This window comes from Podarcis liolepis (genome assembly GCF_965112155.1).
Source record: "Podarcis liolepis genome assembly, chromosome: 10".
Classification (NCBI taxonomy): domain Eukaryota; kingdom Metazoa; phylum Chordata; class Lepidosauria; order Squamata; family Lacertidae; genus Podarcis; species Podarcis liolepis.
The window spans coordinates 9,587,881-9,718,507 of record NC_139562.1 but is presented as its reverse complement, the minus strand read 5'-3'; the positions used below and the strand labels follow the sequence as shown (position 1 = coordinate 9,718,507).

Here is a 130,627-nt window from a genome sequence, read left to right as displayed (position 1 = left end):
AAAATCCATTGAAAAAAGCCGTTCGACTTCCTAGGCGTGTTCGAAAATGGAAGCATTCACTTCCGGGTTGTTGGCGTCCGAAAGCCAAAACGTTCGACTTCCAAAGCATTCGACAACCAAGGTTCCACTGTATTTTGGTTTGCCACTTAGATTTTTGTTTTAATTGAGCAGTTTAGAAATGCTTTTAAAGAAATAAACAAAAGATAAAAGCTCTAAAACGGAAGGAGCCGGTTAAGGGTGTAAAATTGGAGGGGGTGCCCCCTAAATTTGGTTTTCTACTATAAACCTTCCCTTTTTTTTCCTGCACTCTTCCAGCAGCAGCTTTTAGGATACCCTCGTCTCTAAGCCGCAGATGTCTTCTTGCTTCGCACAGTGACAGAGGTTTCCTTTTGGTCTCTTGACAGATCCATCATGCCTTAACTCCAAGCAGACGTCTGGCTTACATTCTCACCGGTTCACGTGTCAAAACAATCCCATCTTGCCCTGTGAAATACATGATTTCCTTTGCTGAAGAAGAAATATCATTCCGGGGACCTGTTGGCCACTTGGACCTTTGCCAGAGAGTTAAAAGCTATTTCCCTCTCATCTTAGCACTGAAGTTTCTTGGCAGCGGCACAGATATTTGGGTTTGGGCTGAGGGGATGATAAGCCGGTTTCTGTGCAGACTCACACCCCATTTTTTCCCAGCCTCCATTCAGGCAAGCACAAGTATAAAACTATAAAAATATAATATACACCCACTATTAAAAGATTCCTCTGAATCTCTGAATTTCCCACCTTCCCCTCCATAGGTCCAGTCATCAAACCTTCTCTACTGCGTCTTTTTCAATAATCCATCTTTTATATAACTCAGTTATCTCCATAGTTCTTACTATATTACAAGTGTCATTGCAATCCTGCTAGTGTTTCCATCTGCTTACAACGGTCTCCAAGATAACTTATACTTCCCCCCATTCTTTGTTGAAGTTTTGGTCTTCTTGGTTCCTGAGCTTTCCGGTCAATTTTGCCATTTCGGCATAGTCCAACAGTATAATTTGCCATTCCTCTCTGGTAGGGACTTTATCTCATTGCGAGAAGCAAAGCTACAGGGAGCCAGGCAGAGGGCCTTCTCGGTAGTGGCGCCCGCCCTGTGGAACGCCCTCCCACCAGATGTCAAAGAGATAAACAACTACCTGACATTGAGAAGACATCTGAAGGCAGCAGTTCAGGGGACTTTTTAATGTGTGGCATTTTAATGTATTTTTAATCTTTGTTGGAAGCTGCCCAGAGTGGCTGGGGAAACCCAGCCAGATGGGCGGGGTACAAATAAATTATATTATTATTATTATCTTCTTTCCATCTCCAGGCAAGGGTCTTTTTGCCCAGCGTGGGACTCAAACCCACAGCCCTGAGATTAAGAGTTGGGAGCCAACTGAGCTATTGGGAGGGAGAAGAACCACGAACACCACCTAGAGCTCTTGGAGTGGAGGTGGGGTATAAATGTAGAGAGAGGAAGAATAAACCAAGAACAACTGATGGAATCCATAAAGGAAAAATATATGAAGTGCCCAGTCGCTCGGCTGTTATCTAGGTTGCTTAGGAACCAGCAATGCAACTCAGTTGCGAGGCAGTGTGAGCTAACAATAGGAAGCCCACTCCTCACCCTTCTTTTCAAGCTTACGGAATGAAATATTCCCAACGCCATAGCAATAGCAGTGAGGGACTCTTGTGGTCCAAACCCCAAGGCTTGCTGTAAGGATGAGCAAAACGACAAGAAAATAGCTCAGTCAGTAGAGCACGGGACTCCTGACCTCAGGGTTGTGTGGGTTCGAGCCCCCATCTCAGTCAAAAAGATTTCTGCATTGCAGGGGGTTGGACTAGATGACCCTTAGGATCCCTTCCAATTCTTTGATTCTGGGACCGGCTGGTCTGCTGAAACTTCTGAGGCTGCCCGCTTCCCCAGACAAGGTGCACACGCCCTTAGCTTGCCTTCAAACATCGTGCAGAATTGCTGGTGGTGGTGCTGAACTGGCCTAGGCAGAAGGAGCTCTCGATGGGTAAGAGCAGGGGCAGGTAACCTAAGGCCTGGGGGCCGGATCCAGCCCAATCGCCTTCTCAACCCGGCCCGCGGACAGTCCAGGAATCAGCGTGTTTTTACAAGAGCAGAATGTGTGCTTTTATTTTAAATGCATCTCTGGGTTATTTGTGGGGCATAGGGATTCGTCCATTTTTTCCTTCAAAATATAGTCCGGCCCACTACGTGGTCTGAGGGACGTGCTGAAAAAGGTTGCTGACCCCTGGGTAAGAGGAACCCCTGGGCTGAATTTCATAGCCCTTTGCTATGTTGGTGCAATGTGAACAGTGGGTTAAATTACGCGGTACTTGTGACGTCTTGAGGAGAGCTCCCTCTATATCTGGAGGCTCTGAGATAAAGGTGCGGTGGGGGGGGGGCAGGTGGCGTAAGCATGGCCCCCGCTTAACTCTGGTTGCAAGAGCTGGCCTGGCCTGGCAGGCTCCATTCATCTTCTGTGGCCCACCCCTGCCTGGTATGAATCTGCACCGTCCTGGGCACCAGCAAACGCTGCTACGCCACTGAAAGAGAGGTATCAGACTGGGTGGTCCTGTGCTAAGGTCAAGGCTTTCTGGGACATTATTTACAATGAATTAAAAAAAATATTAAAATAAAACTTTAGCAAAAAAAACAGAGGCATTCTTAGTAGGGTTAGAGACTGGTAACAGAGAACAAAAAGGATGTGAAGTTGCATCCGTTTCCACTTTAAAGCAGATATTATTCCCCAGCAGGTGGTGCTGCGATGTCAGTGTTTAGCCAGCTCATCTGATCTCTCTTTGCTACAGTGACGGCTTAAACCCGAGCCACAAATGGCAACGATCTAATTTCCATGAATGAAAGCTTCCGGTGTAGCTGGGGCACAAACAGGGAGCCCAGTGAACCTGCCGTGGCAAAAGCCAAACTTCAGCAAAAGGGACAATTGATAAATTCTGCTTTGTGCAATTTAGATCCAACCTAGTTTCATCCATCATGGAACTCGTTTAAGCTACCGACCCAAAATATGCTACAGCTAAAAATTTGGGGAGAAATTTGATTCAGTTCAAATTCAAGGATGAACCTGCCTAATTCACATTTTCCAAAGCGGTATACAAACTGAAACCTAGCCATCGTTTGGAATTTGCCCTGCTACAAGTTTCGCAACACCCTTCAGCCAAGTTATGTGTCCAAAATTGCACACACCAAGGCAAAGTGAGAATAAAAATGCTCATGTGAATGAAAAGAACATGGAAAAATGCTTTCTATCAGGAAACATTGCTTTGTAGATTTATGTACATTTGGCAAAATTGCGTGCAAAATGGGAATGAATTTTCCTGCAAACTTTTCTTTTTTAAAAACAAAAACCATACTGATATGGGTATGTGGAACAAGGAACTTAAGACTGCAAAAGTTGAAATTGACCTTTTCTCTGTCTCTCTTGCAAGGTGTCTAAATCACACCCCACCAGGTCAAGAAATGATCTTGCTTGCTAGTCCTAAATTGTGTGGCTGTTCTTTGAAAGTTTGACCTAATATGGTAAATGGGTTTCTCAAAGTGCTGAGGGCTGGATGAAGTTTACACCCACAAAGACAGCGTTGTGTTTATATCAGGCACAGATGCATCTCTGCCTTTGGTCTCCCACCCAGAAGGTAACCCCAGAAGCATATTCTCCCCTGCCCCATTTTTCCAAGCTCAATGATTGACAGTAATAATGTCTTGATCAACTGGGGCTGGATCCAGCAGCTTCCAAGTTGATTATTCTGATTGCTCTTTATAGCAGGGTAGGAGAACTGGGGAGATAACACCTGTATGCTAAATACATTAATTCTGGTAATGGTATGCTCAGGGCTTTAGGGACGCGGGTGGCGCTGTGGGTTAAACCACAGAGCCTAGGACTTGCCGATCAGAAGGTCGGCAGTTCAGATCCCGCAACGGGGTGAGCTCCCGTTGCTCGGTCCCTGCTCCTGCCAACCTAGCAGTTTGATAGCACGTCAAAGTGCAAGTAGATAAATAGGTACCACTCTGGTGGGAAGGTAAACGACGTTTCCGTGCGCTGCTCTGGTTCGCCATAAGCGGCTCAGTCATGCTGGCCACATGACCCGGAAACTGTACGCCGGCTCCCTCGGCCAATAAAGCGAGATGAGTGCTGCAGCCCCAGAGTTGGTCACGACTGGACCTAATGGTCAGGGGTCCCTTTACCTTTTACCTAACTGGATGGATGCAGAAACCACAGCTCAGCGTGCGTACAAATGCGCTCAAAACATACCAGGTTCAATTCGAAATATTGCTAATCCAAAGAATCTCAGTGGCGAGACTGTGGGAGACCCCTCTTGACCCCCTCTGAGGTTGGCTCTCCAGATGTCTCACATGAGGCCCAACCAGCCTGGACAAAGATCAGGGGTGATCAGAGCCCAGCAACATCTTGGGAGGGGGGACACACTGTTAAATTGATAGTCCTGGCCCAGATGTGGACCAGTGAGCCAAATCCATCTAATGAAGCAGCAGCATCTCAGCAGCTTCATCCTTTGGGGAAATGACCATAGCTCTGTGGAAGAACATCGGCTTTGCCAGCAGAATCCCTGGCATCTGCAGGCAGGGCTGCAAATGTCCCTTGCCGAAATCCTGGAGAGGTGCTGCCCGTCAGTGTAGACATTACTGGGCGAGATGGATTCCAAGTAAGACAGCTTCCAGTGCTCCACCGCAGGTCTCTAGATCAGTGTTTCCCAACCTTTTTTGGGCAAAGGCACACTTGTTTCATGAAAAAAATCTCGAGGCACACCACCATTACAGCCCCGTGACGTCAGCACGCAGCGTCACACCGGGAGGGACGCACGAAAGTGTAAGTTTCAATTTTTTCCCCTCCCCCTTGCCTTCCTTCTGTGCCAACCGCCAAAAAGCCAAGAAAAAAGCCAAGACTTTAGGGCAGCAGGTCGACACGGAAGAAGCTCCTACCTAAGGACAGATGCGACGGCCGTGTCCTCTTCTGCCACACTTGGCAGCCCTGCCTCACGGTCGTGACTCCCACCCTGATTTCTCCCCGCAGGTCGAGCGGCACAGGCAGCCCAATGTGTCCAGCCCAGACACAAGCCCCGCTTCCCCACTCTAGATCCTGAATGCGACCAAGTGCTCTGGACTCCCGAGCAGGGTGGGAAAGAGGACTCGCATCTGGTAGCCTCCGGGCTCCTCGCCTGCTCGAGGGATGGCATTGCAGGCAAGCTGCCGGCCATCGCCGCCCCCTCATGCGAGTGGACCTGCCCGGAGTGGTGGGCCGGGGGAGGCTCGCTCTCTGTGGGGATGTGGCCCGCATGCGCGGCCCCGCTTCCTCCTGCCCAGGGCTGAGCTCCTTACCCGCGATCTCGGTCTCGCGCACGCGGATCCCACTTATTCCAAAGCTCGCGCCACTAGCCGGGGCTCTCACACCGTGCCAGGGCGAGGCGGCGCGGCCCACTGACGTCATCGCGGCTCGCCGCCGCCCTCGACTTCCCTGTTCCCTCCCCTCCCTCGGGTCGCCGTGGTTACCGAGGACTGCAAGCTGCTCGGGTGAGCGTGGGGCATTAAGTGGGAGAAGGAAAATTAAAATTAAAACTCGCCTGAAGGCCGCCTCTCCGGATATCTTTCAAATTTTTTAATTTTTCCCGCGGCACACCAGGCAACGTCTCGCGGCACACTAGTGTGCCGCGGAACACCGGTTGGGAAACACTGCTCTAGATAACCTTCAAGGTGCTTCTGGATTCTTGTGAGTCCACAGAAAGCTGGGAAATGTCTCTGGAGACACCCTACTGTAGCTACGTGGTGGGTGGGAAGAAACCGCAGGAGCAGCGGAGATAAAATAAGGGCTGGGCTGCTCTAATCTTACTAAGCACAAGGCAATGGTCAACAGAAAATAGGTGAAGAAGCGGCAGCAACACAGCTTTCTCAGCAGTGCCAAATGTGGTCTTTTTTTGCCAGCGATAACTCCTTGCAATTATTTTCCTGCGATAACCAGTTTCCTGTCTGCTGGGTTAGAGGAGTTGCAAGAGAGATTAGGCTTGGACCCTTAACTGAGCACCCCCTAACTTTGTCCCACAGGGCTTAATGGGAGCCCCTGAGCTTATTCTACCCCCACAATTCTGCCCCTTCATCCAGATATTCTATTCTTATCCATGAGTTTCCCAATTTCCTGTGATCGTACTGGAAGAGGCGTGATCCTTTGGGGGTTGTTTGCTTGCTCCCATGCCTGCCTGTTTACTGACCGGTTGCAATACCTTCCTGACTTTTTGCCAAAGCACTAAAGAAGATTTTCGGTTTGAAAGTGATGTGCAAACAGTGGAATTGCCACGCTCCGAAAGGAAGAGTGAACGGGAAGGGAAGAGTTAAATACATATTTGCACGCATGCTTCTCAGAAATTCACACGCATGAAGTGCACATATGTTATATGCACTCTGAAATAATAATAATAATTTATTATTTGTACCCCGCCCATCTGGCTGGGTTTCCCCAGCCACTCTGGGTGGCTTCCAACAAAGATGAAAAATACACTAAAATGTCACATATTAAAAACTTCCCTGAACAGGGCTGCCTTCAGATGTCTTCTGAATGTCAGGTAGTTGTTTATCGCTTTGACATCTGATGGGAGGGCGTTCCACAGGGCGGGTGCCACTATCGAGAAGGCCCTCTGCCTGGTTCCCTGCAACTTGGCCTCTCGCAGTGAGGGAACCGCCAGAAGGCCCTCGGAGCTGGACCTCAGTGTCCGGACAGAACGATGGGGGTGGAGACGCTCCTTCAGGTATACTGGACCGAGGCCGTTTAGGGCTTTAAAGGTCAGCACCAACACTTTGAATTGTGCTCGGAAACATACTCGGAAATGTCCTAGTGACATGGTTGGACTATTCTGCCAACATTGTAATTTTTCTATTTATCAGTCCTAAAAGTGTTTTTCTAAAAACTGAAATCTCTTGAGTGTATGAACCCTAATCTTATTACTCTGCAGAATTCAGTAACTGAACTTGCTTAATGATTTTTAAATAATGCAATCCTCTGACCCCCCCTTCCAGGTGGGGAGTGAGTGACAAAGTCCAATTGAAGAGAATTTTTGCTTCCCTGTAAATAAGTGTAAAATTGAGATCTGACAGGCCCAACGCTGAGCACTATTCGCTCCCAGCCCAATCTTTTGCCTGCTTACTCAGGAGTCCTTCTCATGGCATTCAAATAAGTCACCGAAAACGTCACAGTGCAAAATCATACATAACTCCTCAGGAGTAAGTCCCAATACCCCTCACATAAGGGTGGTTGTGTTTGTGTATCTTTGTGGTTGACCTGTTTCTAAAAATGTTGCATTTACCAAGTAGTAAACTCATAAGCAGTCTCACTTGAAAACGAAATTTTACTCACGAGCAAAACGTTGTGTTTAATTATTATGGGTCGTTTCCAACATTGGACCTACTTAGCGCAGAGACCCACTGAAGTTATTGGACATGCCTAACTTAGATTTAAGGGACGCAGGTGGCACTGTGGTCTAAACCACTGAGCCTAGGGCTTGCCTATCGGAAGGTCAGCGGTTCAAATCCCCGTGACGGGGTGAGCTCCCGTTGCTCGGTCCCTGCTCCTGCCAACCTAGCAGTTCAAAAGCACGTCAAAGTGCAAGTAGATAAATAGGTACTGCTCCGGCGGGAAGGTAAACGGCATTTCCGTGTGCTGCTCTGGTTTTGCCAGAAGCGGCTGAGACCTGCTGGCCACATGACCCGGAAAAAACTGTCTGCGGATAAACACTGGCTCCCTCGGCCAGTAAAGCGAGTTGAGCGCCGCAACCCCAGAGTTGTTCGCAACTGGGCTTAACTGTCAGGGGTCCTTTACCTTTACTTTAACTTAGATTTATTCATTTCCAAGTGTTCCCCCCCATGAGTACAACAGAGCTAAATACAACCCTGTGGTTATTTCTACGGATTAGTTGCCGCACAAAAAAATTTCACCGGGTCACCAACAAAGTAGTAATAGTAGTACAGTAGTAGTAGTAATAATAATAATAACTAATGTAATTAATATAAGACAGCTCAATCTGTCGAGAATGAGACTTTATCTCAGGGTCGTGGGTTCAAGCCACATGTTGGGCAAAAGAAACCTGATTTGAAGGGGGTTGGACTAGATGACCCTTGTGCCCCTTCCAACTCTACAATTCTATTATTCTATGAAGACAACAACATCAGGTGGCCCTTTCAGAGAGTCACCGCACAATCCTAAGCATGCTAACCCAGAAGGAAATCCTATTGAATTCTGTGGAGCACCTTACTCTCAGGTATGTGGGTTTAGGACTCAGTGGCGTAGCGTGGGTTGTCAGCACCCGGGGCAAGGCAAGTAATTTGCGCCCCCTAACCCGTGGATTTGCGCCCCCTAACCCTAACCCCCAGATGTTGTGTCCGGTGCGGCCGGCCCCCCTGCACCCCCCACGCTACGCCACTGTTAGGACTGCAGCCTTAATAGCCAAAGCTTGGTGTATAAACCTTAAAACAATAAAATAAAATTCAGTGAAATATTCAGTGAAAATAAAACTCAGTGAAATAAAATCCCAGTCTCAGACTGCAATCCCCATTTAGGATTGTGCTGTAAAACTGCTTTTGGGGATTCCGCCCCTATTACTCATGCCTGCACACAGCTGCGAAATGGGTTCAATATTAAACCCCTTGGAAGGCGTCCCGACTAAACCCGCAACAAGACGGGACTTCATCCCGAAGCGCGCGTCCTTCGGGCGTGCAAAGCTGTCACGCTTACTCGGGAGTAAGACTCATCTCTCCCATTCCGCGGGGGGATTTGCACGACGGGGACCGGAGACGCTGCGGGCGCACGGTGCGCGCGCGCGTGTTTGGCAACTGTGCCGGGGGATAAAAAAAAAAAAGGTCAGCGAAGGAGCCGGCGCGCACCCTGGCACACGCTCACACACACATAGGCGCACACACGCCAAGTACAAGCGAGTGCGAGGCATGCGCATTGAGCGGATGCCATATTGGAAGGAGTGTGGAGCAGCGGCGGCGGCGGCGGCAGCGAGCGAGGCGGGCGCGGATCGCGCTGGCGGGCGGCTGGCGCGGCGGGGGCTGCGCCCCTTCGACGCGGGGGAGGGATCGCCGGGGAGGGAAACTTCGCGCAGGTAAGGCGCGGCCCCGCGCAGCGGCGCGCGGACCTACCCGGGCTGCATCTAACGGAAGGTGGGGTTTTCCCCCCTCTCCCCCCTTTTTTCTTACGGAGGGTGGACCGATCGCGGTGGTTTTTTTGGGGGGGGCGGCTTCTCTCTCTTCTCCCCCCCCCCCGATTTTTTGGGTTTATTAGCATGCGTTCTGCTTTGCGCAGAAAAAGCTGACTAGGACCTCCCTAAAAAGCAAGTTATTGCAAAGTGATTTTTTGGGGGGATGTGTTTTAATCTCGCCGTTCTGTTAGAAGTCCGTCGTCCCCGCTTCGAATGCGCAGCCCGATCCTGTGCACGCTTACTCGGAAGTAGTAAAAGTGCCTCTCTCGTCTTTCCTCCTGCCTGAGGTTCCAGGCGGGCCGTGCTATCCTATGCATGTTAACTCGGAAATCAGCCCTTCCAAGTTCAGGGTTCTCCTACGTATTGTTGTGCGCCCGATCCTACGCATGGAGTTCTAGGCGCGCCTAAATCCGCGCTTGATTGTGGATGACATCACGCTGGGGTGCATTTATTGGGGGAGGTGTTGCGATCCAATATGCACGCTTTATTTTCTAGGATGGTCCGATCCATTGCATGCAATTGGACCTACTTCTGCGTAAAGATGGATCGGGTCGGCTGCTGGTTGTGTGTGCGCGCGCGGGCGGGCGCGCATTTTTCTCTGTGTTGAGGTATTCTTTTTCCTTTTGCAAGGCACGTTTTTGGATCTGTGCCCTAGCGAGTAGAGATGAGCGGAATGCGCGGCTCGTGTTTAATGTCATCGCGTGGATACTCCAGTTCCTATTTGGAAACGCGCCAGATTAACCGAAGGCTGGCCCCCTACCTTTTTTTTGGGGGGGGGTGCTTATCTCATAAAAAAAAATCTAATGTGATCTCAGCTTAGAATTTACTGAAAGAAAGAAAAAAGAAAAAAATACAAATTTTGAGTCAGTTTCATGGAGCGGGGGAGGGAGGGACGGGAAACTGAGACGGATCAATGGAATACAGATTATTAGATATGTGTATAAAATCGCCCCAAACTAATTCCCGGCCCCTCCCCCCCCTTCATTGATTTAGTTCCCTTTATGTAACTGCGGTATAAATGGGTATTTAAAGAGGTTTGTCAGTTTCAACATGGCGCGTTTCAGGCTTCTCTACAAACTGAAAATAAACACGTCCCCCCCCCCCAAAGTGGAGTAGAGGAAGGCGGAGAAATGTGTGTGTTCCAGTGTAATCTACGCCATCCTATGTAGGCACATTGCTTGGGCGTAAATCCTGCGGAAATCTCTGGGGCTCCTGAGTAACCATCTTTAGGATCCGGCTAGGATAGAGCTAGTTCCGGCTGCGATCCTAAAGACGCCGGCAGCCCGAGTTCTCTAACCTGCTGATTTTCTCGCGATCTGCTTCCGGGGGGGGGACGGGGGACGGGACGGCGGTTAGAGCCGTGCAGCGCAACGCAATCCTATACATGCGCACTCAAAACTATGGATTGCACCCTCGGTTCCTCCTGGCGCGGTACGGTTTACTTCGGAGTAAGCTACACCGGATCCAACTGCAGGCAAGTGTCGCTGCAACTAGGCAGACGGCCCGATCCTGGCTGCCTCAGAAGCGCACCCCCCATTGTATCCTATGTCGCTTGCTCCGGAGTAAATGATCGCAAGTTTGGACTGAGTACAGTTCTGCATCTGCTTTTGGTTTCGGGCTCGTTTGTTGGCCAGGGATCCGTGCGGGCTGTAGCTCACAACTGCGCAACATCTGTTTGGCATGCAGACGGTTCAGTGCCTGCCATTGAAATCTTGGAGAGTCGCTGCCGGTCAGTGCCTGTCCAACTATCTTAGCAGTATGGGCACTGACTGGCAGCGGCTGCAGGGGTGAAGCCCTGCACAACAAGTTGGGATTTACATCCAAGTAAAGGAGATGCTTTATTTATTTTTCTTAAACTTTACAAGAAAGGAGATTCCCGACTAAACACCAGGAAGACTTTTCTGACTGTAAGAGCTCTTCGCCAGCGGAACGGTCTCCCACTAGATCGGATGGACTCTCCTTCCTTGGAGGTTTTTAAGCAGAGGTTGGATTGCAGATCTGACTCTGTATAAGGCTGCGGGATGGCCCCCGTTGTGGATGCTTTAGTTGAGATACCTGCCTTGCACGGGGGTTGGACTAGATGATGTTTGGAGGATCCCTTCCAACTCTACAATCATTGGATTCTAAGTAGACGTGGGCTGCGCACGTAGAGCTGGCAGGATCCTACCCATTTGAGATCTTATCTGCGGGAAAGCGCGTTAACGATCGACAGAGACCAAAGTCTGGGTGAGGACGCAGGGAGCGAAGCGGGCGGCGATGGTGTGGACTTTGGATCCGAATTTTTGGGGGGAGATCAGCCAAGATAGCCGTCGAATCACGGACTGGTCGGTCTCTTACTCTTGCGGAAAAACAGCAGGCTGTGCTTTTTATGAAGATGTGCCTCCGGGTTCTGGAGAAAGTCTTTGCTTGCTAGTCTGATCCCATCGTCAAGATGCAAAAAGCTTCTGGACTCCAGGGACCTTGGAAGTTGCTTTTTAACCAAGTCTAACCATTGGAGCCAGCACTGTCTACTCTGACTGGCAGAGGCATTGGGATGCCGGAGACTGCGCCCATAAAGCTATGGAGGCGCTGCCCCACCGACTTCAGTCTACCCCCGCCTTCCTTCTTGCTTACAACCAGTGCCCTCCTCCTTTCAGTTATGCGCTGAGAGGCAGTGTCGCCTAATGGTTAGAGCACTGGACTGGGACCTGGGAGACTCAGCCATTTAGCTCCTTGGGTGACCTTGGGCCAGTCACCCATCTCCCAGCCAGACCTACCTCACAGGGCTGTTGTGAGGAGGGAGAACCATGTGACCATATTGAGCTCCTAAATAAACAGATGATGATAGAGCAGAACTCCGCAGTGAAGAAGACAAAATTAGCGCGAGTGGGCTCAGCGTCTCATTGGCTCTGGCGCCCCCTGCTGTTGGGCTCCCTGCCTTCTGCCCTATCAGTTCCAATGGGTACCAACCATTACAAGTCCTTTCCAAATTGGAAGATGGGAAACTGCCTTGGACTAAGCAAATCCGGACTGAGCGTTATCCCTCGCCGCTCTCCATCGGGCTCCGGGCTGTCATATTCCCAGCTTTTACCTGGAGATATAGGGGATGCAATCTCCTGCGTGGAAAGCAGGGGTCCGCTGCCCCAAATTTTGCTCTCCAAAAAAACGCATGCGGTTATGATGGGCAGCCGAGCCACGTTTTCTGGAAGGTCGAGCCTCTTTTGCCAACCCTTTGCGGTGACTACTCAGAAGTAAAAAAACCCCTCTCTGCGCTTGGAAAGGCTTGCTCCCGGGTATGTTTGCAGGATTGCAACCTGCGTGGCCCCCAAGCGGTGTTTTTGTGTGTGTGTGTGCGCGCGCGCGCATTGCAGCCTTGTAGTTGGGTTACTCTGAGCAGGGTTTCAACGCTACGCGCGTTTCCCTGCTTTTTAACTGCGCCCGATCCTACTACGCATGTTAGCTTGGTATCGAGGATTTGCGGGGCTGACTCCGAAGCAAAGCGCGCAATGCACGATCCTGTGTGAATGTCCTTAGAAGCAAGCCCATTGCGTTGAGCGCCTTTACTCCCAAGTTACCTTACGCAAAGAAGACTTGCATGCGTAAATGTTTGTTGAGGACGTAAAAAGAATGCAACTACTTAAAACAACAACAACTCCGCAATCCGATCCTATGCACTCCCTTACTCGCGGGTAGACCCCATTGAACTGAGACTTGTTTCCGAGGAAGCATGTCAGCGCTGGGAGGAGAGACGGGCGAGGAGAGAAAGGGAAAAGCGCCGCGCGGCTGAAGTTGCGCTGCGCTGCGCTGCGCGAGCGCCTTCCTCTCTGGATCGGCGCAAGGAGCGCCTCGCAAGAGAGCCCCGCCCTCTCTGCGTGGTAGAAAAGAAAGTGGATTTCTAAAATTATAATTCTAAAGGCGCTGGTGGGCGGCAGTCTTCTTTAAAAGCAGGGCGGAATTTCTCGCCGTTTGCTAGAGAACGAGGGTTGGGAACTTTTCCCAAAGTCATGTTTTGAGTCACTTTGCAAAAATAAAATTAAAAAATTGGAGGAGGGGGTGACTCGTGCACTAGGACATTATATATATATGATCTCGCAGATTGATCACCAGCCAACAGTGAGGCTAAGGGGGAGTCGATTTTCAGTTGTGTTGCTGGAACGTTTTTTGGTTTTTTGTTTTGGAAGAACTTTCTGTGTTTCCTTCTTTTGCAAATTCCCATCAGCAACAAGGCAGGGGAGCCTTTTCTGTGTAAGTGGATCTGCCGCCTGCGGGATTGGATTGCAAAGCCTCGACAGAGGTCACCCTTTGCAGCCATCTGCTGTTGGAGGCACACCACATCTGCACCAGATGTGCAAGTTTCCCCCTTTTTAAAAAAATCCTCCTCAGCCAGTTGTTTCCCAGGACTTGGAGAGCCGCTACCCTTTCACAGCCTCTTCAGACTTAAAACTGGGCTTAAGGCATCACTCTTGTTTGCAAAAACGTTCGCCTTCTATGTCGTGAAAATGTTGAGATTCTCAACCCTCCACCAACCCCGCTCCGAGTGGTGCAGCAGTAAAACTGCTAGCACCTTTGCAAAGCTAAGCAGGGTCTGATGTGGTTTCAAATTGGATGGGGAACTGCGCACGGTCTAGGGGGGAGCAGATCAAGCAAATAATAAAAAATACTTAACTATGTATGGAAGTGAGAGCTGGACCATAAAGAAGGCTGACTGCCGAAGAATGGATGCTTTTGAATTGTGGTGCTGGAGGAGACTCTTGAGAGTCCCATGGACTGCAAGAAGATCAAACCGATCCATTCTGAAGGAAATCAGCCCTGAGTGCTCACTGGAAGGACAGATCCTGAAGCTGAGGCTCCAGTACTGTGGCCACTTCATGAGAAGAGAAGACTCCCTGGAAAAGACCCTGATGTTGGGAAAGATGGAGGGCACAAGGAGAAGGGGACGGCAGAGATGGTTGGACAGTGTTCTCGAAGCTACCAGCATGAGTTTGACCAAACTGCGGGAGGCAGTGGAAGACAGGAGTGCCTGGCATGCTCTGGTCCATGGGTCAAGAGTCGGACACGACTAAACAACAACAACAACTAAAAAAATAGAAATAATCAGAATATTTGAAATTGAAATGCTCCCTGTGGTCACTTGGGTGCATATTCTAGCAACGCAAGTAGCTCGGTTCTGGAACAGGACGGGTGAGTGTCCTGCCCCCGCCCAACATAAATCCTGGCTACACCCAGGATGTTGAGATTCCTGCATTGCATGGGGTTAGACTAGATGACTCCTGGAAGTCCCTTCCAACTCTACAATTCTATGAACCCTCATCACTAGGGATTTTACATGAATCTCAGGGGTGAGTGATTCAATTGCCTCAAATGCAGACGTACCAGAGGCCTCTGTTGTAAGGAGGAAAGGCTGGAGCAGCAACTCATGCAGAGATGCGTTGGGCAGACTCCTCCGGGAGGGAAGTAAATCTGGCTGTGTCTCAGCACCCAGAGTGACAGAGTCACACCTAATACAGTAAAAGGTAGCAGAATCCGCCCACCTCTCAAAGCAGCTGGTTTTCGGAAGCAAGCAAGTTCAGAACGGTAACTCATCGCAGAGACACAGTGGGCAGCCTCTTCTCTGGGCGGCTCCTTTGGACTCACAGCGCCTTTAAACTTATGTAGTTGACTCCTCACAGCATCCTTGTGTGAGGGTGGTGGCTGGAAGGGGAGTCTGGAGGGAAAATTCATCCCAGAAAGGATCATGTTGACAAAAGAGAATCTGCGAAAGTTGGGTGGAGGAGTTAGGCTGGGACCCACCTGTGTGAGCAGGTCCATGCTCTCCTCTTTCCAAGACCACAAAGCTTCGAGTGTCTCACCCCGAGGCTCTGTGTTCGAATCTCGGCATAGCCAAATGATGACAGAGGAGAATACTGTTTCTATTGGAGTGCCAAGAAAGGGCTTGCAGCAGCAATCTAATTTTCAAAGGCTTTCAAAGCAAACTTGGTCCGGACGTGTGGCTAGTTAAATAGCTGCAAGTCATTGCAGAAAAAAAGCTTTTTGGGAAGGCGTGTGGGAATTGTATCTGTGAAAAAAGGACTTTCTACCCTGGTTGAAACAAAATAAAAAAATTCCTTCCAGTGGCACCTTAGACACCAACTAAGTTTGTTATTGGTATGTTCTTTCGTGTGCATGGTATCTGAAGAAGTGTGCATTCACACAAAAGCTCATACCAATAACAAACTTAGTTGATCTCCGAGGTGTCGCTGGAAGGAATTTTTTTATTTTGTTTCGACTACGGCAGACCAACACGGCTACCTACCTACCCTGGTGTTGCTGCTGATTCCAGAGAGGATAGCTCACATGGCTGTAGAATATATTTTTGGTTCTTTGGGCTGAACATAACCTCTGCAAGGATCTCTGGGGATTCTGCTGGGTAAGGATGGAGAGCTCTGTCATGAGACGCTTAATCTCAGAGTTATGAGTTCGAGTCCTACCCTGGGCATTGCAGGGAGTTGGAGAACATGACCCTTGTTCCCCCTTCCTCCTGAAAAGTTCTATGATTCTATGATTCCTTTCAGCGGCGTCATCAGGGTGGGGGTAAAGCGCAGAAGTCTGGGGCTCAGCAGACTGAGCAGAAGCCCCTCGCAACACAGGGCTGGATTAACCACATGTTCAAATAACCCTTATTAATGTCGAAAGTGTTGCCCCCCCCATAAGCCCGCCCGTAAGTCCAGAGTCTAAAATTTCCAAACCACCCCACGCCTCCTTTTATTTTTTGTTAAAAGCACATGAGTTTTCAGTAAAGATTTCTAGCGCTTCACCACTTCAAATGCTTGCCGATATTAAATTAAAAACTAGAAAAGGACAGCACAGGAATGTTAGGGGTGGAAAAGGATTCCTCCAAGTTCTTTCAGTCGGTTCTTAAGAAAGTGGAAGGGGGGGCAGGAGAGAGGAAAAGGAACTCATTTCCCCCCGAACTGGCACAATATTTTGTAATATGCCGCAATGCTTAATCTATTAATTGGTTTTGTGAATCATAAACATGGTTAATTATGGGCGTCCTTTCAGCTGATTATACATTTTTAGGAAGTCCCCATTTTAAAATAGGCATCTCTGCCTCTCTTTTTTTAACACCTAGGGAGGAACAGCCCATTCTTTTCTTTATTTTAGTTTTCATATAATAAGCATGAATGTTTCTTTATAATGAACGGTACTCTTGTTTATTTTATTTTCCTGTAATTTTTGATATCAACTTGGAAAGAAATTAATAAAATATGTTAAAATGACACAGCATAACATAAGCTCCCTCAGGTACCCTGTTCCCAAGCCATAGAAGCGCTTTTCAAGCTGAGTACTTAGAATTGTGCTTGGAAACAAATTTCTTGAAAGTAGGGATGCGGGTGGTGCTGTGGGTTAAACCACAGAGCCTAGGACTTGCCGATCAGAAGGTTGGCGGTTCGAATCCCCGTGACGGGGTGAGCTCCTGTTGCTTGGTCCCTGCTCCTGTCAACCTAGCAGTCTGAAAGCACGTCAAAGTGCAAGTAGATAAATAGGTACCACTCCGGCGGGAAGGTAAATGGTGTTTCTATGCAGTGCTCTGGTTCGCCAGAAGCGGCTTAGTCATGCTGGCCACATGACCCAGAAGCTGTATGCCGGCTCCCTTGGCCAATAAAGTGAGATGAGCGCCGCAACCCCAGAGTCGGTCACGACTGGACCTAATGGTCAGGGGTCTCTTTACCTTTACCTTATTTCTTGAAGGGGAAATTTCATGTGCAGATTTCTCTCTCACCCCCCCCCCCCTTATGACAAACTGCACCAGTGGAAGTTTCCTGTGCCATGTGCAACTGTAAGCAGAGGTGAACCCGTTCTCCTTTGCTTCTTACAATCGTATACACACCCTTTTCAGATTTCTTGAAATCCATCTGCCTCTTCTCCATTTCCAGAGAGATGGGTATGGGGATTGCTGTGGTTAAGATAGCTTGTCTCCCATTCTAAGGGATGACTTTCCATAAGTCATTTAAAAAGCATCATTTAAAAAGCAACCGCACTCCTTGCTTTGAAACTATTGTTTTCACCTGCATGTAAATGTATGCAAATTGAATCCCTCAATGAATCAAACAAAATTCATATGCTTGATTAAAGACTCTTTAAAGCTGAGTGACGGCCTTCATAATGTGTGCTACAGTCCAAACTTCATTTCGCAGGTAGAAGGAGTGCTTTTTTAAAACTGGAGCCAAAATAGCTAGCGGTTAACAGAAGTCAGCTATGGTTTATTGGGGTTTATAGAATCCTAAGCTTGGAAATGGACCAAAAAGACACCTAGCCAACGCAGAAAATCTGCTACATCCTGGGCTGCATATACCATATTTTTTGCTCTATAAGACTCGCTTTTCCCCTCCTAAAAAGTAAGGGGAAATGTGTGTGCGTCTTATGGAGCGAATGCAGGCTGCGCAGCTATCCCAGAAGCCAGAACAGCAAGAGGGATTGCTGCTTTCACTGCGCAGCAATCTCTCTTGCTGTTCTCGCTTCTGAGATTCAGAATATTTTTTTTCTTGTTTTCCTCCTCCAAAAACTAGGTGCGTCTTGCGGTCTGGTGCATCTTATAGAGCGAAAAATACGGTACATTGCTTTAAAAACTCCAATCATTAAACCTGCTCTGGGAGGGTGCAAGTAATTCAGCTCAATGAATTCATGGAGAAATAGGTTTTCTTTGGGATGTATTAGAACAGCAAATGCATTGGAATCATAGAATCCTAGAGCTGGAAGGGACCACGAGGGTCATCTAGTCCAACCCTCTGCAATGCAAGAATCTTTCTGCCCAATGCGGGGCTCGAACCCACGACCCCGAGAGAAAGAAGCTTGTGCCCCACCAACTGTGTTTCATTTGGCCGGCCTTTTTATCCAAATTAATTTGTATCTCCTGGACTGAAACACATAGCAGAACATGATTTTTATTTATGGATCCTTCATTGCTCTCAAAAAACTTTTCTTTTCTCTTAGGCTGTCGGCTAATTAAATAATCCATAGCCTTTTAAAATATGTGGGGTGCATGTGTGTGTATGTTAATGTTTTTGTTTTATTACTATGTCCCCCCCCCCAAGATAACATATATACATAATAACCAAAATTCCCAAAATTCCTCACATAAAATATAATATCTAAATTACAATAGCTGCTTAATTATATACTTACCGTATTTTTCGCCCCATAGGACGCTCCGTCCCATAGGACGCACCTAGTTTTTTGGGGGGGAAATAAAGGGAAAAAAATTTCCCTTTATTTCCCCCCCAAAAGCAGGTCGGGGAAACAGAACCAGGTCGAGGAACAGCGGGATGGCGGCGCTGCGCCTCCCTGCTGTCCCCCGAGCTTGTGGGGCTGGCCGATGTCTGCCCCGCGCGAGGGGCACTCTGCATCACGCTATCCGCAGCGTGGGGAGCCTTGCCGGGAACTCCTGCAAGGCTCCCCACGCTGCGGATGTGTGCCTGGCGCGGGGGGCGCTCTGCTTCAGGGCGCCCCTCGCGCCGGGCAGCAGGCTGCTATCTGCAGCGTGGGGAGCCTTGCCAGGAACTCCTGCAAGGCTCCCCACGCTGCGGATGTCTGCCTGGCGCGAGGGGCGCTCTGCTTCAGGGCGCCCCGCCCGCCGGGCAGCAGACTGCTATCCGCAGCGTGGGGAGCCTTGCCGGGAACTCCTGCAAGGCTCCCCACGCTGTGGATGTCTGCCTGGCGTGGGGGGCGCTCTGCTTCAGGGAGCCCCGCCCGCCGAGCGGCAGGCTGCTATCCGCAGCCTAGACATCCCTGCCGGACCTCCCGTAGGGCTGCCTAGGCTGCGGATGTGTTCCTGAAGCCTGGAGAGCGAGAGGGGTCGGTGCGCACAGACCCCTCTCGCTCTCCAAGCTTCAGCAAAAGCCTGCATTCGCCCCATAGGACGCACCCAGATTTCCCCTTCATTTTTGGAGGGGAAAAAGTGCGTCCTATAGGGCGAAAAATACGGTAATTGTAAAACCCACTACCCACCACTTTCCTCCACAGCAATTCGACTTCTTTATATTTCTTTCTACCTTTCCCCCTTCCATTCTATAATAAATTATTTTTGTTACATTCTGAATTTTCCTTCTTTCTTTATCGGTTTTGTTATTGCTTACATTTTTTATTCTAAGCCCGTTAGCATGTCATTTTCAGAACAATATTTTGACATACAATCTTTGAAATACTTCCACTCCATTCTGAACTTTTGATTTGATTGATATCTTATAATTGAAATTAATTTTGCCAATTCTATATACTCACCTAAATGGAAATCTCAGAACACACCAACAAAGGAAGAGTAGATTTGTAAATGTTTTATTACTATGTTATGCATTTTTGTGGTTTTATATTGTAAACCACCCTGTGATTCTCGGTTGAAGGACAGTCTAGAAATCACCATCATCATCATCATCATCATCATCATCATCTCGCAGTACTATTCTTGGCTCAAAAACTTGCCCAAACTGCATTTACAGATGGCCATTCAACCTCTGTTTAAAAACCTCCACGGAAGGAGAGCCCACCACCTCGCGAGGAGACCGTTCCCCTGTCAAACAGCTCTTACTGTCAGAAAGAGCATCTTCCTGATGTTTGGTCACAAACTCCTTTCTTGTAACTTGAAGCTGTGGGTTCGAGTCCAGTGATAATGCAGAGCCGTATGCTGTTTTCAGCGCGTTTCGTAACTTGACGTTTATATGAGTGCAGTTTATAAATATTATACAGTCATACCTCATGTTACGTTTGCTTCAGGTTGAGCGTTTTCATATATATATGTATGTATATGTATATATATATATATATATATGTATGTATGTATGTATATGTATATCTATATATGTATATATATATGCATATATATATATATATGTATGTATGTATATATGCATATATATATATATATATATGTATGTATATGTATATCTATATATGTATATATATATGCATATATATATATGTGTGTGTGTATATGTGTGTGTGTGTGTGTGTATATGTGTGTGTGTGTGTGTGTGTGTGTGTGTGTGTATATATATGTAAATTTTATTGATTTTAACATATAAATGTACCACAAAATGTATCACTTATACAATCTTTTTAGACTTCCATCAGCACCTCTGATGATCCACCGTTTTAACCACTTCTTATGCAATTCTTAACTTTATATTGCCTTTACATCTCTTAACAAATCATCCTCCCCATTATCCAGTTTTGCAAAACTTCCAATAATACTCCTCACAAAACTTCTTACAAACCTACAAACGTTGTCTGATCTTCACAAATACTTTTCAGATAGTCCGTAAATTTCCTCTTCTGTGAATTTCTGGTCCCGCCGGTTTCGAATCCTTCCTGTTAGTTTATCTAGTTCTGCATAGTCCATTAACTTCATCCTCCATTCTTCAATCGTCGGTAATTCTTCTTGCTTCCATTTTTGGGCCAATAATATTCTTGCTGCTGTTATTGCATGTTAAAAGAGCTTACATTCATTTCTATTTATATCACGCCCAACAATGCCTAGTAAAAATGCTTCTGGTTTCTTTATAAATGTATAACAGGTTGAGCGTTTTCAGGTTGCTTCCCGCGGCGACACGGAAGTACCGGAATGGGTTACTTCTGGGTTTCGCCGCATGCGCAGACACACAAAATGACGTCACGCGCATGCGCAGAAGCGGCGAATCGTGACCCGCGCAGACGCGGGTTGCGTTCTGCTCGTGTTGCGAACGGGCCTCCACAACGGATCTCGTTCGCAACCAGAGGTACCACTGTATAACCTTTGACAACAGTCATAGAAACCTCGCGTAGGAGGCGGTTCCAAACTTCAGATGAGGTCTGGGGCTTGCACTTATATCTGGAAGCAGGAGGGACCCCCAAGCTGGTGAGCCTGGCGATTGGGACCCCTGCATGGGATGATGGCTGTGTGGGAGCGTTGGGAGAGGGCAGGAGACAAATTTGTCATGCACCCATGGCCACCATATCACAGCTGCAATGTCAAGGGATGCCTCTTATGAACGATAGACTTGTGCAAGCAGCCTCTGGAAATTCTGTGTCTCCACGTTTATTTGTCGACAGAGAAATCAAGAGGGGCTGCCCCACTGAATTTCTTCAGGGGAGGAGAAATTCTCTCATCAGTTTTTTGTGGGCAGGGATTGCCGTTAGTGGTGGAAATTTGCACAGCTTATTTCTCTTTCTGCCCCCCACACTAAGCATTTTTTTGTGGAGGGAGATGTTTCAATTTTAGAGAAATGGTACAAAGTTAGGAACAAAACTCACCTGTCAGGTGGCGGTAAGGGACCTGGCAACCCCGAATGTTTGGCCAAGGCCGGCCAAAATTTGTGGGCCCTGGATCACGTGGCTAGGACTGGACTCTTGATTGGACAGGATTGGACTAGATCCCTTCCCACTCTGCAATTCTATGATTCTAAGAATCTGCAAAGTCAGAACGTGTTTCTAAGTGGGAAAGGTCTGTCCCCCCCATCCTCACCATCTTCTGCCACAAATTACCCAGAAGCTTTCAGGGTATCTTGTCACTCAAGCCAATGTTAGTGGTACTCTTGAGTAGATTCATTGAGGTTAATGGGCATGATGACTTAAGTTAGGACCATTCATTTTGGCGGGTTTGCTCCAAGTATATTTGGAGATAATCTTTTGCTCCGAGGGCCAGGTGATGTGAAAGAGAGCAGGGGGAGGGAAATGTAGATTGATTACTGAAAGGTCTTCTTTCTCGCCACAGGAAGGCTGTGCTTCGTGATGATGAATTAGGACAGAGAATCCTTTCTCTGAGCAATGGAGACAAGAGGGTCTGTGATCTTCAGCATGACTGAGACTCGGCGCCTTTCCTTGGACGAAAATACAGACCTAGCCAATGGGGATGCTGAACAGTTTGATTCAGGTGGGCTTTTTATTTTTGGCTAAGACAGCTTTACGAGCCGGTGTACTGTAGCAGTTAAGATAACAACAACAACAACAACAACAACAACACACAACAACAATAATAATTTTTATCTATACCCCGCCCTCCCCAGCCCAGGGTGGTTAACACCAGATATAAAAACAATTGATTAAAATACAACTTAAAAACAAGATTAAAGTACAACATTAAAACGCAACCTCATTTCAGTAGAAACTCAAATCAAAAACTTTTTCGGGATGAAAATGTCAAATCTATCAAACCTATGAACAATTGTTAATTAAAGAAGAGGGGAAGTGGAAAATGAGACCGTACGACCAGGTTAAAGAGAAAGTTTATGACTGGTTTCACTATTTCCAAATAAATGAAATGTTCAGGAAAGACATAAAAGATAAAGGATATGCTGACAAAGACTCAAGATTCCAGACTGAGATATTGAATAATGATAAGAAAACTCTATCTAAAATGTACAGCCAGCTACTAGAGTGGAACCTAATAGATGAGGAAGTAAAGTCAGTGATGATACACTGGGCTAGAGATATCGGTCACAACATATATTTAGAAGAGTGGGGAAAACTTTGGAAAGAGCATCTTAAATTCACAGCTTGTATAACGCTAAAGGAGAACTTAATGAAGATGTTCTACCGATGGTATATGACTCCTGCAAAATTGGCTAAAATGTATGGAACTTGTAATAAATGCTGGAAATGCAAGGAAAGGGAGGGGTCCTTCTACCACATGTGGTGGGAATGCCAAAAAGTAAAAAGTTTCTGGGAGAATGTATATAACGAAATTAAAAAAATCTTAAGTTATACCTTTGTTAAAAAACCCGAGGCTTTCCTGTTAGGACTAGTAGGAAGGGAGGTAAAGAAGAAAGACCACAAACTGTTCCAGTATGCAACAACGGCAGCAAGAGTTCTACTAGCTCAAAATTGGAAACAAGAGAGTCTGCCGACAATTGAGGAATGGAGACTCAAATTGTTAGACTACGCGGAGTTGGACAAGATGACAGGGAGAATCAGATATTCAAAAGACCAGAGGTTCATTAAGGACTGGGAAAGCTTTACAAAATATCTGGAAAATTTAAGTGAAGGACAGACAACACTAGTGGGATTTAAAGGGGCTCTGTAAAAAGAAAAGGGTATTGTCCAGGAGAACTGGAAGAACTGTGGTGATTAATGGCAATACAAAATAGGAAATGCGAAACTCTATAAAAGATTGGTACGAATGATTTGTGGAAAGGCTGAAGGAAGTCAAACAAAAAATATGTGAAAACAAGATGTTGAACTTTTGTATTTTTTATTATGTAAATTAATAAAAAATTATGCATGAAAAAAAAAAGAAAATGTCAAATCTTCACCAAGGCCAACTATCCAGACTGGTCGTATGTGGGCCAAAAAAAAGCCAGCCAACAAGTGTTGGAAGGAGCTGTGCGTGGCTAGATTCAAGTCCCTACTCAGCTGTGAAGGTCGCCAGGCAACCTTGAGCCAATCCCGAACTCTTGGCCTAGCCTACCTCAAAGGGATGCTGTGATTGGTGACAAACTAGGGGAGAAGGGCAACATGCTGCCCTGAGCAATCGGAAGAGAGCTGAGATATACATAAATACAGCTAATACACAGGGATGGAGAAATCTGCGCATTTTGGTTGCTCTCCATTTTCCAATTTTAAATTTGCTTCCCTGCATCAGTTTGCAATTATTATTATTATTATTATTATTAAAAGTTCTCACAAAATGTTAAGGAAAGTGGGGTATGTGAAGTTGCTCATTAATGCTCGGCTCCTGGGCAGCAGGCCCACATGGTCACTGCTTTCCCCAACCACCCGGTGAGACATAGCGCATTTTGAAAGTACTTCTCGCAGCTCATTGTTAAACTATGGAACTCCCTCCCACTGGCCGCAGGGATGGTCACCAGCATAAAGGTAAAGGGAACCCTGACCATTAGGTCCAGTCATGGCCGGAATACAGCTTCCGGGTCATGTGGCCAGCATGACTAAGCCGCTTCTGGCGAACCAGAGCAGCGCACGGAAACACCATTTACCTTCCCGCTGGAGTGGTACCTATTTATCTACTTGCATTTAGACATGCTTTTGAACTGCTAGGTTGGCAGGAGCAGAGACTGAGCAACGGGAACTCACCCCATCGCGGGGATTCAAACCCACAGCGCCACCCGCGTCCTACCTTAAAAGGGCACCAGTCACCACTAGGAGTAACGGAGCGCGTTACTTCCGGGTTTCGGCTCTCGCGCATGCGCAGACGCTCAAAATGATGTCACGCGCATGCACAGAAGTGGCGAAACGCGACCTGCGCACATGTTATGTTTACTTCAGGATGCGAATGGGGCTCCGGGATGGATCCCGTTCGTAACCAGAGGTACCACTGTACATTAGCACACACAAAATTTATGCAGATCTTTCGTGCCTTTCTCCTTTCTTTCCTGTGGCGATACATTCCCTCTTTTTTTGATGATGTAGTAAAGTCTAGCCTAACAGAAGCCCACCTTTTCGTGGAGCAGACAGAGTTGACTAAGTACCAGAGCTGATAAACAGCTAATGTTGTGCCACTAAACGTATTAGAGAAGCAAGGAAAGTGACTGAAAGGCAACTAAGCAAAGCTATTCAAATCTGCTTCTAATGAGCCTATTCGCTCATTCTTCATTTTCTCACATAACTTGTACAACACAAGACCTCCTTGCTGGCTTGAACACATAACATACCTGTTTTTGTTTTATATTAAGCAGATGAAAGTTCAAATTCCGAAGACGTTGATTTCAACTGGGATGAATACTTGGAAGAGACAGGATCTTGCGCTGCCCCTCACACTTCGTTTAAGCACGTAGGTATTTTTTTACCTGGAGTTTCTGGTCCTCATTACCAATGATGAAACCTTGAAAACAGTGTTAGAAACTCAGATATCTCAGCCGGGTGCCAAATGGCTCCTTAAACCAGTTGCCAAAACAGAATGTCTAGTTGCCATTTTGGGGGCAAGAGAGCTTTAAAGTCTTACTTTTCAAATGACTGGGATTGATTCTCAGTTAAACATCTGGCAAGTTCAGATGACGACCTTGAGCTCCGTTGAGAATTTGAGAAACTAAAGAAGAAAATTCACATGAATATTGGCCCATTCTGACCTCTTTTCTTAATGGTGACTGCTCCTGCTCCAGAAATTCTGATTGTGCAGATAAAATATAACAGATAGATTTCTACAGGATGGGATATGAGTGTGTGGAAACAGTCCAGATCCAATGATCCCCAGATGGTGGAGATGTCAGGCAGAATCCTGGCACCCAGGCATCTTCTCTTGGTCGCAGGCGGTCGAAAACCAGGTGCAAAATGTGCCTGACACTTGGCTAATTTCGAACACTGCTTGAAAACATGGTGCCTAGTTAGACACTGGAATCCGCTCCCATGAGAGGTAGCGATACCCACCAATGCAAATGGCTTTTCAATGTGCACCTCCACAGGCACATACCTCCACATGTGGTGGGAGTGCTCCAAAATCCATTGTGGACAACAGCCACACGAGAAATATGGAAAATAACTAAGCAAGTATTAGACATCACCCCAGAATTTGCCCTACTAAACATCTTCCAAGACAACAATGCCCATTTACACCACAAAGAACTCATAACCCTCCTACTTTCAGCAGCCAGAAACACCATAACCAGACACTGGAGAGACCTGTGAGTAGTAAGCATGGACCAATGGTACCAAATAGTTTGGGAAACAGCCCTACTAGAAAAATTAACCAATAAACTGAAACTGACATGGGGACAAATAGAAGAAGACGCCTTTACCCTGGTATGGCTCCCCTTTATCACATCACAGCCCAACAAGACAATGACAATAATCCACCAACAGCATACAAATCAATATGGCTAACCTGATCCAAAACACCCACCCACCTCACCCACACACGAAAACAAAGATCACCACAGCCAATCACAAGCAAACAATCACACCCTAGGCCAACCCCAACCTCTCTCACCACCAAAGGAACACAAGTGAACAACACAAGCAACGCTGACACCAAGTCCTACATACATTAAGCATAACAGAAACATTGCCACCCGACCCCACCCCCACCCATCTTCCCTCCCTCCACCCCCTTTTTTTCCCCTCCCCCTAATGTCTCAACAAATGAAATGGATTTGTAAAATGTTACATGGAAAAAATACGAGAGACATTACACTTCTGTAAAACAAGAAAATCTTCAGCGTGTTAGACAAATTCACGGAGGATAAGGCTATGTTCTAGCACTGCTGCCAGAGGCAGTATTTTTCTGAATCCCGGTTATTCAGAGTGCACCTGAGAATGCTGTTGCTCTCAGGTCTTCCTTGTGGGAAGCCCACAGTCCTATGGTTAACTACTGTGAGAAGGGACGTGGGTGGCGCTGTGGTCTAAACCACTGAGCCTCTTGGGCTTGCCTATCGGAAGGTTGGCGGTTCGAATCCCCGCAATGGGGTGAGCTCCCATTGCTCAGTCCCAGCTCCTGCCAGCCAAGCAGTTCGAAAGCACACCAGTGCAAGTAGATAAATAGATGTACCACTGCAGCAGGAAGCAAAACAACGTCAGACAGTACTAGGTCTAGAAACATTTAGACCTGCACATTTGTAAAGGCTGTTCTAATAATAACAATAATAGTAATAATAATAATAGTGATAAAAAAATTATTTATACCCTGCCCTCCCTGGCCAGAACCGGGCTCAGGGCGGCTAACACCAGTAAAATTAGGGGGGGAAACAAAACAAAACAAAAACCCAATTTAAAATACAGGTTAAAATGCTATTTAAAAAGCAGCCTCATTTTAAAAGTAGCCCATAAATCAAAACCGTAAGGGGAGGGAAACATAAGGGTCAGACTGAGTCCGAACCAAAGGCCAGGCAGAACAGCTCTGTCTTGCAGGCCCTGCGGAAATAAATCAAGTCCCGCAGGGCCCTGGTCTCTTGTGACAGAGCGTCCCACCATGTCGGGGCCAGTACTGAAAAGGCCCTGGCCCTAGTTGAGACCAATCTAACCACCCTGTGACCTGGGACCTCCAAAATCTTGTCATTTGTGGACCTTAAGGTCCTCTGCGGGGCATATCAGGCGGTTCCGTAGGTACAAGGGTCCTAGGCCACACAGGGCTTTAAAGTCAAAACCAGCACCTTAAACCTGACCCTGTACTCCACCGGGAGCCAGTGCAGCTGGTAAAGCACTGGATGAATGTGATCCCGCAGCAAGGACCCCGTAAGGAGCCTCGCCGCGGCATTCTGCTCCTGCTGGAGTTCTAGAGGAATTGTATCTTGCTTCCTTCTTGTTCCTTAAGCCAAAGCAACCCTGTTTCTTTCTCCTTTTGGGGAAGGTGGAAGTCAGCCTCCAGAGCAGTTTCCAACCTGGCATGAAGCTAGAGGTGGCCAACAAACACAACCCAGAGACCTACTGGGTGGCAACCATCATCACCACATGCGGACAGCTCTTGCTGCTGCGTTACTGTGGCTACGAAGACGACCGCAGAGCTGATTTCTGGTGCGACGTGATGACAGCCGATCTCCACCCTGTGGGTTGGTGCACCCAGAACAACAAAGTTCTCATGCCTCCCAATGGTAAGTAAGTCTGGCATCTTGATACGGATATGTTGCCCAAGATCTTCCGCTTAGTATTCTAGGGATGCCTTGTGCCTCTGCCAGTGTGTAGTGGTTAAGAGCGGTAGTCTCGTAATCTGGGGAACTGGGTTCGCGTCTCCGCTCCTCCACATGCAGCTGCTGGGTGACCTTGGGCCAGTCACACTTCTCTGAAGTCTCTCAGCCCCACTCACCTCACAGCGTGTTTGTTGTGGGGGAGGAAGGGAAAGGAGAATGTTAGCCGCTTTGAGACTCCTTAAAGGGAGTGAAAGGCGGGATATCAAATCCAAACTCTTCTTCTTCTTCTTCTGCCTGCAAATTTTGATCATCGGCAAGCTACGTCGGGCTGAAACAAACTGCCACCGCAAAAATAACTTCAGTGTAGAAGGGCCATAGCTTAGGATTGCTGTAGGGGTGGAGGAGAAATGTGATTAATTCATTCATTTATTGAACGGTGAGCTCCCGTTGCTCAGTCCCTGCTCCTGCCAACCTAGCAGTTTGAAAGCACATCAAAGTTCCCTATCCCTGCACTAGCACTCTGTTCTTGGCTTGTCAGCAGTGTGGTGTAGTGGTTAGAGTGTTGTATTCTGACCAGGGATTCCAGGGTTCAAATCCTCCCTCAGCCACGAAGCTCTCTGGACCAGCCATAGTCTCTGCCCAACCTGCCCCACAGTTGTGGGGAAGACAACATGGGGTGCAGAGGAATCATGTAGGTTGGTGAGAGTGTGGTGCTGATAATGTCAAAGTTGCAGGTTCGATTCCTGTATAAGACATCTGCGTATTCCTGCATTGCAAGGGGCTTGGACTAGAAGTCTGGGTTTCCCAAACTTGGGACTCCAACTGTTTTTGGACTACAATTCCCATCATCCCTGCCCACTGGTCTTGCTAGCTATGGATGATGGGAGTTGTAGTCCAAAAACAGCCAGTTTGGGAAACCTTGGATTAGATGATCCTCAGGGTCTCAACTCTACAGTTCTACGTCCACCAGTTTGAGCGCCTTGGAAGAAACGTAGGATATGAACGACATGATAAAAAAATTCCCATCATAGGTGGCAAATGCCCAAGACATTTTGCTCTTCTGGGAAAAGGACTGGATGGTGCCCCATCCATATTCTGCATACAGAATCCGACTGGAATGAAAAGCTGCCTCACTTTGCCCAGTGATAGAGCCGGCCCTGGGCATGGGCTTGCCATAGCTTACGAGCTTCGTGGTAAACAACCAGAGGAATATAGGAAGTTTCCTTCTACCAGTTAAGACCATTGGTCTATCTACCTCAGTAGATAGCATGCCAGAGTGGTGCATGCTCTGGTTATCTCCTGCTTGGACTACTGCAATGCGCTCTATGGGGGGCTACCTTTGAAGGTGACCCGGAAACTACAACTAATCCAGAATGCGGCAGCTAGACTGGTGACTGGGAGTGGCCGCCGAGACCACATAATACCAGTCCTGAGAGACCTACATTGGTTCCCAGTATGTTTCTGAGCACAATTCAAAGTGTTGGTGCTGACCTTTAAAGCCCTAAATTTAAAGCCTCGGCCCAATATACCTGAAGGAGCATCTCCACCCCCATCGTTCTACCCAGACACTGAGGTCCAGCGCTGAGGACCTTCTGGCGGTTCCCTCACTGTGAGAAGCCAAGTTACAGGGAACCAGGCAGAGGGCCTTCTCAGTAGTGGCACCCGCCCTTGGAACGCCCTCCCACTTTTAGACGACATCTGAAGGCAGCTCTGTTTAGGGAAGCTTTTAATGTTTAATAGGTTATTGTATTTTAATAGGTTATTTTATTTTAGTATTCTGTTGGAAGCCGCCCAGAGTAGCTGGGGAAACCTAGCCAGATGTGTGGGGTATAAATAATATATTATTATTAATTTTTGGAAGCCGCCCAGAGTGGCTGGGGGAGCCCAGCCAGATGGACAGGGCATAAACAATTTATTATTATTGTTGTTATTGTTATTATTATTATTATTATTATTATTGGCAACTCTGACTGGCAGCGGCTCTCCAAGGTTTCTGACAGGGAGTTTTTCCCAATCCTGCCTGGAGATGGCGGGGATTGAATTGGGGACGTTCTGCATGCAAGGCAGACGCTCTGTCGCTGAGCTCTGGCCCCCAGCCCTGCTTCATCGAAAGAAATTTGACTGCCCTATGCAACAACTTCCAAATAATTTGCGAGCAGACCAGGCAAGAAGTGGTGTGAAATGCCCGGACTTCATCCAAACAGCAGGCGCCAAATGAACGGCATGTAATGACTTCTAAGTAATATTGTGGCTGCAGCCAAATACCGAGTGGAAATTTATGGAAGATTTAATGAATGAATATTTTGCGCCCGTTCAGTTCTTCTCAAGTAGTAAATGATTTAGCAGTGTACAAAGGAGCCACCTTCAGGGTTTGTTTAGGTTTTTAAATTGAACTAATTTAATCAACTTCTTCAGTCAGGCTTGATATTGGATTCTTTCTGCATGCTGTACTGTATTTAAAGATTGTTGGGGACTCTCCGCCCCCTTCTCCTCTTTCAGATTAAATAATAATAATATGGATTTATTTTCATTTAATTTTTTGGTTAGAAAGTTTGGAAGAATTTGTTTCTCTAATTGTTTTTCCATAAGCTAAGTTACTGATTTTGGAGATCAGTTGCGGGTTTTTTTTTGGGGGGGGGGGAACGAGCTAAATCTGCTGAGGATATTGATTAGATCATATTGACTAAAAGACAACAACAGCTTTTTTACATTGGGGGGGAGCGGCATATAAATCAAAATAATGATGACGGGGAAATAAAAAGATCTTGGTGCCCAAGAGATATTGGGGTTTGTGCTGAGCTAGCTTCTTGGAGGGAATATTCCAAAAAGCGGTGTCACCACTGAAAAGTCCCCGCCTCATCATTGCAGAGCTGAGATGGGGAATCTGCACTCTCTGGGTGGGAGCCTAGTGGTGACTGGTGCCCTTTTAAGGTAGGACGCGGGTGGCGCTGTGGGTTAAACCACAGAGCCTAGGACTTGCCGATCAGAAGGTCATGGTTCGAATCCCCGCGATGGGGTGAGTTCCCGTTGCTCAGTCTCTGCTCCTGCCAACCTAGCAGTTCGAAAGCACACCAGCGCAAGTAGATGAGTAGGTACCGCTCCAGCGGGAAGGTAAACGGCATTTCTGGTTCACCAGAAGCGGCTTAGTCATGCTGGCCACATGACCCGAAAGCTGTACGCCGGCTCCCTCGGCCAATAAAGCGAGATGAGCGCCACAACCCTAGAGTCGTCCGCAACTGGACCTAATGGTCAGGGGTCCCTTTACCTTTACCTTTAAGGCAGGCAGCAAGGGGATTGGCAGGAAGACTCTGGGGAGGAAGCACCAAGAGTGAGAGAAGGGAGTGAGAGAAAGACCAAGAGTGTCTTGCATTGGAGAAGTACAAGCAGTGAAGTCATCTTGCAAGTGACCAGTTCAAGCGAGGGGTGGAGGGGACAGGGGGGAAAATCCAGATCTGCAGGATAAAAAGCGAGGTGGAATGCTGGAAGATCCATGGCAGATGAACTCAAGTACACGCAGAACACAGTGTTAACCATCAACCTGGAAAATTTTGAAAGAGTTAGACAAATTCTTTTTTTAAAAAGTATTTTTTTATTTGGGCTCATAGAAAAAGATGCAAAACTTAACATCAAATATCTTTTCCTTTTTTTTTACAAACTAAGGCTTTGATCTAAATAATTTTTAAAAAGTAAGGGTGGGAGAGGAATAGAGAAAGAGAGAAATAAAGAAAAAGAAGTAGAAAAGAGAGAGAGAAAGAAATAAAATCAAGAAGGCAAGAGACGTCCGATTTTTCATCTGTCCGCTACATGTAAACAATACAGTCCTACCTTGGAAATCGTACGGAATGCCAAAATATTTGGAAACCAAAGCGTGGCTTCTGATTGGCTGCAGGAAGCTCCTGCAGCCAATCAGAAGCCGCAGAAGCCCCATCGGATGTCCGGGCTCCGAAAATAGTTTGCAAACCGGAACAGTCACTTCTGGGTTTGCTGCGTTGGGGAGCTGAAACGTTAGAGAACTAAGCTGTTCGAAAACCAAGGTATGAATGTACAGTGGTACCTCGGGTTACATACGCCTCAGGTTACATACGCTTCAGGTTACAGATTCCGCTAACCCAGAAATAGTGCTTCAGGTTAAGAACTTTGCTTCAGGATGAGAACAGAAATTGCGCAGCAGCAGCGCAGCGGCAGCAGGAGGCCCCATTAGCTAAAGTGGTGCTTCAGGTTAAGAACAGTTTCAGGTTAAAAACGGACCTCTGGAACGAATTCAGTTCTTAACCCGAGGTACCACCGTATTCACTTCACCCACTCCAATATAACACCCAACAAAGCCACTTCAGTCCTCAAATCCAAATGTCATCATTTCAAATTCTTAAAGATTCTTAAAGGTAGAAGAAAGTGAAGGGTTGGGACAGAAAGAGAGGGATCTCTGCAGTCCTCACTATGCTTCAAACTTTGCCCACCAGTTTTGGTTTAGGATCTGTTCCCTCCATTGGCTACTGATGGGTAAGCAACAACCCTTTCCCCACCGCAAGTGTGGTAGACTTTACTGAGCTACAGGGGCCATTTGTCTGACTCTGTATTTGACAGCTTCCTACGCAGGCCTGAACTCGTTTAATGAACACGGTTGGCAGTCCCTTGGAGCACTGTGTGCGCCGATCTCTTCCTCGTGAAAAACCTTCTTTCTTTTTTGAAACGGCATCCTCGTGGCAGGCTACAGATGGACGGTGCCTGTCGTAAAAAATAAGGAGGCTCAGATTTATGGGACGCTCGGAATGAATAACCGCCGCTCTGGGAGGCAGTGAAACCGTTTTAATGAAATGACCCTGCACTATATGAAAATATCCACTCACCAACACCGCCTTTATGACAGCTGGGAAGTTGATTTTGGGAGGAAACAAAGGGAGATGAAGAGGATTTATTGTGCTATCGCCCTGCATGGTGCAACATACATATCAATTATATGAGGGGAGACGGGGGATTATTTAATAGACATAAATAAATGCTATGGGACGTGGGTGGCGCTGTGGGTTAAACCACAGAGCCTAGGGCTTGCCGATCAGAAGGTCAGTGGTTCGAATCCCCGCGACGGGGTGAGCTCCCGTTGCTCGGTCCCTGCTCCTGCCAACCTAGCAGTTCTAAAGCACGTCAAAGTGCAAGTAGATAAATAGGTACCACTCTGGCGGGAAGGTAAACGGTGTTTCCGTGCGCTGCTCTGGTTCGCCAGAAGCGGCTTAGTCATGCTGGCCACATGACCCGGAAGCTGTACGCCGGCTCCCTCAGCCAATAAAGCGAGATGAGTTCTGCAATCCCAGAGTCGGTCACATCAGGGGACCCTTTACCTTTACCTTTACCTAAATAAATGCTACTCCGCGGCATGAGGAAAGGAAATAAAGGTCTCTGCCTCAAACAGCTTACAATCTCAAGCTTGAAGAAAGTATAGAGGACATGGCAACAGGGAGTTGAAGACTGATGCACCCACATCTGATATCTAAGGAGGGGGTATCACCCCCCAATACCTTAACTTGTAACTATTTAGGGCCTGGAAGCACCAATAAATCTTTGGCTGTGTGCTCTCCCAAGACCACATTCCCAGCATGTTTGCACTTCTGTCTCAGCGACGTCTACGCTGGCTTGGTTCTAAACCACTGAGCCTCTTGGGCTTGCGGATTGGAAGGTCGGCGATTCGAATCCCCACGATGGGGTGAGCTCCCGTTGCTCGGTTGCTGCTTCTGCCAACCTAGCAGTTTGAAAGCAGGCCAGCGCAAGTAGATAAATAGGTACCGCTCCGGCGGGAAGGAAAACAGCATTTCCATGCGCTGCTCTGGTTTCAGTGTTCCGTTGCGCTAGAAGCGGCTCAGTCCTGCCAGCCATATGACCCGGAAAGCTGTCTGTTGCCAAACGCCGGCTCCCTCGGCCTGAAAGCGAGATGAGCGCCGCAACCCCATAGTCGCCTTGGACTGGACTTAACCATCCAGGGGTCTTTTAACCTGTCCACAGAATGGGAGATGGCACGATCCCCAAGGAGTTGGCTTCAGTCACCAGTCTTGTTGGCAGACCAAGTCTGTGGCACAAAGGGGTCTGCAAGCGTGACGCCTGACTTTGCATGCAGACAAAGTTCCTAACTCACTGAGGGTTTGAGACCCATCGGCTCCCCTCAGCTGGTTTAGCCGGCCAGTCAACGCCATTCCCGGGGTGCAGCTGCAGTTGCATGCTGACATCTTCTAGGAGCCACAGGTGAGAGCTGAGTGCAAGGTAGGGACCAAAGGTGGACAAATGACCCCAGAAGGAGCAAGACATGCCCCCCTGAGGTACTACCCTTCCCTAACACCCCGTACACCCCAGGGCAGCTGTTGGGAAGGATCATTTCATACCCATGCTCTGGTTATCTCCCACTTGGACTACTGCAATGCGCTCTACGTTGGGCTACCTTCGAAGGTGACCCGGAAACTACAACTAATCCAGAATGCAGCAGCCAGACTGGGGACTGGGAGTGGCCGCCGAGACCACATAACACCGGTCTTAAAAGACCTACATTGGCTCCCAGTAGGTTTCCGAGCACAATTCAAAGTGTTGGTGCTGACCTTTAAAGCCCTAAATGGCCTCGGCCCAGTGTACCTGAAAGAGCGTCTCCACCCCCATCGTTCAACCCAGACACTGAGGTCCAGCTCCGAGGGCCTTCTGGCGGTTCCCTCATTGTGAGAAGCCAAGTTACAGGGAACCAGGCAGAGGGCCTTCTCGGTGGTGGCACCCGCCCTGTGGAACGCCCTCCCACCAGATGTCAAAGAGAACAACTACTAGACTTTTAGAAGACATCTGAAGGCAGCCTTGTTTAGGGAAGCTTTTAATGTTTAATAGATTATTGTATTTTAATATTTTGTTGGAAGCCGCCCAGAGTGGCTGGGTATAAATAAATTATTATTATTATTATTATTATTATTATTATTATTATTATTATTATTATTATTATTAAAGCTGCTAGCTGGCAATGTTCCATCTCCTTCCTGCCCCAAGCAGCCAAGATCAGGCTTGGCTAAGTTCGAAGCCCCGACGAAAATTCCTTCCCAGCGGCAAATGTTGCTCTAATGAACTTAACTATTGACCTTTGATACACAGAAGTAAGCAGCCTAACTAGACAAGGCTCAGAGGCAATGCAGAGAGCAAGCCTTAAGTCTGTAGGGGGAAAGAAGGTCCCATTTATCTGCGTGAACCTTTCAGCTAATGCAGCACTTTATTTCCATGGCCATAAAATTGCTAATTCCTCTGGAGACGCTATTCAAAGATAGCATTGTGTAATACCGTACGGTTAGTTATTATTTTATTTTTTTCTTTTTTCTTTTACAAGGGATGAGAGCAGTCACCTTTGCATTTTCCCCCCACCCCCCTAGTTTAAATAGATTTACACAAAGCTCTAAAAGCAGAAATGTAATAAGCAATACACATGTTCCGGATAAGGTGAGTTTAATCACAGAGGCGCTGATAGACCGAAAGGGTGTCTGGAATAAAGCACTGCTCTGTTAACAGGGCAGAAATTTGGCATATTTATATACTATGCCTGGCCAATCTGAAGGCCTCATACTGTCTACCAATCAGAAGGGCCAATGTTGCAGGCCCCCATTCCTGTCCCCCATGTAGCCCAGAGGGCCCAGAGGTCTGAGTGCAAGTGCAGGGACGTGATTGGATATTTTTGTTGCCCTAAATGAGGGATGGAGAAGCCATGAATCTTCAGGCATTGTTGGACTCCAACTCCCATGAGCCTCAGTCAGCATGAGCAATGGTCAGGGATGATGGGAGTTGTAGTCCAGCAACACCTGGACAAGAGCAGAGTATAACCTGCCGAGAAAATAACAGTTCATTTCCTGATATCAGACCTTTATTGGGGGGGGGAGTCTTTATTGGGGGGGGGGATATTATCAGTCCCTTAAGTCACACATTCCGTGTCTAGTTCTGGACATAGATGTCAACTTTCCCCCCTTTTTAAAGGGAAATTCCCTTATTCCGAATAGGATTCCTCGCAAGAAAAGGGAAAAGTTGACAGCTATGGTTCTGGGCCCCACAATTTAAGAAGGGTGTCGACAAGCTGGAAAGTGTGCAGAGGAGGGTGACCAAGATGATCAAGGGCAGGGGTAGGCAAACTAAGGCCTGGGGGCTGGATCCGACCCAATCGCCTTCTCAATCTGGCCCACGGACAGTCCGGGAATCAGCGTGTTTTTACATGAGTAGAATGTGTGCTTTTATTTAAAATGCATCTCTGGGTTATTTGCGGGGCCTGCCTGGTGTTTTTACATGAGTAGAATGTGTGCTTTGATTTAAAATACATCTCTGGGTTATTTGTGGGGCATAGGAATTCGTTCATATATTTTTTTCAAAATATAGTCCGGCCCCACACAAGGTCTGAGGGACAGTGGACCGGCCCACAACTGAAAAAGGCTGCTGACCCCCAATCAAGGGTCTGGAAAACATGCCTTATGAGGAATGGTCGAGGGAGCTGGGTGTGTTTAGCTTGGAAAAGAGGAGACTGAGAAGAGATAGGAGAGCCATCTTCAGATATCTCACACGGAAGAGGAAGCAAGCCTGTTTTCTCCTGCTCTGGAGGGTAGGACTCGAACCCACAGCTGCAAGTTACAACAAGGGAGATTCCGACTCAACATCGGGGATAACTTTAGCTGTTTGACAGTGGGGAGGTGGTGGACTCTCCTTCCTTGGAGGTTTTTAAGCAGAGGTTGGGTGGCCATCTGTCATGGATGCTTTAGCTGAGATTCCTGCGTTGCAGGGGGTTGGACTAGATGACCCTTGGGGTCCCTTCCAACTCCACCATTCTATGTTCCTATGAATGGTTCCTGCTGTTGCACTTCTAGCAAGCCAGGCAAAGGGTGCAGCTCTGCCCTGCCCCATTGGTGCCCCTGCCCCACCTGTTTCTGACCTCCCTGCCTTCTTCTGCCCTACCAGTCGCAGTAGACACCAGCCACCACCCTAAATTAACTGATGCTATTCCCTGGTTGGAGCGAGAGTATCTTAGCGGCTGGGCCTGGCTCCCTCGCCAGTGTCTTCCCCCTTGAAGAACCAGCTGGGTGACAAGTTAATTAAATAGCTCATTTGTAACGGTTACATCTTGCTGCTTTGTTTAGGCCTTGTCATACAATCGGTCCCCTTCAGCCGGTAAATGATGCTATCTATTGATTCTCTGTGCTGGTAACATTTACAGCCTTTTGTCATCTGCTGTTTCCTTGATGGATCTGCTGGTAGCTGCTAATGTCGGAGCCTGGATATAAATCCAGCCTTGTTGCTTGTTGGTTTTTCAAATCCTCTTATCCCAGCGGTTTGGGCCGACACTTTCACTGCTGCTAACGCAATCCCTCTGGAGAGCTCCTGTCACCTCGCAAATCCCAATTTTGTAACCTTGTAATGTGTGGTGCTCATGCACATGCCCTCCCAACACCTTGAAGGCGAAAACCAAGATGCCATGTTCCCAGATGCCATCTTCCTGTTTTGTAATTGCGAGAGAATGGCGGCCATTTTGGGCGCTGTGATCGTACATGATTTTGCACTGCAATATCCTCCTGGGAAAAACAACAACTTTTTAGTGGGGTGGGGGAGAAATTGTGGCGTGAAATCATGGGAGATCACAATGTCCAATATGGCCACCTTTCTTTCACGATAAAAAACAGGGTGTCCATGTTTTTCTGGGGTACGGGATGTCCACGTTTTTTGGGGTATGCATGCCTGGCTCACACCTAAATCCATGCAGTGCTAGGAACAACTAATTTCCCCAGGGACACTCACTGGTACTTTTACTCCCTTTTCCCTTTTTATTTGCTTGTTTATTTATTTTCATGGATTTCCTGCCTTTCTTCCACTATGGAAACTCAAGTGACTTGGGACGGATGGTACCTGCAAACCATAGTTTACTGGACCGAGAGTGTGATGGGTCATAGAGTTTGGAAGCTACCTCGTACAGTCTGCCTCTGTAATGTTTCGGTCTAGCCTTTTTAAGGGTCAGAATCTGTCTCCTTAGCTAATCATGTGCTCGCCTTGCTTTCCCAGCTATCAAGGAGAAATATTCGGACTGGACGGCGTTCCTCATACGTGATTTGACGGGCTCTCGAACGGCGCCTGCAAATTTACTGGAAGGCGTATGTATTGAGTTAATATATCCTCTTGAGTGCTACAGTGTTTGTGGTGGTACGATTATTTAAGCCTGTAAAATTGACTCCCCTCTCCTCGCTTTTTAGCCCAGATCTGACGAGGCGGTGGGTGAGAAGGAAAGCATTGATTGTTTGCATGTGGGTCATCTAAGATAGACACAACTTTTAAGTGCAATTACATTCTTAAGTGATCGGATTCTAGGCTATTGGAGCGGTGGAGGGGAGGCAACAAGATCCAGAGTTTCTTATTTGGGTTTCTTTCAATGCATGGAAGCAAGACATTCTATGCTTGTTTGCAATTCCTTTTCACAGTAATGACCTTTGCAGAGACATCGACCTGGTTAGTGTAGTGCATGGGCGCTAGGTCTTTTATGGGTGTTTAGCACCCACAACACGGGGCTCCATTGTGACTTCTGGTTTCTATTGGACGTTGTCACAGAGCCCTGACACGACCTCCCAGATGATGTAGAAACCGGAAGTCGCTCAGAGGTCTTGGACGTAACCTCCGAGACCCTGTGAGGGCTTGATAGTGCCGGCACATCACCAATGTGATGTCATGATGTCATGACATCATGTTATGTCACGGGCGCCGTTGGGGATCCATAACATAAGGCCCAAGTCAGCGCCCCTGGTGTAAAGGGCTAGAAAACACATTTTCCTCTTGATATTGTTAATCCCAGCCAGCAGGTATGGTAAGATCTGTGATCCAGCAACATCTAGGGCAGGCTTCCTCAAACTCAGCCCTCCAGATGTTTTGAGACTACAATTCCCATCATCCCTGACCACTGATCCTGCTAGCTAGGGATCATGGGAGCTGTAGGCCAAAAACATCTGGAGGGCCGAGTTTGAGGAAGCCTGATGAGGAGTGCTGTAGGTCCCCATGCCCTGCTGTTGAGGGAATGGTGCTGATGGTGGAAATTATAGAATTGTAGAGTTGGAAGGGACCACAAGAGTCATCTAGTCCAACCTCCTGCAATGCAGGAATCTTTTGCCCAGCATGGGGCTCAAACCCACAACCCTGAGATTAAGAGTCTCATGCTCTACTGAGTGAGCTACCAAATATACGATGTTGGAACAGGATGGATCTAACAAGCCATTTCTCTTATCTTCACAATCTCCTAATTGGCTGCAGTTCGGTGAGATTATGCTGTGAGATTATTGCTGTACGGTTCAGTGTGTCTGCAACGGTGTGGAGTTTGTGTGGGTTCTGAGTTGTGTCTCTGCAAGTTGAGGGTTATCTCCAGTCCAGCTGTGTTTCCTGCATTGCAGTGGGGGGTTGGGGTTGGACTAGATGACCGCTGGGGTCCCTTCCACCTCCACAATTCTATGATTCCATTCTTGGTGCCACACAGAGAGATGCAAATCTGGGCATGCACCACAGTGTGTGGCTTGCTAAAGCATTGCAGGAGCAATGAATATTCTTAATGCCTTGTTGTGCGCTTTCAATAAAGTGAGCCCTGGATATTCCTTACGATGGATATTCCACTTTTTTAAATAAAAAAGCCTCTAGCTCTTTATTTTCCTGAGAAATACGCAGGCAGTACATTCTGTCCGGCTGCTCAATTCAACTCAATCCCAGTGTTTATTCTGCCCAGTGACACCCAACTGCATTTTATTGGAGTATTTAATATACCCCATAGCTTTTAATTTTAACAGACCAAGTGGCTTGCATTTCAGTCTCTGCTGGTTTTGAGGTGTACTAACTTTCAGCTCCTCCCCACGATCACCACCGCTACAAAACTTCTGGCTCCAGGCCTGTTTTACAGTTTGCTATCCGAATTGGTAGCTTACTTGCTAGAATTACTTGCATTTTTGCTCAATAGTCAGGAGTGAGGATCAGGCGGGAGTGTGTGTGTGTGTGTGTGTGTGCAAATTGTAACTGGTGCCAGATATTATTATTTAATGACAATTATTATCACCATCACACCTTATCAGTTTAGCAAAAAGGCTGTCTAGAGTCGGTGCTTCCTTACGGGGTCCTTTTGCTGTAGAAATGAATGCTCAAGGCAGAGTTGATTATTGTCTATAGACATCCTGCTCTCCTTCTGTTTTCCCCATTCCTCACCTAAGAGTTTTAATCAGGCAAACCCCAAACCAACAGGAATTTAAAAACACATAGAATGTGTTTTTAGCAGGACAGGCATCGTAGTCAGTGGCGTAGCGTGGGTTGTCAGCACCCGGGGCAAGGCAAGTAATTTGCGCCCCCTAACCCGTGGATTTGCGCCCCCTAACCCTAACCCCCAGATGTTGCGGCCGGTGCGGCCGGCACCCCCTGCACCCCCCACGCTACGCCACTGATCATAGTTGTTGCAGGTTCCGTCCTGTACCCCCAAAACACCACTTCATAACATTCCCCGGATATTCTTACGAGCATCTGGAAATTGTCGTGTTAAAAACATTCAAGATTTTGCAGATTGGATGCTTACGTTTCAAAAATGATTTTATTTATTTTGGTAAAGGGCTGAACCAGGTGCTGCTTTAACAGCGTGTTTAGCGACCACCTTTTTTTGTTTTTTTAAAATTCAATTAATTAATTAACAGGCACATGAGATTGGGGTTAATTGGGACTGCAGTTTGCCAGTCCCTCCCCTCCCTAGTTGCAATACTACAGTGGTGCCTCGCAAGACAAAAATAATCCGTTCTGTGATTCTCTTCGTCTAGCGGTTTTTTCGTCTTGCAAAGCAAGCCTATTGACAGATTAGCGCTATTAGCGGCTTTTAGCGGCTTATCTGCTGATCGGATCAGCTGATAAGCGGCTTAGCGGCTTAGAAAAAAGGGGGGGGAAACCCCGCAGGAACTCGCAAGGCATTGTCGTCTTGCGAAGCAAGCCCATAGGAAATTTGTTTTGCGAAGCACCTCCAAAACAGAAAACTTTTTCGTCTAGCGAGTTTTCCGTCTTGCGAGGCATTCGTCTTGCGGGGCACCACTGTACTTGCAGTGATCCCCACAAGAAAATTATTCATTAGAAAAACAACTGTCATTGGCACTAATGGAAGCTGTTATTATAATGCTTTTGCCATGCTAGAGGACTTCATTGGGATTGTGGTTGGGGCGTGAAGGATGAAGCCTCTCTTTCCCACATGCTACAGTCTCTACAAAAATCCCTTTGACGCACACATACCTGGTCCTTTTTTAAAAACAAAAAAACACAGGTGTGTTTGCTGAACACGCTATGAAAATAATGTCTGGTTCGTTCTTCCCATTTGCTGACACACACGTGTGTGCATGCACACGCACACCCTAAAGGCCATACATAGCTCATCCTTTAAAAAATAATAATGTAAATCTAATTCAGAAATCAACACCCAGAATCCAGTGGCTACTGGTAGGGTGGAAGGTTGGGAGGTGGACAGTAGGTGGCGCCAGAGCCGATGGCACGTAGAGCCAGCTCATTCTAGTTTTGCCCCTGTCCTTCTCCGCCCCTCTGCTGAGTTCTGCAAGCGCAACACTAGGACATTGGCAGGCAGGGCCACCCCCTGGAGTATTTGTAAGTAAGAAAACAGGGCAGGTGAGGGCTATCTGGGGGCAAACTGAAGATGGCTGGGCAGTAGCCTATTTCTCCAAATAGACCAGCCTCTGTTGCCAGGATCTGAATATATGTGTGACTTTGCAAGGTGAACATTTAAAAGCTCACTCCTTTTCCCTAAGCATTTCCTTGTCACAGCTCCCCACAGCTAAGACCGTTTATTTTATTTTCACATAATCTGATTCCTGGGATATTAATAAAAAAAAATTTTAAAATGGGGGGAAGTGAGTTGTTTTTGAAACAAATAATTGTCGAGCATTAAGCACAGTTAATTTCTCTTCCTGTTTTTTCCTTTTTTTTCTTTTGCGTTTGGAATGTATGACTGGGTTAAAATTAGGAGGAAGGAGAGACCGCTGGGATAAAGGTGAAGAAAAGCCATCATCCAGCCGCATACACACACACACACAAAATATAGAATAAAAAAAATAAAATATATAAATCTTCTGCTGTCTCTGTTACCGTGAGAAGACTTCGCATAAAGTTTAAAATAAGGAGTTTTGCTTCTGTTTAAACAGCCTCTGCGAGGGAAAAACCCTGTAGACCTCATTACAGTTGATTCCTTAATAGAGCTTCAGGATTCCCAGAGTCCCTTTCAATACTGGATAGTTAGTGTTCTTGAGAATGTTGGAGGAAGATTACGCCTTCGCTATGTGGGATTGGAGGAGACTGAATCCTATGACCAGTGGTTGTTTTACTTGGATTACAGACTTCGACCAGTTGGTTGGTGTCAAGAGAATAAGTACAGACTGGATCCACCCGCAGGTAAAAATTTTAAAAAAGCAGAAATAAGTTTCCTAATACTGCAAATGTTATAGGGCAGGGCCATGCCTGCCTGCGGTTGATGAATAGTATAATATGCTTTAAATGTATGGTACCTACATGGCCTTAGTTTGCTGTTACAGGTAACTCACAACTTATCATAGAATCATAGAATCATCTTACGCACATTTAAGTTGCATAGGTTTTGCACAATTGGCAAAAGGAATTAAAAGTGGGCATAAAAGGATTAAGTGTCCGAGGGGGAAAGGACTTTGGCAACCTCACCCGCCATTGAACCCAAGGTGTTTAGACCATACATGATTTTGCTATCCCCAGAACGTAAGAGTAGGGCTGGGCGATATCTGGTTTTCAGCATCATCAGCTAAACATCACAATATACCAATAAATCATGACATCTGAAATAAGGACGGGGCTATGTAGAGGCATTGGCTGGGTTCATAGTTTTCCCCCGCATCGTGATTTTTGCATAGCGCACACACGCACATGTCATGATTTGCAATATACAGTGGATGCTCGAGTTGCGAACGTGATCCGTGCGGGAGGTACGTTTGCAACCCGCAACGTCCACGCATGCACAGGTTGCGATTCGGCTCTTTTGCACATGCGCAAAGCGCAATTTAGTGCTTCTGCGCAAGCGCCGAAACCCAGAAGTAACCCGTTCCAATACTGGATTTTGGCGCGTCCGTAACCCAAAAACGCGCAACCTGAAGTGTCTGTAACCCGAGGTATGACTGTTTTGCCAGGTCAAAAATTATGAAACTGATATCACGATACGGACTTGGAACCTGTTTGGGATGATATATCTATATATTGCCCAGCCCTAGTTGAGAGTCGCCTGTATTGTGCTTTGACTACCAGAAAGATGCTTGTGGGATCTTCTGCCTCGGGCGGCAAAATAACCTGGCAGGCCTTGGGCACGCACTTTGACTTAGTGGGGTGAGAGGCCATTCACTGCTCTGTCTCAAGCCGCAAAATGTCTTGGGCAGGTATTGGACCCTCACAAATCAGTTCAAGTTTCAGGTGAGCTCAGTGTTTATCCCAGAGGTGCTGCAAACAGGTGATAACAGTGTTAAAGTGTATTTTGGGCCGAGTGCCAAAACTTTGCCCTATTGTCTTCATTAACAGATTTACTGAACTTGATTCTAGGAGCAGCGGGAAGAGAGCTTTAGCTTCACTTAGTAGGAAAGCCTGCTTATCTCTCCCATCATGTTGTATTCTGGGGCATGCAGTTTTGTGGGGGTGCAGTGAGGCAAGAGATTGCCCCAGAAGTAAAGGCTTTATTTTAATCTCACTTTCCTCCTGTGAATGGATTTACAGGCGTTTAAAGAAAACCCCGCTGTGAATTGCTTAAAAGCACTGAGTGAGGCAGCTAATACAACTTTCCCGCCCCCTTGATTTACGGTTTTTGTACTTTGCAAAGCACGGTCATCAGTTGAGTCCTCGGGGCAGCTTAAAAGCAGGTTGCTGTGTGGGTCTGTTGGGACAAATCTGGTAAAATCTACCAGGTGTGCAAATGAGGCCTATATGAGTGAGTGAGTGTGTGTGTGTGTGTGTGAGAGAGAGAGAGAGAGAGAGAGAGAGAGGGAGAGAGGGAGAGAACGAGAACCCGGTAAAGTGGCCCACCTAGGAGGAAGCAAACTCTGATCCTAAACTTCCTCTCCTTTTTGGGATATCTTTGGGAGAAGAAAAGGCTAAGGCTAACGCTAACGCTACACAAATCTGCAGTGGATTCCCTAAGGATGGCACCTTGTATGCCTCCTTTTGCCAACTCCTGCAGCCAAGCTGGTACCAAATTTATCTCAGCTTTCTTTTGGCTCACACCAGCAATGCCAAGACAAGGATCTTGTTGTCTGGGCAGTCCAGGACCTCCATACACAATGCCCAGGCTTGCGCCCCAGGGAAACCACTTCGGTGCTGCTAATGCGGCGGTTTGACTTCACCCCTGGAGGCTCACTCCATTGCGTCTTGGGACAGACGGATGCCAACCACGTATTTGCAGACCCAGAACTTGAATGAAGCATTGCAGAGTGTTAATATACACTGCTTCAACGTCCATGTGATTTCTGATGTGGTTTGTTTTAGAAATCTGTTCTCTGAAGACTGTGTCTGAATGGCATTCTGCTCTGGATAAAGCCCTGATTGAGGCAGCACAATTTCCCCTCCCTATGGAAGTGTTTAAGGTAGGATCTGCGATTCCCTTTTCAGCCAAAAAAACAGCCGGTTTGAATTTCGGTGGCATCACTGTATTGGGCCCCTGATTCTCGTATCAGACTCATCCATCTTTGTTCGGAGAAAGGAATGGGGGAATGGGCTTCATGGAGACTGCCAGCTCCTTGCTTGATGCTACTTTCTCCATAGTTCTATTACTGCTGCCGCCATTTTGAACCCTGGGCCTGTCCCTCCATGGGTTGCCTGTTGAAGCCATCTTTGCAAATTCCAGCCTACAGCCACCCCCAACTTGGTGCCCTCCAGATTTGTGGACTCCACCGACCATCAGCACCAGACGACTGGTCAGGGTTGTTGGGAGTTGTAGTTCAATGTGCCTGGATGACGCCAAGTTGGGAGAGGCTAGAATGGGCACTTATAACCTTGCCGTTTCCATGCCTAGTGTTGTCGTTTCACTGAGAGAAAGCTTGCCTAATCTCCTAACACCATGTCAGACCTTGGATCCATCTAGCTTTGTACTGTGCAGTGGCGTAGCGCAGAGGGCCCCAGGCACAAAATTTGAGAGGAGGGCACAACCCACTCAGGCACCAGCATTGGCCGACCTGGCTCCCCCCGTGTGAGCAGGCAGGCAGCACAGCACGACCCTGCTTGGCTCTGGTGGCGGGGCACTCCATCCGCATTGGTGGCTTGCCTGCCCCGGGTGCCAGCAACCCCTGCTATGCCACTGGTACTGTATGCATTGAACTGCTGCATCTGCCCCAAGGTTTTGTGTTTTCGGTTTGCGTATTGTTTCGGGAAAATGTGAATTAGTGTCCTGGACAGGCTGGAGTCAGAGGGATTGTGGGAGGCACCGTTGGGGGAGAAAACCCCGCCCCGGCAATGGGAAGAAGGCTCAGAGCCAGGGGAGTGATGCTGGGAAAGACTTCCTCGAAAGCATTGCTGAGACCACTAGGCCTGAGCTGTGGTTTGTTTCCTTGAATAAAGATCCAACTTCACTGGCCTCAAGCGACTTATTTATTTTTGCTGCTGGCTCCAGCCCTGACAATTAGGTGGATTCGCTTTAATATCTGATCTAGGCCGTGCTCCCTTCCCCCTTTCATCCCTAGATGTCAGCCCGCATTTCTTGTGTGGCGAGTTCTCGTCCCCCGCCCCCCCCCCGCCCCCGTGGAAATATAGACACATGACACAATTATTTAAGGTTAATGGGCTAAATATGGCCACAACTTTATTGGTTACAGGTGATGAGCAGTATTGGCTTAGGCCAGGGGTCTGCAACCCGCGGCTCCGGAGCCGCATGTGGCTCTTTTACACCTTTGCCGCGGCTCCGGGGCGGATACTAGTGAGGGGAGGAGGCGCATTGTGCACCCCGACACTCCCCACTGTGGTGGGCACTGTACTGGCTGTGACGTCGCATGGGGGCGGTGCGTGCGTTAGTCACGCACCGTCCCAACGTCACCTTCCAGCCCGCTGTCAGATCGCGGCTCCGGAGATATATTTGTTTTAAATGTCGCAATGGTTTTGCGGCTCCCAGTTTTTTTCCCTCAGAAACGGGTCCAAGTGGCTCTTTTTGTCTTAAAGGTTGCAGACCCCTGGCTTAGGCATTGGTCCTAACCGACTATCCGGCTTCAGGAACAGCTGGTATGCAGGAAAAGAGGGAGATCCCCGGCTGCACCTGCGTTTAAATCGGGCAGGCCATGCCCCCAAAGCCAGCCGATTGGCTGGCCAGGGGGTGACACGGCCAGGGATTCTCCCAATCGCATGGGGGGGGGCGTGACGCCCGCAATCCCACCTCCTCTACAGGGCAAAAGTGGCTTTTCCAGCAATTTAAAACCCACTATTTTAAAAACAGTTAAATAGCAGCCGCAGGAACAGGGTGGCTTCTCAAACATTTGCCAGTAGCTTCGTAGCGAAGGGGTCAGATGCAACTCTGTGGAGAGAAGGCATTAGCTTCCCCAAAAATCCTGTTTCCTGCATCTTGCCTTCCCTTCCCTTCTTACTTTTGTTTGGATTTGAGTTTCTTGCCAGCTATGCCCTGTCAAAGCAATAAATTCTCACCTTGAGCCGCCTGGCTTGTGAGTTCAGTTTCCCCTGCGGTGAGGATATATATCGGTATGGAAAATTCTGCAGGTTTAATAAAAGGAGAAGGTGATGAATTGCAAACAAGTGCACTCTATCCTACAAGACCTTTACAATAAGCTCTGAGTGGGGGTGTGGGAGTGTGTTATTGCTCCTGCTTTCAAAAAACACTTGGTTCCTGTGAAGAATGGGGAGTGGAATTAGTAGCATCAAGAATACTGCCGTTGCTTCAACACAGGTCAGTGATGGAAGCGGTCCTCTTCCTTCTGATGAAAACCAGGCTGTTGGAAAGCAATAGTTTTCCAGTGGTGGGGAACCACACAAAATTGGAGCATAATTGGAGGGGAGAGGGGTCAGTGCTGTGTTTGGAAGCGCAAAATGTGTGGCTTCTGGAATCGAATCCTTTCAATTGCAGAGTCCTGCAGACTCACTTAAATGTGACCCCCAGAAAGGTTGGGGAGACCAACAGCCCGCCGCTGCCTTCAGCATTTGAAAGCAACGATTCTTGATTTATTTCATTTTGTCTAAACACCATTTTAGCCCACCCTTCATCGCAAAGTGAGCTGGAGAACAATTTTTAAAAACCAAATGTATTACAATCAGTAATCATAGAACGAGCAGGTGAAACACCAAAGAACAACTAGGATAGCCTTATTATTATTATTATTATCATTATCATTATCATTATCATTATACCCCGCCCATCTGGCTGGGTTTCCCCAGCCACTCTGGGCGGCTTTCAGCAGAATATAGAAACAATATAAATATAAATGGTTAGCTAATAGCCCAGCAAACGCCCTAGTGAATCAACTAATTTGCAATCAATTAAATTACCTAACCCTGGTCTATATATTACATGAGTATTTCATAGAACGCTTTGTTTATACAGATGAACCTAGGAGCTTTGAGATGCAAAGATGCCACAGAGTGGCTGGGGAAACCCAGTCAGATGAATCATAGAATCACACAATGGTAGGGTTGGGAGGGACCCTGTGGGTCATCTAGTCCAACCCCCTGCAAGACCACTTACATCCCCTCCTTCCTATTTTATCCTCAAAACAACCCTTTGAGGTAGGCTGAGCTGAGAGGCAGTGACTGGCCCGAGGTCTCCCAGTGAGCTCTGGGTGGCTGAGTGGAGATTTGAACCCTGGTCTCCCAGGTCTTATAGTCCAGCCCAAGGGTCAGCAACCTTTTTCAGCTGTGGGCCGGTCCACCGTCCCTCAGACCTTGTGGGGGGCTAGACTATATTTTGAATAAAAAAAATATGAACGAATTCCTATGCCCCACAAATAACCCAGAGATGCATTTTCAATAAAAGGACACATCCTGCTCCTGTAAAAACACACTGATTCCCAGACCATCTGGGGGCCGGATTGAGAAGACGATTGGGCCGCATCTGGCCCCCGGGCCTTAGTTTGCCTTCCCCTGGTCCAGCCCTTTAACCGCTAGACTATACTGGCTCTCAAGTCTCTTAAGTACAAATTGGTAAGAGGGGTTAAGTATCACACAATCACATATATCTGCTATGTCGTATTGAAAGTAAAGGACCGGTGTTTGATGCACCATGTGGGATCCATGAGACCCTACTTTCTTTTTTGTCTCAAGAGTAAAGAGAAAAGAAAGAGAAGTCTTATTATCTGCCATTGATGTGCGCCAAGGAATTCAGAGAGCAATCCATCATGGCTGCGCGTCAATTTGAGCCTAATAGCAATTAAAAGCTTTCTGTTCGCTCCAGTGAAATGTATCCTTCAGAAATTATGTAGATTAATTGGCATCTTGAAAGGGAGCATATGTTTGCCGTCTCATTCATTCCTCTGAATCTGAGACAGGCTGGTAAAAGGTTCGCTGGGACGGAGCGTTTTGAAGCCACCTTCTCACGCTTCCTGTTAAACTGGGGCCCATCACCCTGGGAAGTCAGGCCATCTAAGAGAAGGAAAACCCTGATTCCTAAGCCTCTGCTGCCTGGCGGGATATCTTTGGGAGGAGAAAATGCTCAGGAATAAACCCTACACAAATCTGGAGTGGAGTATTAGACGCCTTGTATGCCTCCTTCCGGTACGTGGATGGCGCTGTGGGTTAAAACAAAGGGCCTAGGACTTGTCCATCAGAAGGTCGGCGGTTCGAATCCCCGTAACATCAAAGTGCAAGTAGATAAATAGGTACCGCTCCGGCGGGAAGGTAAACGGCATTTCCGTGCACTGCTCTGGTTCGCCAGAAGTGGCTTAGTCATGCTGGCCACATGACCCGGAAGCTGTACACCGGCTCCCTCGGCCAATAAAGCGAGATGAGCGCCGCAACCCCAGAGTCGGTCACAACTGGACCTAATGGTCAGGGGTTACCTTTACTTTATGCCTCCTTCCAGCAATTGAGAACAGAAGATGGAGAACATAAGATAACAGGCCCATTTAGCCATGTTGGGCCCCCAACCGACCCCAGGGATTCAGATAAATGGTGCTTGCTCCCTACTTGGATTCCACTGAGCCTCTTGGGCTTGCCGATCGGAAGGTCGGCGGTTCGAATCCCTGCGACGGAGTGAACTCCCGTTGCTCTGTCCCTGCTCCTGCCAACCTAGCAGTTCAAAAGCACGCCAGTGCAAGTAGATAAATAGGTACCACTCCGGCGGGAAGGTCAACAGCATTTCTGTGTGCTCTGGCTTCCGTCACAGTGTCCCATTGTGCCAGACACGGTTTAGTCATGCAGGCTACATGACCAGGAAAGCTGCCTGTCGACAAACGCCGGCTCCCTCGGTCTGAAAGCGAGATGAGCGCTGCAACCCCATAGTCGCCTTAACCATCCAGGGGTCCTTTACCTTTTTTACCTAATCACCTTCTGAGCTTTGGGGACAAAGCCTTGGATTTATTTGTTTTTGTTTCATAGGACCATGACGACTTGAGGAACCACCTGTTCACAGTGGGCATGAAATTGGAGGCAGTGGATATGAAAGATCCATGTAGGATTTGTCCCGCTACAATATGTAAGGTGAGAAATTTAAAATGGGGGAAGGCAGAGGGTTGGACTAGATGACCCTTGGGTCCCTTCCAACTCTAAAATTCTGTGATTCTAACACAGATGGAAAATAATAATAATAATAATAATAATAATAATAATAATAATAATAATAATAATAATAATAATTTCTTCCCTTCCCTTTGAGGTCCTAGGGTGGGTTATTAGTGGTAAGCTCAATGGTGGGGGCACTTTTACCAAACTTTCCTTCAGCCAAAAAGAGCACTCCCACTTTATTTATTAATTATATTGCATTTCTACCCCACCTTTTCCTCCAAGGTGCTCCAGGTGTCTTACCTGGTTCTCCCCCTCCCCATTTTATCCTCACAACAACCCTGTGAGGTATGTTTCGGATCTGAAGTGTGAAAATTGCAGACCCACTTTTGCTGATGAGTATCCCGAACCTAGTATTTTCAGTGCAAAATGAAAGGAAAACACAAGGCCGGTCCCTGAACAGAGTTCGCATTCGTTCTCTGTGTGTCGATGGCAGGGGTTTTTCCTTAATGCAGAATTGTTTGGTTCCCTCCAGGTTTTTAACAACCATTTTGTTCAAGTAACCATCGACGACCTCCGTCCCGAAGGGAGCGCAGCCTCCATGATTTGCCATGCCGATTCCTTGGGGATCATGCCAGTACAGTGGTGCCTTAAAAACGGAGTCCACCTGACACCGCCCAAAGGTCTGTATATATATATAGCTCTCTCTGGGCAAAAAGTCTTTCAGAGTGCTACGGTGCCCTGGCTAGCCCATAGCTCGTTTCGGTTTTGATAGTGGGTTTCAGGGTTGCGTAACCCAGGACGTGAGACGTGGAAGAAGCCTATAAGTGCTGCCTGCTGAATCTGGAGAGAGGGACTCAGCCATGAAGCTCCCAGATATTTACTGTATTTTTCTGTGTATAAGACGATGCTTTTTGCTAAGAAAAAATCAGGCAAAAATTGGGTGTCGTCTTATATAGTGGTACCTCAGGTTAAGTACTTAATTCATTCCGGAGGTCCGTTCTTAACCTGAAACTGTTCTTAACCTGAAGCACCACTTTAGCTAATAGGGCCTCCTGCTGCTGCCGTGCCACCGGAGCCCAATTTCTGTTCTTATCCTGAAGCAAAGTTCTTAACCTGAAGCACTATTTTTGGGTTAGCGGAGTGTGTAACCTGAAGCGTATGTAACCTAAGGTACCACTGTACACGGATAGTGAATGCAGAGGGGGGGGGGACATGCGATTCATGGCAGCAGCATGCAGGAGATTGGCAGTGGCGATTGGGCGGGCGATTGGTGGCTGTGGCAAGGCCTGCTGGTGATTGGCTGTGGCTGCAGCAATTGGGCAGCCGATTGGCAGCTGTGGCAAGTGGGCAGGTGGGTTGTTGGTGGCGGCGAGCAATTGGCAGTTGCGGCGAGGTGTGCAATTGGCAGTGGCTGTGGCAAGCGATCACCGGTGGCGGGCAGGCGGGTGAGCGATTGGCGGAAGTGACCTCCCCCACCCCTCCGAAAAGCTAAACAACTTAATTTCTTAATTTTGGGCGTCTTATACACGGAAAAATACTGTACGTTTGAGAACTGGCATGGTGTACTGCAGCAGTCGCCAGCTTTTCTTGGGGACACCTTTTTGCAATCACAAATTGGAGAAGCTGTTGTGGGTGCCACAGGAACACCGCAACCAAGCACACACTGCAATCTGTTTTAATAGCAACTGCAGAATTGCCTCTTTCAGCAAGGGAAAGGCATTCAGGAGCGCCAGGAAAGACCCGCAATGGTGACTCCTTGCATAGTGGTTCAAGTTTTGGCTTAATGCTAGAGAAACCTGGCATCATCTCTAAGCCTAACTCAGTGTTTCTCTACGTCTAGCCCATCCTACCTCACAGGGTGGTTGTGAGGATAATATATGGGGGGCAGAAGCATTTATTTCCCCCCATAAGCTTTATTGCCATTATTAACAACCCAAAAGTGCAATGGCAGTGTATCGCGCCACATACAAAACAAGCGAGTCACAAGAGAGATAGTTTCATTGCAGTTGAACTTCCAGTTCTAGGGTTCTGTGAAATGGTGACACAACAATATCTTTCAAGACATCCTTATTTTTCCGAGCTGGTCTAGAAAGTGACACCTAAACCCAATTAATAAATAAATTCTGCTTTATTATACAGTGGTACCTCGGGTTAAGTACTTAATTCGTTCCGGAGGTCCGTACTTAACCTGAAACTGTTCTTAACCTGAAGCACCACTTTAGCTAATGGGGCCTCCTGCTGCCGCCGCGCCGCCGGAACACGATTTCTGTTCTCATCCTGAAGCAAAGTTCTTAACCTGAAGCACTATTTCTGGGTTAGCGGAATCTGTAACCTGAAGCATATGTAACCTGAAGTGTATGTAACCTGAAGCGTATCTAACCTGAGGTACCACTGTACCAACACGGCCTGCTTTGGGGGCTGGTTTTCTGGGGACGGGTAGGGTTAGACTGCATGTTTTGCCTAAATTGAATTTACCCCTTTTGCCTGGAGGCAGATTTAATATACATTCCTTCCCTGCTATTAAACAACTGGAAGAAGAATTGTGCGGGTTCCCTGGGGCCAAAAATAGACCCATGTGCTCTCTCTGTTTGGTGCCAGCCAGCAAATGCATCTCCATTAACTGCCAGCAAATTTAAGCACTGAGTTGGCACTGCTTATATTTACTAAGCTGGATTTATAGACCTCTTTTCTTTCTTTCTTTCTTAAACATTAAGAGCTATTGCGCCCTTTTATGAGCTATTTAAGGGGAGGGAGCATTTGCTCAAGGATTGCAGCACGTTGCAGAGAACGCTCAGCTATGCACTCGAATGTAATCATGCGCCGCTCCTTGACTGCACGCTATTGCCAGCATCTGAAATCTTAACACGGGCCGCTGCAGTTAATAAAACATTTAGCTGGTTATAAAAGGGCAACTAGCCTTCCAACATCTAACACCTGCTGCCTGAGGTTGATGGGAGTTGTAGTAGTAGTAGTAGTAGTAGTAATAATAATAATAATAATAATAATAATAATAATAATAATAATAATAATAATACAGTGGTACCTCGGGTTAAGTACTTAATTTCTTCTGGAGGTCCGTTCTTAACCTGAAACTGTTCTTAACCTGAAGCACCACTTTAGCTAATGGGGCCTCCTGCTGCTGCCGCGCTGCTGGAGATCAATTTCTATTCTTATCCTGAAGCAAAGTTCTTAACCTGAAGCACTATTTCTGGGTTAGCGGAGTGTGTAACCTGAAGTGTATGTAACCTGAAGCGTATGTAACCCGAGGTACCACTGTAATAATTTATTATTTATACCCCGCCCATCTGGCTGGGTTTCCCCAGCCACTCTGGGCGGCTTCCAACAAAACACTAAAATACAATAACCTATTAAACATTAAAAGCTTCCCTAAACAGGGCTGCCTTCAGATGCCTTCTAAAAGTCTGGTAATTGTTCTTCTCTTTGACATCTGGTGGGAGGGTGTTCCACAGGGCGGGTGCCACCACCGAAAAGGCCCTCTGCCTGGTTCCCTGTAACTTGGCTTCTCGCAACGAGGGAACCACCAGAAGGCCCTTGGCGCTGGACCTCAGTGTCCGGGCTGAATGATGGGGGTGGAGATGCACCTTCAGGTATACTTCAGGTAATACAACGCACCTGAACTGCACCCGGTTGGAGAAGGGCTGACTTCAGGCATGACCACAGTCCAAAATTGCAATAAGTGTGTGGGTGGAAGAACAGTGAAGACAGCTGGAGATTTGAGGCGGCAGCAGATCCAGCTGCCAAAGAGGCAAGCCGCCGTTCTTCAAAGGGACCTTGACAGTGGGAACTTTTTGGTACCCAGAATCATAGAACTGCAGAACGCAAAGGGACCCCTGGGTCATCTAGTCCAACCCCCTGCTGCAATGCAGGAATCGCAGCTAAAGCATCCATGACAGATGGCCATCCAACCTCTGCTTTAAAACCTCCAAGGAAGGAGAGTCGTCACCTTCCAAGCTGCCAAACTGCTTTTACCGTCCAGAATTTCTTCCTAATGTTTAGTTGAAATCTCCTTTGAACCCGTTGGTTCAAATCCTACCCTCTGGGCAGCTTCTAACAAATTATTAAATCACAGAAAAACATCTAATATTAAAAACTTCCCTATACAGGTCTTCTAAAAGCCATATAGTTATAGTATTTATCTGTTTGACATCCGATGGGAGGGCGTTCCGGAGGGTGGGTGCCACTACCAAGAAGGCCCTGTAACTTCACTTCTCGCAGTGAGGGAACTGCCAGAAGGCCCTCGGAGCTGGATCTCAGTATCTGGGCTGAACAATGTCCTTCTTATGTCCTTATATTCAGTGCTAGAAAAAAAGAGGAGCCAGAACTCACCATGAACTCACCTCTGTTTTCTTATAACGGCAAAGGCGCCCACCAGAGCGGTGCCCGAACTGAGTTCCGGCGAGATGAGGCTGAAAAATAAAGCCCTGTTTATATTCTTATGCATTGTCTTGCAGGTTATTCCAGCCAGGACTTTGACTGGGCAGATTACCAGAAGCAATGTGGAACTGAAGCAGCTCCCCAGTTCTGCTTCAGAAATGTAAGATACCGTTTTCCTTTTCTAAAAAAGGTTTATTGATTTAATTGAGACAGATTTATTTATTTATTTGGCTGGCTGCAAAAGTAACAAAGGGGGGAAACTTCATCTTCTGACACTAATGCAAATATCCCATCGATATGTAAATTGATATAGGCAACCCATGTGTCCAAATCTAGTGAGAGCCACTGTGGTGTAGTGGTTAGAGTGTTGGACTAGGAGCTGGGAGACCAGGGTTCGAATCCCTGCTCGTCCATGAAACCTGCCGGATCCCAGTCCCAGTCTCTCAGCCTAACCTACCTCACAGGGTTGTTGTGGGACGATAAAATGGGACGAGAACCATCAATGCCTCGCTGAGCTCCTTGGAGGAAAGATGAAGCCTAGTAAAGGTAAAGGGACCCCTGACCATTAGGTCCAGTCGTGGCCGACTCTGGGGTTGCGGTGCTCATCTGCTTTATTGGCCGAGGGAGCCGGCGTACAGCTTCCGGGTCATGTGACCAGCATGACTAAGCCGCTTCTGGTGAACCAGAGCAGCACACGGAAAAGCCGTTTACCTTCCCGCCAGAGCGGTACCTATTTATCTACTTGCACTTTGATGTGCTTTCGAACTGCTAGGTTGGCAGGAGCTGGGACCGAGCAACGGGAGCTCACCCCGTCGCGGGAATTCGAACCACCGACCTTCTGATCGGCAAGTCCTAGGCTCTGTGGTTTAACCCACTGCACCACCCGTGTCCCTAAGATGAAGCATAAATATGATTAAAGACCCATACGATATTGATGAACGCAGGCTGTGCATTCAGACTTAGAAAAAGGCAGTCTTCAGACTGCGTTTCTTTTATATCTACTAATCCCACACCGGCCTCCTCGTTTGCTGGTTCTTAGCTTCTGCCTTTCAGCACCACGAACTACGCAGCAGGGACTGCTTAAACAATGGGGGTGGGGTGGGGGAAGGAAATGCATCATTTATCTTTTTAAAAATAACAACAACATAGCATCCCTGCCTCGGCATTTGAGCCTCTGGCCCGGTGGGGAAATGTATGCGGTGGACAAAATAGGGAGGCCGGAATCAGCCCAGAGACTGGGGTCCACCAAAGTGATACTCCCTAGATTCTGCTGGACTCCATTTCCCATAAACCCTAGGTAGAATGGCCCCTGACCAAAAGGATGATGGGAGATAATAAAAATAATAATTTATTATCTGTACCCCACCCATCTGGCTGGGTTTCCCCAGCCACTCTGGGCGGCTTCCATAGAAACCAAAAAACACTAAAAATTTCATACATTAAAAACTTCCCTGAACAGGGCTGCCTTAAGATGTCTTCTGATTGTCAGGTAGTTGTATATCGTTTTGACATCTGATGGGAGGGCGTTCCACAGGGCGGGCGCCACTACCGAAAAGGCCCTCTGCCTGGTTCCCTGTAGCTTTGCTTCTTGCAATGAGGGAACCGCCAGAAGGCCCTCGGCGCTGGACCTCAGCGTCCGGGCAGAACGATGGGGGTGGAGACGCTCCTTCAGATATACTGGATCGAGGCCGTTTAGGGCTTTAAAGGTCAACACCAACACTTTGAATTGTGCTCGGAAACGTACTGGGAGCCAATGTAGGTCTTTCAAGACCGGTGTTATGTGGTCTCGATGTAGTCCCAAGCAACATCTGCAGGCCACTACATTGGTTACCCCTGCTAGGGAGCATTCAGAAGTTTTGTTTCCCCGAGCGCAGGAAACTGCCTGACACCGAGTTGGTCCATTGGACTCCGTTGCCCTGGTGTCGTCTACTCTGAAGGACAGCTCCAGGCAGAGACGAACCATTGCTGATCCTCCTTCCCAAGATCCTTTTCAACTGGAAACTTTGTGGATGGGACCCAGAACTGGGTGGAGTTGCCTAGAGTTCCCCTTTGAGGAGGAGTTGGAGGAAAAATAGGAGCAGAGTAGGAAACATAGGGACCTTCCTTATACCTGGTCCATCCAGGTCAGTGCTGTCTACACGGACTGGCAGCCACTCTCCTGGGCTTCGGGTAGGGGGCATCCCCAGTCCCATTTGCAGGTGTCAGGGATTGAAACAGGGAGCTTCTACATCTGGGACCCCCAAACTCGGCCCTCCAGCTGTTTTGGGACTACAACTCCCATCATCCCTAACTAACAGGACCAGTAGTCAGGGATGATGGGAATTGTAGTCCCAAAACAGCTGGAGGGCTGAGTTTGGGGGTGCCTGTTCTACATGATTGGCTGGCGCTTCACCAATGAGCTTCAGGTTCTGCCTTCTCTTGGTCAGCTGTTAGGATTCTATAATCATTTCCCTCTCTCTTATTTGAGGGTTAAAAAAAGCTCTTTTCCTCACTCCTTGCTTCCCTTGCCACCCGTAGCTTGAGTTTTCCTGTCCTGTAAAACTGGGCTGCATTATCTCTGCCCATTCTTGAGAAGCTCCTTCCTTTCTGTTTCTTACAGTAAGATTGTGGGAGAGAAATTTGAGTCCGTTCATCTTTCAGTGAGCACCCACCTAATTTGTACTTCCCAGATCACATTTTCGCTTCTTATAATTTTGTGAGGCAGTTCGCCAACCAAAGAATGGTCACAGAAATGCGTATTAGGGCAAACTAACATGGAAAAACGCATTATAATAGGGGAAATGGCTTGCAGGAAGTGTTTGCGTCAAGAGAAACCTGTAGCTTTGTCAAATATAAAATCACAGTGTAGCTTTGCTGTCTAATCCATCACAGAAATGTTGCAAGGCGATAAGGTAACTGATTTGAGTGTTTTAAAACAACTGGCCATTATCTGACAAAATATGAAAGGTCAAAATGCATGTGAACTTTTGGGCCGGTGTGGGGCCGGTGTGTTTGTTTTTGTAAAACTTTTTCAAACCGGTGAAGGAACGGGGCAAAATGAACTTGACACTTGGAACAAGTGAGAAATGTAGTGGAACCAAAGTGGTCAGATTATTCCATCCACATCAATGCATGTCCTTTTTAAAAGAATATTCAGCTGCTCACTTAGTCACCGTCAGTTTATTTATATATACCACACTTTCCACGAATACATTTCTGCTCAAAATGATTCATGGGAAATTAACAGCCTAAATAAAAACCCATAGTGCTATAACATAATGCTTAACAGCTCCTCAGTGAACACTTTGTTCTATTATATCAGAACTGTTATTGAGCATAGAGCTAAGATATCGAATACCTTTGCAGTCCAAGGAAGCCTCAAAGCTGTTGGCATTGGGGCCTAGCAACCCCCCCCAAAAAAAAACCCTTCAAAACTTTAATGGTGCTGAGAATTGCTAAGAGACCCCTGTTACCCTCATAGAACTTCAGTTCCCAGAGTTCCCTGGGAAGAGGGATTGATTGGTTGATAAACCAATGATCTTCACCTGTCCCATTTTGCCCATGAGGAATTGGCACTCTATGAGGGAAATAGGGGTCTCCCAGCAACACTCATCACCTTAAATGGGGGGGGGGCGACTACACTTCCCAGGATTCTTTGCGGGGAAACTCAGCCAGATGGGCGGGGTATAAATAAATTATTATTATTATTATTATTATTATTATTATTATTATTATTATTAGCTATTTAAAGTGGTGCAATATTGTTTTAAACGTCTGGTGCTCAAAAGGTCAGGAATTGCCCTTAAAGTTCTTCTGGTAACAGCCATTGCATGAAGGCAACTATGGCAGGCGTGTGGGTATAATTTATATATATTTTATTTATTTGGACACAGTTTTGGATTTGGGCCGAACGTGGCTCTCTCCAGTTTTCCCTTTAGCAAGCCGCATGAGATCCTCTTCAAATCAGTCCCCATTAATCTCTGCACTCTTTTAAGCGGCCTTGCACGCTGGTGATTTATGAATGTCTTATTAACGAAGTTCAGGTTGCAGACCCTCAACATTTAATGGCTTTGCTTAGCCTGCATGCAGTAGGAACTGGTGCACTTTCAATGAGTCAGGATCAATATTTTTTAGCCATTCTCTCTCCCCCGCCCTCCATCCGAGGTAAATCTCAATATCTATCAAATGAGCGCCACAAAACAACTTGAGGATTGTACTATATTCTGTCATTTGTTCAGTTGAGGAAATATTACATTGGTGACAAAGGCCAAGCGATTGTATGGCGAGGGCCAGCTTCTCAGATCAAACTTAAATTTCATGCTTGGAAGCATTGACACATCTCAATCATTTGGTTAAAGGTAACCATTAGGTCCAGTCGTGGCCGACTCTGGGGTTGCGGCGCTCATCTCGCATTACTGGCCAAGGGAGCCGGCGTACAGCTTCCGGGTCATGTGGCCAGCATGACTAAGCCACTTCTGGCGAACCAGAGCAGCACACGGAAACACCGTTTACCTTCCCGCCGGAGCGGTACCTATTTATCTACTTGCACTTTCACGTGCTTTTGAACTGCTAGGTTGGCAGGAGCAGGGACTGAGCAATGGGAGCTCACCCCGTCGCGAGGATTCGAACAGCCGACCTTCTGATTGGCAAGTCCTAGGCTCTGTGCTTTAACCCACCGTGCCACCCTGTCATCCTTTGGTTAGTTATTTGTAATTGCAGTTCTTGCAGTTATCAACAAAAACATTGAACACCTGTTGAACCAGAAGTGTTAGGGGGATGGACATATTCAAGATGAGCATCCAGCCCTCTTTTAAGCTGCCGTCAATGTCCTGAAAACTAGACAAAGCGCTGCTGTCTGCACAAGGGCCAAAGGGTACAAAACTGAGGCTATGTGGCTGCCTCTTTCAGGTATCCTTCAGTCGAGGCTTTACGAAAAACATGAAGCTAGAAGCCGTGAACCCTAAGAACCAGGCTGAAATCTGTGTGGCTTCCGTCATCTCAGTAAAAGGGAGGTTAATGTGGCTCCGCTTGGAAGGTAAGTTAGAATATCTATTACCATGTTTTTTACTCCATAAGACGCACTTCTTTCTTCCTAAAAAGTAAGGGGAAATGTCTGTGCGTCTTATGGAGGAATGTGTGGTCCCTGGAGCCAAATTGCCCAGGGGCAAAAAGCAGATTTTGAAAGAGGGAAGTGGGTGTTGAAACAAAGCTGCTGATTGTTTGCCAATTGGGGAGAGAGATAAGGGACACTAGAGATAAAGGAGGCTGCCTGGGAGTGGGGAGGTAAAGACAGCAAACTTACAAAGGGGGGAAACAGGAAGACTAAAGCAGTAAGGAGAGAAATTAGAAGAGGAGAAGGAGCAAAAAACTGCTCCAGCTAAGGAAAAGACACTAAGGCAAACAAGAGGGGAGGGAGTGTTGAAAGGAAACAGCTGATCAGTGGGATCGAAAGAGAGATAAGGGACGCTAGTGGAGGCTGCCTGGGAGGGGGGAGGTAAAAGCCCATGGATCCTCAGGATTTTTACATTGGGTCACCCCAAATTCACCATCAGATCCTCCTCCAAAAACTTGGTGCGTCTTATGGAGCAAAAAATGCGGTATGTTTTGTAGTTTTCAATGCACAGCGGCGGCCTTATAGGCTTAGGGCGTGGGTTGGCAACAGAGCACCCATGGGCACCCATACGCCCTCAGAGGCCTTCACTGGTGCCTGTGGGATTCTGTAGAAATTGGGCTTGAAGGAAGAAGCACGAGGAAGCCTTCTGTCAACTGTTGTGCAATGTATACTTCTGGGATATTTTACTTTGGATAAAGAATACCTGCAAGATACTCACTTGCAGAGAAGAAAAGAAGGCTTTGTTTAATCTTACTTGTGGTGGGGAGATCTCAGCTGGGGAGGAAGGAGTCAGCACACACCCCACTGCGCCACGTTAGGGGGTATTTTTCCTAGTTGCCGTTAAAGAAGAAGAAGCTGCCATTTTGTCTGACTCGACTGGTGGCGCGGAAACTATGTTTGCTGCAGAGCTGATCTCTTAGCTGGGCTCACTGCACCTCCTTGTCCCGCTTTGTCTCCTCCTCCCCCCAAACCCCAATCACCACTTTAGCAGCGTTATTTTCAGTTGAATTGTTTCCAGGTTGGGCCCAAGATTGTAAGCGGTGATTGGCCGCTTGATTGTTGGGGAGGGGGTAGAGATGCCTAAAATCGCTCAGCTGTCGGAACGAAGTGCGAGCGGTTGTGTTCTGCGTTCTGGTGGGTGAGCGATTTTAGGCAAACCCCCCCCCCCAACAATTAAGCAGCCAATCACCGCCTACAATCTCGGGCTCGCGCCACAAAACCATTCGCGTGTCCCCCCTCAGCACTACCCGTGTATAAATTTTGAACCTCATTTTTGGGTCAAAGAAGCTCGTCTTATACACAGAAAAATACGGTATTGTGATGTTGGCATCTGTATATGTAACCTGAATGCTGTTGTGCTAGCACACTCTCTCTATATATATAAATATAGATATATATATATATATCAGAATTTTTTTAATGCAGCAGCCTTGTTTATCTTTAGGGCCTCATATGATGAAAGGATATTTTGGAACAGAGAGATTATTCCTTGCTGCACGTCTTGCCCTTTTGAGATGGAGGAGACGACTTCTGCTGCCACCTTCCTGGCTTTCAAATGGCATAATAAATTTGCTTTTATAGGTTCACAGGTGCCTGCTTCAGAATACATCGTCGATGTGGAGTCGATGAACATATTCCCAGTTGGCTGGTGTGAAGCGAATGCTTACAAGCTCTCGACGCCACATAAAGCCATGTGTAAGTACACGAAAGAGCAAAATTTGGGCTGTTAACCTTTACTGTGTTGTTTCAGCAGCGAGGCCTTAGTTGGCGGAAGGCGAAGCGATTCGGCAAGCTTCCGGGCTGTTGCTGCTTTCATAGAATCATAGAGTTGGAATAGACCACAAGGGCCACCAAGTCCAACCCCCTGCCAAGCAGGAAACACCATCAGAGCACTTCTGACATATGGTTGTCAAGCCTCTGCTTAAAGACCTCCAAAGAAGGAGACTCCACCACACGCCTTGGCAGCAAATTCCACTGTCGAACAGCTCTTACTGTCAGGAAGTTCTTCCTAATGTTTAGGTGGAATCTTCTTTCTTGTAGTTTGGATCCATTGCTCCATGTCCGCTTCTCTGGAGCAGCAGAAAACAACCTTTCTCCCTCCTCTATATGACATCCTTTTATATATTTGAACATGGCTATCATATCACCCCTTAACCTCCTCTTCTCCAGGCTAAACATGCCCAGCTCCCTTAGCCGTTCCTCATAAGGCATCGTTTCCAGGCCTTTGACCATTTTGGTTGCCCTCCTCTGGACACGTTCCAGTTTGTCAGTGTCCTTCTTGAATTGTGGTGCCCAGAACTGGACACAGTACTCCAGGAGGGGGAGGGATGGGAGAGGGATGAGGATGGGAGAGGGATGAGGATGGGAGAGGGAGGAGGATGAGTACTCCAGGAGGGAGAGGGATGCAGTCACAGCCTCGCAAATTGTGCGATTATAGTTGGTTGGGAACCTGGCACAGCAAAACCCACTTCTGTTGATGCAGCCTAGAATAGCATTAGCTTTTTTTTGCTGCCGCATCACCCTGTTGACTCATGTTAAGCTTGTGGTCCACCAAGACCCCAGTATCCTTTTCACATATACAGTGGTACCTTGGTTCTCAAATTTAATCCCTTCTGGAAGTCTGTTCCAAAACCAAAGCATTCCAAAACCAAGGTGCGCTTTCCCATAAAAAGTAATGCAAAACGGATTGATCCGTTCCAGACTTTTAAAAACAACCCCTAAACCAGCAATTTAACATGAATTTTTCTATCTAACGAGACCATTGATCCATAAAATGAAAGCAAGAAACAATGTACTGCAGTCACACAATCAGTAGCTGAACTGGGTTCCACACAATCACAAAAACAAAACAAAAAATGCCGCAAAAACAAAAACACAAAATAGATAGCGAAAACAGACCCCTCAGCGTGGCACTCAAAATAGAAGTGTGGCGCTCAAATTGGAAGCATAACATTCAAATCTGAAGTATAACACTCAAAATGGAAGTGTGGCACTCAAATTGGAAGCGTGGCACTCAAAACGGAGCACATTCAGCTTTCGAAAAAAGTTCACAATCCGGAACAATTACTTCTGGGTTTGCAGAGTTTGGGTTCCAAGTTGTTTGAGTACCAAGACATTTGAGAACCAAGGTACTGTACTGCTAGTAAGTCAGGTGCCCCTCCATCCTATATTTGTGCAACTGGTTCATCCTGCCTCTCTGCAGGGCTTGACATTTGTCCCTATTGAAATTCCTTTTGTTTGTTTGGGCCCAGTTCTCCAGCAGACCCAAAGATGGATCTCTCACCTCGACCCTAGCTTGACCCTGTGGGGCTGCATTTCCCTAGGCGCCTACTCCTTGAGTAAAGAAAAAAATCATCTCATGGGAGCAGGCTGACAACTGTATTTTAAAATGAATTGGGGAATAAGGTGGTTGAAAACAATGAGAAGGAACTATGGGCTCTATTAGTTTGCTGTTTGGTGGGTCAGGATGGGGCATAGCTTGCCTGTTGAATGTAAAATACAGAATGGAACAAATGGCAAACCTTCCACAGAAATTTGCAGGTCATGTTGGAAAATACGAAGAGCAAAACACATTCAGCTTTTAAAATCAAGGAGCTATCCCCAATTTGGGAGAACACAACAGAGGCAGAAGTGCACAGCCTTCATTGCTATTAATACATTAAGTGAATAAAGACACCAGGGGTAATCAAGCATGCAAAATCCAGCAGCGTAATAAGATTGTTGGTGGATTATTATTATTAAAGTACAGATCCTGTAAAAGCAAGATGAGTGATCCTGTGGAGAGTCTTTCAGCCTGCTTCTTAATGAAGCTGAAGCCTAATTGTTTGCTTCACACACAGTTAAGCAAGCCAGCATTTAATATCTCAGTCAGTGCAGTTATGCCAAAGAGGTGTCCATGTTACTGGGGCTGTGTATACAAACAGCTACAACTCCCAGCACCCTTAGGAAACTATATTTCCCAGGATTAGGGGGTAGCCAGATGCTTTAATAATAATAATAATAATTATAATACAGTCGTACCTTGTTTTGCTGCCCCGGCCACTAGCCGAAAAGGACGCAGAGCAAAGTGCTCCATCTGTGCATGCGCACGGAGCAGTTTGCGCTTCTGAACATGCGCAAAGCGCAATTTAGCGCTTCTGCGCGAGCGGCAAACCCAGAAATAACTGTTGCAGTATTTCCAGGTTTGCCGCGGAGGTTTGCCGGAATGGACGCTAGACAAGGCGGATGTTCATGGAGGTATTACTGTAATAATAATGATAATAATAATAATTTATTATTTAAAGCCCATCCATCTGGGTGACATCTGGTGGGAGGGCGTTCCACAGGGCAGGCACCACTATTGAGAAGGCCCTCTGCCTGGTTCCCTGTAGCCTCACTTCTCACAGTGAGGGAACCGCCAGAAGGCCCTCGGTGCTGGACCTCAGTGTCCAGGCTGAACGATGGTGGAGACCCTCCTTCAGGTACACTGGGCCGAGGCCATTTAGGGCTTTAAAGGTCAGCACCAACACTTTGAATTGTGCTCGGAAACTTTAAAAGTTTGGTGTGTGCATACAGCCTAATTTGCAGCCTGCATAACACCTGGTATGCAGTGTGAACTTCATTGTGTGTGATAGCATTATGTTAAGATCTTAAGTGAAAATTCTCAAAGGATAATTTTTTGGCTCTGAAACCGGAGAGTGGGAGATTTGGGGCAGGTGCAGCGAACATGGATGTTGCTGATATTTTGGAGTCCCCTGACGTTACTCTTGTTTGAACGAAGAGTGGAATAGAAATGCTAACCAAAGCCTAACAAAATGCCTGGAGAGCCACAGGTTCCCCATCCGTGCCTAGCACAGTGCAGTTAATAAAATCGACAGCTGTTTGTCGTAACCGCTGCATCGATCTTCCATGTACAGAGGCAGAACCTATGTGGGTGCCAAACCCTTGGAGGTTTGTGGAGGGTCAGGCTGGGCTTGTAAACTTCTTCATCAGGTCTACTTGGCTATGCTTGGGGACCAAATGAACTTCTAATTTGATCCAGCAAAGCAGTTATCATGTGCTGGGGGGGGGGGCGAATCTGGTCTTGCTTGCAGATTTGAAGTCCCCCCCCCCCCCCCGCCGAGAACAGAATCTGTTAGACGTTTACAAGCCTGCATTACCAAAATTGTGTTGTTCTCGCTCTCTCGCTCTGCAGTGCAAAGGAAGAGGAAGATTGCCGTCGTGCAGCCCGAAAAGCAGTAAGTAGGCACTTAAAATGTAAATAACACAGCAGCTTTAATATGTAAATAATAAATAAGATTTGCAGCTAAGCCGAACGGCAGTCGTGCTGAAGCTTACAGCACAGGGCGTGCATAGATATTCTCCTTAAAACGATGCCTGTGCGCATGGTCAGAATGCGCATTGTCTGACTGGGGTGAGCACAGATTTGCGTGTTTTCATCTGCGGATCTTAAGGGGATGTCTAAAAAAACCCCTCATGTATTGGTTGTGTCTGAATGGGCAGGTGGGGTGGGTGGGCAGAATTTGATCCCCCTACCCACCTTGTGGGACGCGGGTGGCGCTGTGGGTTAAACCACAGAGCCTCTTGGGCTTGCCGATCAGAAGGTCGGCGGTTTGAATCCCCGCGACGGGGTAAGCTCCCATTGCTCGGTCCCTGCTCCTGCCAACCTAGCAGTTCGAAAGCACCTCAGAGTGCTAGTAGATAAATAGGTACCACTCCGGCAGGCAGGTAAACACGTTTCCGTGCGCTGCTCTGCTTCGCCAGAAGCGGCTTAGTCATGCTGACCACATGACCCGGAAACTGTGCTCCCTCGGCCAATAAAGCGAGATGAGCGCCGCAACCCCAGAGTCGGTCACGACTGGCCCTAATGGTCAGGGGTCCCTTTACCCACCTTGTGTCAGGGACTTGAGCCTGCTGATACTCTCCTTGTAGAGAAGGCGGGGCAGTCTACCATTTGGCGACCAGAGCAGGTTTAAGTCTCTTGTGTTAATTCACAATTCCCTAAACAGCTTAAGCCCAACATACCTTTACAGCTCCCCGATTCCTTATGCTCCACCTCGATTGCCAAAATCTGTTGATGGGGTGTTTTCGGTGCTCCTCCATGTCTCTGGGATTCCAGGGACCCAACCTTTTAGTGTGCGGAACTCCTGGCCACTAGAAACTTCCTGGGATTTGTTCCTGCTTTCTTTAAGACATCTTTTTTAAAAACGGTACTGTGTAGACAGGCCCTTGAAACATGATTAAAAAACAAAACATAAACCAGTCTTTTCTGATGTCATTGTAGCGGTGACTTTTTATGTTACAGAGTGCCTTGTTAGATTTGCTATGAAAGTGCAGTTTGTCACCGTACAGATAAAATAAATAGTAATAATAACATAAGGGAACATAACTCGTAACCTTAACGTTGGAAATGTGGAGAGGCTGCAATGAATAAATATGACGTCTTTTCGACAGGCAGCCCTGAGCCATCCTCAGGTTTCACAGAATTTAAATATAGGTTTTTGTCATCCATCAGGTTACCACACGGAGAGCCTGTGGAGAAAAAAATTCACGAGCCATACATGCTTCCACAGACAGACGCAATAGGTGAGTTTTTTGGGTGCTGTTAAATGAACCTTGTGGGCATGGAAGCAATTACATCAGGGTTGGAGAACTTGTGGCCTTTTAGACATTGTTGGACTACAGATCCCAGTGTCCCCTGCCAGCATAGCCAATGGTCAGGAATAATGGGAGTTGTAGTCTTATAGCATCTGGGAAGCAGCAAGGTTCTTCATCTGTGCTTTACATGAATCCTGACCATTATGGGCACCACTGTACCACCATTAAATGTTCCTGTAATTAGCATTTTAATTTTGGCTCACTCCTCAGATTTAGCACTCGTGGCTAAATCTGTGGGTTAAACCACAGAGCTTAGGACTTGCCAATCAGAAGGTCGGCAGTTCGAATCCCTGCGATGGGATGAGCTCCCGTTGCTCGGTCCCTGCTCCTGCCAACCTAGCAGTTCGAAAGCATGTCAAAGTGCAAGTAGATAAATAGGTACCACTCTGGCAGGCAGGTAAACGCGTTTCCGTGCACTGCTCTGGTTTGCCAGAAGCGGCTTAGTCATGCTGGCCACATGACCCGGAAGCTGTACGCCGGCTCCCTCGGCCAATAAAGTGAGATGAGCGCCGCAACCCCAGAGTCAGTCACAACTGGACCTAATGGTCAGGGGTCCCTTTACCTTTACCTTTAGGACCTCCAAATGGGGCAGACATCTGCCCCCTCTATCACCTGTATTGCAGATATTAATATTGCACAACTTGAAGCAATAGGATGACTCCTCTTGGATGAACAAAAACTGACTCCTCTTGGAATAAAAAATTGTTCAGACCCAAAATATGGTTTCAAAGCTTTACTAACAGAACTTCTTTCAAAACATAATAATCAATGTTGCATCCAAAGAGTCGTGTAATATCATGAGCATGTCAGGCACAGGTTCATCTTCTTGCAAATTTGAAATAGCTCCAAGCATAACTAAAATCAAAAGTCTGCCTCTCTCCACTAGCGTCTCTCCATTAGCCTGGAACTGTTTTCTGTGCAGGAGAGACCTCATAATCACACCCTTTGCTCTATGTGGCTCCCAGAGAAAGACTCAAAAGTCCTTCCCTTCGAAATGGAGATTTGCAACTGAATAACCCTCTCCTGTGATCTAAAGTTAAGCACCACATTGAGAGCTAGCGGAGAACATCCTATGTGCGTTATCAACCCATTTAGGTGCTCAGAGAGCTCTTCTTAGCTTCAGTGGAATTTCCCCAGCAGTAGACATATAGAGCATACCCAGAGTTATTTTCCATTTCAGTGCACAATTCAACATTTATACTTCACAACCTGCCCTAGCCATGAGGACAGCCCCTGCCACACTCACTCAGAGAGTGAAGCTTTTCGCACCTCTGTTCAGAGCAGACGGGAGGGAAGGTGTATAATCCTGGCATCCAGTGAAATGTGGGTGTGTTTAAGGGGGTGTCTTCAATGTAGGAGATTCTGAGCCAATGCAAAGAGGAAGAGCAAACAGTTGCTGGTACATTTTGGAGGGGATATTTCCTGAGGCCTTTCAAGGGCACTGTAGGAGGTACTGGGGGTGGGACAGTGATGCCCACGGGCTCCAGATTGGCAATCCTAGTTGCTTGTTCTTCTTTCCAATATGCTGGATGATGATGATGATGATGATGATGATGATGATGAAAATAACAACAACAATTTATTACTTATACCCCACCCATCTAGCTGGGTTTCCCTAGCCACTCTGGGCGGCTTCCAACAGAATATTAAAATACAATAACCTATTAAACATTAAAAGCTTCCCTAAAGAGGGCTGCCTTCAGATGCCTTCTGAAAGTCTAGTACAGTGGTACCTCGGGTTAAGTACTTAATTCGTTCCGGAGGTCCGTTCTTAACCTGAAACTGTTCTTAACCTGAAGCACCACTTTAGCTAATGGGGCCTCCCGCTGCCGCCATGCCACCGGAGCACGATTTCTGTTCTTATCCTGAAGCAAAGTTCTTAACCTGAAGCACTATTTCTGGGTTTGCGGAGTCTGTAACCTGAAGCCTATGTAACCTGAAGTGTATGTAACCCGAGGTACCACTGTAGTTGTTCTTCTCTTTGACATCTGATGGGAGGGCTTTCCACAGGGCGGGTGCCACTACCAAGAAGGCCCTCTGTCTGGTTCCCTGTAACTTCACTTCTCGCAATGAGGGAACCGCCAGAAGGCCCTCAGCGCTGGATCTCAGTGTCTGGGCTGAACGATGGGGGTGGAGACGCTCCTTCAGGTATACTGGGCCGAGGCCGTTTAGGGCTTTAAAGGTCAGCACCAACACTTTGAACTGTGCTTGGAAACGTACTAGGAGCCACTGTAGGTCTTTCAAGACCGGTGTTATATGGTCTCGGATGGTAGCTAGAAGAAAGAAAAAGTTGCTCAGTGAGGATGCAGGAGGAATGTTGGACCATGTGCTTCTTCTCTGCAGGTACCATCAATGGAAGATACAGCTGCCCTGCGCTGTTCATCAATCACCGCTGTTTCTCAGGACCACACCTGAACAAAGGAAGATTGGCCGAGCTGCCTCAGTCTGTTGGCCCGGGCAAGTGCGTGCTGGTTCTTAAAGAGGTGAGGGTTGTGTTGAAGGGATGGGGCCGAAATTCATAGAATTGGAAGGGACCACAAGGGTCATCTATTCCAACCCCCTGCAATGCAGGAATCTGTCTGCCCATTTGGGGCTCGAACCCGCGACCTTGAGAGAAAGAATCTCGTCCTCCACCCACTGTGTTTGTTTGGCCGGCCTTTTTATCCAAATGAATTTGTATCTCCTGGACTGATTTTCCTTATGCATCCTTCATTGCTCTCAAAAAATCTTTTCTCTCAGGCCGTCGGCTAATTAAATAACCCATGGCCTTTTAAAATGTGTTGGGCGTGTGTGTGTTAATGTTTTTGTTTAAAAATGTTATGCATTTTTGTGGTTTTATATTGTAAACCACCCTGCGATCCTCGGGTGAAGGGCAGTCTAGAAACCGTCATCTTGCAGTACTGTTCTCGGCTCAAAAAGTGCACCAAACTGCATTTTAAAAGAATTGTATTTGGGGATGAAATGTGTCTAAAAAGGCATATATAAATATCCAACTCAATATTAATCTTTGGGTGGATTAATGCAGAAACAGAAGGAAGATTGACCTTTCCAACTCGGCCATTCTTTTTTTTAATATATATTTTTATTAATTTTTTTTAACATATCATTTTCAACAAATATAAAACATACTTTTATATCTTATACAGGTTTTTTTTTTTACTTCCATGAATCTCATCTGAAAATTTTCCAATCTTTTCCACTTAATTTACATTTCTTAATTTCACTATTACATTTAAATATCATAACTAATGTCTCCCTTCTTTATCTTCTTTGCAATATTTCATATATTCCTCCTTACAAAACTTATTGTAGTCCTACTAGCGTAATTTGTTGATTACAGTTGCTCTTCAAATAGTTCCATTCCATGATTCTAAAGGTAAAGGTAAAGGGACCCCTGACCATTGGGTCTAGTCGTGGCCGACTCTGGGGTTGCGGGTCTCATCTGCTTTATTGGCCGAGGAAGCCGGCATACAGCTTCCGGGTCATGTGGCCAGCATGACTAAGCCACTTCTGGCGAACCAGAGCAGGGCACAGAAACGCCGTTTACCTTCCCGCCGGAGTGGTACCTATTTATCTACTTGCACTTTGACGTGCTTTCGAACTGCTAGGTTGACAGGAGCAGGGACTGAGCAACGGGAGCTCACCCCGTTGTGGGGATTCGAACCGCCAACCTTCTGATCGGCAAGCCCTAGGCTCTGTGGTTTAACCCAGAGCACCACCCACGTCCCTTCCATGATTCTAAGAAGTCCCAAATGCTATGATCTCTCTCTATCCTCCATCCTCCATTTTGCTTTCTTTGGGCAGGTCCTGAGCATGGTGATCAACTCTGCTTACAAACCCGGGAGTGTATTGCGGGAGCTGCAGCTTGTTGAAGATCCTAGGTGGAATTTCCAGGAGGAGACCCTCAAAGCAAAGTAAGGGATCCTTTCGCTTCCTCCTTTTAAACTTGGGGGTGGCGTTGAGCAGGGATGAGGGTCCGCTTTTCTGCTGTGATGAGGCTGGAGAAGACGCCCAGTCTGTTTGCTTCCATCCTCCCTCAATCCTGCTCGTTTGGAATCCATCCCTGGTGTGGCCGCAGGAGGGTGGGATTGAGAGCAGTGTGGCATAGCGGTTAGAGCGTCAGACTAGGTCCCTGGAGACCAGGGTTTGAACCCCAAAGGAAGCTTCAGTGGTAGTTATGTATGTGACTGCACCCATCCATGAGTGTTTTATACCCCACAAAAACTTCCTCTATGCTTCCCATCTACACCGGTTGGTTTTGCATTGTGTATTTGTATCGTATTCATTATCCATTCATTATCCTGAATGGGGGAACTATGGCCCTGAAGGACCAGATGCGCAGCCGGGGAGTCATTTTGGACTCACAGTTGTCCATGGAGGCGCAGGTCAATTCTGTATCCAGGGCAGCTGTCTACCAGCTCCACCTGGTACGCAGGCTGAGACCCTATCTGCCCGCGGGCTGCCTCGTCAGAGTGGTGCATGCTCTGGTTATCTCCCGCTTGGACTAGTGCAATGCGCTCTACGCAGAAACTACAACTAATCCAGAATGCGGCAGCTAGACTGGTGACTGGGAGCAGCCGCCGGGACCACATAACACCGGTCTTGAAAGACCTACATTGGCTCCCAGTACGTTTCTGAGCACAATTCAAAGTGTTGGCGTTGACCTTTAAAGCCCTAAACGGCCTCAGCCCAGTATACCTGAAGGAGCGTCTCCACCTCCATCATTCTGCCCAGACGCTGAGATTCAGCGCCAAGGGCCTTCTGGCGGTTCCCTCATTGCGAGAAGCAAAGCTACAGGGAACCAGGCAGAGGGCCTTCTCAGTAATGGTGCCGGCACTGTGGAACACCCTCCCATCATATGTCAAAGAGATAAACAACTACCTGACATTCAGAAGACATCTGAAAGCAGCCCTGTTCAGGGAAGTTTTTAATGTGTGACATTTTGGTGTATTTTTTGTCTTTGTTGGAAACCGCCCAGAGTGGTTGGGGAAACAAATAATAAATACAAATAATATATAATTATTATGATTATAAATTATTATTATTATTATTATTATTATTATTATTATTATTATTATTTCTGGAATTTCCACAACATGGAATTCTGGAATTCAGAAATACAGTGGAACCTTGGTTTTCTAACGTAATCCTTTCCGTAAGACCGTTCGTCTTCTGAAACATTCTACAACCGAGGCGCAATGGGCGGTCAGCAATTTTAGTGGAGAAATGCGCCTTGGAAGCCATTCAACTTCTGAGGCGCTTTTGAAAACGGAAACATTCACTTCCAGGTTTTCAGCATTCGTGTTCCGAATTGTTCAGCTTCCAAGATGCTTGAAAACAGAGGTTCCACTGTAAAACAGATGCATTTTGCAGGCATGTTCACGGACATTTGCTTACGTCTGCCCAAGTCACTTTTTAGATTTTTAAAACTATGCTTTATATGCCACGTTTGCACAGAAGGGCAGTCAAAAACAGTAACAAAAAATAAGCACGCCTTGCACAGTTATTTTACTTAACTGTTGGGAGACTGTGTGTTCCTGTTTATTGGGCACAATTTATTCTAATCAATGCATTATCCGGTGTCCTTTTCGGTTTGCCACAACATAAGGTCTGGGATGCAGGTGGCGCTGTGGGTTAAACCACACAGCCTAGGACTTGCTGATCAGAAGGTCGCCGGTTCGAATCCCCGTCATGGGGTGAGCTCCCGTTGCTCAGTCCCTGCTCCTGCCAACCTAGCAGTTTGAAAGCACATCAAAGTGCAAGTAGATAAATAGGTGCCACTCCAGCGGGAAGGTAAACAGCGTTTCCGTGCGCTGCTCTGGTTGACCAGAAGCAGCTTAGTCATGCTGGCCACATGCTGGCCACATGTACGCCGGCTCCCTCGGCAGGTAAAGCGAGAAGAGCGGCGCAACCCCAGAGTCGGTCACGACTGGATCTAATGGTCAGGGGTCCCTTTACCTTTACCTTGAGGTCTGGAGACTTGCTTTTTTTAAAAAAAAACAACCCACATGTAAATGGTCTTTGCTTCTTTTGCATGAAATTCTGCATTCTGCGTATCATTACTTTGGATGCGCACGCAATGAGATAGCAGGGCTGGCTTGTAAATCTCTACTGTGAACAAGGCAATCTGGGCATTCTGGCTGTCTAAGATTGGTGGTGGGTCCCCCCCCCCCTTCGAAGTTCTCTTATGTGGGTCATTACTTTGGAAATCTTTGATCCTTGCCCCTTTAGCGTCGGTTGTAATACATTTAATTAGAAAAGCAAAATGGATTTTACTTGTGGAATCCTTAATGCTACAATTGACGCAAAGCCCAGTGAACTTTAAAGTCTTGCAGCGCCGCCGGCTAATAGCTTCTGATGTGGGGGGTTGGGTTTTTTTATTGCTCAAAGGTAGCTGGCGAAATGAAAGTCTCGTTGGAGCAATGATTATGCTGTTAATAATATGGATATCCAGGGTGACATCATTCAATCCAGTGGTCTTTTTACTAGCAGGCGGAGAAGTCTTGCATGCTGTAAAATCAGTGGTAGGGAACCTTCAGCCCTCAAGCCTAATCAGCCCCCACCCTATTTGGCCCAGGCACCTGTTTGTTTGTTTGTTTGTTTGTTTGCTTGTTTGCTTGCTTGCTTTGTTGCAAAGTTGTGTCCACTTCCCTTGATTAAATATTGCATAAAGGTAAAGGGACCCCTGACCCTTAGGTCCAATCATGGCCGACTCTGGGGTTGCAGCGCTCATCTCGCTTTATTGGCCGAGGGAGCCAGCGTACAGCTTCCGGGTCATGTGGCCAGCATGACTAAGCCACTTCTAGCGAACCAGAGCAGCGCACGGAAATGCCGTTTACCTTCCCGCCAGAGCGGTACCTATTTATCTACTTGCACTTTGACGTGCTTTCGAACTGCTAGGTTGGCAGGAGCAGGGACCGAGCAATGGGAGCTCACCCCATTGCGGGGATTCGAACTGCCAACCTTTTGAACAGCAAGTCCTAGGCTCTGTGGTTTAACCCACAGTGCCACCCGTGTCCCTATATATTGCATAGAATCATAGAATTGGAAGGGACCACAAGAGCTATCTAGTGTAACACTCTGCAATGCAGGAATCGTTCGCCCAGTCTCACAACATTTGTATACAGTCGACTCTCAGCTCACGCGAGGTTTACATTTTGGAGATTTCAGCTCATAAAGCCAAGCTTGTTTAGATTTTATGTATTTATTTAGTAAATTTGTATACCGCCCTTCATTCTGGAACAAATAATATAAGAAATGGTCAGTAAACAAGAAACAAAAAACCCCTGCACATAGTAAAAACAACAACCCATTGTTCAAAAATTAGAATCAGCAGTAATCTAAAAGTAGATTAAAACACATGTCAACATTCCACATGTCTGGGTAGGGTTGCCTAAACAAAAAATGTTTTAAGGAGGCACTGAAAAGAGTCCAGCGAAGGCATCGGTCTGATTTCCATAGGCAGGGAGTTCCAGAGAGTGCTGCCACACTGCAAGATCAATTTCTGCCACGTACAGAATATTATGTGGCACCTGTAACAGGGCAAGTTCTCTAAGGGGTTGAATGGACACCTATGGGGTTAAACAATATTCACCTGATGTCACGTGTGATGTCAGATTTCGATTTTCCTCTTCCCCGTCTGTCATTTTCCCCTTGTGCCTTGCATTTTTTAATTTTAATTTTTAAGATTGTGAGCTTGCATGTAGGGACTGTCTTGTTTTGACTGTATTTAAGCTGCTCTGGGAGTATTTTTGGCTGAAGAGGAAGGTATAAATGCTCCAGATAGATAGATAGATAGATAGATAGATAGATAGATAGATAGATATGGCTGGACCATAAGGGGGTTTGCAGCAACTGGGCTTTGCATCCACCAGCAGCCATCTGATCTGTTGCTGCTTGCAAAATGCTGTACCCTTGCCCACAAAGTTTGATTTCAAATATTGAACCCTGGAGAGTCACTGCCAGCCAGGGTAGGCAGGTGCTGAGCTAGCTGGGCCCATGACCTGTGTAACGTTTGCCGTCTTGCAACAACCCACCCGCACAGGTACAGAGGCAAAACCTACAGGGCCACAGTCAAGATTGTCCGCACGTCTGATCAAGTCCTGGATTTCTGCCGGAGAGTTTGCGCTAAGCTGGAATGCTGCCCGAATTTATTCAGCCCCATCCCAGTTACTGAAGCCTGCCCGGAAAACTGCTCCGTTCACACCAAAACGAAATATAGTGAGTATGATGGAACTGCATTGGCTCGTGGAAGTTCCCTGCCAACTTGCCCAGTTATCTTTGGGGACAGATGGAACTTTTCGTGTTCAGAAAGAGGAAATATGACCCCTTTCCCTAAAATCTATAAGATGAGAATGTTTAAAACTCTCCAGCAGGCCAAAAGTTGAAATGAATGCGGCCTCCAATTCCGCTGTGAGAATAGCACCAATAAACCTTGTTTGCTGACCATTAGCTCACCGGTGGAACACCTGCTTTGCTTGCAGAAGGTCCCAGATCCCTGATAAGGCAGATTCCTATGTTGCTCCTTGCCTCCCTGGGAATTTAATTGGGTGGTTGAGAGAGTCTGGGTAGGTCAACAGAGCAAAGCAGCAATGAGCCAAAGAGCGGGAAGAAGCTAAGCTGGTACAGTGGTGCCCCGCAAGACGAATGCCTCGCAAGACGAAAAACTCGCTAGATGAAAGGGTTTTGCGTTTTTTGAGCTGCTTCGCAAGACAAATTTCCCTATGGGCTTGCTTCGCAAGACGAAAACGTCTTGCAAGTTTGTTTCCTTTTTCTTAACCCCGTTAATACAGTTGCGACTTGACTTCGAGGAGCAACTCATAGAACGCGGTGTGGTAGCCTTTTTTGAGGTTTTTGAAGACTTTGATGATTTTTGAAGCTTTTCCAAAACTTTCTCGACACCGTGCTTCTCAAGACGAAAAAATCGCTAGACGAAAAAACTCGCGGAACGAATTAATTTCGTCTTGCGAGGCACCACTGTATGAGGAACCTGTGACCCTTCAGATGTAACCCTCCCAACATCCCTGACTGTCTGCCATGTTGCCTGGGACAGGTGAGAGCCGAGGTTCAGCTGTGGACATCTGCAGTCAAACCTAGCCATGCTAGTTAGTATATGAAGGGGTTAAGGTCCACAGAGTTCTAATTTGCTAGAGTAGGTTCGGTGATGTCACATCCCCTCTTCTCCTGAGAGGGAGGAAGGCTTGTTTCCTGTTCCTTCTCTCTCTCTGCCTCTCTCATTCTCTCACTCTATTTACTCTGCAAGCAACAGAGGCAGAAATGCCTCGCCTTAGCTCTCTGCCTCAGACGTGTGTCTGAAGCTGCCTTTGCTATATTTCACTACCCAAGAACATTTGCCTGCATTTCTTATTGTTGCACAAGGGCTAATGCCTGACCGTGACCTCAGATTAAGTAAGTACAGCCTTTTTAAACTTACTTTGGAGTGTGGTCTGTTTCATTGCATGAGGGTGAGGAAGGGGGCCAGCCACCTCAGGCAGCTGGAACATAATGAACGCAGGTTTAATAACCTATTCTTACGCTCATTTAATCTGCCTCAACGATGGGATTTAAACTCTGTAATGTGCAAGCCCTGTTTATAACAGGCATCAGCCACCCCACCCCCCTTTATTAATTAATTTGCATCCTCTGTAGATGATTAAATAATATATCCTCTGGCAGATTCCCATCACGAACAACATCTGGAGGGCCACAGGTGACAATGAACACAGGTTAGGATGACTAAATACAGTCATACCTTGGGTTACAGGTGCTTCGGGGTGCGCGATTTCGGGTTGCACAGAACCCAGAAGTACTGGAACGGGTTACCTCCGGGTTTTGGCGTTTGCGCATGCGCAGAAGCATTAAATCACACTTTGCGCATGCGCAGAAGCACCGAATCGCAACCCACGCATGTGCAGACACAGCGCTGCGGATTGCGAACGTGCTTCCCGCATGGGTCACGTTCGCAACCCGAGCGTCCACTGTAGTGGAATGAACAGTTGAACCTTTTGCACACCCCTAGCACTAAAGAGCTGTTTAGCACTGATCAGCCACTTAGTCTCAGTCAGCTGCTAAGGAATGTCCCGAAATCATGAGAGTATAGTGTTATACTCTATAGCCGTTGCTGCCTGGATTAGTTCCATAGGCTTTGGTTAGTTCGGCGACTAACCAGGTGTATTTTTGATGTTCGTCTTCCACTCCAGCTTATTATTGTGGAAAGAGGAGGAAAGTCATCAAGGCTCCAGCTGGAGAAAACAACAACCGCAGCCCGGAGAGCAGGCATGGCAAGCCAGCCAGGCGCAGGAAGATTCAGAAGCCCATTCCAGCGCAAAGGAAGAGTCAGCCATCTATAACAGACCTAGCGGAATCCGCGGAGGTGAATTTTTGGATTTAAAAAAACTTATTTCTTTCAAAAGCAAATTGTCAGTGGAACGTGAGTTGATAGAGCCTTGAGGAGGTAGAGGGTAAGGTGCAATATCAGGAATGATTTCTCATTTTGTATTTTAAACTCTTTCTCCCTGCTAGTAGAAAGCTAGCATATCATGGAAAGTGCTAGGGCCTTTCCCCGATAAAGTAGCTTTTGCAAGCCTGCCAGATTTGCAGTTCCTAAATCAGTAAGCAGACAGGAACGAAACTGCCCTGCAAAATTCACACACCTCCAAAAATTGCAATGCACTTATCCAAGTAAAAAGTGTGCACGATAATGTGTTTATTAGTTAAATCAGCCTACAGAGCCACATTAAATTTGGCAGAGGCAAGAAGTAGCTTTAAGAAATGCATATATCGGCCATGATTGCACACACTAAAATGTGCATATTTGGAGAAATCAGCACCAAAAATGCATGTGATTATTTTTGTGCATAATTTTATCGTGAATAGGTGGAAATGGGCAAATTGGACTTTAAGTTGGGGAAATAAGAAACCGGAGCAGTTATCACACTTTGTGACTTATTATCTAATTTATAAACCACTTACATGTCTAAACGGCTTTTAATTGGATTCCAAGAATGAAAACAAATATAAAATTCTTATGAAGTAAGTATTATTTGGGGAACAACCTTTGCTCAGCTTCTTCTTTCCCCCACAAAAACATACAGTCCTGATAACTTATGAATTCAGGACTGCTTGAACAGCACCATCCACCCAGTTCATATTACCTCAGTTTCATTGCCGTTTGTGTCTTTGACCCCTGTGTAAACCCAACTCTCTGCAGGAAAGTGACGAGGAGGAACCCGAGGCCCTGGACGACGAGACGTGGAGTGAAGAGACCAGCCTAGAGCTACAAGATGACCAGACAGACGTCTCCTCGGCTGAGCTGCCTGCAGCCAAGCCTGCGAGCACAATGAGGCTGCGCAGCAGTGCTGACCTGGACCGAATCTCTCGCAGTGGGAGGAGCAGGCGAGCCCGGAAAACCTTGGCTGTCTTGTGCGCCAAAGGGCAGAAAAGGGCTCGGTTCAGACAGGTGAGGTTTTGGACCCCTTTCTCGTGTCACCAATGTTTCCAGCATGCTCCGGTTGCTACTGGAGCGGTTTAATAACTGCAACAAGACTCCCGCTTGGACTCCAGCAATGCGTTCTACGTGGGGCTACCTTTGAAGGTGACCCGGAAACTACAACTAATCCAGAATGCAGCAGCTAGACTGGTGACTGGGAGTGGCCGCCGAGACCATATAACTCCAGTCTTGAAAGACCTACACTGGCTCCCAGTACGTTTCCGAGCACAATTCAAAGTGTTGGTGCTGACCTTGAAAGCCCTAAACGGCCTCGGCCCAGAATACCTGAAGGAGCGTCTCTACCCCCATCGTTCTGCCCGGACACTGAGGTCCAGCTCCAAGGGCCTTCTGGCAGTTCCCTCGCTGTGAATAGCCAAGTTAAGGGAACCAGGCAGAGGGCCTTCTCGGCAGTGGTGCCCGCCCTGTGGAACGCCCTCCCATCAGATGTCAAAGAGATAAACAACTATCTGACATTCAGAAGACATCTGAAGGCAGACCTGTTTAGGGAAGCTTTTAATGTTGAATAGGATATTGTATTTTAGTGTTTTGTTGGAAGCCGCCCAAAGTGGCTGGGGAAACCCTGCCAGATGGGCAGGGTATAAATAATAAATTATTATTATTATTATTATTATTATTATTATGGCAGGAGACTGGGTTAGATAAGCCATAGGATCCCATCCATTTCTGCGATTTTATTTTTATATATTTATTTGCCCTCTTAGGTGATGAAGCCAGAGCCGGAACAGAAGCTTGTGCTGGAGAGCAACCCGTTGGAATGGACTGTCACAGACGTGGTGAAGTTCATCAAGCTGACCGACTGTGCCCCTCTTGCCAAAATATTTCAGGAGCAGGTGGGCCGTTCTTCATTCTATCGCTTCTTCTGTGTCAGGGCTGAGAGTTGAATCCAGATCGTCTGAGGTTGCAATTTCCACTGAACATAATTCCCACCCCCCAGGTTTGCCTTCATGCGCTCATTTTGCTTGTGATGCCTCCTGCTGCTGCAACAAGCCCTCCCCCTGGCAGCTCCCAGAACCAGAAGAGGTATTGTCAGGGGTTCAGGAGCAGAGACGCAGGGAAGGGAGGAGACAGAGAGCGAGGGGGAGGAATACGAAGGAAGGATGAGCGGGGATGACGACCCGAGATCACCGAGCCTGTCTAGCGAGTCCGAGGATTCCCAGAAGGGAGCGCCAGCAGCCAGAGCAAGGGGGGAGAGCAGGGGGACACCCCAGGAAGAAGGGTCCAGAGAGGGATCAGAAAGCAGCAGTTGGAGATCGGGACCCACGTGCCCAGCCGGGAGCAGCGGGGAGAAAGGGGACCAGATATCGGGTTCCGTAGACTTTCAGAAAGAGGGAGGGCATGAGTCAGGAGTAGTCACGCCCACCTCGGGGAGCGATGAAACGATCAAGAGGAAAGTGGAGAGTTGGGCGCGCGCGCCAAGTTCAAATGTAGCGGAAGCTGGCGCAGTCAGCAGCCCAGAGAGTGAGCCGGGTCCCAAAGCCCGCCGCAAGGAGGCGGAAGGGTCAGGGGGGTCCGCGTCTGAAGAGAGTAGGAAGGGAGAGACCCAGGGGGGCAGAAGGACCCAGAGACGGAAGGAGAGGCGCAGGAGGTGGAGCAAGGCTAGGGTATTAAGCTGGTGCGCTAGAGGCGGAGACTCAGACGGGTCTTCGTCGTTCTGACCTAGAAGAAGTAGGGCTGCACATTGCAGTTTGGAAATGGAACCTGTAATCCAATAAAGACTCTTTGAAACTGAACGCTGGCTGACTTGGTCCTATGTGAGCTGGGACTGGGCGGCAGCCCTGACAGTAAGACCCGTCTGCGAAGCTTCTGACACCTGATACCTCGCAGCGGAGACAGAAGCAGCTGGAGGAGGGGATCGGTGTTTGGGAGCAAGCTCACGACGGTTGGCAGAGATGACGGAAGCAGAGAAAGTTTCAGCGCTGCAACAGGCAGTTACCCAATTGAATGCGGAGGTACTGGCATCCAAGAAAAGGGAGGAGGATGCGGCAGCCGCCTACCGAGATCTCCACGCCAGGTTTGAAGCATGGGTTAAGCACGGGCAGCCAGGACCCAGACTGGAGGGGGTTGGGTTGGCACGGAGAGCAGGAGGGCTTGTGGCTCACTTCGATGGGAATTTACAACAGTACCCCAATTTTCGAGCAGATGTAATGTGCGCACTGCAACTGCTGGCAAAAGACTTTAGAGATGAGGAAGAGAAAGTGGGGTTTATACTATCCCATTTGCATGGGGATGCTAAAGCGTGGCTACGCAATTTGTGGAGGGATAAAGATCCGGCGCTTCAGAGTGCAGATGCCTTTATCAAAGCGATGGATGCGTGTTTTTTGTCTACCATTGATGTGGATCTTGCCCGACGGGAGATTCATGGACTGAAACAAGGGAGGGCGAGCGTCCGGCAGTACCACGCCCGCTTTTTTGCGCTGGTCAGTGCATTGGAATGGGACCGGGATTCGCCCCCAGTCAGGGACCTGTTCTGGGAGGGTCTAAGCTCTGCTGTGAAGGATGAAATTGCGAGGGGGGAGAGGCCCCGAAGCACGCAGGAAGTGGTCCAAAGGGCGCTGACTGTGGGGGTGAGGCTGGAAGAACGTCCATGGTGCAGAGATGAAGGACGTGGAGGGCGCGAAGCAGCGAGAAGTTTCTCTTTCGTTCCAAGGGAAGCGGCGCGTGCGCAATCCACACCTCCGCCAGGAGGGGGGGTGGAACCGATGGAGGTGGGAGGCGCCAGGGCTCAGTCAGCTACCAGAGCCTCGGCACCGACGGCAGTCAAGACTAAACCTCCTAGAGGGACCAGGAAGTGTTACATATGCGACAGCCCTCAACACTTGGCGAAAGAGTGTCCCCAGAGGAGCTCCAAGCACACTGCAGCCTCCGCAACGGTGAAAGCGGCCACGCAATGCAGCGAAGCCCAGCAGGGAAACGACGATGTCTGGCTGGAGACAGAGGCACTGGGGCCCAGCCAGACGCATCAGTGAAGCAGTCCCCAGCGATATTGCAACCCACGGACCCCCTCCCACCCAAACCAGTAGTGCAGCTCACAGCGTCTCTCCAGCTACCCAATGGCGTCACTATCGAAGTGCCGCTTTCTGTGGATTCTGGAAGCAACGCAGACTTTATAGCACAGGATTTTGTGGAGCAGCACGCTATAAAGCTACTGCCTGCCACTCTGCCCCTGCAAGTAGTCACAGTAGATGGCAGAGAGTTGCTGGGGGGGCAGGTGGTGAAGCAGACGCCACCAATGGTGATGCAACTTGGTAACCACAGGGAAGTCATCAGTTTTAATGTCACCCGACTGTCGGACACGCCCATTGTGTTGGGCATGAGTTGGCTGGACAGGCACAGTCCAACGCTGGCTTGGTACCAGAGACAGCTGATCTTCGGCTCCTCTTACTGCGCAGAACACTGCATCCTGCCCAGACAGGAGGGGGAGGAGGAGGACTCACAACTGCAGTTGGGAACGTTGCAAGCAGTCCCCCACAAATACGCGGACTTTCTGGAGGTCTTCTGCGAGAAAGAGGCAGACAAGCTACCACCGCACAGGCAATATGACTGCAAGATTGACCTCCTGCCAGGGGCGACGCTGCCGAAGGGGAAGCTATATTCCATGTCTGAGGACGAACTACAGGAACTCAAACAGTTCATAGATCACAATTTGCAGCGCGGTTTCATCCGGGAGTCCAGAGCAGTAGGGGGCAGTCCTGTTTTCTTCGTGAAGAAGAAGGACACGCCCCAGAAAAGATTGGTCGTGGATTACCGCCTCTTAAACAGGATGACCAAGCCCTCCGATTTCCCCATGCCCAGGATTGACGACCTGCTGGCGACGGTGCGCAAGGGACGCGTGTTCACCAAGTTGGACCTGCGAGGAGCGTACAATCTCATCCGCATGAGGGAGGGCGATGAGTGGAAGACGGCCATGTTCACGCCTCTGGGCACCTACGAATACAGAGTGATGCCGTTTGGTTTGCAAAACGGTTCTCACTGTTTTCAAGCTTTCATGCATCACGTGTTGGCGGGACTCCTCTACAAGAAGTGCGTCTGCTTTCTGGATGACATCCTGATATTCTCTGACTCGCAGCAAGCACACGACCGGGACGTTCGGGAGGTGCTGAAGAGGCTGCAGCAGCATAGACTGTACGCCAAACTGGAGAAGTGCCAGTTCGACACGACGGAGGTGGATTTCTTGGGTTACAAGCTGTCGGACAAGGGGCTAGCCATGGACAGCGCCAAGGTTCGTGCGGTGTTGGATTGGAAGAGCCCGCGCAACCGGAAAGAGGTCCAGAGGTTTGTCGGATTCGCCAATTTCTATCGCAAGTTTATCAAGGGGTTCGCGATGCAGACGGCAGCTATTACGGACACGCTAAGCTCCAAGAAAAAGAAATTCATCTGGACGGAGCAGGCGGAGCGGTCCTTTCAGACACTCAAGCGTCTCTTCGCGTCGGAAGAGCAACTGCTGCATATCGACCCCAGCAGACCGCTGCGGGTAGAGACAGACGCGTCCGATAGAGCAGTGGGAGCGGTCCTGCTGCAGAGGGACCCACAGGGGGTCTGGAGGCCGGGGGCGTTCTACTCCAGAAAGCTCAGCAAGTCGGAGCAGAACTACACCATCTGGGATAGGGAGTTGCTTGCCATTCATGCAGCTTTCAAGGCGTGGAGGCACTTCCTGATCGGCGCCAAGCACACGGTGCAGGTCTGCACGGACCACAAGAATCTGGAGCACTGGCGCACGGCTCGGTTCCTGAACCAGAGGCAGATACGTTGGGCGGAGTTCTTTGCTGACTTCAATTTCCGAATTGAGTACGTCCCGGGCGACACCAACATCATGGCGGATGCACTGTCCCGAAAACCGCAATACCTCGAAGAGGCGACCCCAGCGGCAGCCATGCACATCTTCGCGCCAACAGCGTGGGCGTGCGCTTCAGCCACAGTAGACCTGGATGCGGTGCGACGGGCGTTGCAGGACGACTCATTCGCGCAGGCGAAGATGGCAGAGGTGCACAAGGGCACGGCGAAGGGCGACGAGTTCCAGATACGAGACGGCTTGCTCTTACGTAAAGGGGCCATCTACGTGCCGGGAGACGAACTTCGCGCCCGGGTACTGCAGCAGCTGCACGACGCACCCACGGCCGGGCACTTTGGCACAGAAAAAACGGTGGAATTGGTCGCAAGAGACTTTTGGTGGCCCAAACTGAGGGGGGAAGTCGCGGACTACGTCGCGAGGTGCGACACCTGCCAGAGGGCCAAGCCAGTGCACAAACCACCGGCGGGACTGCTGGAACCGCTGCAAACGCCGTTTGAACCATGGGAGAGAGTGGCCCTGGACTTTGTCACGGATCTACCCAGCTCGAGAGGCAAGACAGCTGTACTAGTGGTGGTGGACTTGTTCACCAAGATGGCACATTTCATACCGTGTGCGAAGGTGGCCACGGCAGAACAAACAGCCAAACTGTTCATAGATCACGTGTTCAAAGTGCACGGGCTGCCGCGGTCTATACTGTCCGACCGCGGACGCCAGTTCATCTCAAATTTCTGGCAAAAGCTGATGGGCTTCCTGAACGTCAAGATCAACCTGACATCAGCAAGACACCCGCAGACCAACGGGCAAGCGGAGAGGGTCAATGCCATCATGCAGCAGTACCTGAGATGCTATGCCAATCAACAGCCTGCGACGTGGGTGGATTACCTGCCGCTCGCCGAATTCGCCTACAACAATACGAAACACGTATCCACAGGGGTGATGCCGTTCTTCGCCAACAATGGGAGGAATCCCAGAACCTTCCCGGGACTGGACAGAGTGGGGGAAGGGGAACCGCAGACGGCGGACGCTTTCGCATCTGAGTTGCAAGAGGTCCACGATCAACTCAGACGGCAGCTGGAGCTAGCGAAGCACGCATACAAAGTCCAAGCTGACAAGCACAGGCGAGTGGGCGAGGAGATCCGAGTGGGAGACTGGGTCTGGTTGGCAGCCCACGCGGTGCCGACCCGATCGTTAGCCAAGAGGAAGCTGGGGCACAAGCAACTCGGTCCATACCGAGTCGAAGCGCAGATCAACCCGGTGGCTTTCCGGCTGGTGCTACCGGAGGGTTCCAGGATGCATCCGGTGTTCCACTCCCTACAGGGCACCGCACAGGTTCCAGGAACCAGGAACGGCACCGAGTCAGTCTCCGGAGCGGACGGAGGCGGGAAGATTACCACAGCAGGACCCCATCAACGAAGTCACGGAGATTTTGGACTCCAGATGGGGGGAAGACGGAGTAGAATATCTCCTGGCAAGAGAGGGCACCCGGGCCAGTGCTAATAGCTGGGTGCCGGACTACGCCTTGGAGGAACCCCTGCTCAAGGACGAGTTTCATGCCCTTTTCCCACACAGACCTATGCCAGCGGGCTTCTTCGACGACTGGTTGTTCACGCCCACGCTTTCCTCCAGCACGTTCCATGGATTCGACTCGGAAGGGGAACCCGCACCGCGCACACGTTCCCCAGAGGGGTCACCGGAGGGTTCGGCGTCCGACAACTCGTATTGGTGGGACGATCGGCCAGAGGAGCAGTGGCGCCGGAAGTGGCGGGAGATACCAGGTCCAGCGACAGACGCAGAGACTGACATGGACGTTTGCGGGGAGGATCTTGGTTTCGAGCACGGCGGCACCGAAATGGAGGCGGAGGAGATCACCGTTGACGAACGCGGGGAGGAAGACTCGGAGGTCTTCAGTTGGCGGCCAGCAACGGGGAGCGAACTGTATCCGACATTCACTCCCGTGATGACGGAGCACCCACCAACCACCCTTGAGAGCGGGGAGGGGGAAAGGGGGGCTTCGAGGGGGGGATGGATGTCAGGGGTTCAGGAGCAGAGACGCAGAGAAGGGAGGAGACAGAGAGCGAGGGGGAGGAATACGAAGGAAGGATGAGCGGGGATGACGACCCGAGATCACCGAGCCTGTCTAGCGAGTCCGAGGATTCCCAGAAGGGAGCGCCAGCAGCCAGAGCAAGGGGGGAGAGCAGGGGGACACCCCAGGAAGAAGGGTCCAGAGAGGGATCAGAAAGCAGCAGTTGGAGATCGGGACCCACGTGCCCAGCCGGGAGCAGCGGGGAGAAAGGGGACCAGATATCGGGTTCCGTAGACTTTCAGAAAGAGGGAGGGCATGAGTCAGGAGTAGTCACGCCCACCTCGGGGAGCGATGAAACGATCAAGAGGAAAGTGGAGAGTTGGGCGCGCGCGCCAAGTTCAAATGTAGCGGAAGCTGGCGCAGTCAGCAGCCCAGAGAGTGAGCCGGGTCCCAAAGCCCGCCGCAAGGAGGCGGAAGGGTCAGGGGGGTCCGCGTCTGAAGAGAGTAGGAAGGGAGAGACCCAGGGGGGCAGAAGGACCCAGAGACGGAAGGAGAGGCGCAGGAGGTGGAGCAAGGCTAGGGTATTAAGCTGGTGCGCTAGAGGCGGAGACTCAGACGGGTCTTCGTCGTTCTGACCTAGAAGAAGTAGGGCTGCACATTGCAGTTTGGAAATGGAACCTGTAATCCAATAAAGACTCTTTGAAACTGAACGCTGGCTGACTTGGTCCTATGTGAGCTGGGACTGGGCGGCAGCCCTGACAGGTATGAAAAGGGAGGAGGAGAGGTTGGCTGTACACAGGCATAGTCTCCAATCGCCTGGGGAAAGCCCTGGAGAGAGGAGGGGACTTTCAGTGTCGGCAACCTCGATTTGCATGGAGTAACACCGCTGGGAGTGAGCTGCTATGCGTTTCTGCTAATAAATTTTGTTGTTTAGTCGTGTCCGACTCTTTGTGACTCCATGGACCAGAGCACGCCAGGCACTCCTGTCTTCCGCTGCCTCCCACAGTTTGGTCAAACTCATTTTAGTAGCTTTGAGAACACTGTCCAGCCATCTCGTCCTCTGTCGTCCCCTTCTCCTTGTGCCCTCCATCTTTCCCAACATCAGGGTCTTTTCCAGGGAGTCTTCTCTTCTCATGAGGTGGCCAAAGTACTGGAGCCTCAGCTTCAGGATCTGTCCTTCCAGTGAGCACTCAGGGCCGATTTCCTTCAGAATGGATAGGTTTGATCTTCTTTCAGTCCATGGGACTCTCAAGAGTCTCCTCCAGCACCATAATTCAAAAGCATCAATTCTTCGGCGATCAGCCTTCTTTATGGTCCAGCTCTCACTTCCATACATCTCTACTGGGAAAACCATAGCTTTAACTATACGGACCTATGACGGCAAGGAGATGTCTCTGCTTTTTAAAATGCTGTCTAGGTTTGTCATTGCTTTTCTCCCAAGAAGCAGGCGTCTTTTAATTTCGTGACTTCTGTCACCATCTGCAGTGATCATGGAGCCCAAGAAAGTAAAATCTCTCACTGCCTCCATTTCTTCCCCTTTTATTTGCCAGGAGGTGATGGGACCAGTGGCCATGATCTTAGTTTTTTTGATGTTGAGCTTCAGACCATATTTTTCACTCTCCTCTTTCACCCTCATTAAACGGTTCTTGAATTCCTCCTCACTTTATGCCATCAAGGTTGTCATCTGCATATCTGAGGTTGTTGATATTTCTTCCGGCCATCTTAATTCCGGCTTGGGATTCATCCAGCCCAGCCTTTAACTCCAACTTTGAATGGTGTGATTACTGACTGGAATGCTCCTGTGCCACATTTTTTTTTTTTTTTTTTTTGAAATTGCAGCATACATTTAAAAAATTAAAAATCACGAATGTTTCTTCTCCTTTCTGCAGGACATTGACGGCCAAGCTCTCCTCTTGCTGACCCTGCCGACCGTCCAGGAGTGCATGGACCTCAAACTCGGTCCCGCCATCAAGCTGTGCCACCAGATTGAGCGGGTCAAACTGGCTTTCTATGCCCAGTACGCCAACTGACCACGCCGATTGCCACTTTCCTGTCTCCGTGACTTTCGTTCCAAGGTTGTGCCTGGCTCTCCCGACCCTGAACCCTTTTGGAAGCGCTCATAAAATATATATTGCGGGGAAGAAGGTGGCAGCCCAGCTGCTTGCTCACGAGTAGGCTGGCCTGCAGCTAGGGCATTGGGGTGGGGCTGAGTAAGGGCTGTAAACCTCCAGGCTCCTTCTGAGAGATTATGAGCCTCAAAGAGAGTCAGGTAAAGGGGTAAGATACGGAGTGTTAGGCAGAGGATCCCTCCAGATGGATGGTTTTTTTGTTTGTTCGTTTTTGGGGGGTGTTTTTTGCAGATGCATTCTGCAACTTGTCCCTGATTCATTAAGATTGCATTAGTGATGGATTTATACCAAACCATACACATACCATTCTGCTTCATGAGTTGTTCTGCCATGCTTTCCCCAGCGTTGGGCACTTTTGCACTATAGCACAGCTAAAAGAAGAAAAATACCCACCCAGAACATTTGCGGCATAGAAAAGGGATGTGCGTAAGCTCGCAAGGGCTGGACTTTGCAGTAGAGAACCTCTGGCAGAAAAGAAATGAGATGACGAGGGTGACACTTGCTTTCTCAAATCGAGCTTGCTTTCCCGTCGCTGTAAGCGCTGGGGTTATTTCGTGTGTTGATTTGCTGTTCTCGGCAACCAATATCCACTATTCTAAAGCACACACAAGAGCACCATTTTGAATGACTTCGCTCGACAGGGGAAAGAGGGGTCTTGAAGGCAGGGCGGCTGTCATTTGGGCCTGATCCTTGCGGTGCAATTTCCCTGGCCGAGTAATTGTGTACAGAAACGCATGCGCTGAGTTGAAGTGTGCAGAAATGAGAAGGAAAGCTCACAAAACTGGTTCACGGTGGGGGAAGCTGCGTTGCAAAAAAATGTGTGCTAAACTGCATAGGGAAGAAGTCGGCAGGACGGATTTTTCAGGAGGACTCAAATCACCAGCTGGTGTGTTAAAAGCGCGAGAGCTGAATTTGAGATTGGAAAAAAGAGAAATTGAGAGAAGCTGAAATGGACGGGCCCGGCCATTCCTAGTTTCCAACCACTGTGCAAGGTTAAAGGTCCAAATCGTACAAACCGTTTTGCACTGCACACTGCAGAGCATTGAGGGACACCCACTTCCCCGACTCCTACAGCCAGCGGCTGAGGAAGCTGCTTGGGCACGTGGGGTGAGCCGCCCATAGGGGCAGGATACACCCCGGTGCCTCCAGAGTCTGCCTGCCTCCTCCCACTTAGCCACCCTACAGCTGGGGGGGGGGAGCAAGCAAACCATTTGGGCAACGCGGAGCTTTCAGGCGCCCAAGCCACTGTGTCACTCCCAGGGGAGATGCGTGGCTCAGGCGCGCTGCAGGCCGCGCGATGAGTGCCGCCCACATTTTGTCACCCCCCTCAGTGGTGACACCCGGGACGGACCGCACCCCCCTTTCTCCAGCCCTGCCTCCAGCCCCAGGCAGCCTGCTTGCTCCACTCCAACAGAGCACATGTGTAGTATAGGAGCATCACTTTTTCTTAAAAGCCAACATCCCAACATGCCGCTCTTTTGGAAGGGATGGGAGAGTTGGGCGCATTGAATCTAGTCCTTCCTCACTCTCAGGCAGCTCATTAGAAGGATCCCAGGCTTTTTAAAGGGCCAGTGTGCTTTTAGCCCTTGCTCCCGGCTCGGACTGTAGACTCTCCTTCATCAGAGGAGATTTTAAAGCAGAGGTTGGATGGCCATCAGTCAGGGATTCTTTAGCTGTGATTCCTTCATTACAGGGGGTTGGTTTAGATGACCCCGTAGGGTCCCTCCCAGCGCTCTATGAAAACACAAGAATTGGATTTGTTCGCATTATTAAACTTTTCTGTCCGTGCCCTGTTATTTTTCTTGTTACTAGCAGGAGGATGGAAGCCTCCCTTCATCAGATGCGAATGTTCGACACCAGCATCGAAGTTTCAAGGCTGCATTACGCACCATGCATTTCTAAAGCACACGACTTCCCCCAAAGCAGCCTTGGAACTGTAGTTAAGGGTGCTGGGAGCTGTAGCTCTGTGGAGGTCAAACTACAGTTCCCAGCATTTTTTCGATGGGGTGGGGGGTGTGCTTTAAATGTATGGCGTGTGTAACAGCCCTGGTTGAGAGTGTTTTGGAAGGCGAAAATCCCGAGAGACGGTAAGAGAGAGATGGGAAGAATCCTGTCTCCTTATGCTTCCTGTCCACAAAAGAACGAGGCACGTTGTTAATTCTGCTGTACAAGATTGTATTCTGTATATAAATAAATATATATATAAATATATATATATATATGATTTCATGTAAATAATGGGGGAAATCTATATTCAGAGTTCTATTTTAATTTTTATTCAAAAACGGAGCAAAAGAAAACTTTTTACTCGAAGCGTTGCAAACCAGATTGTTGTTAATAAAGTCATTCAAAAGGATGCCTGTCTGTTTATGTCTCATTTTCCCTCCTGCTTGAACACAATTTGACCCATCATCCACCGCAGATCATGGGTACAGTGGTACCTTGGTTCGCAAATGCCCTTGGTTCTCGTACGTTTTGGCTCCCAAACTCCTCAAACCCGGAAGTGAGTCTTTTGGTTTGTGAACATTCTTTGGAAGCCAAACATCCAATGTGGTTTCCGATCGAGTGCAGGAAACTCCTGCAGCCAATCGGAAGCCATGCCTTGGTTTTCAAACGGTTCCGGGAGTCGTGAACGGACTCCCGGAACGGATTTAAGTTCAACAACCAAATTACGACTGTACTGAATATCCGTACGGAAGTTCTCTTGTGGACAGCCCTCCGAGAGATGCTGCTGAGCATTATAGCTCAATGGAACCCCAAGGTTTTCTCCAATACTAGCAACAGAGGGACGGGCAGGGCTGCCGTTTTCATGTCCCGCTTCTGGAATTCTTGGTGACATCTGGACAGGTTTTAGTCAAAAGCTGGACGAGAATGGAAGAAGAGCCCTCATCTAACCTAGCGATGGAAAAGATGCTTAAAGTAAACTGGAAGAAGGACAAATCTTGCAGCTTACCTTTGCCCACCAACATGCATTCAGAGGCATGTTGGAGAGAGCTTTGGAAGAGAGATTGGACGGCCATCTGTCATGGGTTCTTTAGCTGAGATTCCTACATTCAGGGGGTTAGACTAGATGACTCTTCGGGTCCCTTACAACTCATATGATTTTATGGGCCCCCTGTACATCACCATTTGGTAAGAGTTTTGGGGGAGACCCGCCTAGGGCATAGGGGATCCTCTGCCTGGTGGTTCATTCATTCAGTTTTCTCGCCTTCCTTCCCTCCTGGGGTAGCTAAAGGTAAAGGGACCCCTGACCATTAGATCCAGTCGTGACCGACTCTGGGGTTGCGGCGCTCATTTCGCTTTATTGGCCGAGGGAGCCGGCGTACGGCTTCCAGGTCATGTGGCCAGCATGACTAAGCCGCTTCTGGTGAACCAGAGCAGCACACAAAAACGCTGTTTACCTTCCCACTGGAGCGGTACCTATTTATCTACTTGCACTGGTGTGCTTTCGAACTGCTAGGTTGGCAGGAGCAGGGACCGAGCAACAGGAGCTCACCGCATCGCTGGGATTCGAACCACCAACCTTCTGATCGGCAAGCCCTGGGCTCTGTGGTTTAACCCACAGCGCCACCCGGCGCCATATGCTAAATGGGCTTCTAGAGCAGCAACGGAATATGTGATTCCTCTATTTAAGAACTCGAGAATTTCCTCTCTCCTATTGGCCCCCTGTGTCTAGTTAAATGCCGTCTCCCTCTCCCATGTTTTGAGTCTTCTGAATTAGAAAGGCAATAGAAATTACAGCTAAATAGTAGTTCCAAGAGCATTAAGTGCCTCCTTTTGCAAATTTAATTGTATGGGATTCTTTACAGTCACATGCTGATGCTAATGAAACATAACAGGCTGTTATTGGATTATTCCGTGATGAAACCCCTCGGAGCTGAGAGGTTTGCAAAACTGCTCTTCATCTGGGAACACTTTTCACATCAGTTTTTCTGCTGAGGGGCCCTCGCGTGTCTGCCTCCAAATCCCTGCACGCAAAAGGACAGGGGTCTGATTCTCCTCAGCCAAATTTATTTTTTCATTTTGGGGTTCTGAATTTACCTGATCTTGTTTTTGGGTAGGTAAGAAATTGGATAAAATACTACTAATACTGATAATAATAATAATAACAACAACAATAACAGTAGTAGTAGTCGTAATAATAATAATAATACAGTGGTACCTCGGGTTACAGACGCTTCAAGTTACAGACGCTTCAAGTTACAGACGCTTCAGACTCCGCTAACCCAGAAATAGTACCTCGGGTTAAGAACTGTGCTTCAGGATGAGAACAGAAATCGCGCGGTGGCGGCTAAAGTGGTACCTCAGATTAAGAACAGTTTCAGGTTAAGAACAGACCTCCAGAATGAATTAAGTTCTTAACCCGAGGTATAATTATTATTATATTCCATGTGACAGCCCTTCAGATATTTAAAGATGGCTATCATATCGCCTCTCGGTCTCCACTTTTCCAGGCTAAACATACCCAGCTCCTTCAAATTCTTCTCCCCTTGTCAGCTCTTTGCTGAGTAAAAAAGCCTTCCTCAATAACCACAACGACAGGATTAACGAAATGTACACAAATCGTAAGGACTAAGCAAATTTGCAACATCGGTTTTCAACGTTTTGATTAACTGTTCATTCACATTGTCTGACATCCCAGAAATTTGGGGACTGATTGCATTGTTCGAAAGAAGAACGACACACATCTCGCCCTCCCTAGACTTCTTTCACCATGCCTGCAACATATGGCCAAATCAGCTGTGGTGTGAGGTTTCTTAGCTTTTGCAAAGTTGCTTTCGTTACAGCAGGATTTCTTGCAGCTATTTTCACAAGCGACTTCTTGCTATAGGCATCCATCTGCCTGGGGAGACAGTGGAGGAGTGCGCATTCAGGGATGTCAAGTCAAACCACTGGAGATTTTACAGCGCCTGCTGTGGCCGTAGAGACCGATAGGGGAAAGACATGTTTTGCTGCAGCTGGGGAAGATGAAGGCGTCCTGTTGTGCTGCTTGCAGATGCACCACGGCATTTCTTCTTTTGTTTCATTTGGTCACGTTAGAGCTGGAAAAATCTCGTGTTTGTCATGGTTTCATTGTTGCATCAGCAGTTTCATACAAGCATCAGACAGCGCCTCTGAATAAAGCACATTTTGTGGCTTCAGCTAATCTTCTGGCCCAGCACTAATGAAACCAAACTTTAGATAATATAAGTCATATTTGCATTTTGCACCCTTGTTGCCAGCGCACATCTCTGTGGCTGCTTCAGCTGATAATTCTTGGTCGTTATCTGAACCTGAACTACCGCTGAAGTTGACAGAGGCTCCTCTCCTCTCCCAGAACAATAGGAACCCCTCAAACAATTGCCTTAGATGTAAGGTTCAACCCATTCTGTTGCAGCTAATAGGACAGGCTGTGGTGTGTGTTTGCTGCCCGTGACAGTTTCCCCCAATTTGCAAACGGCACCCCACAGGCTCAAAAAGGCTGGTCGCCCCTGCCTTAAAGCATCATTTCCACTTTGCAAATTTTGTTGCTGTTGTTTAGTCGTTTAGTCATGTCCGACTCTTCGTGACCCCCTGGACCAGAGCACGCCAGGCACTCCTGCCTTCCACTGCCTCCCACAGTTTGGTCAAACTCATGCTGGTAGCTTCGAGAACACTGTCCAACCATCTCGTCCTCTGTCGTCCCCTCCTCCTTGTGCCCTCCATCTTTCCCTTTTCCAGGGAGTCTTCTCTTCTCATGAGGTGGCCAAAGTATTGGAGCCTCAGCTTCACGATCTGTCCTTCCAGTGAGCACTCAGAGCTGAGGGCTACCTAATTCAGAACTCCTAAATTCAAACCTGGCTACTTTGGGAAGCACCTCGTTTAGACAGGACAGACAAAGGTGAAGGGACCCCTGACCATTAGATCCAGTCGTGACCGACTCTGGGGTTGCGGCGCTCATCTTGCTTTATTGGTTGAGGGAGCCGGCGTACAGCTTCCGGGTCATGTAGCCAGCATGACTAAGCCACTTCTGGCGAACCAGAGTAGCGCACGGAAACGCCGTTTACCTTCCCGCCGGAGCGGTACCTATTTATCTACTTGCACTTTGACGTGCTTTCAAACTGCTAGGTTGGCAGAAGCAGGGACCGAGCAACAGGAGCTCACCCTGTCGCAGGGATTCGAACCGCCGACCTTCTGATCGGCAAGTCCTAGGCTCTGTGGTTTAACCCACAGCGATACCCGCGTCCCTTCAGGACGGGCAAAGTGGCTGCTAATTACGGTCCTCAGAAGCAAATTTCATCTTTCCACTTCTTGCTCATGAATAAACAAGGCGCCATTGGAGAGATGGGTATTCAAAATATCTTATTAAATTGTGCAGCAGCGGGTAGAGAAAGCAGTCAGGAGAAACAACAATATGGCAATTTCAAATTGTATCAGTTCCTCCCTTGAGTTTATAAAATATGTAGATGAATGACTGCATAATACAGAGAGTTTGGCATAATCTCTTAGCAGTCAGCATTAGCAAGTCTTCTCACTGCTGCTGCTCCTTTTGTGCTCAGTAATTAGCTCTATCAATGCATCCCAGACGTGCCAGTATCAAGTCTGATCTCTAGCAGTGGCATCCGGAAAGACGGGGCAGTTTCTTGGGGCCCATTGAGTGCTGAAGGGGCCAACAGATCTCGGACCCACCAAGATCTCTTGCCAAGAACCTCTGCTGTGTTACGGAGTGTTTTGCAATGTGCTAAATTATTAGCGACTAACCAATCTTGGACAACCCCCCCCCCAAATCATTTGCCAATAATTCTGCTGTGTTGCAGAGCATATTCTCCCCAGACTTTGTGTTCCACATTAGGGGCAGGGAAGATGACCAGGAGGACCCCGTTAGTGGGGTGAAGGTGGCAGCATACTCTGAGACATCTAGGCCCTGGTCTCGGTGCATAATGATGATGCCATCACCTCGTGTCACAGGGCAGAAGGGCTCCAACCCCAATCTAATAGGAGTGATAATACTGGACAATTTCTTAATTGAAAATGAAATACTTTGTACAACTTGTATACAGTGAGATTACACGATACAGTGAGATTAAAAAGGTAAAGGGACCCCTGACCGTTAGGTCCAGTCATGGCCGACTCTGGGGTTGTGGCGCTCATCTTGCTTTATTGGCCGAGAGAGCCGGCGTACAGCTTCCGGGTCATGTGACCAGCATGACTAAGTCCCTTCTGGCGAACCAGAGCAGGACATGGAAATGCCGTTTATCTTCCCGCCAGAGCGGTACCTATTTATCTACTTGCATTTTGATGTGCTTTTGAACTGCTAGGTTGGCAGGAGCTGGGACACAGCAATGGGAGCTCACCCCGTTGCGGGGATTCGAACCGCCGACCTTCCTATCGGCAAGCCTGCGAGGCTCAGTGTTTTAGACCACAGTGCCACCCACTTCGATACTAGGAGGAGAGGATGTGTATCTGCCATGGTTCTCTCTGAGATGTGCGTGTCATATGGCATGGAGAAGTATGCCTGTTCTCAAACCTGGGTGTCAGACATCAAGAAATCCCAAACACTGCTGAGGGTTCAGTGCCCCCTGCCCTCAAATCTCCATGTTAACTTTTACATTTAATATAGGAACCTTTTATTATTATTAATTGGAAGTGAGAGCTGGACCATAAGGAAGGCTGATCGCCGAAGAATGGATGCTTTTGACTTATGGTGCTGGAGGAGACTCTTGAGAGTCCCATGGACTGCAAGAAGATCAAACCTATCCATTCTGAAGGAAATCAGCCCTGAGTGCTCACTGGAAGGACAGATCGTGAAGCTGAGGCTCCAATACTTTGGCCACCTCATGAGAAGAGAAGACTCCCTGGAAAAGACCCTGATGTTGGGAAAGATGAAGGGCACAAGGAGAAGGGGATGACAGAGGACGAGATGGTTGGACAGTGTTCTCAAAGCTACCAGCATGAGTTTGTCCAAGCTGCGGGAGGCAGTGGAAGACAGGAGTGCCTGGCGTGCTCTGGTCCAGGGGGTCACGAAGAGTCGGACACGACTAAACGACTAAACAACAACAAAACATCATCATCATTATTATTATTATTATTTGCATGTAGCGTTCTAAGGATCTCTGGGGTTTCTGAACAGGAAAATAGGGAACTGTTCAACTGTTTGCCATTCAGCTAAGTATTGTCCCTACTCTAGACAGAATTCTGGAGAACTAAGGTTCCCCAGTCCTGCTTTAGAAGATCATGTGCATTTATCCAAAAGTAAAGTGACGGCATTCTTAGCTTCTACAGATCTCTGTTGAAATACCCACATTTCAGTGTTGTTATGATTATGTAGATGGAATAGGCCTTGGAGCAGATCCAGGAAAGCACTTCTTGCCTTCTCCAAAATCATGAAAAACAGCTCATTTGAAATCATTATATTTTGCACAAATTGCCTGCTACTGGGTTACACTGTCAAAGGCAAAGAGAATCATTGCTCTCTGCCATGCATAATACCCACCAACATCTCACGATTACCTCTTTATTCGTGCACTGCGTTAGGAGAAAGGGGAACCCACTTTCTGCAGAGCAGTGACCAGCGGTGTCATCCGGGGGCCAGGCGGAGAGGTTGCCATGTCAGGCGCTAGCAGCTCCTCCGACAGTCAAATGGTGCAATTACTAAAAATCCTCGCTAATGACAAATAAATGGAACCACAGCTGCTGGTGCCATATGCTTCCTGTCTGGGAACGATTCCACAAACGGCAAACACAATCTGTTGGGATCTTCTCGCGTGGAACTGAGTGACGGCTCTCGCTCGGTGTAAACCTGCGGAGAGAAATATAAGGTTCCTAGATCCTGGCGAGGAAATAGACCAGAGGCCACCCCACCCAGTGCCTCTCAGAGCTCAGGAAGATCCACCAGCTTTCCGTGAATGAATCTGCACAATCCAGGATGCGGTCCTGTAACAAAGGGACAGAGGAAGGGATCTTAGTGTGCTGAGCCCAGGGGCAACCTCAGCAACACAGTCCAGGTCCGGTCCTGAATCCAAGGGTTCCTCAAGGAGTCAAACCGACAGGGCCAAGGCAAGACATGAGGCAGAAAACCAGGCAAGGACAGGCACAGGATCACAGGCAGGTTCTGGCAAACAGCAACATTGCTCCTGCAACCTGGGGCAGGGTCCAAGCAGCCTTTTATCTGTTTCCGGGTAACGGCTGGTTCTGATCCCCCAACGACTCACCTCCCTGTTTTGCCCAAAGGTGAGCACTCCTCCTGCAAGTACTCAGGTCTCTCCTTCTCTCAGACCTTGGTCTCTGCAGCTTGGGAGACGTCGGTGGGTTACTAGACCCAGCGGCTGCCTCAGCCTCCCCTGACCCAACTGGTAGTGGAGCAGCTGTAAGTGATGGCCCAGGTGAAGGCAACGAGGGAATCCCTGCATCTGGAGCCAGGGCAGGCTCAGGCCCCTGACTCGGCCCAGCTGGTGTTTGCTGCAGGGGAACCTATGCAGACTGGGACTTCAGGATCAGGCCCCAGACTTGGTTCAGCTTCCACCTGAGGCCAAGGATCCTGTGCGGACTAAGACTCCTCTGGCTCCAAGTCCTTTTGAGGTCAGTTTTGATGATGGATACCTTTTGCAATGATCTGATAAATAGGAAATGTCACATGAGATGGGATGTGGAGCCCCACGTGTTCAATGGAGCAGGTGTGGAAGTGTGGGCACTGGTAGATTTAGGACAGTTCTCCTGCACAGGGTATAGGGACCAATTGGTTGCCTTCCTTCCTTCTTCCCAAAGCCTAGTAAGGGCTGGGCCTTGGGAAGAAGGCATGAGGGCTCTGACAGGGTCCTAGAGTAGGGGTCCCCAAACTAAGATCCCCGGGCTGGATAAGGCCCAAGGGACTCGTTTATCCAGCCTGCAGCGATCCCCGCCACCCACTCTTACCGATGCTGCACTGCACGCCTGCCCACCGGAAATAGCTTATGCGCATGCGCAAGCGTTGTGCGCATGCGCAAGCATTATTTCTGGTGCACATCTGGGTCTGAGGAGGCCTGTGCACATGCGCACAAGCTATTTCTGGTGCTCCTCCGACCCAGAAGCATAGCTGTCAACCTTCCATTTTTTTGCGGGAAATTCCCTTATTCCAGCGCCGCTTTCCGCTGCTTCCTGCTGCTATCCCGGATTGTTAGATATCCCATAGACTGTCCCCGGGACAGGTGAGGCTGCTGATCCCTTATTTTCAAATCTGAAAGTTGACAGTTATGCCCAGAAGTGCACCGGAAATAATGTGTGCATATGGGCACATGCTCCCCTGCCCTCCAGCCCGCCACGCGATTGGCGCTGGAGACACCGGCCCAAGGCGCAGTAAGTTTGCTGACCCCAATCCTAGAATCTTCTTTCCACCACCCCAAAGCCTAGTTTGCTCTTGCTCACTTTGGGAAGGAGGCGGAAGTCTTCCAGCATCCTGCCGGAGTCTCACACCTCCTTTCCAAAGTCCAGTGCCTCCCTTACTCAGCTTTGGTAAGGCGCTACGAGGGGCTGTGTGCCAAATTTTGGCCTTGCACAGTGTTACGGAAAAATCTAGGTGTGAGGCTGCTCAGTCACCCAGCTCGTCAGGCAGAGCCCGTGGGTCCCTGAGGAATAAAGGAAAGAGTCCAGCCACCAACCAGAGCAAATCGCTGTAGACCAAAGTTTATTGCGCAACAGGTTCAAAGAGGAATTTTGAACCCCGAGGATGGGGTGACAAGGACTTTTAAAACTTTCCCACCATATCCCAGAATACAGTTCGTACAGCATCATTGCTACATCACTGACATGTCACAAAAGGGGAGGGGTAGACAGGGGCTACACTAGTTTAACTTTGGCAAACATGTCCAGACAAGCCATTGGTACAAGATTAGCATAAGCAGACATGTCAGGGCAAGACCCAGGTATAAGATTAGCAGAGGCAAACACCTCTGAAGTCCCACCACCCAAAGTACAATAGAACTTCCTTTGCATGTCTGGACCCCTTTGGCAAGTCTGGTGATGGGATTAGGCTTTCCTTGGCCAACAATCAGCTCAGCAATTGTCACCTCTGGGCACTTCCTGGAGTCCCTATTTTTCAAGGGCAAAATAGTGTTGGAATGGAGGAAACTGGCAAAGGAGTTGATTTTATATGATTGTTAAAGCTAGGTAACTTCCCTGAGCTGCCAAGTCGAAAGGATACATTTATGCATAATATTTGTAACATTTAACAACTTTGAAGATGTGCCCCCCACCGTAATTTCCGTAACACACAGGGTGCCATATTGCCAAGGTCCGCCACTTGGAGGGACAAATGGGGCTGGCACATCCTTCCCACCCTCCGTCAGCTCTACAAATCAGGCTTAATGGAAGGCCTCTCTTCCAGCACCAGACTAGATAATTCCACTTCATTGCTGCTGAGAGCAGCATATTTGCACCGGTGATTCATGCTCGCCTTGTCAGAGCATAATGTACGCTGATCACGCCAAGCGAGCGTACAAGAGTATTCTAACCGCATTTGTTTTAATGGCCTGACTTAATCTGAATGCTTCATTAGGTCGCTGACCTGTTAATAAGAGCAAAACGTACGGGAGGCCATTTATCTAGCAAGGGGAGGAAAGCGGAGCAGCTTGCTGGGGCGAGGAACCTGGTGCGAAAGACTGCCTATCGGCTGTGCACACTGTTTCCATGTTTTGGTCCAAAATTGCAGACAGTGAGACAGCGTCCCTTCCTTCTCCTTTAATTCGAAGTCTCGGGGTGTCAATTTCTCCATTTTCCAGTTAGATGTTATTAACATTGCAGTTGTTGTATGAGGGATTATGATGATGAGCGGAATGTAATTGAAATTAATAAGATTTGGGAATGCAGAAATAAAGACAATCATCAAATCTAGCACGCGGGGAGGGGAGCTTTATCTAAATTATATGATTCGGTATTTGAACGCTTGGTATGAATAATTCTATTATAAACTGGTACTGTTATAATGAGGCTATTATTGGACTGTAATTGAAGACTAATAAAAATTATTGTTATTATTATTATTATTATTATTATTATTATTATTATTATTATTATTAGTTTTTGATTTGAGTTTCTACTGAAATGAGGCTGCATTTTAATGTTGCATTTTAATCTTGTTTTTAAGTTGTATTTTAATCAATTGTTTTTATACCTGGTGTTAGCCGCCCTGAGTCCAGCGGGGTATAAACAATTATTATTATTATTATTATTATTATTATTATTATCATCATCATCATCATCATCATCATCATCATCATTATTAAAATACCTACACTTATGTGTATGATTCATCCAAGCATATATATGAGGCTGATTTGCCCTCCCAAAATGTTGGACAGCATGTAAGATGCAGTGATGGATGCCAATTCTACTCAGGACTGGCCCAAGCCATGCTCCTACCTGATGTGAAAATCAGCTTTAAAATGTGCACTCAAGACTACTGTCCATTGTGGTAGAGCACATGCGTCATGCTCCAAAGGTCCCAGGTCCAGTTCCTGGTATCTCCAGGTACGGCTTGGAGAAAACCCTGTCTGAAATCCTGAAGAACTGCTACGAGCCATTGTCGATGTGATGGCCTGGGATTCGGGCTCGGACTCAGAACCAGAGGAGTCTCAGTCTGCACCAGATCCTTTGCCTCAGGCAGCATCTGAATCAAGTCTGGGGCCTGATCCTGATGAGTCCCAGTCTGCACAGGTTCCCCTGCAACAAACACCAGCTGGGCCGAGTCAGGGGCCTGAGCCTGCCCTGGCTCCAGATGCGGGGATTACTTCGTTGCCTCCAGCTGGGCCATCACTTACATCTGCTTCACTACTGGTTGGGTCAGAAGAGGCTGAGGCGGCCACTGGGTCTAGTCACCCACCAACGTCTCCTGAGCTGCAGAGACTGAGGTCTGAGAGAAGGAGAGACCTGAATACTTGCAGGAGGAGTGCTCACCTTCGGGTGAAACAGGGAGGTGAGTCGCCAGGGGATCAGGACCGGCCATTACCCCGACAAATATAAAAGGCTGCTGGACCCCACCCCAGGTTGCAGGAACAACGTTGCTGTATGCCAGATCCTGTCTGAGACCCTGTACCTGTCCTTGCCTGGTTTCCTGCCTCGTGTCCTGCCTTGGCCCTGTCGGACTGACTCCTCGTGGAACCCTTGGATTCAGGACCAGACCTGGACCGCGTTGCCCGGGTTACCCCTGGGCCCAGCACAGTTGACAAGCCTTTCTCAACCTTGAGTCCCCAAGATGTTGTTGGACTACAACTCCCATCACCCCTAGCTTGCAGGATTGGTGGTCAGAGGTGATGGGAATTGTAGTCCAACAACATCCAGGAACCCAAGGTTGAGAAAGATCAGTGTGGATCATACTGAGTCCCCGCTATTTCTATTTGTTCCTATAAAAAGATTCCTAGTAATCTGCCTCCCTCCCTCTTTCTCAGTCTCTCTCTCCCTCATCCAAGATGGAGTACATGTGAGCGCAGGCTAATGGGGGAGAATGTGACAATGCAATGTGTATTTAAGTTATATGGCTTTTTTTTTACAGGCATTAAGCAAAGCACCCCCCGTAATAAACAACTCTGCCTGAGCTAATACTCAATAAACAGTATGGTTTATAAGCAATTAGGGACTCGGAATTACAAAGCAGCTCATTTTGGCACAACAGCGACTTTCAACGGGATAATGCTACCCTAACAAGGCTTAGGAAGATAAGTGGCTTGTAAAAGTGCCATCATTTTCTTTCCTTTTTTTTAAAAAAAAAAATCAATTAAAAGCTTGGGTACATTTTAGCCCACCCTCAAGTGCCTCATTCAAAGAAGAATGCATCGCGGCGGGGCCTGTTTTCGTCGCCCCTTCGGCGGCGGGAAGAACCAAAAAGTCTTTTTTAAATCAAACAAACGAAAACACGAAGCCATCGCTTTCGATGGCTTGTCGAATCTGACAGACTGCCGGATGAGTCAGATAACACTTCCCACCTCGCTTTTAGAGAAATCTAAAATGCATTCACCATTTCCTGTTGTTTCTTTTGATTTTAATGGCTTGCTGCTTTGAGAGCCCTAACCACGGCGCCCTGAATTGGAAAAGGCGGTTGGTGGGTGGGGAGAAACACACATTTCTGGGCTTTTATTTCTGCTGGGTGGATTGCCAATGAGCTCATAGGTTACGTAGTTAACCTACGGCCTTCGCTCCCACAAGATGGCCACCGACTTGGATGGCCTTATGGTTTTTGAAATATACTCGGAGTCGAGAGTGGATTTCATGCTCTTTATTCAGCTCATAGTGGTGAGGAGGAATGGAAGTTTCCCCACAATATCTGCTTTATATACAGTGGTACCTCGCAAGACGAATGCCTCGCAAGACGAATGCCTCGCAAGACGGAAAACTCGCAAGACGAAAGAGTTTTTCGTTTTTTGAGCTGCTTCGCAAGACGAATTTCTCTATGGGCTTGCTTCGCAAGACGAAAACGTCTTGCAAGTTTTTTTCCTTTTTAGTAAAACCGTTAATACCCAGGGTGCATTGCTTGAAGAGGTGCTTTGCAAGACGAAAAATTCGCAAGACGAAAAACTCGCAGAACGAATTAATTTCGTCTTGCGAGGCACCACTGTACATTATTTACACAATGGGCTGCATGTGATTGGCTAATTCCGGGATTTTCCTGTAGGCCAATCAGGTTGTGGATTCACTTCCACCTGGAGCTGGATTGGATGGCTCCTGCGGACCAATCATACTGCTGCATTGTTCTAGGACCAATCAGACTGCTGCATTCTGAATCCTATTGTTCTAGGACCAATCAGACTGCTGCATTTTGGATCCTATTCAACTCAGTACATAACAGTTTTGCAGGTTCAGAGCTGCAGGAAGACAGCGACAGAGCTTTAGCAAAACTCCTGCAATGATAGCTGAGGAGGGCAGCTTACCAACCCTTTGACGTGCCAGGAAATGGAATTGTTGACGTTGCTGTTAATTATTAAATTTGTATGCTGCACTTCATACAGCAGCAGGGAACCTCTCAGGGAGGTTCATGACGTAAAATTGCAATATATTATTTTTATTTATTTATTTCACGCCCTTCCTTGTTCAAAAACCGGGCTCAGGGCGGTTAACAACAAATTTAAAACACTTAATTGTAAAAGCAGCATAAAATACAGTATAAAAACATGAACAACAATAAAATTCAAAGTTCAGAAATCAATTTAAGGGAAATCCATCTAATAAGCATTAGATAATCCCCAGGGCTAGCTGGCTAAATTGGTCCTACTTGGGCCAGCGAGGAGGCCAGGGGAGAATTAGCTGTGGGGTCTCAGAGCGGGTGATCTTCATAAAAGGGGAGGGAAGAGAAGGGAAATAAAAGATCAGGCTGAATTCAAATTAAAGGCCAGGCAGAATAGTTCTGTCTTACAGGCCCGACAGAAGGAGGTTAAATCCTGAAGGGCCCTGGTCTCATGGGACAGAGCATTCCACCAGGTCGGAGCCATCACTGAGAAGGCCCTGGCACTGGTGGAGGACAGTCTGACTTCCTTAGGGCGCGGGTCCTTTAAACTGTGGTTATTCATGGACCTCAAGGTCCTCCGTGGGGCATACCAGGAGAGGAGGTCCCGTAGATACCAGGGCCCTAAGCCACAAGGGGCTTTAAAGGTCCAAACCAGCACCTTGAACCTGACCCTATACTCCACCGAGAGCCAGTGCAACTGGTAACGCACTGGGTGAATATGCTCCCATGGCAGGGACCCCCTGAGGAGCCTCGCTGCAGCATTCTGCACCCGCTGGAGTTTGTGGGGCAGTTTCAAGGGCAGCCCTGCGTAGAGCGAATTACAGTAGTCGAGCCTGGAGGTGACCATCGCATGGATCACTGAAAACCGCAGAATGCATAGCAAAAATAAGAACAAAGGCAAACCAGTTGCCCCTCCCACAACACATTTAAAAGGCTGTCGGATGACAACCAGCCCAAGACGTGGTTGAAGAGGAACATTGTCGACTGGCGCCTAAAGGTGTATAATGAAGGCGCCATGTGAATCTCCCTGGGGAGAACATTTCGCAGAGGAGACAGTGCCATTGTTACTCCCCCTAGGTGGCCTCGGGACCGCAGCTCTTTGCAATTTTCCCAGGTGCAGCAGCGCCAGTATATAAGAGACAGAAACACTGTTCCTCAGAGAACTTACCATATTTTTAGCTCCTTAGGGCACACCTGACCATAGGGTACACCTAGTTTTCAGAGGGGGAAATCGAGGGGGAAATATGATCCCCCCCCCAGCTCTGGGAGCAGCGGACAGGCTGCGTGCAGCCTGTGTGCTTCTCCCAGACCTTCTCCCTGCTTTTGCGGGAGGTGGGAGAATTCCCCCACCTCCCGCAAAAGCCCACAGTTTGCGGAGAAGCGGACAGAAGCGCGCAGCCTGTGCGCTTCTCCCAGACCTTCTCCCTGCTATTGCGCCTTCCCGCTGCCCCCCGAGCTTGTGGGGCTGGTGGGGGGGGGGAGCGCTGCTTTCCCCCACCACCAGACCCAAAGACCAGACTCTCCTGGCTTCAGCGAAAGGAACCTGAAGCCTCCGGAACGCAGCGGGAACTCGCACTGAGCTCCAAAGGCTTCAGGCGGCTATCCCTGAAGCCTGGAGAGCGAGAGGGGTTGGTGTGCACCGACCCCTCTAGCTCTCCAGGCTTCAGCGAAAGAAATGCCAAGCCTCCGGAGCGCAGAGGGAGCGCTCCCTCTGCGCTTCGGAGGCTTTGCGTTGCTATCGCTGAAGCCAAGGAGCCTGCATTCGCTCCATAGGATGCACACACATTTCCCCTTAATTTTTAGAGGGGAAAAAGTGTGTCCTATAGAGCGAAAAATACGGTACTACTAACCAGCCAGCTTCAAAGCTCTCATATTAATTTACCAAGTCCTGAACAACTTAGGACCAGGGTCCCTCAGGGATCGCCTGAGCCCTCATTTCTCAGCTCAATCATCTGAAGGAGCATGGTTGGGTGTTCCCCAAATTGGTGAGGCTCATTTGACAACAAGAAGAAACTGAGCTTTTTAGTATCATTAGCCCAGTCCTGTGGAACTCTCTGCCAACAGAAATTCAGCAGGCACCTTCTGTGCCAATTTTTAAACACCTGCTGAAAACTTTTCTATTCTGCCAGGTCTGTGCAAGCAACTAAGAATACATTCTTCCAGACTGGCTAACTCACGTTTGTTTCCGCATGGCTTTCATTATGTGGTTTTACGCTTTTATTGCTGCAAACCACTATCTTCTTGATGGTGCAGCAGTATACAAATGTTTTTTATAAATAAATAAACTCAGGGTAAGAGCAGAGAGCCAGGCAGACAAAAAGACATGAGCTAGATTATTTGGAGAAGGCTTTTGTTGCAATGGCGTTTAAAGGCTTTGCAGCTTGCCTTAGACGTTGTGCAGAATAGGCATGTGGTTTTTATGCCCGCTGGTTATTGTGTAATCAATAAAACCCATAATCTTCACCCACAAGTGCACTTCTTGCCTTTGAATCGAAAGAACAACTGCTCTTGGCAGAGCAGAAAGTCAAAAACTTTGAGTTTGCTTTTGTCGTGCTCCAAGACTTCAAGGTTTCTTTCTTGCAAAACCCATTCTGCTAAGCAAATGTTCATACATCACTGGTTTGCTATGGCAAATGTGAGGCTTAGGAAGTCTGGCAAGAAATATAACTAGGCTATTGTTTCAGTTTAGCAAGCAAGCACCCAGTTAATGCTAAGAAGGTGCTGTTGTTTGTTAGGGCCCAATAAGTGACTTGCCATTTGCATTCCTCATCCATCTCTTGACTAAGCTAACCGTGCGTTCTGTTTGCGTTATCATTGCCACACAAAAATTCATTCTCGGCCATAAAATGCATAAGGCTTAGCCGTGCAGCAGCTGCCAAGCAAATCTGGGATTTCGTCAGTGGTCAGGGCTAATGGTGGCTCAGCTTTTGCCCTCCTGTGCTAATGATGGAGTGATGTGGCAGCTGAGAGCATCAGCTAGGAAGTCCCTGATTCAAATGACGCCCCAGCTGTGAACTCACTAAATTGTCTTAGGGCCCTTTCACACATTACGTCGGAGGACGGATTTGGGATTTCTGTTGAACCCAGTATCTTTTTTTAAAAAATAATAATTATATTCTTATTGGTTTTTAACATACAAAATTATAAAACATACCGCACAATTTATCACAAATACATTCTTATTGGACTTCCATCAGCACCTCTGATAATCCTCCGTCTTAATCACTTCTTACGCATTTCCTAACTTAATATTGCCTTTACATTCTTAACATATCATGTCTCCTTCTCCATTTTTGCAATATTTCTAATATTGTTCCTCACAGAACTTCTTGCAAACCTACAAACATCGTCTGGTCGTCACAAATACTTTTCAAATAATCCGTAAATTTACTCCAGTCCTCGGTAAACTTCTGGTCCTGCCGGTTACAGATCCTTCCTGTTAGTTTGTCAAGTTCTGCATAGTCCATTAATTTCATCCTCCATTCTTCCATCGTCGGTAATTCTTCTTGCTTCCATTTTTGGGCCAACTGTTGAACCCAGTATCAGTGAGCCCAGTGTCATGTACGCAAGAATGTGGCCTGACCACAAAACTGGTAAGAACCAGTTGTGGAGGAACCAAAGAAGCTGAACGTTAAAATGAAAATAAAAGCCAGTTAAGGTACAAGGAGGGTTCTGCAGGCACAGTAAAACAACAATGAGTTGTGTGTTTCCAAGGACTGGTTGGATGAGAGATGGTGGGGCAGAAGAGGATGAAACAGCCAAGATGAAACATATATTTTGCTTATGTAGAATGCGGCCTAATGTAAAGCTCTCACAGACCATTTTGACTCAGTCTGCTAATGCATTGCTGAAGTCTGGCTAACTAGGAATTCGATGCAAGTCTCCATACTTGGAAATCTCAAGGGAAATTTCTTTCACAGGAGCTCACATCTGGAAATCAAAGAGCCCTCTAAAATACCCATTTTACAGAATATAAATGGGTGGGGGCTCAGACACCGCCAAACGAGGAGCCAAACCTGTACACACACACATACACATGGAAACAAATGAAATGGATCACAATAGATCAAATACCTGAAGGGCTTTCGCATGGAAATTCGTTTTCTGCTGCTCCAGAGGCAAGGACCCAAAGCAGTGGATTCACATTACAAGGAAGGAGATTTTGACTGAACATTAGTAGGAATTTTCTGGCATTAGGAGCTGTTCAACAGTGAAACAGGTGCCCTCAAAAGGTTGCGAACTCTCCTTCCTGGAGGTGTTTAAGCAGAGGTTGGGTGGCCATCTGGCTGGGATTAATTAGCCGAAATTCCTGTATGGTAGGGGGTTGGCCTAGATGACTCTGACCCTACATTTCTGCCATTCTATCATCAGAGATGGGGCAGGCATGTTGAGACACCAGGGGGAATAGCTCCCCGCTATGCATACAGTGGGTATGGGACGCAGGTGGCGCTGTGGGTTAAACCACAGAGCCTAGGGCTTGCCAATCAGAAGGTTGGCGGTTCAAATCCCCGCGACAGGGTAAGCTCCCATTGCTCGGCCCCTGCTCCTGCCCACCTAGCAGTTCGAAAGCACATCAAAGTGCAAGTAGAAAAATAGGTACTGCTCCGGCGGGAAGATAAACGGCGATTCCATGCACTGCTCTGGTTCGCCAGAAGCGGCTCAGTCATGCTGGCCACATGACCCGGAAGCTGTATGCTGGCTCCCTCGGCCAATAAAGTGAGATGAGCGCCGCAACCCCAGAGTCGGCCACAACTGGACCTAATGGTCAGGGCTCCCTTTACCTTTATGCATACAGCAGTGATAACACAAAGTTGCCTTTTAATATAAAGGGCCCCGATGCAATGAATGAGGTGCCACAATGAAAAAATTGAGCAGAGAGAAGGGGTGGGACAACTGCTTCAACTGGGCAGAGGGGGGTGAAACCTCTCTGCTCTCGCCAGGAAAATGATCAACAGCACCACCTGCTGCTCAGCAAAACAAAATAATGGGAAGCCACACGGAACAGCCAAAATTGCTGTGGGGGTTCAGGGATCTGGATATACTTCATAGGGTGACTGCTCTTGTGTGGAAGCTGTGTGATGCAGCAGCAAAAGGAGCTAATGCAATTTCAGGCTGCATCAACAGAAGTCTCGTGTCCAGATCAAGGGAAGTATATCTGTCTCCAGAAGAAACAGGCTCTTCTACACACACACACACCAATAGCCCAATCCAAAATGCTACAAGTTGAACGAGTGATGCAAGTGCTGGGAATTGGCTCAGTCTTTGTGGGCATCCTAGAAGCTATTCATGAAGAGGATTGAAATAAGGTCTTAGCAGGTGGCTGCCCGGATGGACAAATTAATAGCCCATAATTAATCTTTCCCCCAAAAGGCTCCCCCATTTCTCCGCAGCTTGGCTCAATCAAGCCAAACTCAAAGGACCTGAGGAATCAGTGGCAGAAAACAGCTGTGAACGCCTGGAATCTAAAAACCCAAGAATCAACTATTGCCCTAAATAGTACTGCTCCATTTTGCCTTGGTCAGACCCCACCTGGAGTGTTGTGTCCAGTTGTTGTTGCTGTTAATATATTTATTTGCACCCCGTCTTTTCTCCTGGTGGCACTTACAAGATGACTTACAAATATATATATATATATATAGAGAGAGAGAGAGAGAGAGAGAGAGAGGTACCTCTGGTTACATACACTTCAGGTTACATACGCATCAGGTTACAGACTCCACTAACCCAGAAATAGTACCTCGGGTTAAGAACTTTGCTTCAGGATGAGAACAGAAATCATGCTCTGGCGGCACGGCAGCAGCAGGAGGCCCCATTAGCTAAAGTGGTGCTTCAGGTTAAGAACAGTTTCAGGTTAAGAACGGACCTCCAGAACAAATTAAGTACGTAACCAGAGGTACCACTGTATATATATAAAGTTTCAGGAGCCACATTTGAAGAGGGCTATTGACCAGTTCATTCTGCTGTCCAGGTGCTGAACTGTCAAGGTGCAACTTTAAAGCCCCTCTTGCTCTCACTTTTTAGGATCCTTTATCTTTAAACAAGCTGGAATTCAGATTGCCAGAAGAAATATCAACAACCTCAGATATGCAAATGACACAACCTTGATGGCAGAAAGTCAGGAGGAATTAAAGAACCTCTTAATGATGGTGAAAGAGGAGAGCGCAAAATATGGTCTGAAGCTCAACATAAAAAAAACTAAGATCATGGCCACTGGTCCCATCACCTCCAGGCAAATAGAAGGGGAAGAAATGGAGGCAGTGAGAGATTTTACTTTCTTGGGCTCCATGATCACTGCAGATGGTGACAGAAGTCACAAAATTAAAAGACGCCTGCTTCTTGGGAGAAAAGTGATGACAAACATAGACAGCATCTTAAAAAGCAGAGACATCACCTTGCCAACAAAGGTCCGTATAGTTCAAGCTATGGTTTTCCTAGTAGTGAAGTATGGTAGTGAGAGCTGGACCATAAAGAAGGCTGATCACCGAAGAATTGATGCTTTTGAACTGTGGTGCTGGAGGAGACTCTTGAGAGTCCCGTGGACTACAAGAAGATCAAACCTCTCCATTCTGAAGGAAATCAGCCCTGAGTGCTCACTGGAAAGACAGATCGTGAAGCTGAGGCTCCAATACTTTGGCCACCTCATGAGAAGAGAAGACTCCCTGGAAAAGACCTAGATGTTGGGAAAGATGGAGGGCACAAGGAGAAGGGGACAACAGAGGACGAGATGGTGGGACAGTGTTCTCGAAGCGACGAACATAAGTCTGACCAAACTGCGGGAGACAGTGGAAGACAGGAGTGCCTGGCGTGCTCTGGTCCATGGGGTCACGAAGAGTCGGACACGACTAAACGACTAAACAACAACAACAATCTTTAAACAGGGCTTGTGATGGGAAAATAGAGGATTGTCTTCTGTGAACCAGGATCTGTGGCCACCCAGATTTTAAGCTGCATTTCAGCACCTGATTTTCCTCTTGCAAGGAAAATTGAATAATTTGAGAAAGAGATGGAAGATCAATATGTGTAAACTTCCATCAGTTCTGGCCTGCATTATCCAGTGTAATTTAATAACCTTGTGATCTATGTTCGACGCTGAGTTGTCAGGGTGCCCTATGCTGTGTGCGCGAGCATTTAGAATTCTCTTGATCGCTTTGCCTCCTGCTTGCAAGAACATTTATTGGCTGGAGAATGATAGAGATGGAATGCTGATCGCCTTAATGCACAGATCATTTTATGGCCAGGTTTGCCCAACGCCACCCCATTGGATCGCCATCTTTCATACAGCACGGAAAAAGTGCGTAGAGAAAAGTTCCTCTCACACCAGAACTTGCGGACATCTAATGAAGCTGAGGGTTGGGAGATCCGGGGCAGATAAAGGAAAGAACACGGGATATGGTTAACCTATGGAACTCCTTGCTACAAGAGGCAGTGATCACCACCAATTCAGATGGCATTAATTGACAAATTAATGGAGGAGAGGGCTATTGATGGCTACTAGTCATGATGGCTATGGTCTGCTGCTACAGTTTGAGGCAGCTATTCTCCTGAAAGAAACAGACATAAACAAATACAATATATTACACTTACATGACAAATTAAAATATATAACTTCCAATAATTCTCATTATACTACTTATATTATCTGTATTCCTTGCACAGATTCATATTATTTTGTTTTGTGTATGTGTATATATGTGTATATATTTTATTCACCGTATTTTTCGCACTATAAGACGCACCAGACCACAAGATGCACCTAGTTTTTGGAGGAGGAAAACAAGAAAAAAAATATTCTGAATCTCAGAAGCCAGAACAGCAAGAGGGATCGCTGTGCAGTGAAAGCAGCAATCCCTCTTGCTGTTCTGGCTTCTGGGATAGCTGCGCAGCCTGCATTCGCTCCATAAGGCGCACACACCTTTCCCCTTACTTTTTAGGAGGGAAAAAGTGAGGCTTATAGAGCAAAAAATACGGTATTTCTTGCTTACCAGTATCACTCTATTTCTGCAAATATCTTATTGTTCGTTAAAAAGCACTGATGGTAATAAGAGTACCAAAAAGCAATTAAAGCAATGTCATGAGGAACGAGAAGAGGCTATTTCTATTGTGTTGGCCCGTTCAATGGAGGAAGGGAGGGGGGGAGAGAGAGAGAGAAGGAGCTGACCTCCCAGCTTGCCACCATGATTCCCCTTCACTTCTAATTTCAGTACCTGTTTCAAGCCTGAACTCGAGAGGAATGGAGTCAGGGAGGCAGACTGGGAAATTAATGGAGTGCTAATGGAGAATCAATGAGTTTTCTCCCCTTCACTAGGTCCTAGCCAGCAGCTTTCGCCGTGGTACCTGCTGCAAGTTTCCTTGGCGAGGACGTCACGCTTTGGCAATAAGGCCTGGATGTAAAACGCCTGAATTAATCTTTCATGGAGAATGCTTGTCCTGGGGAAAAGGGTGAGGAATAAAAAAGGATTCGGCTCACGTTTAAAGGAGGAGCTACTCCTTTTCACGTTCTGAGACAATACTCGGACCGAAACACAGCCAGGAATCTGGGCACCTCCAGATTCTGCAGTGCAACTCTCCAGCCAAGTAAGGTAAAGGTAAAGGGACCCCTGACCATTAGGTCCAGTTGTGGCCGACTCTGGGGTTGCGGCGCTCATCTCACTTTACTGGCTGAGGGAGCCAGTGTACAGCTTCCGGGTCATGTGGCCAGCATGCCTAAGCCGCTTCTGGCGAACCAGAGCAGCACATGGAAACGCCGTTTACCTTCCCACCGGAGCGATACCTATTTATCTACTTGCACTTTGACGTGCTTTCAAACTGCTAGGTTGGCAGGAGCAGGGACTGAGCAACGGGAGCTCACCCCGTCATGGGGATTCGAACCGCCGACCTTCTGATCGGCAAGTCCTAGGCTCTGTGGTTTAACCTACAGCGCCACCAGCCAAGTCGCGGTGTGCAAAAACGCACGTGCTGAGGTAAAGCATGCATAGAAGTGCATATGCTCATGAAGATGAAATACAAAAATGCGTCAGATCGGAGGGAAATGCTTTGCAAATTTATGAACCTTAGTCAAAATCACACTGGAAATATGCTGAATTGATTCTCAGTTCGTTTCCCTGTTTGAGGTTCTCACATTAGTGTTTGAAGCCCTAAGTACCAGGCCCCAAATACCTGAAAGACTGCCATCTTCCCTATGGACTCTCTTGGCCAAGGCCTTTTTTCAGCTGGAACTTTCTGGAACTCAGTTCCGCCCCCCCTTAAGTGGGCGCCATGGCCATTCTAAGAGAATTCTCATGGTGAGTTCTGGCACCTCTATTTTTCGAGAAAAGTAGGACTGCTCTTGAGTTTTTAATACTGTGTTTCAATTTGCACTAGAATGCTGACAAGTTCTCTTTTTTAAAATAAGACATTTATTGACTTTCAGAAAACATGGAAATATACAAATGACAAGAAGAAAGGAAACATACAGGAAATAATGAGACCCCGCCCCCAGGCAGTCCCCTGCTTCCACGGAACAATAGAGATTATTAAAAGAAATTGCTGATGAATTATCGGGGGGGGGGCTTTTTTATTTGAAAAACAAACCAACCCAAACTGATGCAGAAATGTAGAGAAATGAACTTCAGACTGGAAAGCTGAGAATCTGGGGGGAACCAAAATTGGCAGATTTGCCCATTCTTGCTTGGAAAGAAGATGAGAAAAACTTAAGAGTGAGCTGTTCACAGAAAATGCGATATATCCTGTTGTTTTTCCCCTAAGAAAGCCACAGCTTTCAGATCACATTTTTAGCACTACATGAAACCACTGGATTTAGTTTATCCAGAACGTCAGTGACATCACTTGTGGACTGAATTAGCCCTATGGGTATATATATATATATATATATATATATATATATATATATATATATATATATGCTTTCGTAGATTTTCACGGGTACAGGAATGCAGGTTTCGGTGTCTTCGGGTGTCTTCCCGTGTAAGAGTTGGGGTGTCTAGGCGACGTTTCGACGAGGTCTCACTCGTCATCTTCAGGCTGGTGCTTTCGGCTTCTTGTTACTGGAACAGAGCAGGATCTCAGTGTTTGAGTTCCTATAAATACTGTGGAGGGGGTGTGGTGTATAGCCTCCAACGTTCTGGGCAGAGAGGAAGTTCCCAGGTTAGTGTGTCTTTTCTTCTTTTGTTCCTTAATTACTTGAGGGATATCTTGAGTGATTTCTTGAGTGATATTCTGAGTACCACTTAGGTGGGTCATTAGGTGTGGATTAGTTGCTAAAGCTTTCGTGTCTTGACCTCTTGAGCTTGTGAAGAGTTTTTCTGAGAAGATGGCTGCACAACTAAGTGCAGTACAGCCATCTTCTCAGAAAAACTCTTCACAAGCTCAAGAGGTCAAGACACGAAAGCTTTAGCAACTAATCCACACCTAATGACCCACCTAAGTGGTACTCAGAATATCACTCAAGAAATCACTCAAGATATCCCTCAAGTAATTAAGGAACAAAAGAAGAAAAGACACACTAACCTGGGAACTTCCTCTCTGCCCAGAACGTTGGAGGCTATACACCACACCCCCTCAACAGTATTTATAGGAACTCAAACACTGAGATCCTGCTCTGTTCCAGTAACAAGAAGCCGAAAGCACCAGCCTGAAGATGACGAGTGAGACCTCGTCGAAACGTCGCCTAGACACCCCAACTCTTACACGGGAAGACACCCGAAGACACCAAAACCTGCATATATATATATATATATATATATATATATATATATATATATATCACTCCATGTGTTAATTGGCTTATCAATGCCAAGATAAGAGCTCGAGTTCTCTAAGAGAAATAAATTTAATGGCCTGTTGCAGTTAATTGAGACCAACCGTTGTGCACTGCAGTTGTGATAAATGCAGAGATCAATACAGATTGAGTGGAAGTTCTAGGAAAACATGATCCACCAGGTCATTTTTCCAGATCTCTCTGCTTTTGGAAATCATAGGGTGGCAGCAGGCTTCTCAATCCCAGTAGTTGGGGAACATCAGAGGTGAGATTCTTGTTGCCTTCAGTTCCTACTTGTGGGCTAGGTAAAGGTAAAGGGAGCCCTGGCTATTAGGTCCAGTCGTGGCTGACTCTGAGGTTGCGGCACTCATCTCGCTTTATTGGCTGAGGGAGCTGGCGTTTGTCCGCAGACAGCATGACTAAGCCGCTTCTGGCAAACCAGAGCAGCGCACGGAAATGCCGTTTACCTTCCCACCAGAGTGGTACCTATTTATCTACTTGCACATTGACGTGCTTTCGAACTGCTAGGTGGGCAGGAGCAGGGACCGAGCAATGGGAGCTCACCCCATCGCGGGGATTCGAACCGCCGACCTTCTGATCGGCAAGTCCTAGGCTCTGTGGTTTAGACCACAGCGCCACCCGCATCCCACTGAGTTGGAGATGGAGCTGTGTATAGTAAGGAAGGGGAGCCCGAAGTTTGTGTTGTGGAGGAATTTGTCAGACATCTTCCACGTGCCACAAGGGTCTCTGTGCCACTACTAATTAGAATAATCAGGCTTTTTCTGCTACTCTTGATGGCTGCCTAGGGAAGCTGTGGCAAATAGCCGAGATGATGAAGTTATCAAATTATATTAGAAGAAAAGAGAGCACACAACAAACAGATCCTCAGGAAATTGGATTTTATTTGCACACAATAAATAAGGAACACGGCGGCAAATGCACAGCCATTTGTTTTGCTACACATTTGCTGTGCTGCAAATCATTGCTTTATGTCCCTTCTGTTTTGTTTTCCTTTCTAAAGAATTGGATTTCAGGGTGGGAAGAAGCACAAGGGCTTGAGAGTCAGTGTGGCGGAGTGGTTAGAGCAGTTGTTCCCAAACTTGGGTCTCCAGCTGCTGTTGTTTTTGCTACAACTCCCATCAATCCCTAGCTAGCAGGACCAGTGGTCAGGGATGATGGGAATGGTAGTCCAAAAATAGCCGGAGACCCAAGTCTGGGAAGATTAGAATAGAACATGGGTAGGCAAATAAGGCCCAATCGCCTTCTCAATCTGGCCCGCGGACGGTCCAGGAATCAGCATGTTTTTACATGAGTAGAATGTGTCCTTTTATTTAAAATGCATCTCTGGGTTATTTGTGGGGGCTTGTCTGGTGTTTTTACATGAGTAGAATGTGTCCTTTTATTTAAAATGCATCTCTGGGTTATTTGTGGGGCATAGGAATTCGTTCATTTTTTCCCCTTCAAAATATAGTAGGGCCCCCCATAAGGTCTGAGGGACAGTGGACCGGCCCCCTGCTGAAAAAGGTTGCTGACCCCTTAGAATAGAGTGTCAGACCAAAAACTGGGAGAAAGAAGAGAAAGGAAAATGTTAGCCGCTTTGAGACTCTTTACGGTAGTGATAAAGCAGGATATCAAATCCAAACTCTTCTTCTTCTTCTTGTGAGGACTCAATGAGGAGGGGGGAACCATGGATGCCACCTTGAAGAAAAAGGTGGGATAGAAACAGAATAATTAAAATAATAAATTGAGTTGGCCTTTGGCATGATGCTGCCAATGTTCTTCCCGGTCTGCCTCTGACTCCATTGTCTCCTCACTGCTGCTGCTGACACCCCATCAAGGAGTGTGAATGCCACCACCCTCCATGACATGGTGGCATGGAGGTTGGAATACCAAACTAGGACCTGGGAGACTAGAGTTCGAATCCCAGCTCCGCCACAAAGCTCACTGGGTGATCTTCGGTCAGTCACAAGGCTTTCTCGGCCTAACCCGCCTCACAGGGTTGTCGTGCTGATGGCAAACCAATGGGACTCGCTTTTGTTAAGTTGTGGGTGAACATATCAGACGACACAGCGATTCTTCAAACAGCTCTTGTTTATTTGCAGGCCAGAACAGAAGTGGGCTGAAGGGTTCAGCCAACCTGCTTATATAGAGCTCAACTACAAAGCAACAGTAACAACTTTCTGTAACTATCCAATCACTGAATGTCACTTTCAATTCCTTATTTGCATATGTGGACCTGAGTGAAAACTATCTACAGTATCCCCCTGCTGGCCCAGGATGAGAACTTCAGTACATAACAAATTTTGCATAGAAATGAAAGCAGAAATGAGACCTCAGACCCTCCAACATTTCTACGATGAAAACAAGGGCATCCTATTGCTTAGTAATAGTAATAGTAAAAGTAATATTTTTACCATTTTTGCCCTGCTCATCTGACTGCATTGCCCCAGCCACTCTGGGCAGCTTTCAACATATATGAAAACACAAGAAAAACATTGAACATTTTTAAAAAACCTTCCCTATACAGGGCTGCTTCCAGATGGCTCAGGGGTTGGATAACTCCATACTCTCCAATGTTTCTCTGATGAAAATAGGGATGCCCTAAGGAAAAGGAGGACGTTCCGGGATCAGCTCAGAAACCAGGAGGGTTTCTGTAAATCCAGGACTCTCCCAGGACAAGAAGGACACTAGGAGGGTCTGATGTTGCCAAATTCCACCCTAAACGTCCACCCCAACTCTAAAATGGTGTCCCTTGTCATCATTCCCTCATTCCCAGACAGAGTATGCTCCTCAGTTTAGCAGTTTACATAGCTGCGTCATGTTAACAGATTTCTGATCAGCGCACTTCTCTCTCTTGGAAAATTGTAATGAATATTCTCCGCCACCCAACCCGATTCAGCTTTCTGAGAGCTGTAAGCGAGAGGGGCCGTCCATGTTGTCGGTGCCAACAGATGCGCAATGCATAGTTATAGCCAAGGGATAACTCACGGTAGACTGCCTTTCCCCAGGGGGACGAATGTTCATTTGAGGTTGTTGGGGTTTCTTGCAAGACTATAAACCAGGCTTATGCTAAAGCTCATATGGGAATGTCAGAAAGAGAGTAGTAAATTTGCTAATTGGCTGATGGGCCTTTGTTATAACAGTTTGTTTGTTCTGCATGCACAATGTGCGAGAAAGATGCTTTTGCAAGCCAGTGAATTGCTAGCTTCACAGATTTGAAGGCAGAATCACAGGCCAGGTGACATCCCCAAAGATCATGCAGCTTTTTCCACTGCTTTAAGGCAGGGGTAGCCCCCCCTTTTTGGGACGCGGGTGGCGCTATGGGTTAAACCACAAAACCTAGGACTTGCTGATCAGAAGGTCGGCGGTTCGAATCCCCAGGACGGGGTGAGCTCCCGTTGCTCGGTCCCTGCTCCTGCCAACCTAGCAGTTCGAAAGCATGTCAGAGTGCAAGTGGATAAATAGGTGCCACTCTGGTGGGAAGGTAAACCCACATCCCTTAAGTAGTGGTACGTTGTTGTTGTCGTTTAGTCGTGTCCGACTCTTTGTGACCCCATGTACCAGAGCACGCCAGGCACTCCTGTCTTCCACTGCCTCCCGCAGTTTAATCAAACTCATGCTGGTAGCTTCAAGAACACTGTCCAACCATCTCGTCCTCTGTCGTCCCCTTCTCCTTGTGCCCTCCATCTTTCCCAACACCAGGGACTCAAATAAATAAATAAATAACCTGGTTTGCCTTTGGACGTGGGTAGCGCTGTGGGTTAAACCACAGAGCCTAGGGCTTGCCAATCAGAAGGTCGGCGGTTTGAATCCCCGCAACGGGGTGAGCTCCCGTTGCTCACTCCCTGCTCCTGCCAACCTAGCAGTTCAAAAGCACTTCAAAGTGCAAGTAGATCAATAGGTACCGCTCCAGCAGGAAGGTAAATGGCATTTCCGTGCGCTACTCTGCTTCGCCAGAAGTGGCTTAGTCATGCTGGCCACATGACCCGGAAGCTGTATGCTGGCTCCCTCGGCCAATAAAGCGAGATGAACGCCGCAACCCCAGAGTCGGCCACGACTGGACCTAAATGGTCAGGGGTCCCTTTACCTTTACCTAGCTCCCCTTTTTAAACCCAGAAGTGTATTTGGAAGTTGAAATATAATCATGGGCACCTTCCACAGAATCACTGCCAAGAGGGGCCTGACTAGTTCCAAAATTTTGCTGGGGAGTGGTGGGGGCTCACCTAGTCACAAAGAAGAAATAACTTGCCCAAGAAACTGGGTGCAAATCTCCCTGGAGTAGGGGAGGTAAAAATTGAGGTGGGTCCTTCAATCCCCAATGTTTCCAGGGAGGGCTGAGAAACTCTGGAGAGTGGCTGGCAGTCAGTGTAGACAACACTGAACTAGATGGAATAATTGGTCTGAATTCTCGAAGCTACCAGCATGAGTTTGACCAAACTGCGGGAGGCAGTGGAGGACAGGAGTGCCTGGCATGCTCTGGCCCATGGGGTCACACAACTAAATGACTAAACAACAACAACAAGGCAGATTGCTATGTTCCTAGTTTTCTACTTGCATTATTTTTTAAAGAAAATTGTTGTTGTTGGCATCCGTCCATCTTGGAGGACAATGGAAGAGTATGTTTTTGGGGGATGAAGTCAGACGGCTGAAGAGTTACACTGCCTGCTGTGGTTGTAGAGGCCGACACAGGAGAGACATGTTCTGTTGCAGCTGGGGCAGAGGGAGGCATCAGTCAAAGTGCCACATTTGGCTTAGTTCCTGCCAGTCGCTGACTCCACCCATTGGGTGATTTTCGCTTCCCTTCCCCATCTTTCCAAGATAGAGAGGGGGAAGAAAGAGAAAGACTGTGCTGGTCCCGTGGGTTTCCATAAGGCAAGGTCCGAGTCCAGTCTGGGGTCGATGGAGCAGTGTTGAGGCCGTCTGTCTAAGCTGAAGCTGGGTCCAAGGCAGGGAGTCAGGCGAGGTCAGGAGATCTGGCAGGACAGGGTGAAGGCAGGAACTGGCTACCAACAATGTTGCTCCCACAATTTGGGACTGGGGCTGGCTGGCTTTTATCTGCCTTAAGGCATAGGGCAGCCCCGATCATCTGGTGACTCGCCTCTCGTGGCCTGGAGGCAAGCACTCCTCCTGCGAGAACTTAGTTCCCTCCGCCTCTCTGCCCTGAGCCTCTGCAGCTCAGGAGAGGCTGGAGGGTTACCAGACCCAGAGGCAACCTCAGCTTCCTCTGACGGGGCTGAGAGTGGAGCACCTGCAGGCAATAGGTCCTCCATCACCTCAGGAGCCAGAGCAGACTCAGCTGATGCCTGCACCTGAGGATCCAGCACAGGTGAGGACCCTTCAGGCTCATGCCTCAGCCCCGGCTCAGCTGGTTCTGGAGGTGGGGAATCCTGTGCAGGCTGGGATTCCTCAGGCTCAGCCTCCAAGTCCGAATCCCAGGCCATCACAAAGACACACACCTCTGTTTTTCAGTTGTGATGAACCAGCTCATTGATAACTTTAGATGAAACACATTTGCTTAGTTGATTCAACACCTTGAGATAAGTTGCTTTGAAAGCTTCCTGATTGATTTACACCCAGCCAAAAGCAAATTGCATCAATGGGAGTCATTGCAGGAGGGATTTTTTTCTGGGGGGGGTTGTTGTTGCTTGGGGTCTGTTTCAACGCCGCTCATTAGTCTCCAAAGCTGTGCTTCTCCGCCACCTGTTGTGTTTCATATATTTTTATAAGCTGCTTCCCTCTAATAAATGAAATTACACTTTGGTGGTAAACCGCTCCCCTAAGCAATCAGAGGCGAGCCGTCTCTCCACACACGAGCACCGCCGGGGCTCCCGTCACATCGTCAAGTTATAATGCGAGCTGGTTATTAGTTTTATCCTAGCCTGACACTTCCGATGTCGGATTACCAGGGGAAGTCAAACGCTCCTGCGACTGTAGGAATCAAAAACCTTAGCTCAGTGTGGTGCTGATAACGCCAAGGTTGTAGGTTCAATCCTACAACCTTTGTGGTTGACCACAAACTTGACATGAGCCAACAGTGTGACGCGGCAGCTAAAAAAGCCAATGCAATTCTGGGCTGCATCAATAGGAGTATAGCATCTAGATCAAGGGAAGTAATAGTGCCACTGTATTCTGCTCTGGTCAGACCTCACCTGGAGTACTGTGTCCAGTTCTGGGCACCACAGTTCAAGAAGGACACTGACAAACTGGAACGTGTCCAGAGGAGGGCAACCAAAATGGTCAAAGGCCTGGAAACGATGCCTTATGAGGAACGGCTAAGGGAGCTGGGCATGTTTAGCCTGGAGAAGAGGAGGTTAAGGGGTGATATGATAGCCATGTTCAAATATATAAAAGGATGTCACATAGAGGAGGGAGAAAGGTTGTTTTCTGCTGCTCCAGAGAAGCGGACACGGAGCAATGGATCCAAACTACAAGAAAGAAGATTCCACCTAAACATTAGGAAGAACTTCCTGACAGTAAGAGCTGTTCGACAGTGGAATTTGCTGCCAAGGAGTGTGGTGGAGTCTCCTACTTTGGAGGTCTTTAAGCAGAGGCTTGACAACCATATGTCAGGAGTGCTCTGATGGTGTTTCCTGCTTGGCAGGGGGTTGGACTCGATGGCCCTTGTGGTCTATTCCAACTCTATGATTCTATGATTCTATGAATCCCCGAAGAAGAGTGCTGTGTAACTCAAAACCTTGCATACGTTCTTTTCAGCCCAGGGCAGCCTTGATCAAGGCATTTTTATTTCACTGGCTCTGTGCCTGTTCCAAAATAGGCCACCATGATGACTTACTTCAAATCAACAAGTGTTCAAGATGGACTAGTGACATAAATAGGGCGTTACCGGGACAGACCAGCTTTGAGCAACATATCCTATGGGACAAATAGCTAAAGTGATGGACTTTATCTAACTGACCTGGGTTCATTTGTTTGGGGCGGAGGTGCTGTTAAAACGACAAGCTAATCCCCGGCTATAAATATACCGCAGTGAGATTTTGCCATCTGCATTTGCGTGAATGTGCCTGTCTCTCATTTAGTCAGCAAAACGATCTGTTATTTAGTGTTTGGGGCATGTGTACTTAATGAATTGTTCCTCGCAGCCGGCTTGCCTGTGGGTCTCTTGCGCTTCGCCAGCTGCTGTGAAGTGATAAGAAGAACCCAACACATGTCTGAAACGAGGCGCTGTCGCTAGGAAAGAGTCCAGCTCCCTTCTTTGCTCCACCACTCAAATATTTCTGGGCTCCTTAAAATGAAGGCGTCGCTGTACATAGACATGGGCTCATGTACAATTCCACCCCAAGTCATAGAGCAGTGGAAAGTGTGTGTGTGTGTGTGTGTGTGTGTGTGTGTGTGTGTGTGTGTGTGTAAAACAAGCAAACCACAAAACTGTGTGCTATTGCATTCATCAAACCGGCAAAACAGATTGTGAAAAAGAACCTGGTTGTTTAAACAGGGTGTTTGCAAAGGACTTGAGACAGCTGCTGCCATCCAGAGGTTGGAACTGGGGCTTGCACACAGAGGAGGAAATAAAATACAGTTGCCGAAGAATGGATGCTTTTGAATTATGGTGCTGGAGGAGACTCTTGAGAGTTCCATGGACTGCAAGAAGATCAAACCTCTCCATTCTGAAGGAAATCAGCCCTGAGTGCTCACTGGAAGGACAGATCCTGAAGCTGAGGCTCCAATACTTTGGCCACCTCATGAGAAGAGAAGACTCCCTGGAAAAGACCCTGATGTTGGGAAAGATGGGGACGACAGAGAAGGGGATGACAGAGGATGAGATGGTTGGACAGCGTTCTCGAAGCTATCAGCATGAGTTTGACCAAACTGTGGGAGGCAGTGGAAGACAGGCGTGCCTGGTGTGCTCTGGTCCATGGCGTCACAAAGAGTCGGACACGACTAAACAACAACAACCTTGGTTTACGAATTTAATCCATTCTGGAAGTCCGTTCTTAAACCAATGTGTTCTTAAACCAAGGCGTGCTTTCCCATAGCAGCAGGGGACTCAATTTACAAATGAAACACACTCAACAGGAAGCGAAACATGTTCTGCTTCCAAGGTAAAGTTCACAAACCAAAACACCTACTTCCAGGTTTGCAGCGTTCTTAATCCAAGTTGTTCATAAACTAAGCTGTTCTTAAACCAAGGTACCGCTGTATACCTGCCCTTACATTTTGGCATATATTTATTTTTTGCATTCTGCGCAGCAATCATTGGGATCGTGCTCCCCTCCCCCCCCAAAAAAGAACGTATTTTTTAACAACTGGAAAGAAAATCACACCCTTCAATATTTCTCCAATGAAAATAGCAACATCCTAAGGAAAAGTGGGACATTCTGGGTTCAAAGCTGAAACCGGGATGGAGTCTGTAAATCCAGGACTATCCCTGGAAAATAGGAACACTTGGAAGGTCTGGAAAAATTTTATATACTGTACAAACAAAATCAACTAGAGTATGATAGTGGACATGTTTGCTTTGCTCAGCTCTTGGGAGGCATGATTTAGACACAGGTGTAACTTCTGCCAGGAGCATCTCAAGAGAAAGGAGACAGGTGTTGACCTAGCTAATAATTGTCCGTCCCCCCATGCTCCTATTAGATACTGTGAAACCTACAAGAACAAATTGCTTACTTGGGAACTTGGCTCTCCGCTCGCTAAAGAGGTCTCTGTGCAATTCGACAGTCACATAAATCAGGGAAAGGCTCTTTCTGTGTCAAGATGTTTCGGGTTTATTAGCTGCGTCCTTAATAGCGGCAGCTTGATTTTCGGGACTTGGCTCAACAACCTGTCAGCTTCCGCCCCTGAGAAAACAAGGCAGTATTAATTAACAGAGGAGAAGGCAAAGCCCGTGGCCAAACTTTGACATTTAATGTGTCTGCATTTTGCATGCAGGGTTTGGGGGTTTCTTTGCAGGAAATCCAAACAGCATCAGCTGGGGGTTAATAATTCTTGGAATCATAGAAGACAAGAAGGGGGTGCGATCAGGAGGTGGCTGCAGTGGTGTTGCAATGGGGGCGGGGGGCGCACCCAGGGTGCCATTTCGGGGGGGATGACAAGAAGGCACCCCACGGGGGCTCGCCCCACCACCACGGCGCGAGCAACCATTGCGCCACCGCAGCCCCATGTGGAGCATCCTCCATTTGTGGCTGCAGCCATGAGCAGCAAACCGCTATGTACAGTGCATGTGTGGCGTCGCACGCATGCGCTGTATGCAACGATTCCTCACATGCGCTGTACATAGCGGTTTGCCGTTGCTGCTGCTCAAGCGCCATACGGACGCCGGTGGGATCCCTTCGTCGCTGCTACAGCCACATGTAGAGGATCCTCTGTTCACGGCTGCAGCCGCAAACAGAGGATCCCGGCACTGTCTGTACGGCGCTGGAGCGGCGCCGCCGGCAAACCGCTATGTACAGTACATGTGCGGCGTCGCTATGGACACACCTGCGCCCTACGTAGTGATGCCCTGCCCTGGGTGTCACGATGCCTTCGTTCGCCCCTGGGTAGGTGAGCTTTCGCAATAGAGAAGAAAAAGAAGAGGAGGAGGAGGAGGAGTAGTTTGGATTTGATACCCCACTTTATCAAAGAAGCAGACACGGAGCAATGGATCCAAACTACAATAAAGAAGATTCCACCTAAACATTAGGAAGAACTTCCTGACAGTAAGAGCTGTTCGAAAGTGGAATTTGCTGCCAAGGAGTGTGGTGGAGTCTCCTTCTTTGGAGGTCTTTAAGCAGAGGCTTGACAACCATATGTCAGGAGTGCTCTGATGGTGTTTCCTGCTTGGCAGGGGATTGGACTCGATGGCCCTTGTGGTCTCTTCCAACTCTATGATTCTATGATTCTATGATTTATCACTACCCTAAGGAGTCTCAAAGCGGCTAACAATCTCCTTTGCCTTCCTTCCCCACAACTGTGAGGTGAGTGAGGCTGTGAGACTTCAGAGAAGTGTGACTGGCCCAAGGTCACCCAGCAGCTGCATGTGGAGGAGCGGGGAAGCGAACCCGGTTCCCCAGATTACGAGTCCACCGCTCTTAACCACTACACCACATTGCATTTCACATGAAGGCTGCCATTGGAAAATATCTTCACTCAAATAAGACCTATTGATTTTGGTGGAGTTAACATCCAAGTCAATCTGCTTAGGACTGTCATCATCTTTCAATTTTCAACTTAGGATTCAGTTATAATGGACGTGTTTGGATCCCGCTTGCGGGTTTCCCACAGGGATCTGTTGGGCCGCTGTGAGAACAGGGTGCTGGACTAGACGGGCTTGATCCAACAGACTCTTCTTCTGTTCTAACCTTTTATCTGAAAAGTGAATGTCCTTCAAGGGACCACTGGAGTCCTGCAATCAGGTGGAACAGGTAGGTGGTGATCTATTTACTGAAGGAAGTGGCTGTCCTGCCTCCCTTTTGCCCTCTGCCATCACTTAACCCTGAGGGGACTGAGGCTCTTTTTATAGAAACCTGGATAATCTGATACGTGTCTACTCAGATCAGGAGCAAGCCCCATTGAGTTCAATGGGGCGTATACCCCGGAAAGCTGTGTTAGAAATTAGCCAGGCGCCAGGTGCATTTTGCACCTAGTTATCAGCAACTATCAGCTATCTGCGGGAGGCAGTGGAAGACAGGAGTGCTGTGGTCCATGGGGTCACGAAGAGCCGGACACGACTAAACAACAACATCAGCAACTTGCGACCAAGTGAGGATGCCTGGGTGCCAGGGTGATGCCTAACATCTCCACTGTCTGGAGGTGCATACCTGGGGATTTTGGGTCTTTTTTTTTAATCATTTTTATTAAGTTTCCCATTTTAACAATCCAATCACATCACATTAAATGTTCCCAATTATACAAATACATGTCAATTAGAGACTCTCCTCCCTGGAAGAGAGGGGAGTGGTTGTGGACGGGAGCCCGAGCACCGCCCCTAGCAGGGGGCGTAGCCCCCTGCCTCCACCTCACCTGGCTGGTGCCCACGCCCCTCGGGAGGCAGCCAACCAGGTGCCTCGGAGGGGGCGTGTTCAGCAGCCTTTTGCTGCGGTGCCAGCCTCTCCCCGGCCTCATTCTTCGTCATCGTCTCGTCGCGAGTCACCCACCCTCCACTCCCTTAGAGTTAGGGCTTAGGTCCTTGGCCTTGCTATGGACCTTAGAATAATGTGTTGTGGTGTGTCGAAGGGCTAGGTGTGGCCATCGCCTATGCCTTCAATTTTTGGGTATTCCGTTAAAGGAATCTGGCGGTCGTGTGTTCTGTCCGATGCCTGCTTGGCGGGAGGCCATAGCACGACCCTCGGTGACATCAGGGGGGAGTCTATAGTTGGATTAGCATCAACAGGCTCCACCTACTGGTGAATAAACCCACTTGCTTTAGAGATCCAATGCCTAAGCCAATACCTTTTCCACTGCTGTAATCAATAAAGTTGTGGCCTTTCCATGCCCATTAACCTTATATTATGTGTCCTTGTGTATTCATTCCGCATCGCGGGGGTCGGGTCCTCGAACCACAATCCAAATATTCTGCTTAAATTATAACTTTTTTGTTGGGACTTCCCATGCTTCAAGTTTGTTTGGGCCTCTGATCATCTCATATCTCTGCTGCCCCGGATAGTCTTTGCAGTAGTTCCTTTAAATCTTCCTGTTGTTATGCTTCCTTCTTTCACGGCCTCTGAGTCGTTTCCACAAGCGAGTTGAAATAAGCAGTGATGTGTTTCTGTGTGGATTTTAGTGTATCATTCTCCTCTTTTGTCTCCTCACACACAGGTGTTTGTGCTGAATCAATCCAAAAGTCATTTCCCTGCTGGCGGACGCCATCTTGGGGATTTTTGGATCTTGACTGTTTTCACACACTAATACCCCATTCCCAGAATAAATTCCAGGGACCAAAAGGCTTTTTCTATGCAGCCTGAGCAGGAGCAGTGAACAATGTTATAGCTAGTTGTTGTCGCTTGTCTTCACTTACCCCGTCCCAGTGCCCTGCTCACAGCTGTGAAGAATATTTTTTAGGTTATGAACACTCCATTTTACTATTAAGAAAAAGAGGTCGAAATGGACTAATAGATATATGAACTGTCCCTGGATCAAAGTTCTCAAAGTTCTTAACCTACCTCAGGGTTGTCATCTGAACTGGCCAGATGTTTAACTGAGAATCAATCGCAGTCAGTCCATTATTTGAAAAATAAGACTTTAGAGCCGTCTTATACAAAAATGGCATCTAGATATACCATCTTGGTGACTGTAACCTTGGTTCAAGGATCTATTTGGCGCCTAACGTATACAGTGGTACCTCAGGTTAAGTACTTAATTTGTTCTGGAGGTCCGTTCTTAACCTGAAACTGTTCTTAACCTGAAGCACCACTTTAGCTAATGGGGCCTCCTGCTGCTGCCGCGCCGCCAGAGCACAATTTCTGTTCTCATCCTGAAGCAAAGTTCTTAACCTGAAGCACTATTTCTGGGTTAGTGGAGTCTGTAACCTGAAGCGTATGTAACCTGAAGCGTATGTAACCTGAGGTACCACTGTATCTGAGTTTCTAACACTGCTGGTAAGTGTGTAAAAGACTGGAATTTCTTCCTTCCTTCCTTCCTTCCTTCCTTCCTTCCTTCCTTCCTTCCTTCCTTGTGTGGATTTTTTTTAAAAGGGGGGATTTCATTGCCAAGCAAAAATAAACAACAGGGAACCGCTGAAGGCGCTGTGATGCTCACAGAGGAGCCTATAAATCACTTGGAAACAAACTGCAAGGAATATAACAAAGCAGCGGAATGAATGAAAATGAACTGTGCTGCTTAATAAAAAAAAAGTTTTTTTGTAATTACGGTACTATCCAGCCATCCGTCTTCAGCGATCCTCTGCAGTACTTTTCTGTGAGACGAGGAAGATGGATTGTCCTCCACTCCCCTTCCTTTTCCACTGTACAGATTCAGCATGTTAAATGATACTATAAAATATATTATTAATATGTACAAGAAGTCTGCTCTGGGGGTTGCTTATTCCTTCTCACACCCTTCCAGAGACTACGGCTCAGGACTTGGTTCTGGTAGGGCACACAGAAGACCTTAAAATTTCCCCCACCCCATCATGAGTCAAGCTTCCACCAGCCTTTGCTTGCAAAGAGGACAAACATATACGGCACTGATTTGAGGCCTGGTTCGTTTATTTTTAGGGACACGGGTGGTGCTGTGGGTTAAACCACAGAGCCTAGGACTTGCTGATCAGAAGGTCGGCGGTTCGAATCCCCGCGACGGGGTGTGCTCCTGTTGCTCGGTCCCTGCTCCTGCCAACCTAGTAGATAAATAGGTACCACTCTGGCAGGAAGGTAAACGGTGTTTCCATGCGCTGCTCTGGTTCGCCGGAAGCGGCTTAGTCATGCTGGCCACATGACCCGGGAGCTGTACGCCGGCTCCCTCGGCCAGTAAAGCGAGATGAGCGCTGCAACCCTAGAGTCGTTCACAACTGGACCTAATGGTCAGGGGTCCCTTTACCTTTACCTTAGTTTATTTTTAGACTTAGCCTTCCCACTCCCATGTTTCAGATGGGATAGCCACTCTTTTTTCCTTTATAAAAGGCAACTTTTAGGGTGCTATCCATTGAAATAAAAAAATAAGGTCATATATATATATATATATATATATATATATATATATGTGTGTGTGTGTGTGTGTGTGTTAATAAATGTACCAAGCAAACACGTACATAAATATATAAACCACATGTCTGAAGCAGCACAGGAAAACAGCCCTGGAGCCATTTTGGCTCCCAAACTGACCAAATGTTTTCCTCTGCAAAGTCAAAGGAAAATGGAAAAGCCTCCCCATTGTCTTTTCCTTCACAAATCCTGTCTTAAGGGTATGTCTGTGTATGAATAGGGTAAGCCTGTGACCTGGCTCAGGAACTAAGTATTTATCATCACAAAAGACTGGCCAGGTTCCCCAGGGTATCCAATCAAGTAAGCATTAACAGGTAACCTGCCAGACAGGAGATAAACAGACAGGAGATAAACAACGCACTCATATTTCTGCTGTAGACTGCCCCTTCTGTGATGTAGGTATGATGTTTCTGGGGGTGGTCTTGGACTCCAAGGCGGGCAATTTAAAATGTCTATATAAGAGCGGGCATACCTGGGTTCTGGGTCCTCCTCCTTCTCCTGCGTGTGAGGGGAGCACCCTGTTGCAACAGTTCAATAAAGATCAGGCTTACGAGCTGCTTAGCTTCTCAATATTCTCTGGTTGGCTTCTGTTCTTTTCTCCGATTGATGGTGAACCTACAGGGCTCTTATGTCCCCCATAAGGGAATAAGGGCAGATTTTCATTTATTACACCAGGAACAGTCCTGGATTTACAGAAGTTGTCCTGGTTTCTGATTTGATCCTGGAAGGTCCCACTTTCCCTTAGGATGTCCCTATTTTCTTCAGAGAAATGTTGGAGGGGATGGAGTTATGTGACCTCAGAGCCAATGAAATAAGTAACTACACAGCCTATAGAAGATATCTCAAGGCAGCCCTGGATAGGGAAGTTTTTTAATGTTTTGATGGGTGGGGAAGAATAATAATAATAATAATAATAATAATAATAATAATGACATCCTTATTTACATTGGAGAAATGTTGAAGGGTATGCATTTTGGGGTTTGCCTCAGGTGCCAAACTGTCTTGGGACGGCCCTGAAACAGACCATCTCCACAAATGTTTCACGCTTTCCAAAACATGGACTCTGCTCCACATAATGTGCCTCAGGGCTGTTGTCTCTCTGTGTGTTTTTTAAATTCCCTTTTCTTCAAGCTTTGCTGCAGTTCGTTTGGACGTCCTTGTCAGTGCTGCCATAAATAAAGCTCTCCCAGTTGTGCTCTAGGAGCGGAATGAGCCGCGCGATCTTGGCCGTAACGTCTGAGAAAACAGGGAGTCGACAAAATTAAGAAAACCTGGAGAGGACGACTTTAAGCACCAGATGGAGACGTACTTTTAAAGTCAACTCTAAAGGCGGCGTGAGGAAAACGAGGAGAAGTGCTGATGGCGCTATAGGATGCTTTATGGATGCTGAAATGGTGACCTTAGATATTATAGGAGAGAGGATAATTGCTCTGTTTTCTCTGCCACACACTTACACCTTAAAGCAGCCCTAAAGCAGTCAACATTGGAGAAGCATAAATTAGAATCCCAGGTGAAAAACAGGGATAAAAACTGTCCTTCACACTCACTGAAGTCTCTGATGGAAAGATCTAAGCAGAAAGTGAGGAACCTGCCTTAGACTCAGACCATTGGTTAAAGTAGCACCTGTTGCTTCTTCCAAATTTCAAGCACATGTTCAAAACATGGAGCCTTTATACGTTATTTTAAAAAGTTGACGAGTTTACAAGCATGAGGTCCTGCAGAAATGTCACTAGTCCAAAACTCCTCCTCCAGTTTTGCCTGCGCTGGAACGTACAGGTTTATTTTGAATTCTGCTTTAGGCAAAAGCAGCAATGAAAAGCATTGCTTGCGTTGCCATTTCTTAAGCATTCACTGTTTCATAGTATGTATGGGGTTGTGGCAGCTTTTTCCATTGATTTCAAAGCTGCCCACGCTCTCTGACTGCAAGTTGATTTGGGGAAGCATCCCCACCAAAAAATAATACTTGCTTCGATGCTGATAGCTGCAAAGGAGTTCGCAGGAATGATGCAAACATCTGCTTGTCTTCTTTGTCCTGTCTGGGAAAAGCACAACAACATCCTTTCAACCCATTGCAGATATCTCAGGCTGGATCTAGATGTCAAAGGAGCGATTCAGTTAAACGCGTTGTAAACTCATGAAGGGAAATCCAGTAGGGGAAAACGGGACTCCACAGCGCCATCTGGTGCCACAATGTTATATCGCATATACAACACATATAAAGCACTTTTTATTTACTAAACTAGCCGAGTCCTCAATCTCTTTTAAGTGGGCTTATTTATAAATAAGTGGGCTTATTTATTAAAGCATCTCACACAGCGACCAGTTTAAATATGGCAAAGTATTTTTCTTGGGGGCAGGGGATATAAAACGATGCTTACAGTTATTTCTTTTTGGCTCCGTTGTTCTCATCTATTTGACTGGCACTTGTCTCTTGGGGGTGGGGGAAACCTGCATTAAAACTCACATACAAATTGTTGCCTTGGAAACTAGAGTTCTAATCCTGAAAGACCCTGAAATTCTACTCGCTTTGGCATTGCCCAGGTATTAAACATCTATGAGAAAGGAAGGTGGGATGGATGAAAGAAACCAAATTCTGTAACAAGAAAAAGGTAGTTCTGGGATTTTATATATATATATTGATTTAGGTCATTGTCACCTGCCTCATATCCTAAAATAGGTGGACAGTTGTCACGGGCTGCCTCTGGTCTCAGCTCACAAAAGACCAACGCCAAGCTCTTCTTATATACAAGGATGTTTATTGCAGTTCATTATTGGTTCCACAACCGAGGCGTGCAGCCCCGAGTGTCTAACGTCAGACATTTGAAGTCCCCTCTGACTCGTCCCCGCCCCTGCACCAACTTATGAGGCTTGTGCTAGACCACCGCTTCCTGTCTTTCCTTTTCCGCAGGGTCTTTCTGCCCCCCTGGGTTCCTTCCCTCCTGCTCTCTCCCGAAGCGGATTCCTGAGATGCCTGTTCCCCCCTCCTTCGTGCTTTGGGGCTGGGCTCCTCCTCCGGGCTTTCTCCATTTCCGCGCGCCTCCACATTTGAACTTGGCGCGCGCTCGCTACCCCTGACCTTCCTTTTGACACTGACACTACTCCCTGTACTACTCTCCCCCTCTTCCGGCAGGACGTTCTCCCCAGATCTCCTTCCCCTGTCTCTTTCCTGCTCCGCTCCGTGTGTCACACTGGGAACCCCCCTCTCTTCCCTTCGTTCCTGCTGGGAAGCCGGCCCCGATCTCCCACTCCCGCTCGGGGTTTCCCTGCTGATTCCCTGCTCCTGGCAGGTCCCCCCTGTGACCCCCCTTGTCCTGACTAGGGGCGCCCCCCCCTGAGAATCCTCCAATTCACTTGAGAGACTCATGGAAGATCTCAAGTCATTGTCATCCTCTTCCTCACTGTCCTGGGATTCTTCCTCGTCGCTCTCCGTCTCCTCCCTCACCTGTGTCTCTGTCTCTAAACCCCTGACAACAGTGTATTTAGATTATGAAATAAATAAAGGGTGATTTTAGATAGCCACTTACCTGTAAGAAATATTTTCAGGTGACCACAAAGGGAGAAGCCCCCACAGTCCCCACATCCCCCCCCCCTCATTTAAAGCATGGGTTGCTAATTTAGACATATGTGGACTTGACCTTTTTGTGGACTAGTAACTTGTGGAGGCTTATTTGCAAGGCGGTAACTAAACTGGGGTTTTTAGGAGCACTGAAGCTGGTCCCAATAACTGACCACATTTACATCTGTACTGTGTCGGTTTTCAACATTTTTGTGAACTGCTTTGAGACTTTTACAGAAAGTGACTCTGAAATTGAACAAATAACCACAATGCTAAATTAAAAGAAGTTGAGGGTTTCTTCATAGGATGATTTCTTTGGTCGCTTTCTCCCTTCTCTGTGAAGAATCAAGCATTGGCAATGTAAGATGCATGCCGGTTTCTATAATCAGGATACCTCGTATTAAAAAGTGCATCTTTCTCGGTTTCAGGAGAGTTGTGTTTACAGTGTTGTGCAAGGACCCCTTCTGAAATCCCAAATCTTGCCCCTTAACCACTTGCACTGAGCAATCGTTCGGCACTGAGGCATAGAAAGCAAATCGCCCTTCTCAATAAATCCGCACATATGTAGGAAGATAACTCTCCTTGCAGCCAGTTCTTTTACTTTTCATTTTGATTGTTTCCAAGGCAACCACAACACTATGCTGGTCCGCTGATTACGGCAAAGTTGCACACTAGGGTGCTCCAGAATTCTCCCACTGAACAAATCTGCTTGCTTTAGTTGTACTCTCGAAGGATTTGATCAAGCCAAGAAGGTGGAGATGCAAACGAAGAAGGAAAATTTGCAACCGGACTGATGCACACGACCCCTATCCCAAAGAGGTTTGACCTCTGTGATCTCTGTGCTTCTGTTGTCCTTCAGAATGGGGGAAATGTATATAACGAACTGAAAAGGGTATTTAAATATACCTTCCTGAAGAAACCAGAGGCCTTCCTCCTAGGCATAGTTGACCAATCGGTATTAAAGAAGGATAGAACTTGCTTTATGTATGCTACAGCAGCAGCAAGAATTCTTATAGCAAAACATTGGGAGACAGAAGATCTACCCACCGTGGAAGACTGGCAGATGCAACTAATCGACTATATGGAGATGGCGGAGATGACTGGCAGAATCCGAGACCAGGGAGAAGAGCAAGTGGAAGAAGATTGGGGGAAATTTAAAATCTATTTGCAGAAATATTGTAAAATTTCTGAATGTTGATGACATTGAAATGAATTGTGGAGGCTCTAGTAACAAGATAAAAAGTTAAGATTAAACCAACAATTAGATAAATTAAGGGCTATGAATTTGCTGAACCTACTTTTAAAAGGGATACAAGAATGGGGGATGTGAGGAAGTCAGGAAAATATGTGAATTTAAGATATAAAATAAGAAAGAGGGAATTTTTATGTTTTTTGTATATGTGTTTTTTCTTTTTATTATTAGTTTTTTAATGTATGTATTTTTGGAATTTTGTTTTTCTGTGCTTAATGTTTGTATTGTTGTATTTGGTAGCATGTATTGTGTTTTTATATCTTTTTTGTCCCTGTCCTTGTATTTTTTCCTTCTTTTATATTTTGTATTGTTAAAACCCAATAAAAATTTTATAAAACAAAACAAAACAAAACAAAAAAAAACAGAATGGGGCAAATGGTCCAGGCAGCTGATGCAATTGAACCTGGACACCTGCCGCTGACAGGTGGCAAGCGAAGGCAGCAGGGGCGGGGGCTGGGCACCCACAGGAAAAAAATTGTGGGAGCCCGGGCCCCCTG

At 47.6% G+C, this 130,627-nt stretch overlaps 1 protein-coding gene across 2 annotated transcripts; it reads left to right on the top strand.

Annotated features, from left to right (window-relative positions):
* Positions 1–8,986: 8,986 nt before the first annotated feature.
* SFMBT2 (Scm like with four mbt domains 2) lies at positions 8,987–88,359 on the top strand. Of its 2 annotated transcripts, XM_083461074.1 has the most exons (21): positions 8,987–9,144; positions 21,944–22,102; positions 24,861–24,955; positions 27,464–27,704; positions 37,779–37,867; positions 41,921–42,167; positions 44,268–44,365; positions 49,305–49,406; positions 49,963–50,110; positions 53,903–53,985; positions 58,713–58,839; positions 60,499–60,612; positions 64,091–64,133; positions 65,411–65,481; positions 67,897–68,036; positions 69,358–69,467; positions 73,598–73,773; positions 75,753–75,925; positions 76,763–77,011; positions 77,764–77,892; positions 85,764–88,359. In XM_083461074.1, exons 2-21 carry the CDS (start codon positions 21,997–21,999, stop codon positions 85,902–85,904), a joined length of 2,682 nt encoding a protein of 893 aa, XP_083317200.1. In that variant the 5' UTR covers positions 8,987–9,144; positions 21,944–21,996; the 3' UTR covers positions 85,905–88,359. The 2 variants fall into 2 exon arrangements, with proteins under 2 accessions (XP_083317200.1, XP_083317201.1); XM_083461075.1 differs by lacking the exons at positions 8,987–9,144; positions 76,763–77,011 and having other exon boundaries at positions 20,535–22,102.
* The last annotated feature ends 42,268 nt before the right edge of the window (positions 88,360–130,627 follow it).

Excerpts from the sequence above, each read along its gene's own strand:
- SFMBT2 (XM_083461074.1), top strand. The coding sequence starts at position 21,997 with ATGGAGACAAGAGGGTCTGTGATCTTCAGCATGACTGAGACTCGGCGC. Across the intron at positions 44,366-49,304 it reads TCCCTATGGAAGTGTTTAAG|GACCATGACGACTTGAGGAA; the intron begins GTAGGATCTGCG and ends TTTGTTTCATAG. Across the intron at positions 49,407-49,962 it reads GTCCCGCTACAATATGTAAG|GTTTTTAACAACCATTTTGT; the intron begins GTGAGAAATTTA and ends GGTTCCCTCCAG.